Source organism: Somniosus microcephalus, chromosome 2 (genome assembly GCF_052327205.1).
Source record: "Somniosus microcephalus isolate GS21.2 chromosome 2, FLI_Smic_1.0, whole genome shotgun sequence".
In the NCBI taxonomy this organism is placed as follows: Eukaryota; Metazoa; Chordata; class Chondrichthyes; order Squaliformes; family Somniosidae; genus Somniosus; species Somniosus microcephalus.
In genome coordinates, this window is record NC_140988.1 from 92,855,639 (window position 1) to 92,999,817 (window position 144,179).

General features: G+C 45.5%; 1 protein-coding gene across 5 annotated transcripts; it reads left to right on the forward strand.

Moving 5' to 3' along the window:
- Positions 1-1,535: 1,535 nt before the first annotated feature.
- On the forward strand, positions 1,536-115,416 carry znf827 (zinc finger protein 827). Of its 5 annotated transcripts, none has more exons than XR_015081682.1 (15): positions 1,536-1,886; positions 25,012-26,025; positions 27,668-27,840; positions 30,268-30,760; positions 45,960-46,199; positions 68,511-68,741; positions 87,610-87,667; positions 99,448-99,539; positions 102,307-102,444; positions 102,637-102,808; positions 102,953-103,119; positions 105,005-105,268; positions 108,630-108,807; positions 112,461-112,550; positions 113,704-113,824. XR_015081682.1 is itself a non-coding variant. In XM_086011208.1 (15 exons), the coding sequence occupies exons 1-14, from the start codon at positions 1,841-1,843 to the stop codon at positions 112,748-112,750; spliced, it is 3,306 nt and encodes a 1,101-aa protein (XP_085867334.1). In that variant the 5' UTR covers positions 1,536-1,840; the 3' UTR covers positions 112,751-112,793; positions 113,704-113,791. The 5 variants fall into 5 exon arrangements, 4 of the variants coding, with proteins under 4 accessions (XP_085867334.1, XP_085867317.1, XP_085867324.1 ...); XM_086011208.1 differs by lacking the exon at positions 112,461-112,550 and adding an exon at positions 112,711-112,793 and having other exon boundaries at positions 113,704-113,791; XM_086011191.1 differs by lacking the exon at positions 112,461-112,550 and having other exon boundaries at positions 113,704-115,416.
- Positions 115,417-144,179: the final 28,763 nt, after the last annotated feature.

Sequence of the window (144,179 nt, forward strand, 5' to 3'; positions counted from 1 at the left end):
TTTAGTCTTGACAAAGGGTTCATCCGAATCGTTGACTCTATTTTCTCTCCACGGATGTTGCCTGGCCTGCTGAGTTTTTCCAGCATTTTCTGTTGTTAATTCAAAATCATTAGTTGTGCAAAAAAAATTAATTATCCAACAAGTTGAATTAAGCCATGCAAATAATATACTATGTAGGAATTGTAAACAATCAGATCATTTGAATTAAGTCACTTTGAATTAAGACTAGATTGTAATTCATTTTGGTGGAGTCTGCCCTGCCACTCAAGTTATTACATCAAGTAGCTGGATTGTTCAATAATAAGTTTTAAAATGTGTCAAATGAGTGCTCTGGCCACTTCAATAGCATGATTACAACTTGCATTTATATAGTGCCTTTAACATAGTAAAACGTCAAGTATAATCTTTAACAGTCTGGGCCTCTATTGGCTATAAAAATATTTGGAGCTAGTTTTCAGGATGTCAGTTTCTGAATTATGAGGAAAGACTGGAGAGACATGGGGTACATTTATATTTCAACCCTCTTGAGTTAAAGGGCAACATTCCTTTAGCTTTTTTAATTACTTTTTGTACCTGTGCACTAACTTTTAATGACTTGTGTACACGGACACCCATATCCCTTTCCTCCTCTACAGGTCCGAGTCTCTCACCATTAAGTCTCTCAACCGACACCAAAACAGTGAACTGGTCATTTGCTTTTATTTTGTCCAGCATATATCCATATGAAACGAACAGGTATTATATATAAACAAGTAGCATGGTACCTATTAAAAGACTGTTCCCACCAAAATTATTTTGCTAGAGGAAAGCAGGGATTAGGCTACTTATTGTAAAACGGTTTTGACCGATGGAGTAATTAGTCTTTATGTATTAACATGTTTTGCAATTTAAAATGAAACACTTGCATCATGTTGCTTGAAACTTGATGTTACTGAAGAAACTACCTTAGTCTACGAATGCAGTGGATCCGGCATGTCTATACTGTTGCACGTATTTTGTGTAATACGAGGTTTTTAAATATATATATTTAGAAGTTGCTCATGTTTTAACGAAATGAAATCTTAGACAAAATATTATGATGGAGATTTATGATCTAAAACGGTGAAACAGATTGCAAACCCTTTCCAAACACAAAGGAGTTATGTTTCTTTTCCAGTCAAATGTATCAAAATACATGACAGTTTTTAAACCAAAATGAGCAAGCCTCGCTGCAAATGAGTGAGACTTGACAAGTCTAGGTTTTTTTTTCGGATTACAATCACGTAACAAAAATGAATTATCGCTCCCCCCTCTCTCCCTACAAGAAAGAGAATAGAGTGAAGTTTATGTGGCAAACGGGCCGCTTTAAAAATCATTTCATATATTTGATCTTAGTTGCAATATGCAGACAGTACATGCATTTTTATTTTGCTCCGGTCTGCAATTGCAAGGAGAAAGGGGGGCAGCGCTCGTCTCGAATGTATCCCTGCGAGCCGAGCGGCACCTTTACTTGCCGTCCGTGCACTTGCCCTTTGATCCCGAGATTAGTGTTAGGGTTGGAGCAATGCTCCTGGTAACAGCGGCACAGCCTCACACGCACTGACTGACTCTCTCTCTCACACACACACACCGGGGCCACGGCCAGCCACAGCCAGGTGCATCCTGTGTGCTGCTCCGAGCCCTTCCAACGGCGAGCACACCACATGCATACATTACATGTCACACACACACACACACTTTTTTGGAAATATAGATTTTTTTTTCTTGGTGTGTGTGCATTTGCAACAAAAATATATATATAAAAGAGGAGAATGTGAAGAGAAAATGGTTTAAAAAAGAGAGGAGTTGGGGAGGAAGGAAAATGCCCAGGAGAAAGCAGGAGCAGCCGAAGCGCCTGCCTTATTCGCGTAAGTGTGGCTGTGACTGAGCCGAGTGTTGGTGCCGCCGCAGTTTAGGGTTAAAGAGGTGAAAGCTGACAAAGACACTGAGGGCTTCTTACTTTAAAATAAGAAGCGAACGGGCGGCCATGTTGGTGGTGATGAGAGGAATTTAAACTGTTTCACCTTTTCATTAATGTTCTCAATAAATTAAAAAAAAGAACAAGTTGTAATTTATTATGTTTATAATAATAATTCTGGGGGGTGGGGGTAGAGGGAGAAAGGGCTCGGGTCGGCTGTTTACAGTTTATTAGTTGGTTTTTTTCTCCAGATTGATCTTTTTCGTTTCTTACTGTTGTGTTTTTGTCAAGGGTTGTGGGAGGTAGGGGAGAGGGCGAGTGAGGAAGGGCCGGGGCCGGGCTGGGCTGCCAAGCCCGAGCGGAGAGGAGGGGAGCCCTAGCCCTGGCCTGGCCCCAGTGAGGGGTCAGGCGGAGCAGGCCCCGGCCCCGGCGGGGAGCTCTCTCCTCCTCCTCCACCCCGCGCCGCTCACATCAAATCCCAGCTTCTTTCTGTCTTATTTAAACGTGTTAACTTTTGAGTTGAAGCCCGGGTGGGACGGCGCAGATCTGTTCGGCGTGTCTGTCTGTTTTTTTGGGGAGGGGGGGAAAGGTTAGCCTCAGGGGCTGAGAACTGTCCAGGATCATCTTCTCTGTTGCAATCTCGCACCCCTCCCAGTTCAGTCGGGTTCACGTCTAGCAAGCCGCAGTGTCAAAGCCATGGCCGGTCACCTGAAGTTCAGGGTTTAGAGCCGTGTCTCTGCACCGACATCTTTGTTTTTTATTTTAAATTTTATTCTCACATCGAGTCTCTTGCAGAATACAAACTTTCAAATCTGCAGCACTTTTGCTCCCTTCTGCAAATGCAATTCAGCCGATCGTTTTTGATTTGACCCTTCGGTACGATGTTTAGGCTGTGTCTGTGTTTAAATATTTATATATACTGTATATCTACCGAAACTACACTGTACCGTGTGTCCGCTAGAGGATGCAGGGCTTCGGTAATCGAGCCCGGTAATAACGGCAAACGTGCTTTAGTTTGCAGAAAATAACCTAGTTTCTGTTACTTGGTCTAGCAAACTATTATTTTAATTGGTATAATCGTGAATAAAGGCGCGGCAATAGGCGTGCGTTACAAACGTGCCTTGTACATGACATCTGCCCGAAGATTCCTTTTACTGCTCTGGTTTCTGACTATGTGGTAAAGGTCAACACCACCATTACACCGCAGACGACAAAGCACACACACAGAATTGTGACTACGTAAAACCACTTTCCCTTTGTTTATGCAAAATCTAATATTAAGAGATTTGTTAAATTGTTGACCATTATTTATTGATGGAGGGCTGGTCATAATTACTGCCAAGGGTTATGTAATAACAGGCCCAAATACCGAATTTCAATTTGTATTGGCTGAGAGTAATTACTTTGGTCTTGATATTGCAATTTACAAGCTTATTTATAGCTCTAAGGTCACCTGTGATTTAAAAAAAGGCTTGGATAGCACCAAAGGTGTATATATGTTGCATTTGAGAAAGAGCTGGTCAAATCTCAGCAAGTAGTATTGAGTGCACCATTGATGGTTGTGTTAAGTTTGGTTGGACAGTTACCAGTTGCACTTTTGGTCCCCTGAGTTAGAAGTTTGGCAAAGAACTGAATTAGTGCACAGGGACATTGTTGACATCCTTGGAGAACAGTAACCATAGTGATCCACTGTGATGGCTGTATTCTTCAACTGAATTTTTTAAAAAGAGAACTGTATCTAGATTGAGCTCCCCTGATGGCTTAGTGGATAAATACATGGTCCATGAATTTCCACTTGGGGTTCTTCTGATCTACTATTTTCTGCCATTTACACTGTTCTTTGGGGGGTTCTGCCGATCAAACTCCGTATTACAGCAGAAGATTGGGAGGTCCCTTGGAGAAATTTATGGTCACCATGCAGACCAGGAGTGGTCTAGAACTGATGCCGGGTCTATACTGAGTTAGACAGGCAGGGCATTGGTGAAGGTATTTCAAGTGACTTCAGTGTCCCTGGACTCAGATAGGTAATATCAGTCAGCGTTGGCACTCCTGGTAACTAGGTTGGTGGCCCCCTACCAGAAAAGATGTGTGTGAATTGAGGAAAAATTTAAATCTGCTATTATGGCCTTGTGATCAAATAGTCTGCTGACATTCATTGCCTGGACGTCTGTGTGAACAATGGCCAGACAGTTGAGGTATCTGTAAGCTGCCAGTGCTTGAAGGATATTATCACAGCATAAGTCACTGTCTTCAAGGCAGAATAGGGAAAAATTCGAGTCGGGTAAGGGTAATTGGGACTAAAGTGTGATGAAAGCAACGCAACTCACTGAACGATAGAGAAATTACGACAATTAAGTAGGAGTGATTAAGAACTGAGAATGAAGTATGATATCGTATAACTCAGTTGAGGGACTCTTGATGTATCATTTCTGTTTTGTGTCAGGGCCAGGTTCAGGTTCGTGTCATCCTGGCTCTTTATGTACATTGATGGTGATACTCTAGGGCTGGTGATTGTGATGGCATTGGGTCCAGGTTTACCAAGAAGTGAAAGTAAACCATTTAAAATTATTTAATTTGGTGTGCTGTGTTTTTACATGTAACTTCTGACTATACAGATTATGCCCTGCTGTGGGATTATATTCACAAAACGTCATTAGATATTCTTCATCTACCATTATGATTTTTCATAGTTGATATATTTAACATGCATTAACACATGCATACTGGAGTAACAAGTGGTTTGAACAAGGAGTTCTGATGATATAAATATTTTTTATAACTGTCAGTAGAGCTTTAAAATTTAGATTTACAGCTTTGAAATCACTCCACTGTATTATCATTTCTTTATATTACCTATTAGTGAAGGTTTTGTTTTGCCAATTTATCCCTTTCTCCCCTGAAATTATCGTCTTCTGCTTGGGTATGGTTCTGCAGGCACTGGTTTTCTTTCAGTATCTCAACCAAGTGGTTGTTGTTTGTATTTAAACCTAGATAGTAAGTGCCAGCAGCACACTATTCTACCACAGAGGCTTCACAGTTGAGCTTGATCCTGCCCTCACCTGGCACGAGTTACACACACTTCCAGTGGGTGTAATTGGCTAGCTGTCAGGAGGGCACTGAGCCAAAGATTAGTTCTATCAGCTAACTTAGGACAGAGCGGAGCTCAAACTCTAGACCTCTGGCCTGTGTAGCTCGGTTTACACTTGCTTTACCAGTTGAGCCATTGGTGGGGGGGGTTACCTAACGCTAACCTGTCTTTATAATTTGTGTGATAAGTGGACAAATGATTGTAGTACTTGGCACAGCCTCAGAGTACAATTGAGTGCATGGTTAGTTACGAACACTCCAGCTATTGCTATTATCCAGTCCTAAAATACTACACCATGATTATCACCAAAAAAGACTTAATTCATAAAATGGTAATGGAGATATTTAACCCTTTAATGTATTATTGCAAATAGTTAGGATGTCTTCTAGTTACATCAGTAGCAGGTTTTTGTCCCTGTTTGGGTGATATTTAAAAAATCCAACCTTTTTGAATATATGTTCTGAAATTGCTTTCTGGCTATAAAGGGATGCTATTGTATATGTTTTATTTATTCCAGGGATCCAAAATCATTTTCAACACTCTTACGCGGTATTATTTTTCATTATTGTGTGTAGCTCTTTCAAAACAGTTGCTAGAACAGGTTTGCTTTCTGTTTGTGAAATTGTATCAGATATAGAAGAATATCCCAAATGCGCAACTTACAGTAGATTTCCGTCTAGTGCTCGATTGGGTACGTGTCCTTCGTTGACCTATTCGGTAGTTGCCATGGAACTGGAGGGTTATTGATTGTCTAGGTTCAGGTTATTTGAGAGGGTAGATTGAGAGGTGCATACTGATGAGCAGGAATTATGGGTGTACAGGCTCTTCAGTTTAACAGCCAGATTCTGGAAAATCTGTATAACTTTGAATAATGCCAGCGCTGTATATTCCCTGTTTTTCTCTGATTTTCTACCTTCTCCTGAAGCTGTTGAATCTCTCTGCTTGGGAGATGGTCCTTGTCGCCCTCCATTACAGTGGAGGACATCGCACCTGAGCCTGTCCTCCCATGACATCTGTGCATGCAGGTTTACAGCAGAGATCACCAGTTAGCAATCAGGGAGCCAGAACCATGGTATATTTTTCCTTGCCTTAACCCAGGGCACTGAGGCCAACTGTAACACCCTGGCCTTGGTCAGCTAACTGAGCAAAGTTTGAGGTTGAACCTGGTACAGTACCTCCTTGCTGGCTTGTATGACTCACTGTATAAACTCACTGAACCATTCTAGAAGCTGCAGAGTTTTTTACATAATGTACGGTTCTAATTGTTTTGTGTGGATGGTGTACACTGGTCTGTATGGAATTCATATTGTAACGCTGCTGGGACTTGCCTTTCTGAAAATCCAGATTAGATTCAGACTCCCATGTCTTGTTTCTCCAGTGTATATTGGACTGTAGCAGTGGATGTTGGGGAGAAAATTGCAGTGCATTAGTGATCAAATCTCAGAAGTTTTCATAAATAGAACATGATTTGCCTTCAAACTGGTTAACTGCTGCTTGCGAGGTCACATTGGAACCACCTGACATTAATATTGCAGCAACCGTTATATTTACAGGCTGCTCAACTAGGACACTTTTCAAAACAGTCCCTTCCTGAAGGTGCCAATTCTTGCTCTATGGAATTGGCCATTCTTATGTGAGCCTAGACGCCTTTTGAATTGTTTTCTTTAATGTTTAACTAGAATGTCAGCTTTTTGTCAGGCAGGTGGACATGTGGCTAAAATCTGACATTGTACTGTATCATGGTATAAAATTTGTAGACCTAGATGAGTTTTGACACACAAAACACTACCACTGCATTTTTTTTTTTAAAGTACCACCACAAACCTGCATAACCATCTTGTTGTTTAAGCGCTTGTTTATGTGATTTAGGTTCATGTATGTTTTACACCACAGCTAATGAGTAACCAGTCTCTTTCTCAATATTTATACCATCACATACTTTAAAGTATATTTTTTTAATATTGAGAATTTGGGGTAAATTCCTCAAGATTAAATAAATGGAACATATTTTAGCATGAATGATGCCACCTCTTCAATGCAAAGTTTTAAATAATAACACTGTATAGTAGTTCTGTAAAGAAAACTATTCTTTGAGTTCTCTACCAAATTATAACCTGGATTAACAATACTTTGATAAATCCAGTGCATTTTGTTGTTCAGGGTGAGAGTCCCTCTTTTTATATTTCCTCCGCTTTTGCTTGCTGGGTTCTCTTGCACATCATTGCTAGTGGAGAGTGTGGGCAGATGAATGCGATAGACAGGGAAGGAAAGAGAGAATGTGAGAGGAGGGGGAAGAGAGAAAGAGATAGATGGGAAGGAGAGACAGACTGCAAGAGACACACACACAAAAAAGGAGACAGACCCAGTTCAGGGACCTTCTAGCTCCTTGGTTCTGTCGGTGCGACTTTGAGGGCAGCTGCTAGAAAGTGTGTGTGTTGCACCTTCTATCTTGGTAATGTGTCTGTCTCTTGCTTAATCTCCCCCTTTCTGTGCGTGTGTCTCTGGTACAGTCTCACTCTTTTTCTGTCAGTTTGTCTCTTCTCTCACCTGTCTTTTGCCCCATCTCCTTCCCTTTCTCCCCACCCCGTCTCTCTGTCTGTCTCCCTGTCTGTGTGTGTGTGTCTCTCTTTTCTGCAACCCCCCCCTCCCAAAAAAAATTAAGTTTTTACAGTACACAAAAGACACATGAATAGTAGATTCTGCAATAATTTGCTATGAGATTCTTAAGGGGCTTGACTATTTAGATGTCCCCTGGCTGGGGAGTCCAGAACATGGGGTTACAGTCTCAGAATAAGGGGTCAGCCATTTAGGACTGAGATGAGAAATTTCTTCACTCAAAGGGTTGTGAATCTTTGGAATTCTTTACCCCAGAGGGCTGTGGATGCTCTGTAGTTGAGTTCCTGAGGTCCCCACCATCACAGAAGCCAGTCTTCAGCCAATTTGATTCACTCCACGTGATATCAAGAAACGGCTGAGCGCACTGGATAGAGCAAAGGCTATGGGCCCTGACAACATCCCAGCTGTCGTGCTGAAGACTTGTGCTCCAGAACTAGTTGCGCCTCTAGCTAAGCTGTTCCAGTTTAGCCACAACGCTGGCATCTATCCAACAATGTGGAAAATTGCCAGGTATGTCCTGTCCACAAAAAGCAGAACAAATCCAATCCGGCCAATTATCGCCCCATCAGTCTACTCGCAATCATCAGCAAAATGATGGAAAGTGTCATCAACAGTGCTATCAAACGGCACTTACCAATAACCTGCTCACCGATGCCCAGTTTGGGTTCCGCCAGGACCACTTGGCTCCAGACCTCATTACAGCCTTGGTCCAAACCTGGACAAAGGAGCTGAATTCCAGAGGTGAGGTGAGGTGAGAGTGACTGCCCTTGACATCAAGGCAGCATTTGACCCGAGTGTGGCATCAAGGAGCCCGAGTAAAACTGAAGTCAATGGGAATTGGGGGGCAGGGGGGGATCTCTCCACTGGCTGGAGTCATACCTAGCACAGAGGAAGATGGTTGGAGGTCAATCATCACAGCCCCAGGACATCGCTGCAGGAGTTCCTCAGGGCAGTGTCCTAGGCCCAACCATCTTCAGCTGCTTCATCAATGACCTTCCCTCCAACATAAGGTCAGAAATGGGGATGTTCGCTGATGACTGCACAGTGTTCAGTGCCATTCGCAACTCCTCAGATAATGAAGCAGTCCATGTCCGCATGCAACAAGACCTGGACGACATTCGGGCTTGGGCTAATAAGTGGCAGGTAACATTTGAGCCAGGCAATGACTATCTCCAACAAGCGAGAGTCTAACCACCACCCCTTGACATTCAACGGCATTACCATTGCCAAATCCCCCATCATCAACATCCTGGGGGGGTCACCATTGACCAGCAACTTAACTGGACCAGCCACTTAAATACTGTGGCAACAAGAGCAGGTCAGAGACTAAATATTTTGTGGCAAGTGTCTCACCTCCTGACTCCCCAAAGCCGTTCCACCATCTACAGGGCACAAGTCAAGAGTGTGATGGAATACTCTCCACTTGCCTGGATGAGTGCAGCTCTAACAACACTCGAGAAGCTCAACACCATCCAAGACAAAAGCAGCCCGCTTGATTGGCACCCCATCCACCACCTTAAATATTCGCTCGCTCCGCCACTGGCGTACCGTGGCTGCAGTGTGTACCATCTACAAGATGCATTGCAGCAACTTGGCAAGGCTTCTTCGACAGCACCTCCCAAACCTGCGACCTCTACCACCTAGAAGGACAAGGGCTGCAGGCGCATGGGAATACCACCGCCTCCATGTCCCCCCTCCAAGTTACACACCATCCTGACATGGAAGTATATTGCTGTTCCTTCATTGTCGCTGTGTCAAAATCCTGGAACTTCCTCCTGAACAGCATTGTGGGAGTACCTTCACCACACGGGCTGCAGCGGTTCAAGAAGGTGGCTCACCGCCACCTTCTCCAGGGCAATTAGGGATGGGCAATAAATGCTGGCTTTGCCAGTGACACCCACCTCCCATGAACGAATAAAAAAAAATTCAAGACAGAGATCAATAGATTTTTGGATACGAAGGGAATATGGGGATAGAGCAGGAGAGTGGATTTGAGGTAGATCATCAGCCATGATCTTATTGAATAGCGGAGCTGGTGCGAAGGGCCAAATGACCTGTCCCTATTTCTTATGTTCTTGGTATCCGTCATTTGAAATTTTTTGTGACTAGTGGGTGCTGTAAAATGTCGACTGCTGTTACCGCTGAATTGTGAATTATACTGTAAACTGAATTTAGTTATCTGTTAATCCAGATATGCTACATTATCTTAGCTTGACAACCTCTATCTTAAATGCTTGTGGTACTACTACTACTTTCGTGCGACGGGAATAGTTAATAATGGGATGTCTAGTTTGGCTATCCATTCGATGGCCTCCTGAGATGCCGTGGGAGAAATGAGGTGCCTCCAGCAACAGATCTTAGTGGACAGGTTGATGTCATGTGTTCCATGGTCTTGGACTCATGGCCTCAGTCACACTTCGGGTCGTTCCTCATCTTCCACTTGTGGAGCAGGTGGCCACATCATCTGTACTCTGTGCGGATATGGTTGAACGTTGTCTACTGTCTTCGAGGGAGGTTGAAGCCAGGGACCTCTGCTGTTGGGTCGGTGATGAGGTGTTGCTTCTTTATGTTGTATGCGTCCCATGATTCTGTCCACCTGGATAGTGGGTTGATACCAGCTGCATGAATATTGGCTGCTGTTTCCCAGAATGGCCAGCACGATTTTAAGCGCTTTCATGGTGGGTTTTTCAAGTCTTCGTGAATGGTAAGGTCAATTGTTGTTCATGATTTGTTCCATCTCTCAACATGGTGACGTTGCGGAAAATGGCAGGCAAGGCAATAGCACCAGGAGCCACTCAATTGGAGTGGACATAAGCCTCCCTGACACCATCCTCATGGCGGTGTTTAACTGCACGTCCACGATCTTTGTGTGGTGGTTGCAGGACCATGAGGCAGAGCAGTATGCTGCAGCAGAGTAGATTAGGTCACTGTTATGGTGCAGTGCAAAGTGTTCTGGCTGTGCTCCCCTATGATGTTCCAGCGAGTTTCCAGACCAGGTTCACGATGATTTTTACTTTTTGGCCATTGTTGGTGAAATCTTAGACTGGGTATTAGGTAACGAGAAAGGATTAATTAGCAATCTTGTTGTACGAGGCCCCTTGGGTCGGAGCGATCATAATATGATCGAATTCTTCATTAAGATGGAGAATGAAGTAGTTGACTCAGAGACTAGGGTCCTCAATTTAAATAAAGGAAACTACGATGGTCTGAGGAGCGAGTTGGGTAGGATTGATTGGGGAATGGCACTCAAAGGGTTGACGGTGGATAGGCAATAGCAAACATTCAAAGACCGAATGGATGAGCTACAGAAATTGTTCATCGCAGTTTGGCATAAAAATAAAACAAAAAAGGTGACTTAACCGTGGCTAACAAGGGAAATTAGGGATAGCATAAGATCCAAGGAGAGGACATAAAAATTGGCTAGAAAAAGCAATAATCCAGAGGATTGGGAGCAGTTTAGGATTCAACAAAGGGATTAATTAAGAAAGGGAAAATAGAATATGAGAGTAAGCTTGCTGGGAACATAAAAACCTGAGTGTAAAAGCTTTTATAGATATGTGAAGAGAAAAAGATTGATGAAGTCAAGCGTAGGTCCCTTGCAGTCAGAATCAGGGGAATTTATAATGGGGAACAAAGAAATGGCAGACCAACTAAATACATATTTTGGTTCTGTCTTCACAAAGGAGGACACAAATAACCTCCCAGAGATGCCGAGGAACATAGGGTCTGATGAAAGGGTGGAACTGAAAGAAATCAGTATTTGTAGGGAAAAATGGTGTTAGGAAAATTGATGGGACTGAAGGCCGATAAATCCCCAGGGCCTGATAATCTACATCCCAGGGTACTTAAGGAAGTGGCCCTAGAAATAGTAGATGCATTGCTGGTCATCTTCCAGAACTCGATAGACTCTGGAACAGTACCCATGGATTGGAGGGTAGCTAATGTTACCCCACTATTCAAAAAAGGTGGTAGAGAAAAAGCGGGGAATTATAGACCGGTAAGCCTGAGTGGGGAAAATGCTAGAGTCCATTATTATAAAAGATGTAATAGCAGAGCACTTGGAAAGCAGTGACAGGATCGGACAAAGTCAACATGGATTTACAAAAGGTAAATCATGCTTGACTAATCTACTGGAATTTTTTGAGGATGTAACTGGTAAAATAGATAAGGGAGAACCAGTGGATGTGGTGTATTTGGACTTTCAGAAGGCTTTCGATAAGGTCCCGCATAAGAGATTAGCGTGCAAAATTAAGGCACATGGGATTGGGGGCAAGGTATTGACTTGGATAGAGAACTGGTTGGCGGACAGAAAGCAAAGAGTTGGAATAAATGGGTCGTTTTCCGAGTGGCAGGCAGTGACTAGTGGGGTACCGCAAGGATCGGTCCTAGGACCCCAGCTGTTCACAATATATATTAATGATCTGGACGAGGGAATTGGATGTAATATCTCCAAATTTGCAGACGACACAAAGCTGGGTGGGAGGGTATGCTGTGAGGAGGATGTCGTGAAACTCCAGTACGATTTGGACAGGTTGGGTGATTGGGCAGAAACATGGCAAATGCACTATAATGTGGATAAATGTGAGGTTATCCACTTTGGTGGCAAAAACAGGAAAGCAGATTATTATTTGAATGGCAATAGATTGGGAGAAGGGGAAGTGCAAAGAGGCCTGGGTGTTCTCGTGCACCAGTCGCTGAAGGTAAGCATGCAGGTGCAGCAGGCGGTTAAGAAGGCAAATGGTATGTTGGCCTTCGTAGCAAGAGGGTTCGAGTACAGGAACAAGGATGTCTTGCTACAGCTGTACAGGGCCTTGGTGAGACTGCACCTTGAGTATTGTGTGCAGTTTTGGTCGCCTTACCCGAGGAAGGACGTTCTTGCCATGGAAGGAGTTCAGCGAAGATTCACCAGGCTGATACCTGGGATGGTAGGAATGACGTATGAGGAGTGATTGTGTCGATTGGGCTTATACTCACTGGAGTTTAGAAGATTGAGAGGGGATCTCATCGAAACCTATAAAATTCTGTCAGGCCTGGACAGACTAGATGCAGGAAGGATGTTTCTGATGGCTGGGGAGTCCAGAACCAGGGGTCATAGTCAAAGAATAAGGGGTAGGACATTTAGGACTGAAATGAGGAGGAATTTCTTCACCCAGAGAGTGGTGAACCTGTGGAATTCTCTGCCAAAGAGGGCGGTGGAGGCCAGTTCATTAAATATATTCAAGAAAGAGTTGGATATATTTCTTAAGGCTAAAGGGATATGGGGAGAAGGCAGGGACAGGGTACTGAATTTGTATGATCAGCCATGATCTCATTGAATGGCAGAGCAGGCTCGAAGGGCCGAATGGCCTACTCCTGCTCCTATCTTCTATGTTTCTATGAGGCCGATGGGTGAGAATCCTGTCCAGGGCGACGGCCTGGTGGGGTTTATGAGTAAGTCGCCTTCCACAGAAGGAAACGAGTTCTTTCCCGGCAGTGGTGGTGTTCAGATGGAACGGCGACACTATTGTCTTCTCTGGATTGAGGCAGAGGCGCCAGGTCTGGAAATAGCATTCCAGTAGGTCCCGGTCACCTGTTAGCGTCCTACTTACTTCCTCCAGCATTGATGCCTGCGTCAGCAGTGCTATATCATCGGCATAGGCAAATTTCCTGGATTTGTTGCAGGGCATGTCTGCTAAATAGATGTTGAAAAAGGCCGGTGCAAGCACCAACCCCTGTGGCAGACTATTGTTGAGTGTCCGTATTTGTCTGGCCTTGCCACCAAGATAGATGTGGAACTTACGGTTGCTTGTTAAGCCTGAGAGTCTTGCGGCATTGGATGATTATTGAAAGCTTCAGTAGCTGGTCTTCGTGTCAGGCAGTGTCATATGCCGATGACAAGTCCATGAAGGCAGCTCCAGTCTTCAGCTGCTTCTGGAATCCTGCCTCAGTGTTGGTAGTGAGTGCAAGGATCTGATCAGAGCAGTCTCTTCCCTTTCTGACGCCTGCCTGCTCGTTCAGGACAGTGGCTTCTAAAGCCTGTTTTATCCGGTTAAGGGCGAGCCATTAGACCATAGACTGAAGGGCGATGGGGCAGTAGCTTTTGGGTTTGTTGGCTGATTTTCTTGGCTTTAGGATGGCAGTGGCTTTGGAATGGCGCCAGACTTCTGAGATTATCCCAGTGTCAAGGATGTTGGAGGCGACTTTGGCAAGGCACATCCATCCATTTGGGCCCTGGTTCTTGAGGAATTCTGGGTAGATGCCATCAATCCTGGCAGTCTTTCCAGACGTGGAGGTTGTCGGAGCTGTGTCCACCTCATCGGTGGTGAAGGCTGTGAAAAGGTGGTGTGCGGAGCGGCTTTTTGCAGAGAGAGCTTAAGCAGCTTTCTCTCTATGCGTTTGTTTTCGGCGGTAGTCGTTGCCTTTGAGTTGGTTAGGAGGCAGGCTGCAATGGCATCTGCACTGACCTTTGGCACCTTGTGGGGCAGCGCCAAGCCGATGGAGCAGGTTCCAGGGTTTCCTGCTGGAGTGCGAGAAATCCGGGTTTTCAGTGGTTTCTTGCCATCGCGCTAATCTGCCTTCGTCTTGGGAATCCATGAGTGCTGTTACTATATTCGGGTATTGAGTGACATTGAACTCTGCCAGCAATGTTTGTGGTGGCCTCTCTAAATGCTCAACTCTTTGGCTCTCAGTGGTATTAGGCTAGAATGTTAGAAAATTGCAAATGGTGTCTATTTCACTGTTCAATGAATAGATTGTTTATTTAGAGGAAGTGAACTAATGACAGAAAATGCTGGGAATACTCAGGCGGTCAGTCAGCATCTATGGAGAGAGAAACAGTTTAAACATTTTGGGACACGTCCTTTTAGCAGAACTGGAAAAAGTTAGAGCTGTAAAGTTTTAAGCAAGTACAGAGGCAGGGAAAGGGGGAGGGGAGGAAAGAACAAAAGGGAAGGTCTGTGATAGGGTGGAATGCAGCAGAGATTAAATGACAAAAGGGATGATGGGGATGGTAATGGGACAAGTAAAGAAACAAAAGATGGGTCCAGAGGAGCTGTAAATGGCACCAGCTGAACCATTACCAGCACCTGCTGTCCAAAGAAATGGGAACATTGGTTATGATCTGAAATTGTTGAACTCTAGTCCGGAAGGCTGTAAAGTGCCTAATCAAAAGATGAGATGCTGTTCCTCAAGCTTCCGTTGAGCTTCATTAGAACAGTGTTAGGAGGCCAAGGTCAGAGTGGGACGGAGAATTAAAACAAGAAGTGACCGGAAGCTCAGAATCATGCTTGCAGACTGAACAGAAGTGTTCAGCAAAGCGATCTCTACATTGGGGAGACCAAATGCAGATTGTGTGGAGACCACATTGTGAGCAGCGAATACAGTATACTAAATTGAAAGAAATGCAAGTAAATCGCTGTTTCACCTGGGAGGAGCGTTTGGGGCCCTGGACGGTGGGAAGTGAGGCGGTGAAAGGGCAGGTGTTGCATCTCCTGCACTTGCACGGGAAAGTGCCGTGGGGAGAGGTGTTGGGGGTGATTGAAGAGTGGACCAGGGTGTCGCGGAGGGAGCAGTTCCTTTGGAATGTTGGCAGGGGCGGGGAAGATGTGTTTGGTTGTGGCATCATGCTGAAGGTGGCAGAAATGGCAGAGGATGGTGTGTTGAATGTGGGGGTTAGTGGGGTGGAAGGTAAGGACAAGGGGAACCCTATCGTGGTTCTGGGAGGGAGGGGAAGCAATGAGAGCAGAAGTGCGGCTAATGGGACGGACGCGGTCGAGGGCCCTGTCAACCACAGTGGAGGGGGATCCTCGGTTGAGGAAAAAGGAAGACATTCTAGACAAAAGCTAGAAGAGTCTGAAAGTCAGCTTTTGAGTTTAAAGTTCCCATTCTGCCCAACTTCTCCATTCCCATTAAGGTCTCTCCTTTTCTTCCCCAGTGCCTATAAGTTACCAGGGCTTGTTTTCTCTTTTCTTTTCTTTTGAAGGATTGAAATATAACATGAGCTTTATTTATATTCATGGAGTGATTATTTCCACTGATGAATTATTAAATCTAGGACATCTCACTGGTGACAGAAAATAGGGGAATAAGCCATTTGGTGGAGTTGATTTTTTTTGTAACCAAGTGTTGAAATCTGGAGGTAAATTTTACAAGATTCTCCAGTGGTGTGGAGCTCTTTGGAAGCACGTGGGGTTATGGTGCGCCTGATTTCCCAACAGGCATGTTTTATTCTGAAAATGAGGCTGCACTAACAAGTATGGGCTTCATTACAATTGAGTATATTTAAATACAGTCCCTCGCTAGGATTCCTGATTATAGGTAATGGATTGCCTACAGCGTACTGTTCTCACCGTTGGAATGGGCGTATTAGGCATCTTGGGCCTTGGCCCGCTCAGTCAAGTTGCTTATAGATCCAGTTGGTTGTTAGCCTATCAATTTTGTTTTGTGTTTCTGCGGCAACTTTACTGCATTTTGCTCCATGCATTAGTTGTTTTTAGGAGGAACTCTGCTACGTTTTGCATTTAGGGCTTTACTTCAGTGTTGTTGTTTGTTGTTGGTGTTTAAATCACTCCATGCCAAGTGCTAAATGTGGGCATTCCTTACCAACTTCTGCATGTTCTAGATGAGCAAGAGGGGTAACGAGGGTCCACCAAATGTGGGTGAAGCAACAGCTTTGTTGTTCTGTCTGCACCTAGCACTACCCTGGGACCTGCATTTATTAGATCCCGTCCCGTATATTTTGGCATGTTCACCATCTCCTAGGACAGGCTGCCATATAGTTGTAATACCTGCTTCAGGATGACTTGTAGACATCTGGAAAAGGAACGGTTCTTCCTGTGGAAGTTAAGGTTTACGACAGCATGGTGTTCATGCTACTGAATCCTTCCAAACCACCCCAGGGATATTTGCCACATTAGGTTATCTGCAGTGCACATATGTATCAAGCGAGTGATGGGCATTGTAAGGGCAGCACCTTCAACACTTTCCCTGTGAAAAAGAGGCATCAGCTGGACAGGATGCAGAGGTTTCTCTGGGTAGTAGGCTTCCCTTGAGTGCATGGTGTTGCAGATGCCACCCATGTTGGTATCAGGATTTCTCATGTCGACCCTGTTGCCAACAGGCAAATAAATTGTTTGTACTTCACGTGATATCTGGCCATTGAAATATTATTATGCATGGCAATGGCTGTTAGCCAGGAATCAGCTATGATGCCATCAATAAGTGGAAGTCCACAGTGGCTGCATTTGCAGAAGAAGAAACAGTGGGGTTAATCTCCGCAGTCTTGGCTGCTGACTTACTGAGAAGCCCCCTATCGGCAGAGGAGGGCCTTGGACTGCAAGGCCAAGCATCGGTTTGTTATTCCACCTCCACTAGCAAGACAAGTGTGCCATTCAGCTTTAGAACAATGAAAGAATGTGTGCAAATGGGCAATAGTTGTGTACAGTGTTTCAAATGGTACCTCCCAGAGTTTTTATTTGGGGTTTCCGCCATCCTAAATGGGCCCATGAAAAAATGTGTGTAAGCTTGAGAAGCACACTCACCTTCACCACCTTCCTGATACCAATAAACCTTCCTTATTTGGACCCAGGTGCAAGGGTCCAGGGTGACTGTTGACTTGGTCGACAACCTCTCTTCATGCAGTTTTCACCTGTGCTTTTATTGGAGCCTCAAATAGGACAGCACTCCTTTGGTGCACCTTCTGCAGCAGGACCTCCAACTCTTCAGCATCAAAGGGAGCAATATTATCCACACGTCTCCATTATGTCATTTTGATCAATTTCTCTACTTTTCTGCTCTCTCCACAATCTCCTTTTTAATGGCTGGCTGCAAGCCTTTAAGAGCTGTTCCCTAACTATATTTTCTGATCCCAGCCAAGTGTGCTACAGACCAATCTTTCCAGGCAAATTTTCCTGATTCTGTCACCTATTTAAATTAGTGGGAGCGGCCCCCCCCCCCCCCCCCCCCCCCAATCAAAAATTAGGATATGTGAGCCTTCTGTCCAGGCAGCAGCAAGCCTGTGCACTGATCAGCTCAACCCCATTATTGCAAAATTAATGCTATGTTTATTTCTTCAGCTCTGGGATCATGCAAGTTAGAAATCCTGCATGTATAACTTAATTTATCTATTGAAAGTTACATGTAGCATTCTAGAATTTAAAGTTTGTGATAAGATTCCACAGATCACTCATTTATAAAACAAAATAAACAATGTCTAGCTGGCATCAGTGAATTACAGGAAACGTTTCTCTCCTGCAATACACTATTCCTGCTATCACTTGCACATCTTGGCATACACTGTCATCAATATTAATACGTTTTCTTTTTGTGTGTAATTTCCCCGTTTTTCCATTTTTCTCACCTTCCGGCATCGACTTGGTTTAACTGGTAGCACTCTTGCCTTTTGAGTCAGTAGGTTTTGGGTTCAAACCCCACTCCAGGACTCAAGCTGACATTTTAGTGCAGTAGTGAGGGAGTGCTGCATTCGATCTAGCACTGCATACTTCCTTGTTGGACATTCAATAGACAAATTAAGGAACATCCTGATTCTGTGAACTGCCTCCTCATTTTGACCAAAAGCATTTGTCTTATCTAAGTATAGCTAAGGAAGGGCATGGGTGCCAGTTTGAGTTAGGTGAAGAACCTCCTGTTTGTATAGCTACTCCTGCCTCAGAACTTTTCCAATGCCCATGAAATCTGAAACGCTTTCTACACCATCTGTCAAGTCATCTATTTAAGTGTCTAATTTGCATCTATCTAACTAGTGTACCATGTTGTTACAGTGCAATCCTAATATTCCAACCTTCTAAAGTCCTGCATTTTAATCTAACGCCAAACTCCTCAAAACCTTTTTGCAAGATCCTGTTCTTAAATTATTTTTCCAGTGTGAAACATAACATCAAGCTTCTAAACTTTCCTTTCCAGAATCTTCATCACCTGCTCTTTCTTATGTCCTTTAACCTGACACCTGGGAGGCAACAGACTTTCTGGTACTCCCAGTCATGGCTGTAGAAAAGGCTACAGTCTACACTCCCATTCATCAAAGTTGTTTTTTGCTTTTAAAAAAAATTAAGCAACTTCAAATTAAGAGTAGATTATATGTATTCTTCTAACAATAGAATCCTGGAATATTCATTCCTGAAACTTTTCCTGCTCCCATGTAGCATAGAGTGTCTCCAACTGTTTCTTGGGATCAGCCGTTTTGAGCTTGAGTATCTGGAGAGGCTTCTTGCATTGCGGTTTTCCTGAATACCCTTGGCTTCCAGAAACTCGCATATCATGCACGTTCTGCATAATACTTGCCTGTCTTACCATTCTAATTATACACTAGTCAACAACCTTTTAATTGACCTTATGGATCAGCTGAACTCCCACTCACCACTGAATTCCCATTCAAAACCAAACTCCCTTTTTATCAATCTCACTGATACTCTCTCGACTCATTAATGTATTTACTTCTATATTGCTTAATGTTTTGAAAAATGGCAGTACTCTATTTACCCCTTTCCCAGCTGAAACGAATAACTGACATCTAGCAGCCAGCCATTCCACTTCAGTGTCAGCACTTAAGGTTAAACCAGTTAGTTGCTGCTAGTTTCTTTCTGTTCTTTAGCTTTTAGTTAATAAGTTTATAGGTTGATCTATACTCACTTGAATTACAGTTTAAAAACTAGACTTCCCTTTTAAGTCAGTCTTCCATTGTTGCTCCATACTTGGGTGCTCTCACAGCTGGACGGAGGGAATGTTCCCATGGCAGCCATGCAAAGCACTTCAAGATACCCTAACGCAAAATCTTAATGTGCTTTAGGTATTGTAGGGTTCTTTGAGAGGTCATAAATACTGAGAGAAGGGGCTAGAGAAGTCCAATCTGTGTTGGAGTTCAGAAATTCCAACATTAATATAAAGCAACAACAAGAACTTGTATTCATATAGCACCTTTTTAATGTAATAAAACCTCCCAAGCAAGAAAATATGGGAAAGCAGACCACAGTTCAAACATTTTGACATGTTGCTGTAGTGTGTGTGGTCAGCTCTTTGGCTCAGCTTGAACTACCCATCATGCCAGAGATTTAAAACAAAGAGGTAACTTCTCTTGCTTCTATCATCGTGGACCCAACACTATCACAATAGGCACTGGCAGCTCTCTGCTATCTCACCTAACTGACATTTTTCGTGTGAACCAAGATGGAGAGTGTTGGCTATGAGGGCATCACAGTGGAACCCAAACCTTGACCTCATCTGAGGCCATGTAGGAGTACTTTCTGGATAGCTATCAGCTGTGGGAGCCCTGGTTGTTTTTATTTTCACCTTTGTCCCCCCAGGAATGGGTTTTCGGGGCCAATTTTCACATCTGTTATCATTCTGCCAAGATCAGCTAACTCAATATGGACCAAGCATCAAACCATGGGATCTTCCTGGTTTATCTGACTCAGTGCAGTTACCCACTAAGCCATTGGCAGAGCTATAGAAGTTTTCTTTTTATTAGGCTCTATATTTACACAGATTTTGGCAGGTATGGTAAATAACACAAAACACAGAAAATTCATTGTACAAATTTGTAATGCTCATCATAGTACAGGTAGACTATCCTTTATCCGAAAACCTCGGGACCAGCCGTGTTTCGGTTTTCGGAAAATTTCGGATTTCAGAAGGTATTTTATAAGACTGGGAAATTTGGCGGGGGTCGGCGTCGGCGGGGGTGTCGGCGGGGGTTGGGGTCGCGCGCACAACTTACGCTGAACGAAAAAACTTTTGGTTTTCAGAGGATTTCGGTTTTCGGAAGTGTGGATAAAGGATACACTATCCCTTATCCGAAAGGGTGGGGGTCGGGGGGGGAGAAAAGAATATCGGACAGGCCGCTGCAGCTATCGGACGGGCCACTGTATTGTTGGGTTCACTCTCCCGGTACCACCTCCACACTGCCCGGCTCGGCCTGCAATCTCCTACCCAGGAGGGAACTCAGTGACCCTCTGCCCTGCTCAGCGTAAGTCGTGCGCCACTCTGGTCATGTCGTGCGCATGACTTACGCTGAATGAAAAAACTTTCGGTTTTTAAAGGGTTTCGGTTTTCGGAAGTTCGGATAAAGGATAGTCTACCTGTATTCACAAAGTTTAATGGTTGTGTAAGCACTACAGAGGAACCAAACTGCACTCCAATATAATCCATGTGATTAATGCTACAAATCCTACAGCCTGTAGAAGAATAAACACAAGAACACTTTCTGTCCAATCTAATGTAACACATTGGTATCGCTGTTACTGAAGAAGCGATAAACACAGAAAACGACCTTTCTGTAAGCTCGCCCTTTTTGTGTGGTCTCAAATCGAGCAGAGATTTTTTTCCAGTACAGGGGCATCTCCTTGAAGATCCTTGAATCTATTGTTCTAGCTCTCATTGCTCAGTTGTTTTCACTTGCTAACATATTTTTGAAGTTTTTCACTTGTCTCACAAAGCTGAAATCATGATCCTATTCAATAACAGATTTTATAATACGACCATAATTTAGGCCCAAATGGTTATTGGCAGGTTTTAAACAGACGTATTGGAAGTGTGCTGTTTGCACCCAATTTTCTGAGGTTAGCTCATTCGCATAACTTCAATTGCAAATTTGTACAGATTGAGGGAGCACACTAGTGATTGGAGTGTAAAACTTTGTGAAATTTAAAGGGAAGGGAATGGACAAGTCAAGTGAATGTTAGAAAAGGGAACAAAAATTCTTAGGCTCAAGGTATCTCAACCCATTAACGGCCTTTGCCAAAACTGAAGAGAGAAGGGACTGACCGGCAAATATGAAAGGAGAGGAAACCCAAAGTACAAGCTTAAATTTGAAGGCAAGTAATCGAGCAGGCCAGCACCTGACTCCCTGTTTGGTTGCTGAAGGTGGTGGTGTATGTGAGCAGGGTGGCCCTCTGTGGCACTCCTTGCTGCTATCCTCATAGGTCATCACTGCAGCATGCCTGGAAGGAAGTGGAGCCAAGCGTCCTGCCATAGCTGACCATTACTGTCACTGGATGTGCAATCCCTTTGCTGCAGGGTAGATGCAAGTGCTGTTGCAATAGAGGGTATAACTCTGCCCTTGGCGCTCTACTGATTTGGACTATGTGAAAAGAGTTCCCTGTTGTCCTTGCCAGGATATGTGATGATGCCTACAGTTAGGGTTAGTGACCTCTTTGCAGGGCAGCCAATCAGCTACTTACTGATCACACTGCTATGCTTTCTTTCACGCAGTGCTACTGTAAGTATGACCCCTTGTGATTGGTGTGTGAGGAAGCATCTAATATTAGTCAGTCAGGCATTCGCGTATTTTAGTGGTGACCTCTATTGTCCCAGCTTCTTTTAGGAAGAGGAGCCTCTGTATGCACTAATTGTTTACCACAACTGAGTTCTAGCCTCCCGTATCTGCAACATTGGACACCTGGTAACAGAAAATCTAGGCTAATATTTTAGTTTGGTGCATTCCTGTTGTCACTTCCTATTTGTGACAAGTATGGAGAGACGATACTGGAGTTCACTTTTTGAAGTGTGGTTTTCATTTAGAAGAAGAATGTTGGCCCGTAATTTGTGGTCAGCAGTGAAGCCAAGGTGCTCGCCGCTGACCTCGAAGAAAGCTGCCCATAGAGATCTCATGATCTCTGTGGCGAAAACTTGAGGTGTCTCGACATGTAATTGATTGTAGCGCTGTGAATAGGGGATTCCTATGGCGATACTGCAGTGATGTCAACAAGCTGTCTAAGTAGCCAATCACATTGAAGAATTCTCACAGACAGAAAACCAGGAAATAAAAAGCAGCTTTTATCCTCACTTTTTAAAAATGTTAGAGTGCGAAATAAAGATTGGGATTTTCACATGGGGATAAGGTAGAAGCTGAAACATCATGAACAAACTTAAAAATATATTTTTTTAAATAGTAATTTTTATCATAATGGAGAAATTTGACATTACACAAATATAAAGATTAGTTTTTTAGGACCAGACCAGTTGTTTAGCAGTCAATACGCTGTTAAAACCCCAGTTACACCTCTTCCAGCAAGACTTAACAATTAATGGGGTATTTATCAGCGATATTAGCGTGGAGCAAATTTAACAAATTTATTCGTGTTTAACAAATTTATTCATTTTTTGAGGATGTAACTAGCAGGGTAGATAAAGGGGAATAAGTGGATGTAGTATATTTGGATTTCCAAAAGGCATTCGATAAGGTGCCACTTTAAAGGTTGCTACGCAAGATAAGGGCTCATGGGGTTGGGGGTAATATATTAGCATGGATTGAGGATTGGTTAAAGGACAGAGAATAGGGATAAACAGGTCATTTTCTGGTTGGCAGGTGCCACAAGGATCAGTGCTTGGGCCTCAGATATTTACAATCTATATTAATGACTTGGATGAAAGGACTTGGTGAATGCATCCAAGTTGGCTGATGATACAAAGCTAGGTGGGAAAATAAGCTGTGAGGAGGACACAAAAAGCCTGCTGGTTAAGTGAGCGGGCAATAAGGTGGCAGATGGAGTATAATGTGAGGTTATTCACTTTTTGGTAGGAAGAATAGAAAAACAAAATATTTTTCAAATGGTGAGAAACTATTAAATGTTGGTGTTACATGCCTTAGAGGTGGTGCCACGAAGGTTCACTAGATTGACCCCTGGGATGAGAGGGTTGTTCTATGAAAAGAGATTGAGTAGATTGGGCCTATACTCCTCTGAAGTTTAGAAGAATGAGAGGTGATCTCATTGAAACATATATGATTCTGAGGTGGATTGACAGGGTAGATGCTGAGCAGTTGTTTCCCCTGGCTGGAGAGCCTATAACTAGGGGGCGCGAGTTGGCTAGGATGGATTGGGGGACATTACTTAAAGGGTTGATGGTGGATAGGCAATGGCAAACATTTAAAGATCGCATGGATAAATACAGAATTTGTTCATCCCTGTTTGGCGTAAAAATAAAACCAAAAAGGTGACTCAACCGTGGCTAACAAGGGAAATTAGGGATAGCATAAGATCCAAGGAGAGGACATATAAATTGGCCAGTAAAAGCAGCAAGCCTGAGGATTGGGAGCAGTTTAGGATTCAGCAAAGGAGGACAAAGGGATTAATTAAGAGGGGGAAAATAGAGTATGAGAGTAAGCTTGCAGGGAACATAAAAATTGACTGTAAAAGCTTCTATAGATATGTGAAGAGAAAAAGATTGGTGAAGTCAAGCTTAGGTCCCTTGCAGTCAGAATCAGGGGAATTTATAATGGGGAACAAAGAAATGACAGACCAATTAAATACATACTTTGGTTCTGTCTTCACAAAGGAGGCCACAAATAACCTCCCAGAGATGTCAGGGAATGTAGGGTCTAATGAGAGGGAGGAACTGAATGAAATCAGTATTTGTAGGGAGATGGTGTTGGGGAAATTGACAGGATTGAAGGCTGATAAAGCCCCAGGGCCTGATAATCTACATCCTAGGGTACTTAAGGAAGTGGCCCTAGAAATAGTAGATGCATTGCTGGTCATCTTCCAAAATTCTATGGACTCTGGAACAGTTCCCATGGATTGGAGGGTAGCTAATGTAACCCCACTATTCAAAAAAGGTGGTAGAGAGAAAATGGGGGATTATAGACCGGTAAGCCTGACATCGGTAGTGGGGAAAATGCTAGAGTCCATTTGGAAAACACTTAGAAAACAGTGACAGGATCGGACAAAGTCAACATGGATTTACAAAAGGTAAATCGTGCTTGACTAATCTACTGGAATTTTTTGAGGATGTAACTGGTAGAATAGATAAGGGAGAACCAGTGGATGTGGTGTATTTGGACTTTCAGAAGGCTTTTGATAAAGTCCCGCATAAGAGATTAGCGTGCAAAGTTAAAGCACATGGGATTGGGGGTAAGGTACTGACTTGGATAGCGAACTGGTTGGCAGACAGGAAGTAAAGAGTTGGAATAAACGGCTCTTTTTCCGAGTGGAAGGCAGTGACTAGTGGAGTACTGCAGGGCTCGGTGCAAGGACCCCAGTTATTCACAATATATATTAATGATCTGGACAAGGGAACTAGATGTAATATCTCCAAGTTTGCAGACGAGACAAAGCTTGGTGGACATGTGTGCTGTGAGGAGGATGCAGAGAAACTCCAGTATGATTTGGACAGGTTGGGTGATTGGGCAGATGCAGTATAATGCAGTAATAAAGAGTGTCATTATTCAGTAGTTTTTTGTGGATTTAAACAAATCAAATGATAATGGCTCTTTAATTCTGGGAATATATCTAGTCTTTAGTTTTCTTCTAATGCATCAGGCAATACGGGCAGATAAATTACCTCATGGGGAATGAGTACATTAAACATGAGGTTACAGTTGTTTCAATAACAGTGTCATGGAAATTCTGACTTTGTGGTAAATTTTCCAATTTCTTTTCAGATGGAAATGAAGAAGAAGCAGGAGGAGAACTGGGCGACGAAGAGGATTGGTTTGGAAATGCGTCTGAAACTCCTTCCGAAGTCTCCTATTTAGATGTACAAGAAGATCTTAATGTGTCACCTGGGGACAATCTGCAAGAACAAGAAACCTCTCCAGATAGCTCCTTGGGGAGCACAACTCCCATAAGGAACTCTGTGGAATTGCTAGTTTCTGAAAATGATCAGTTCAAAGACACCTTGGAAAAACAGGATGCGTTGTCACCTGTTCCATCACCGCTGTTGCATGAAATGGGATCCCACGTTTTGCACAAACCCATGAGTAGCAATTTGAGAAGACTGTTGGAGGCTGGGTCAATCAGTGCTGGCACTGGTCTGGGAACTACAGCAAAAGAAGATTCTGCAGTTGGTCCTGGTTCAGCTTTGCCTTTGTCACCATCTTCCCCTCATGCACTACAACTAAGTGCTCTTGCTAGGAAGTTAGCTGCTAAGCAGGAGCAAAGTAATAATTTTAGCCCAAGTAACAACTTTATGTGGGACCAGGATATTTGGCTGCAAAGTTCGTCATCTTGTAGTTTATCACCTGCTTCAGCTACACAGAAGCTTAAAGCTGCTGCAAACGCAGTTCGTCTGGACAAAAGTCTTTCAAGGGTAGAGGAGCCAGTGAGATTTAGCCCATACTCATCGCCTTATAGCCCTATACAAAAGCAGTCTGCTAGTTCTGCGCTAGCTGCTCTCTCAAAGAAAGTTAGTGAAAGAAGCCTGTCTTCTGCTCAAGATCATAAGCGTCCGGGAAGTTCTTTCCTTTCTCTGGCCTCAATGACCTCATCAGCTGCCCTATTGAAAGAAGTTGCAGCTAGGGCTGCTGGGAATATGTTGGTTGAGAGAAAAGATCAACTGATCCCAGGAGATACCTTACAATCTTTGGAAGTGAAACAAGAAAAACTGATTCCATCAGCTCCACTAGAAATGCTGTTGCCAACACCCAAACAGAAGACTCTGAAGTCTGCCAATCAAGGTATGTGCTGCCAATACTGTATCATTTGAAGTTCAAATGTGAAAGCATTTTTTCTTTCTTTGTTGATTTATATGTATCTGTTATAAATTGCCCCTTTTTTGTCTTGTGCATATGTATTTTAGTGTTATCTTGAAGCACTTCCAGATCTCCTGCTGGGCTATGTACCCTAAATTCAGATGTTGAAGGTAGGCAGGCATCTATGTTGAAGCTATTCTGAGGTCACCAAGAAGGGTAGTTTGAGGGGGATCCCTTGTTTTTTTATGTGTATATAATTTATTTCTGCATGTGTGAGCCTATGCAATGAATGTCAGTAGACTATTTGATAATGGAGTGCAGCACAGCCCAAATTTTCCCATCACAGATGCTGGAACAATGTCCAACAGATACAGAGAGATGTGAGATTTTGTCAAAATGGAGCTAAAATTACAAATCTACTATTTTTGGTCCCATCTCAAAATGTTGTCTGTTCCCAGAGCTAGTTGTCAGATTGCTTGTTCAACATCCATCTTGGATGAGTCCCACTTTCTTTTAGCTAAACATTGGGAACGCTGAAGACACCATCTTCGACCCCCACCACAAACTCTGCACCTTTACCACCAATTCCATTTCCCACCCATCATCTCAGACTGAACCAGACTGTTTGCAACTTCCAATACCCTAGTTGACCCTTAGCTGAGCGTCCAAGCTCCATAAGGAAGACAGCCTATTTCTCCCTCAGTGACCACCTGCCTCTGCCCCTGCCTCAGCCCATCTGCTGTTGAAACCCTCATGCATCACTTTATCACCCCCAGACTTGACTGTTCCAGTGCTCCCCGGACTGGCCACACATCCTCCACTCTGTAAACTTCAGCACATCCAAAACTCTGCTGCCTGTATCTTATGCTGCACCAAGGCCCACTCACCAATCACCCTTACCCTCGCTGACTTACATTGGCTTCTGGTCCCCCAGTGCCTCACATTTAAATTCTCTTCCTTGTGTTTAAACCCCATGATGGCCTCGCCCCTCCCTATCTCTGTAACCTCCTCTTGCCCCCTCAAACTCTCCGTTCCTCTGACACTATCCTCTTGTGCATCCCTTCCTCTTTGCCCCACCATTGGCGCCTTTCAGCTACCTCGGCCCCATGCTCTGGAATTCCCTCCCTAAACCTCACTGCCTCTCCACCACTCTCTTCCTTTTAAGACCTTCCTTAAAACCTACCTTTTTGACCATGCTTTTGGTGTACCCATCCTAATATCTCCTCCTTTGGCTCAGTGTACATTTTTTACTTGCATCTCTAAAGCTTCTGGAGATGTTTTATCTACGTTAAAGGCGCTAGATGAATGCAAGTTATTAAAAACCAAACCATATTACTCCGAACTACCGTACACATCAGAATGGGTAACATTTCTTAGTTCTTGGCGTGGGAAACAGTAACTTAGTAACACTTACAGTTGATCTGTAATGTGAGAGAAATGATAGCATTTATATAAAGAAGATGCTGAAAACTTAATCAAGAACAGGCTTCAATAACTCTACTGCTTGAGTTGAAGAGGAAATCTTTGAAATCTTTTTGCTGATCTGCAGTCCAGATTGAAGTGTTATTACTTCAGTAAAAATGGGCAGAAACTCTTGAATTACTTGAAGTTTTATTTTCCTCTACAGTTTCCGAGGAAGAGGGAGGAAAATCCTTCCAGTGTCCAATTTGTGGTTTGGTTATAAAACGCAAGAGCTACTGGAAACGGCATATGGTGATTCACACAGGGCTAAAAAGTCACCAGTGTCCACTCTGTCCATTCCGCTGTGCACGCAAGGACAATCTGAAATCACACATGAAGGTACAATGAAGTGATGACTTAGTTTTGTAAATCTAAATACACACTTTTATTTTAAAAAAGAGTTTTGCTGCTGAAAACTGATTGGCTTTTGCTTTCCAAGTGTTCTTTCCTGTTGCATTTTGGAATACGGTGTCAATGTTTTGAATAAGTAAAGAGATGTAACTTTAGTAACCACTGACAATCACTGAGATGTTTAAATGGAAACTCCATTTCAATCCTAGAAAGTGGGTGGTCAGAAGGCTATTCTGTAGTTTTTTCATAGCAATTCCTGGCCAAGAAGAGGTGGCTGTTTAAATATGGTCCTAAAACTAACATTACAGGAAATTTAAAATGATAGCAAACTACAGACACATTTCATCTTAATCTGCAGAATGGAAAATGTACCCTTCCCATCTGAGTTTCTCCCCTGTTACTCTCCTGAAGATATTTCTGGTGCACAGTTCCATGGACACTGGTTGTCTCCTGATAAGTCGCCCAAGTGACCATTCTTCTTGAGAAAACTTAGGCAGTGAATGCTCAGCAAGCTATGATTCAGGGGAGAATCATATTCGAGCCGAATTCTGTCTTCACACGCGCAGGAGCCCAGCTCACTTACCTCCACACACACCCCAACAGGGGCTGCTGCGCAGTGATCAACAGTAGAAACTCTGCCAGTTCTCCACACCTCTCCCAACCCAGGGCATATTGCTACCCTGGAGGAGAATATTTAACAGCACAGACCAGAGAATGCAATGTACATTTAACTGGGTAATAAATTTGAACATGTGGCTAATATTTGACTTTGGGGACTTTGAGAAATAATAGATTTTTGAGTCACTCGTTCACTTGAAATTTAAACTGAAAATCAAGTGTTTCTCTTTTCTGTAAGAAAACCTAACTGCAAAATATCATAATGAAAGTATTCAAATATTATTGATCGATATTTTTAACATGCTTATCATTGCTTTTTGCAGCAATTGTAATCTGATTTATGGTAGAGTGCCATGATTTTGGCTGATTAATATCTAGAATATTAGAACAAAAATGAACAGGAATAAAATGATTATTATTATGATTCCTTAAATGATTCAATTTAATTTCACAAAAATGGCTGGTCAACCTTTAACTACCAGCAGAATGAAATCAGTTTTATTTTCTGATACCTATATCTCCGTGCATGAGAACACTGGAGGAGCTATAAAAGTGTGCACATGTACAGTAACTGAATGTAGATTATTTAACAGCTGCAGTCCACTGCGCAAAGCCAATAGCTGCAGAGAGCCAAGAGAAATGATCATAAAATAGGAGATCTTTTCTCCTGATGACCTGAAGTACTATAGTTATGAAGTTTGTTAAACTAGAGCATGACTTTAACTTTTGTAATATTGGCAATGCTGGGAAGGTGCAGGACCAACCAGCTGTGCCACAGAATAGCAGGACTTGGGTATACTCCCCGAATTCTTTATCTATTAATTTCTCAATCTCTGAGGTATTGCTGAAGTGATAACATGAACAGAGGCCAGCTGTGGTACTATTGGGATGGAGAATAGAATGGAGGAGTATTGGCTCCCCATGTTCAGTTTCAGAACAGCTTTGGCAGACCTGCGAGCAGGTTGCTAATCTATTCTTGGACAGGAGGGTACTATACAGTGCAGGGTGATGCAGCAGTATGGGAGAAATGCCTTAAAACGAGCTTTGGTTTCATCAAAATGCCCTGTTTTTACTGGTTGCACTAGGAGTCACAAACAGTAAACTTTACATGCATTTATCATTTCTATACAAGGTGTGTGTATATACACTAAACAGTACCATATCTTGGAAGATGAGAATAAAAGTTCTGACATAAGACGCAACAATGTACAGCAAACCTCAGCAGACTTAGTTGTGATTTTTTAAAAAGAAAATTGTGGTAAATGAACATATGAGCTGCCAATAGGAAAAATTGGTAAAAATCAAAACTTTTTTTAAAATGAAAATTTTGCATAAAATGGTGGCACTGTTTCAGTCAAACTCTGGTTTAAATGATGTTTTATAAACTGGTTTAATTTTAGTGTTCTTGAGTTCATCTGACCCCCACCTTGTAACAATCCCCACCATCTGTTTTCTCTGTATAATAGATTTGTCTTTTTTTTCAGTTGGCATTAGAAAGCCTGTTGTGCCAATTGTTTTTCAAATAGATTTTTCTATTTTAGCTAGTGATGCTGGGTTAAGTCACAAATAATCAGTTGTATAGGAATTTGAGATGGGAAATAGTTGTAGCCTTTTAACAAACCATGTTGATTCAACCAGCACATTTGATTCTTTGTCTTCAGTAGGTTGTTTCTTTCACTAAAATGGCACTCTGACGAGTGTGTCTGTGTTTAATTGGGAAGGGGTGAGGGCAAAGGTTTATATCTGAAGCTTTTATCATGTTCTCCAGTTCCCTTTTCAAACAACTTTGTCAATCAGCAGGTTCATCAGCACCAGGACAGAGGGGAAACTTTCCACTGTGACCTTTGCCCTTTCACCTCGTCTCGTCATTTCAGTTTAAAACTCCACATGCGCTGTCATCAGCACTTTCCCAGAACAGAGGTGAAGGTCAAAGAAGAGATTACTGAATCTGAGGTCAAAAGGCCACTTTCTAATGAGGCTGCTGATAAGAAGAAAGAGGGAACAGAATTACTTGGGAATACATTAAAAATTCAGGACCATCTTTTGTATGAAACAATAGTAGAAAATTACACGGAAACTGCTGTTCCACTGAAACCAGTTAAAGAGGAACCCAGTGATGTGAATGTCACCAGTGTGTCACGACCAGATAGTCATGTGTTTGGCAAAAGACCAGAAGCAATACAGCAGGGTACAACAAATCCATCAGCGCCATCTGACCTTGCAGGCGCCCAAAAAGTGTTTCTCTTTAGCCAAGACATTTCTGCAACAGATTTTCTTCTGAAGTTATCAGGTATTTCACTTTTCTGTGCTTAAATGTAACACTTTTTTTTCGTTTCAGCTGGTAGTAGTTTTTAACCCTTTGAAGGCTGTTGCCAAATTTCTATGATTAAAACCAGACCTTGTTATTTAGGTATTCTTGAATTTAAAAAGAGGTATCCATGATTTGTGTATTTCTCTATTGTATGCAGTAAGCTAGATCATTTAGGAGTGAAATCAGAAAACACTTTTTCACACAAAAGGGTAGTGGAAATCTGGAATTCTCTACTCCAAAAGACACTGATTGTTGGGTCAATTGAAATTTCCGTGTCTGAGATTGACAACTTTTAATTAGGTAAGTGGATCTAGGGGTATGGGTCAAAGACAGGTTGACCTACAGATCAGCCATTATCTAATTGAATGGCAGAATAGGCTTGAGGGGCTGAATGGCCTACTCCTGTTCCTATAAAGTACTCCCATTTTTTTCTCCCACATTCAAACACTGCAAGTGGTACAGATAGAATATGTGTTACTATTGGTGTAAAATGGCAAATATCTCCTTTAACTCCATCAATCTATCAGGTCAGCCTTAATTCAAGAGTTATTTCATACCACATGGCTCCTCATGATATACCTTTATGAAATGTTAACAATTTTTTATTCGTTTATGGGATGTGGGCGTCGCTGGCAAGGCCATCCCTAATTGCCCCAGAGAAGGTGGTGGTGAGCCGCCTTCTTGAACCGCTGCAGTCCGTGTGGTGAAGGTACTCCCACAGTGCTGTTAGAGCGGGAGTTCATTCCAGGATTTTGACCCAGTGGCGATGAAGGATTGGCGATATACTTCTAAGTCAGGATGGTGTGTGATTTGCAGGGGAACGTGCAGGTGGTGGTGTTCCCATGCGCCTGCTGCCCTTGTCCTTCTAGGTGGAAGAGGTCGCGTGTTTGGGAGGTGTTGCCGAAGAAGCCTTGACGAGTTGCTGCAGTGCATCTTGTAGATGGTACACACTGCAGCCACGGTACGCCGGTGGTGGAGGGAGTGAATGTTTAAGGTGGTGGATGGGGTGCCAATCAAGCGGGCTGTTTTGTCTTGGATGGTGTTGAGCTTCTTGAGTGTTGTTCGAGCTGCAATCATCCAGACAAATGGAGAATATTCCATCACACTCCTGATTTGTGCCCTGTAGATGGTAGAAAGGCTTTGGGGAGTCAGGAGGTGAGACACTCTCCGCAGAATACCCAGCCTCTGACCTGCTCTTGTTGCCACAGTATTTATGTGGCTGGTCCAATTAAGGTTCTGATCAATGGTGACCCCCAGGATGTTGATGGCGGGGGATTCAGCGATGGTAATTCTGTTGAATGTAAAGGGGCGGTGGTTAGACTCTCACTTGTTGGAGATAGTCCCTGCCTGGCACTTCTGTGGCGCGAATGTTACTTGCCACTTATCAGCCCAAGTCTGAACGTCGTCCAGGTCTTGTTGCATGCGGGCATGTACTGCTTCATTATCTGAGGAGTTGTGAATGGCACTGAACACTGTGCAGTCATCAGTGAACATCCCCATTTCTGACCTTATGTTGGAAGGAAGGTCATTGATGAAGCAGCTGAAGATGGTTGGGCTTAGAACACTGCCCTGAGGAACTCCTGCAGCGATGTCCTGGGCCGGTGCTGATTGACCTTCAGTCACCACAACCATCTTCCTTTGTGCTAGTTATGATTTCAGCCAGTGGAGAGTTTCCCCTCCGATTCACATTGACTTCAGTTTTACTAGTGCTTCTTGATGCCACACTTGGTCAAATGCTGCCTTGATGTCAAGGGCAGTCACTCTCACCTCACCTCTGGAATTCAGCTCCTTTGTCCAGGTTTGGACCAAGGCTGTAATGAGGTCGGGAGCCAAGTGGTCTTGGCAGAACCCAAAAGGCATCAGTGAGCAGGTTATTAGTGAGTAAGTGCCGCTTGATAGCACTGTTGATGACACCTTCCATCACTTTGCTGATGATTGCGAGTAGACTGATGGAGCGGTAATTGGCCAGATTGGATTTGTCCTGCTTTTTGTGGACAGGACATAGCTGGGCAGTTTTCCACATTGTCAGATAGATGCCAGTGTTGTAGCTGTACTGGAACAGCTTGGCTAGAGGCGCAGCTCGTTCTGGAACACAAGCCTTCAGCACGATAGCCAGGAAATTGTCGGGGCCCATAGCCTTTGCTGTATCCAGTGTGCTCGGCTGTTTCTGATATCACGTGGAGTGAATCGAATTGGCTGAAGACTGGCTTCTGTGATGGTGGGGACCTCAGAAGGAGACCGATATGGAACATCCACTCGGCACTTCTGGCTGAAGATGGTTGCAAACGCTTCTGCCTTGTCTTTTGCACTTAAGTGCTGGGTGCCACCGTCATTGAGAGTGGGGATATTCATGGAGCCTCCTCCTCCCATTAGTTGTTTAATGGTCCACCACCATTCATGACTGGATGTGGCAGGACTGCAGGGCTTTGATCTGATCTGTTGATTGTGGGATCACTTAGCCCTGTCTATAGCATGCTGCTTCCACTGTTTAGCATGCATGTAGTCCTTTGTTGCAGCTTCCCCAGGTTGGCACCTCATTTTTAGGTACGCCTGGTGCTGCTCCTGGCATGCTCTTCTACACTCCTTATTGAACCAGGGTTGGTCCCCTGGCTTGATGGTAATGGTAGAGTGAGGGATATGCCGGGCCATGAGGTTACAGATTGTGTTGGAATACAATTCTGCTGCTGCTGATGGCCCACAGCACCTCATGGATGCCCAGTTTTGAGCTGCTAGATCTGTTCTGAATCTACCCCATTTAGCATGGTGGTAGTGCCACACAACACGATGGAGGATGTCCTCAGTGTGAAGATGGGACTTCGTCTCCACAATGACTGTGCGGTGGTCACTGCTACCAATACTGTCATGACCGATGCATCTGCGACAGGTAGATTGGTGAGGACGAGGTCAAGTAGGTTTTTCCCTCGTTGGTTCTCTCACCTGTTGCAGATCCAGACTGGCAGCTATGTCCTTCAGGACTCGGCCAGCTCGATCAGTAGTGGTGCTACTGAGCCACCCTTGGTGATGGACATTTGAAATCCCCCACAAGAGTACATTCTGTGCCCTTGCTACTCTCGGTGCTTCTTCCAAATGGTTCTAAGAAAGCTTAAAGTTCTTTCAGTATTGCAAAGGGTTAACTCCCATTAACTCAGATTTGTGTTCCTGTGATTCTGTTATGGCATTTGTGATTTGTTGACACTGTAAAATGCGCTATATACTGAGACTGTCAACAGGATCTCGAATCTTATCTCTGTTACAGTACTGCTGTACATTGATTCCCAACATTTCTGGGTTGTTATGTAATGTTCTGCGGCATTCAGTATAATACTTTTCTTTGTTACAGTACTCCAAAACTTCCAAAGAACTCGCCTATATTATGTGTGGCAGTGTAATTTCTGATGGATGGGACTAGTGGATGTGTTGCATGTAGCATTCTGGACCTGAACCAGCAACAGAAAAATATAGGGTACAGGAGGGCCAGTGTTGAGTATGCGGTGGGACCAATCTAGAGGTTCTAATTTCTGTTCTGTCTCCCAGTTTTACAATAAAATTTGCTATGCCAATGGATGGTACTGCTGATGCATTTTGTAATGGCGTGAAATGAAATTAAGTGTACGTGAGTACATTTAAAATTGCACTTTGTGATTAGTAAAATACATGTGGGAACTACAATAACACAATTCTGCAGCTTGCTAGCATACTGTTCCCCAGTGGTACCTTTTTATGTATGTATGAGGCAACACTTGGCCCTTTTTGTGACCAGAATAATTCCTCCACACTCTTCTGAATATAGTCTCTAGTATAGAACCAGTGAATATAAACACCAGCTTCACTTTGAACTTTGTGTGAACTTTAAAAAAAAATTAAAACATGTACTATATACAGATTAGTTTACTTCACGATTATGTGCATGTGAAATGATGTGCATTTTTAAAGTTGCACGTATGGTAGGTTGAAATTAAAGTGGTCTAAAGTTGAAACTAACTGTAGGCAGATGCACATGAAGTAGCTCTGGGTCAAAAATTTGCTGTGTATGAAACTTCTGACTCGTACGTCCACATTTGGATATTCATTTTTGGCATCAGCTTCCTGGTGCTTTTATTGAGATTTGCAAGATTACTGTGTGCATAGTTGCCCCAGTGAAATAGTGGTTAGAGCTTTCAAAATCTACCTGCTGCTGTACTGAGGTTTTAATTGGTGTGTGAGGCGGGGGGGTGGGGGTGTTGGTGGTGGGAGAGGGCGGGGGGGGCGGGGGAAGCGGGGGGAGAAAGAGAGAGATATTGACATCAACTTTAATTAGTCATCTTGAACATTAAAACATTTGTTTTGAATATATCAGAACCAGAACTGAATTATGGCCAGTAAATAAAGTTATGAAAAAGCGAGGGGACTGGAGAAGTGCAGTGCATCTGAATGTAGTCGAGCCTTCATTATCAACTTTATAGAACATAATGGCCCTGAAATTAGGATCGGGAGCTTGCCGCGCATGCAAGCCCCCGATCTGCACTCACCCTGCGCGCCGACATCTGAAGCCCGGGCCTGCTCGCATTTCCTGTCACAGGCCCGGTTCAGCTGTCGGTGCGCTGTGCTTACCTGATCCAGCGGCGTAGTTAGTGCGATGTGCCGGCTGGGATCAGGTGAGCACTGTGCAGCCAATCAGGGGAGGGGAAACTCATTCATGAGTTTGACAGTAAGAGCTGTCAAACTCATGAAAAGTATGGGCTGCCAAAACACTACTTTAACTTTAAATAAAATTTTAAAAAACATCCCACTGATTATATTAACTATAAATAAGTTTAAAAAAATGTTTTAAACAATTAATCAATTTTTTGTAAAAAAATAAATTTTTAAAAAATAGGGTCTAAAACTAAACTTACCTTACTGTAAATTCTTTAAAAATAACAAACCTGTGGAAAAAAAAATTCTACATTGTACTAAAAGCCCACTTACCTGTAAAACTAAGTACATGCATCTGGTTTTCCCACGCGTAAAAACCGGAAGCCTTTACACTCGGGCAACTCGGGGGGGAAAAAAAGGAATTCCACTGCGCACGCGCTGCCTGTGCAGTCGCGCGCGTACTGCCTCTTAACCCCTTGGGTCAGAGGACAGGAAATGCCGGTTTTCAGCGCATGCGCTGTGCATGCTGAAAACCGGCAATTCCTCCGGGCACACGCGTGAGTACCCCGTCCTTACTCACGCGTTGTGCCCGGAATTACTGGGCCAATGTCATGTGTGCAGGCAGGGAGAGCTCGTCTCTAATGGATAATGGAAATTGGCAGATAATTGAGAATCCACAAATTTTGGCCTTGCATATATGGTATATCTTTCTATATATGGTACATTAATCCCCTAGGCACAAGAGTGAAGATGAATGTAACACAAATAGCAAATTGAATTTGTTCATTGGGCTGTGTGGTTGATTTGTCAGACAGGAGGCAATTGATGCTAGCCTTGCAATGAGGAGACGCCTCGTGCAAGGTTTTGCCCTGTAAATATTCCGACGGATAATTGGATTGTGGATAATGTATGAATACTCTGAACCACAGACTGGTAGGGCAAGTCAATGATTTGCCACTTGCAATCTCAGTTGGACACTGACTCACAGGAAGGAAAAATTGACCATGAAAACGTAATTAAATGTTGAGAATGGGAATAGGCCATTGGGCCCGTAGAAGCTCAAATTCTTTAGCAACTAAATGCACAATTTCAGCACCCACCCTTTTTCTGAATGCCCCTAATGCTTCATTTCTTGTGAGTTGCTTGATATGTTCCAAATATTTGTTTCAAATTACTTGTCCCTAATTTAAATTTATTTCCTCTGGTCCTACATTCTGAGCTTAATTTGAAGTAATATTCTGAAAGAAGGTTCACTTTAATACTATTGTACAACCTCTTCCCTACTTCAAGAAGGTCAAGTCATTTGGCTAACTCTTCCCTGTCTGCAGATGATGCGGGCGTTAAAGGGGGAACTGCTTCAGAATAGGAGAATGAGATTCATTTTGATTTTACAAAAAATTTACATTATACAAATTAAAAGTTCAGAGCTCTAAAATGCCATCATGAAATGAAGATGAGAAAGAAACTCCCAAATTATCCTGTATATATTGTCATTGCATAATGCATTATAAACTGGAGCCCTACCTCTACAAATGGCTCAGTGTTTTAATGCATGTTTGGAATGCCGAGCCGTACAGACCAGATATCTCCCAGGTTTGAAATCTAGTCTGCATTGAGTTAGCCAGTCTTGGTGAGTGCACTATAATTGTGCTCGGCCTTGCCAATCTAAGGATGGAAAAATTGGCTGGGCTTTCCACCCCTGGGTGCTTTCTAGTAACCTCTGCTTGAAGTGCAGTTACTTATGAGGACAGGTTTCTGTTCAGCTGGTGATGCTCCTGTCAACATTTTTTAAAATATTAGTTCAAGGGATGTGGGCGTCGCTGGTAAGGCCAGCATTTATTGCCCATCCCTAGTTGCCCTTGAGAAGGTGGTGGTGAGCCGCCGCCTTGAACTGCTGCAGTCCGTGTGGTGAAGGTTATCCCACCGTGCTGTTAGGGAGGGAGTTCCAGGATTTTGGCCCAGCGACAATAAAGGAACGGCGATATTACTTCCAAGTCAGGTAGATGTGTGACTTGGAGGGAAATTTGGAGGTGGTAGTGTTCTCAGGCGCCTGCTGCCCTTGTCCTTCTAGGTGGTAGAGGTGCTGCCAAAGAAGCCTTGGCGAGTTGCTGCAGTGCATCTTGTAGATGGTACACACTGCAGCCACGGTACCCCGGTGGTGGAGGGAGTGAATGTTTAAGGTGGTGGATGGGGTGCCAATCAAGTGGGCTGCTTTGTCTTGGATGGTGTCGAGCCTCTTGAGTGTTGTTGGAGCTGCACTCATCCAGACAAATGGAGAGTAGTCCATCATACTCCTGACTTGTGTCTTGTAGATAGTGGAAAGGCTTTGGGGAGTCAGGAGGTAAGACACTTGCCAAACAATACCCAGCCTCTGACTGGCTCTTGTTGCCACAGTATTTATGTGGCTGGTCCAGTTAAGTTTCTGGTCAATGGTGACCCTCAGGATATTGCTGGTTGGGGATTTGGTGGGCGGTCAAGGGGCGGTGGTTACTATTAAATCCGTGAATCTTAAGGTATGGTGTTCTTCAATAAATAGACGGAGACTGCAGATCAACAATCAACAGGTGTTTACTGGATGAGGGTAGTCTAATAACTAACAGTACAGATACCTGCTCAGGGCTTATATACAGGTGTGGTCACTGCCGGTACTACAGTATACAGGAGCTGTAAAAGTAGTTCTCTCTTAAAGGTACATAATCTAAAAGGGGAGGAATTGTAGTGTAACAGTACAATAACATTCAAATAACAGTTAACACTTTTAACATGCACAGTAACTGAAATAGTCCATTTATAGATTCAGTCTTTGGGGCGGCTTCCTGATCCTTTCTGGATAGCGCCTTTCCTGAGTGTCTTGTTCTTGGTGCGGAGGCGATTCTGGCCCCCTGTCGTCGGTTAGTTCATCAGTTTCCGATGCTACTGTTTCTGGGGTAGATGCTACCGGTATGTCGGGTTCGTCACCAGGTACGCTAGACATGGGGTTGACTCGTTCCTGTGACGCTAGGATCTGGTCGACATGGCGTCTCACAATGTTCTCCCCGACATCCACTGTGTACATTAGTGGCCCCTGCCGTGTGCATATCGTTCCGGGTTGCCATTTTTCTGTTCGGTAGTCGCGGGCCAAGACTGGTTGTCCTACATTGAAGCTCCTTGTCGGCTTCTCATTGATGTGCTGGAATTGCTTATTCTCAACATTTCTTCGCACATTTGGTCTGAGCAAATCCAGACGAGATCTCAACCTTCGGTTAAAGAACATGGCCGGGGTCTGGTTGGTAACTGCATGTGTCGCATTTCTGTAGGCTAACAGGAAATTGTCCACCTTATGCTGCAGTGGAATGTCGTCATCGCACATGGCCCTTACTGCCTTTTTAAAGGTTTGTACGAACCTCTCAGCCAATCCATTTGTGGCTGGATGATACGGGGCGGATGTGTAATGCCTTACCCCATTCCTTCTCGTAAATTTCCGAAACTCTTCGGACACAAACTGTGGTCCGTTATCAGAGCAAATCTGCTCTGGCAAGCCGTTCCTGGCAAATATGGTCCGTAGGACTGCAATTGTTTTCTCCGTAGTGGTGGAGGACATTTTGATCACCTCCGGCCATTTCGAGTGCGCATCCACTGCTGTTAACATTGAGTCCATGAATGGACCAGCAAAATCAATATGCACCTGTTGCCATGGAGAGGAGGGCCACTCCCATGGGTGTAGAGGGGCATGTGGTGGTGCATTTTGGACCTTCTGGCATCCTGAGCAGCTCTTTGTTAGGTCCTCGATTTGTTGATCGATTCCCGGCCACCACACATAAGCCCTAGCAAGGCTTTTCATTTTCACCCCTCCCAGATGGCCTTCGTGAAGCCCATCGAGCACTCTCTCCCTTAACTTGGGTGGAATTACCACTCGGGATCCACACATCACTGTCCCCTGGCATACTGACAGCTGTTCTCTTCTGGATGAGAATGCTGGCAACAGTGAGTCGCCATGTGTTGGCCATCCCTTCACCGTCAAATCATATACCCGAGACAGTGTCGGATCATTGCGGGTCTCCTCTCTATCCGCGTTAGTTACTGGCAAGCGTTCAATTATCGACGAATAAAATATTTCGACAGGGTCCACTGCTGGTGCTTCCTCCGCAGTAGGCAGTGGCAGGCGTGATAGCCCATCAGCGTTTCCATGCTGCTTCGTGCCCTTATACTCTATTTCATATTGGTTTGCCCCTAGAAAAAGGGACCATCTTTGTAGCCGTTGCGCAGTCATCACCGGAACGCCCTTCTTTGGATTAAAGATGGAGACAAGTGGTTGGTGGTCAGTCAGCAAGGTGAACTTCTGCCCGTGCAGATAGTGGTTGAACTTTTTTACTCCCCATACTAGGCCGAGTGCCTCCCTGTCAATCTGGGCGTAGTTGCGCTCGGCTGAGGTTAGTGACCGAGACGCAAAAGCTACTGGCCTCTCCAACCCGTCTGGGAATTTGTGCGACAGCACCGCTCCAATACCATATGGTGATGCATCACACGCCAACCGAATTGGTAGTGCTGGGTTGAAATGGGCCAACACCTCTTTTGATGTGATCAATTCTTTGCACTTCTGGAAAACTCGTTTACATTCGTCATTCCACCTCCATGGTACCCCTGTCTGCAGTAGGGTGTTCAGTGGGTGTAATACTGTAGACAAATTCGGTAAGAACTTATGGTAGTAGTTCACCAGCCCGAGGAACGACCTCAGTTGTGACACATTTTCCGGTGCTGGAGCCTTGACTACTGCCTCAATCTTCTCAGGGGACTTATGTAACCCCTCTTCATCAATAACGTGGCCACAATACGAGATCTGCTTCTGGAAAAACTCGCATTTGTGGCGATTAGCTCGTAGCCCATATTCCTTCAATCTAGTGAGCACCTGCTCCAGGTTGGCGAGGTGATCACTGTCATTTTTGCCCGTGACCAGGATGTCGTCCAAATAACACTGGGTCCCTGGAATCCTTTGCAGGACTTGATCCATTGCCCTTTGCCAAATAGCCGGAGCCGATGCTACCCCGAACACCAGCCGGTTGTATTGGTAGAGACCTTTGTGAGTGTTGATCGTGAGTTATTGTTTCGAGGCTTCTTCTACCTCCATTTGCAGATACGCCTGGGCCAGATCAATCTTAGTGAAGCGTTTTCCTCCAGATAGCGAGGCGAAAATATCGTCAATCCGCGGAAGCGGATATTGTACCGTGTGAAGGACTGGGTTCACTGTCACCTTAAAGTCCCCACAGATGCGAACCTTCTTTGGTTCCCCAGGCGTATTACTCAACGACCTCTTCATTACAGGAACGATGGGTGTAGCCCACTCGCTCCAGTCCACTTTGGACTGTACTCTTGAACGTTCCAAACCTTCCAGCTCTGCTTCAACAGCTGGGCGGATCGCATAAGGCCTTAAAAAAAAAAAAAAAAAAAAAAAAACTTTGGGCTTGCATTTTCCTCTATTTTAATCGTCGCTGTTATGCCTTTTAGTGTTCCGAGTCCCTCCTGGAACACTTCTTGTGCGTCAGTATGCATTTTTGACAGTCGTCCAGGTGTAACGTCGTCATCCTTTTTGGCCTCTACCGTCGGTGCCTGTATGGAATGCCAATCTAATTGTATCTTCCGGATCCATTCACGTCCTAGTAGTGGTGGTCCTCCATCTGGCAATACATATAGGTCCATTTTTGGTATTTCCTGGCCGTTGTATATCACGTTCACCCTTATTTTTCCTTTGGGGTAGACTTTTTGCCCCGTGTACGTCTTCAAGACAATCTCTGTAGCTCTCAAGGGTATATGTGAGAATAGCCGCTTGCAGTCCCTTCGGTTTATGACTGTTAGGGCTGATCCTGTGTCCAATTCCATTTTCACTTGGACTCCGCCTATCTTGAGCGTGACCCAGATAGTCTGGTGATCCTCCATTTTGATTACATTATGTAGTTTCAGACAACCCAGCTCCTTGCTTCCGGAGTCTGTATCACTCTTCTGTTTGTCTGAACTACTCTCCGTCACCTTATGTACCACCTTGTACTTCTCCTGTGGAGATTTATTGCTGCTGGTTTTCTTTCCCGACCTGCAGACTCTTGCTATGTGTCCTACTTTTCCACACTGTCTGCACACTTTGTCCTTGAACCAGCAATCATTATGGTCGTGTGTTGTTCTGCCGCAGCGATAGCACTTCACTGTTCCGTATGACATTTCATTTGTGCCATATTCTTGCGGTCTCCGTTGTATCTCTGCAGCGCCCCGTGCTGCTGCTTCGTGTGATACTGCAATGCTGAAAGCCTTGTCCAGCGTAAGATCCTTTTCTGATAGAAGCCATTTCTGGGTTCCTTCACTTTGAAGCCCACACACAAACTTGTCCCTTAAAGCATCTGCTAGTCCCGTTCCAAACTGGCAGTGTTTCGATAGCTTGCGCAGTTCCGTTAAATACTCAGCATTACTTTCATCTTTATGCTGGTTCCTTTTGTGAAACTTAAATCTTTCTGCTATCAGCAGCGGTGTGGGGTTTAAGTGGTCCTGTAGGATTTCCACTATGTTTGCGAAATCCTTAGCCACTGGCTTCTCTGGGGTTATTAGGTTTCGCAGTAAGCCATACGTTTTTGCACCCATGGAATTCAACAAAACCAGTGCTTTCCTGGCATCTGGCACTTCATTCGCCTTGCAGTACACCTCCATGCGTTCCACATATGTCGCCCAATCTTCGACTTCATTGTCGAACTCTGTGACACTGCCACTCTTCGGCATCCCTGGGTGTGGTTAGACTGGCTAAAATGGCGTCTCCCGCGCTCTCCCTTCTTCTCCGCTGGCTCAAAATGGCGTCTCCCGCACTTCCCTTTCTTCCTGCGCTCGCCCTTCTTCTCCGCTGCGGCTTCAAAAATGGCGTCTCCCGCGCTCTCCCTTCTTCTCCGTGGCTCAAATGGCATTTCCCGCACTTCCTTTCTTCCCCCGCGGACGCTGCTCAGCCCTTGAGCCCTGGCTGCGCTCTGCGCATTTTCCTGTGCACCTCTCGTTGCCGCCGCTCGGTCCTGAACCCCGGCTGTGCTTTACCCTCTCTCTTTTTGTTTTCCGTCGACGCCGCTCGGTCTTCAACCCCCGGCTGCGCCCTGTGCGCTTTACCCTCTCTCTTACCCCGTCGACGCTGCTCGGCCTTTTCTGTGCCGTCGGTCGGCTCCAGCCGCCGCTGTCCGGGAAGGGTCTGCGCTGTACCTGTTGCCAGCCTGTTGCTGGATCGTCGTGGCTGGAGAACCAAGCCCAGCTCTCAACAGCCTCCCCTGCGATGCTCACTCTCTGTCGGATGACTGGGCGGTTGCTCGTGGTCGACGCCCGTGCTTCTGGCCTCGACTTTCTTCCACTGTCCTCCAGGAGCGAATCCTTGGGAGGAAATGCAGAGTTGCAGGTAGGTTCGAATCGACCTTGTCGCCACTATTAAATCCGTGAATCTTAAGGTATGGTGTTCTTCAATAAATAGACGGAGACTGCAGATCAACAATCAACAGGTGTTTACTGGATGAGGGTAGTCTAATAACTAACAGTACAGATCCCTGCTCAGGGCTTATATACAGGTGTGGTCACTGCCGGTACTACAGTATGCAGGAGCTGTAAAAGTAGTTCTCTCTTAAAGGTAAATACACTACAGTTACACGTTGGCTTGTTAGTGATAGTCATTGCCTGGCACTTGTGCGGCCCGAATGTTACCTGCCACTTATCAGCCCAAGCCTAAATGTCGTCCAGGTCTTGCTGCATGCGGGCATAGTTGCGAATGGCACTGAACACCGTGCAGTCATCAGCGAACATCCCCACTTCTGACCTTATGATGGAGGGAAGGTCATTAATGAAGCAGCTGAAGATGGTTGGGCCTAGGACACTGCCCTGAGGAATTCCTGCAGCGATGTTCTGGGGCTGTGAAGATTGACCTCCAACCACCACAACCATCTTCCTTTGTGCTAGGTATGACTCCAGCCAGTGAAGAGTTTTCAGCCCGATTTCCATTGACTTCAGTTTTACTAGGGCTCCTTGATACCACACTCAGTCAAATGCAGCCTTGATGTCAAGGGCAGTCACTCTCACCTCACCTCTGGAATTCCGCTCTTTTGTCCATGTTTGGACCAAGGCTGTAATGAGGTCTGGAACCGAGTGGTCCTGGTAGAACCCAAACTGGGCGTCAGTGAGCAGGTTATTGGCGAGCAAGTGCTGCTTGATAGCACTGTCGACGACACCTTCCATCACTTTCCTGATGATTGAGTGTCCACTGATAGGGCGGTAAATTGGCCGGATTGGATTTGTCCTGCTTTTTGTGGACAGGACATTGCTGGGCAATTTTCCACATTGTCGGATAGATGCCAGTATTATAGCTGTACTGGAATAGCTTGGCTAGAGGCGCAGCTCGTTCTGGAGCACAAGTCTTCAGCATGACAGCCGGGATGTTGTTGGGGCCCACAGCCTTTGCTGTATTCAGTGTGCTCAGCCATTTCTTGATATCACGTGGACTAAATTGAATTGGCTGAAGACTGACTTCTGTGGTGGTGGGGACCTCAGGAGGAGGCTGATATGGAGCATCCACTCGACACTTCTGGTTGAAGATGGTTGCAAATGCTTCAGCTTTGTTTTTTGCACTCACGTGCTGGGCTCCACCATAATTGAGGATGGGGATATTCTTGGAGCCTCCTCCTCCCATTAGTTGTTTAATGGTTCACCACCATTCCCGACTGGATGTGGCAGGACTGCAGAGCTTTGATCTGATCTGTTGATTGTGGGACCGCTGAGTTCTGTCTATAGCATGCTGCTTCTGCTGTTTAGCACGCATGGAGTTCTGTGTTGCAGCTTCCCCAGGTTGGCACCTCATTTTTAGGTATGCCTGGTGCTGCTCCTGGCATGCTCTTCTTCACTCCTTATTGAACCAGGGTTGGTCTCCTGGCTTGATGGTAATGGTAGAGTGAGGGATATGCCGAGCCATGAGGTTACAGATTGTGGTGAAATACAATTCTGCTGCTGATGATGACCCACAGTACCTCATGGATGCCCAGTTTTGAGCTGCTAGATCTGTTCTGAATCTATCCCATTTAGCATGGTGGTAGTGCCACACAACACGATGGAGAGTGTCTTCAGTGTGAAGATGGGAATTCGTCTCCACAATAACTCTGTGCGGTGGTTACTGCTACCAATGCTGTCATGGACAGGTGTATGTGCAACAGGTAGATTGGTGAGGATGAGGTCAAATAGGTTTTTCACTTGTGTTGGTTCTCTCACCACCTGATGCAGGCCCAGACTGGCAGCTATGTCCTTCAGGACTTGGCCAGCTCGGTCAGTAGTGGTGCTACCAAGCCACTCTTGGTGAGGAAACATTGAAGTCCCCCACCCAGAGTAGCCCTTGCTACTCTCAGTGCTTCTTCCAAGTGGTGTTCAACATGGAAGAGTACTGATTCATCAGCTGAGGGAGGGCAGTAAGTGGTAATCAGCAGGAGGTTTCTTTGCCCATGCTTGACTTGAAGCCATGAGACTTCATGGGGTCCGGAGTCAATGTTGAGGACTCCCAGGGCCACTCCTTCCCGACTGTATACCACTGTGCCGCCACCCCTAGTGGGTCTGTCCTGCCGGTGGGACAGGACATACCTCCCAGATGGGGGAGTTTGGGACATTGGCTGAAAGGTATGATTCTGAGTATGACTATGTCAGTCTGTTGCTTGACTGTGGGACAGCTCTCCCAATTTTGGCACAAGTCCCCAGATGTTGGTGAGGAGGACTTTGCAGGGTTGACTGGGCTGGGTGTGCTTTTGTTGTGTCCGAAGCCAGTGCTGTGGTCCGTCCAGTTTTATTCTTACTGTTTTCTGTTGTGGTTTGGTACAGCTGAGTGGCTTGCTCGACCATTTCAGAGAGCAGTTTAGAGTCAACCACATTGCTGTGGGGCTAGAGTCACATGTAGGCCAGACCAGGTGAGGATGGCAGATTTCCTTCCCTAAAGGACATTAGTGAACCAAATGGGTATTTACAACAATCTGATAGTTTCATTGTCACTATTACTGATGCTAGCTTTTATTACAGATTTATTTAATTAATTGAATTTAAATTCCCCAACTGCCATGGTGGGATTTGAACTGACATATCTGGGTTACTAGTGCAGTAACATAACCACTGTGCTACCGTTCCCGATAAATTCTGAGGCTAATTTTATGAAATGCTGCTGGCATGGAGATTCTCCCACCGAGAGTGCATGTAGGGAATTCAGGTCTTCATTCCACACAGTTTTACATTCATTTGTTTAAATGGGTGGAAAATTATGGGACGTGCTCCCAGATACCCAATCAGCTTTTCTCTGTTCACACATGGAAAACGGGCAACTTTGGTGAAGTGCTAAAGGGGTTCTACTGTATGGAACTATACACTAGCATAAGTCCCCACCTTGAGAGGGTGTTTTTTTTTAAAAACAAAAATAACAAATTGGGTTGTATACAGTGAGGATAACATTCAGCTACCTGTAGAATAACCTATGAGGTAGTAAATGCACTGTACCTGTAAAAGAGAACCATAGCCTATATATTGTGCTGTACTCATGTGTTTTTCTCTTTTGAAATAACAGCTGCAAACCAAAGGGGAGCTTTAACTCCAAAGTTTAAAGCTAAAGATGAGCCTAAAGAGAGGTCGCCACCTGATCATATTCTATCACCACGATCTGGTTACCTGTTTGGTAATGAGCCCCCAACGACGCAGGAGCCTCCTGAGAGGTCAAAGAAGATGTCCGAAGTTGCCGCTGCTTCAGAACTGTTCAGCCAGGATATGTCTTGTAAGGTGGCATCAGAGCTGCTATTTAAACTATCAGGTACTCATCTCGAATCTGGTGCTGGTTTTAAATGTGCCACTTGATCTTTGAGTAAACCTTTTTTTTTGTTTTGAACAGATTTGTTTTGGTATGTTAGCTATAACCCTTAAGGATTATTTTCTAACATTTAGTACCATGGAGCAGGGTTGGATGCAGCTTTGAGCTCTGATTCACTCCCACCTAAGCCATGTTGAGAGGCTTTGGTATCTCCCAGGGAGAAAGGGCATGGGGAGGAGGAGAAGAAATGGAAAGTCATGCTTGGATGGTACCTGGTACCAAAGGGTCATTGGTGGTCTGTAGCCTTGCCTGTCAGTTATAAAGTGTCAAACCAAGTCGGCAAAAGAAAGAAAACTTATAGGAAGAAAAGATGGAATCTTACAACAACAACTTGTATTTATATAACACCGTTAACGTAATAAGTCCCATGGTGCTTCACAGGAGTAAATGAGGATTAAATTAAAAAAATATATAATTTGATACTGTGGTGTATGTGCCTTTAAGAGCAATTATGGTGTATGTGCCTTTAAGAGCCCCAGGTGTGCGTAATGCCGGTAATTGCCACTTGGGCTATATAAGCCTGTGTATTGTGTATATCCTTTAGAAACCCACCCCCCCCCCAGACTTGCTTAGTAAATACCTATGAACCAACTCCTGTCTTCAGTGTCTTTATCTACACACGGACACTACAGTGGCGACGAGGATGGGATCGGACTTACCTGCAATTCGGCAGCACCTCAAGGACATCGATTCCTCCAGCGTCCAGAAGACTCAAGGAAGTGAGAGAAACTATGGTTTCACCAGCTGGCCAAGCTGGTGACAGGTACTGCGCTAATCCTTCCTGGGCGTCAGGCTGGAGCTCCAGCGGCGGGCTCAACAGCTGAGACAGGCAGCGAAATCGGAGGCAAGCAATAACGGACTGGGAGGGTGCACTCGAGAGACGGCCGGCGCGGCAAGCAGGTCAGCGTTTAGACCTCCGTCGGGAACGAGTCTTCAACAGTGAATAAACTGAAACCACAGTAAAACAGCGTTGTTATCGGTAGCAGCGGCGGGAAAGCGCGGGAAGCGCCATATCGTTGCTACAGAGAGAAAGAAAAAAAAAAGCGCGGGAAGCACCATATCTTTTCTGAAATGCCTAAATCTGGTAATATTGAGGCTTTTGATGGCGAAATAGAAGATTGGACCACATACGTGGAAAGAGTAAAGGTTTATTGCACTGCAAATGGAATAACAGATGAAAAAAAAGCTTCAGTACTTCTGAACTTAATGGGCGCGAAGACATACGGGCTGTTACGAAATTTAATCACTCCAGCCAAACCAAAGGACAAGACTTTTAAAGAAATTGTTGATACCCTGCAGGAGCATTTAAACCCAACACCGCTGCTGATAGCGGAACGATTCAAGTTCTTCAAGAGAAATCAACACAAGACTGAAAGTAATGCTGATTACCTAACCGAATTAAGAAAGCTATCAAAGTACTGCCAATTCGGAGCAGGACTATCGGATTATCTTCGAGACAAATTTGTTTGCGGTCTCTTAAGTGAAGGAACACAAAAAAGACTGCTTTCTGAAAAAGATTTAACATTGGACAAAGCTTTCAGTATGGCTGTATCATACGAAGCAGCAGCAAAAGGAGCTGCAGAGATACAACAAGAGACACAGGACTTCGGCACCCATAAAATGACACAGGAGTTCGGAAGATGTTATCGCTGCGGCAGATCCACCCATAACCAGAGGGACTGCTGGTTCAAGGGCAAAGCATGCAGGCAATGTGGTAAGATTGGACACATTGCACGGGTATGCCAATCTGGACAAAATAAATCCACTGACAGAAAACAAAAAATCAATAAAGAAAAGTACAGGAAGGTACAAATGATGACGGACAATAGCTTCGAAGACCAGAATAGCGATAGCGACTCCGGAAACAAGAGACTAAGCTGTCTCAAATTACATAATGTACTTGCCAAAGAGGATTACCAAACCATTTGGGTTACCCTCACAATAGCAGGGTCCCCAGTTAAAATGGAGCTAGATACAGGATCAGCTCTAACCGTAATAAATCGACGAGATTACGAGAGGCTATTTTCGCATATACCTCTAAAAGACACATCCATTATCTTAAAAACATATACGGGGCAGAAAGTCTACCCCAAAGGAAAAATAAGGGTGCCTGTTGTATACAACGGCAAAGAAATACAAAAGTTGTATTTATACATTCTACAAGATGGTGGTCCACCGTTGTTGGGACGTGAATGGATAAGGAAGATACGTTTAGACTGGCACTCTATTCAGGCACTGACGGTGACCAGTAAGGAAAAAAACAATGATGACATCATACCTGAACGATTAAAAGACATCTTGGCCAACGCCAAAGAAGTGTTTCAAGAGAAACTAGGAACCTTGAAAGGCATCACCGCCTCAATAAAAGTGGAATATACAGCAATTCCAAAATTTTTTAAGGCAAGACCGGTGCCATACGCAATACGTCCGGCAGTCGAGGCAGAGCTGAAGAATTTGGAAAAGGCAGGCGTATTATCCAAAATAGATTGGAGCGAATGGGCAACACCCATCGTTCCAGTCATGAAAAAAACATTGAAAAATAACTCTGAGGAACAGAAAAAAATTTGCATCTGTGGGGACTTTAAGGTGACTGTAAACCCGGTCCTTCACACGGTACAGTATCCTCTTCTGAGGATAGAAGATATTTTCGCCTCACTATCCGGAGGGAAACGTTTCACAAAAATTGACTTGGCACAGGCATATCTACAGATGGAGGTTGAGGAGACCTCTAAAAAGTATCTCACAATAAACACACACAAAGGCCTGTACCAGTACAATCGACTGGTTTTTGGAATAGCATCAGCTCCAGCTATCTGGCAAAGAGCTATGGAGCAAGTCCTGCAAGGGATTCCGGGGACTCAATGCTACCTAGACGACATCCTTATAACAGGAGAAAACGACAACGAGCACCTTGCCAATTTGGAGCAGGTGCTCACTAGGCTGAAAGAACGAGGCCTACGAGCAAATTGCCCCAAGTGCGAATTTTTCCAAAATCAGATATCATATTGTGGCCACATAATTAATAAGGAAGGGTTGCATAAGTCACCTGAAAAAATTGAAGCAGTTATAAAAGCCCCAGCACCTGAAAATGTTTCACAATTAAGGTCATTCCTGGGATTAATAAATTACTATCATAAATTTTTACCGAACTTATCAACTATCCTACACCCTCTTAATGATCTTCTACAGACAGGAGTGATTTGGAAATGGAACGAAGACTGTAAACGTGCCTTACATAAATGTAAAGACTTAATCACATCCGAGAAAATTTTGGCTCATTACAACCCATCACTACCAATCAGACTGGCGTGCGATGCATCCCCTTACGGCATAGGAGCGGTATTGTCCCATAGATTCCCTGATGGCTCGGAACGGCCGATAGCTCTTGCGTCACGCTCATTGAACTCAGCTGAGCGTAACTATGCCCAGATAGACAGGGAAGCACTCAGCCTGGTATGGGGAGTGAAGAAATTCAACCATTACCTACACGGACAAAAATTTACCTTGCTGACTGACCATCAACCCCTCATCTCCATATTCAACCCTAAAAAAGGTGTCCCCATTATGACGGCACAAAGACTACAGAGGTGGTCCCTTTTTCTGGGGGCACACCAATACAACATTGAATACAAAGGGTCAAAACAGCATGGGAATGCTGACGGTTTATCACGCCTACCGTTGCCAACGATAGAAGAGGCACCTACAGTAGACCCAGTAGAGATATTCCACTCTACCATAGTGGAATGTCTACCGGTGACAAATTCTGCCATTGAAAGGGAGACAAGAGATGACCCTACTCTCTCACGGGTCTACGATTTAACAGTGAAGGGATGGCCAGCACATGGCGAACCACTGTTGCCAGCATTCTCGCAAAGAAGAGAACAGCTGTCAGTGTGCCGAGGAACCTTGATGTGTGGATCCAGAGTGGTGATTCCACCCAAACTCCAGGATAAAGTGCTAAAGGAGCTTCACGAGGGGCATCTGGGTGGAGTGAAAATGAAGAACCTAGCTAGGGCGTTTGCATGGTGGCCAGGTATCGATGGAGACATCGAAGACATGACCAAGAGCTGCCTAGGATGCCAGAAGGTCCAAAATGCTCCGCCACAGGCCCCTCTACATCCATGGGAGTGGCCCTCATCTCCCTGGCAAAGGGTGCACATCGACTTTGCTGGTCCATTTATGGACTCAATGTTCTTAATCGCAGTTGATGCACACTCCAAGTGGCCGGAGGTAATAAAGATGTCCTCCACCACCACGGAAAAAACCATCACAGTATTAAGGACCATATTTGCCAGGAATGGGCTGCCGGAGCAGATATGTTCTGATAATGGACCGCAATTTGTGTCCAAAGAATTCAGAACGTTCTTAAAGAACAATGGGGTAAAGCACTACACGTCCACCCCATACCATCCCGCCACCAATGGATTGGCTGAAAGGTTTGTCCAGACCTTCAAGAAGGCCATCAAGGCCATGGGTAATGAAGACATAAAACTTCAGCACAAGGTGGATAGCTTCTTATTTGCATATAGGAATGCAACGCATATGGTTACTAACCAAACTCCCGCCATGATGTTCTACAATAGAAACCTAAGATGCCGGCTGGATTTGGTCAAGCCCAACATCCGAAGGGACGTGGAGAACCGGCAGTTTCAGGGCATGAATGAAAGGCCAACTAGGGCCTTCCAGATAGGCCAACCGGTTTTGGCCCGGGACTACCGTACCGAGAAATGGCAGCCTGGAACTATCTGCACACGATTAGGACCACTGATGTATACCGTGGACATCGGAGACAGCATAATATCAAGTCATCCGAAAAGGGACAACCTACACCACCACTCTATACATCTAACGATGAAGTAGAGATACCCATATCTACCTCCGATCCGGTGATACTGGAGCCCGATGAACCCGACACTGGCCTTCAAGCCGAATCAGCCTTGCCAGAAGAACCTACTACACCACCAGAAACTACTACACCCCCGAGGCGTTATCCGGACCGAGTCAGGAAGCCTCCTGAGAGACTAACTTATAATTAATTAATACAGCAATGTATATTATTTTGCATATAACATGTAATTAATAATTACTTAAAATATGATGTACTAGTTAGCTAGAAGGGGAGGAATTGTGGTGTATGTGCCTTTAAGAGCCCCAGGTGTGCGTAATGCCGGTAATTGCCACTTGGGCTATATAAGCCTGTGTATTGTGTATATTCTTTAGAAACCCCCCCCCAGACTTGCTTAGTAAATACCTATGAACCAACTCCTGTCTTCAGTGTCTTTATCTACACACGGACACTACAGATACTGAGCCATATAAGGAGGTGTTGGGGCAGATGACCAAAAGTTTGGTCGAAGAGGTAGGTTTTAAGGAACGTCTTTGTAATGTATGTACCTTTAAGGGGAGAACTACTTTTTACAGCTCCTGTGTACTGTAGTACCGGCAGTGACCACACCTGTATATAAACCCTGAGTAGTGATCTGTACAGTTAGTTCTAGAGTGACCCTCATTCAGTAAACACCTGTTGAATCGTTCCCTGCAGTCTGTTGTCTGATTATTGAAGGACACAACATTAAGATACACAGACGTAACATTGGCGACGAGCAGATTTGAACCTACCTGCAACTCTGCATCACCTCCCAGGGATTTGCTCCTGGAGAACAGTGGAAGAAGGTCGAGTCCAGAAGCACGGGCGTCGACCACGGGCAACCGCCCAGTCATCCAGCGGAGATTTGAGCATCGCAGGGGAGGCTGTCGAGAGCCAGGCTTGGGTTTCCAGTCACGGTGGTCCAGCGAAACGGGCTGGCAACAGGTACTGCGCAGACCCTTCCCGGACATCGACGGGCTAGAGCCCGACCAAGCGGCACAGAGAAAGGCCGAGCAGCGTCGACGGGGGAGAGAGAGAGGGCAGAGCGCACAGGGCGCAGCCGGTGTTCAGGACCGAGCGGCGTCAACGGGGGAGAGAGGCGAGAGAGAGCAGAGCGCAGCCGGTGTTCAAGGGCCAAGCAGCGTCAACGGGGGAAGAGAGGTGCGCAGGAAAACGCGAGGCGCTGCCATTGACACGAGGACCGCAGAGAGCGGCGTTGGCAGCAGCGCACGAAACCCACAGGGCGTCGCCATTTGCCACGAGGACCGCCGAGAGCGGCGTTGGCATCAGCGCGGGAGACGCCATTTTAAGCCGCAGTGGGGAAGAAAGGAAAGCGCGGGAGACGCCATTTTAAGCCAGTCTAACCACACCCAAAAATGCCGAAGAGTGGCAGTATCACAGCGTTCGACAATGAAGTCGAAGATTGGACGACATATGTCGAATGCATAGAAGTATACTGCAAGGCGAATGAAGTGCCAGATGACAAGAAAGCACTGGTATTGTTGAATTCAATGGGTGCAAAAACGTATGGCTTACTACGAAACCTAGTAACCCCAGAGAAGCCAGTAGAAAAGGATTTTGAAAACATAGTGTCAATCCTACAGGACCACTTAAACCCCACACCGCTGCTATTAGCAGAAAGATTTAAGTTTCACAAAAGGAACCAGCATAAAGATGAAAGTAATGCTGAGTATTTAACGGAACTGCGCAAGCTATCGAAACACTGCCAGTTTGGAACGGGACGAGCAGATACTTTAAGGGACAAGTTTGTGTGTGGGCTTCAAAGTGAAGGAACCCAGAAATGGCTTCTATCAGAAAAGGATCTTACGCTGGACAAGGCTTTCAGCATTGCAGTATCACACGAAGCAGCAGCACGGGGCGCTGCAGAGATACAACGGAGACCGCAAGAATATGGCACAAATGAAATGTCATACAGAACAGTGAAGTGCTATCGCTGCGGCAGAACAACACACGACCATAATGATTGCTGGTTCAAGGACAAAGTGTGCAGGCAGTGTGGAAAAGTAGGACACATAGCAAGAGTCTGCAGGTCGGGAAAGAAAACCAGCAGCAAGAAATCTCCACAGGAGAAGTACAAGAAGGTACATAAGGCGACAGAGAGTAGCTCCGACAAACCGAAGAGTGATACAGACTCCGGAAGCAAGGAGCTGGGTTGTTTGAAACTACATAATGTGATCAAAACGGAGCATCACCAAACTATCTGGGTCACGCTCAAGATAGCAGGAGTCCAAGTGAAAATGGAATTGGACACAGGATCAGCCCTAACCGTCATAAACCGAAGGGACTACAAGCGGCTATTCTCACATACACCCTTGAGGAATACAAAGATTGTCTTGAAGACGTACACGGGGCAAAAAGTCTACCCCAAAGGAAAAATAAGGGTGAACGTTACATATAACGGCAAGGAAACACCAAAAATGGACCTATATGTATTGCCAGATGGAGGACCACCACTACTAGGACGTGAATGGATCCGGAAGATACGGCTAGATTGGCATTCCATACAGGCACTGACTGGCTGACAAAAAGGATGACGACGTCACACCTGGGCGACTGTCAAAGATCCTAACTGACGCAAAAGAAGTGTTCCAGCAAGGACTCTGAACACTAAAAGGCATTACAGCGATGATTAAAATTGAAGAAAACGCAAGCCCAAATTTTTTTTAAGGCCAGACTGGTACCTTATGCGATCCGCCCAGCCATCAAAGCAGAGCTGGAGAGTCTGGAACGTTCAGGTGTACTGTCCAAGGTAGACTGGAGCGAGTGGGCTACACCCATCGTCCCTGTGATGAAAAAGTCGTTGAGCAGCACGCCTGGGGAACCAAGGAAGGTTCGCATCTGTGGGGACTTTAAGGTAACAGTGAACCTGGTCCTTCACACCGTTCAATATCCACTTCCGCAGATTGAAGATATTTTCGCCTCGCTATCTGGAGGGAAACACTTCACTAAGATTGATCTGGCCCAGGCGTATCTGCAAATGGAGGTAGAAGAAGCATCAAAAAAAACCTCACGATCAACACCCATAAAGGTCTCTACCAATACAACCGGCTGGTATTCAGGGTAGCATTAGCTCCGGCTATTTGGCAGAGGGCAATGGAACAAGTCCTGCAAGGGATCCCAGGGACCCAGTGTTATTTGGACGACATCCTGGTCACGGGCGAAAATGACAGTGATCACCTTGCCAACCTGGAGCAGGTGCTCATTAGATTGCAGGAATATGGGCTCCGAGCTAACCACCCCAAATGCGAGTTTTTTAGAAAACCGATCTCGTATTGTGGCCACGTTATCGATAAAGAGGGGGTTACATAAGTCCCCAGAGAAGATTGAGGCAGTAGTCAATGCTCCAGCACCGGAAAATGTGTCACGACTGAGGTCGTTCCTCGGGCTGGTAAACTACTACCATAAGTTCTTGCCAAATTTGTCTACAATACTACACCCACTGAACACCCTACTGCAAACTAGGGTGCCATGGAAGTGGAGTGACGAATGTAGACAAGCTTTCCAGAAGAGCAAAACACTAATCACATCGAAAGAGGTATTGGCCCATTACAACCCAGCATTACCAATTCTGTTGGCATGTGATGCGTCACCTTACGGCATTGGAGCGGTGCTGTCGCACAAATTCTCGGACGGCTCAGAGAGGCCAATAGCCTTTGCGTCACGATCACTAACCTCAGCCGAGCGTAACTACGCCCAGATTGACAGGGAGGCCCTCAGCCTAGTGTGGGGAGTGAAAATGTTCAATCACTATCTGCACGGGCAGAAGTTCACCTTGCTGGCTGACCACCAACCACTTGTCTCCATCTTTAATCCAAAGAAGGGCGTTCCGGTGATGACTGCGCAACGGCTACAAAGATGGTCACTTTTTCTAGGGGCGCACCACTATGAGATTGAATATAAGGGCACGAAACAGCATGGAAACGCTGATGGGCTATCACGCCTGCCACTGCCTACTGCGGAGGAAGCACCAGCAGTGGATCCTGTCGAAATATTCCATTCGACTATAATTGAATGCTTGCCAGTAACTAACGCTTGTATCGAAAAGGAGACCTGAAATGACCCAACACTGTCTCGGGTATATGATTTGACGGTGAAGGGATGGCCAGCACATGGCGACTCGCTGTTGCCAGCATTCTCATCCAGAAGAGAACAGCTGTCAGTATGCCAGGGGACCTTGATGTGTGGATCCTGAGTGGTAATTCCACCCAAGTTAAGGGAGAGAGTGCTCAATGAGCTTCACGAAGGTCATCGGGAGGGGTGAAAATGAAAAGCCTTGCTAGGGCTTATGTGTGGTGGCCGGGGATCGATCAGCAAATCGAGGACCTGACAAAGAGCTGCTCAGGATGCCAGAAGGTCCAAAATGCACCACCACATGCCCCTCTACACCCATGGGAGTGGCCCTCATCTCCATGGCAACGGGTGCATATTGATTTTGCTGGTCTATTCATGGACTCAATGTTTTTAATAGCCGTGGATGCGCACTCGAAATGACCTGAGGTGATCAAAATGTCCTCCACCACCACGGAGAAAACTATTGCAGTCCTACGGACCATTTTTGCCAGGAACGGCTTGCCAGAGCAGATTTGCTCTGATAATGGACCACAATTTGTGTCCGAAGAGTTTGGAAGATTTATGAAAAAGAATGGGGTAAGGCATTACACATCCGCCCCGTATCATCCAGCCACAAATGGATTGGCTGAGAGGTTCGTACAAACCTTTAAGAAGGCAATAAAGGCTATGTACAATGACAACATTCCGCTGCAGCACAAGGTAGACAATTTCCTGTTCGCCTACCGGAATGCGACACATGCAGTCACCAACCAGGCCCCAGCCATGATGTTCTTTAACCGAAGGTTAAGATCTCGCCTGGATTTGCTCAGACCATACGTACGAAGAGATGTTGAGAGTAAGCAATTCCAGCACATCCATGAGAAGCCAACAAGGAGCTTCAATGTAGGGCAACCAGTCTTGGCCCGCGACTACCGAACAGAAAAATGGCAGCCAGGAACGATATGCACATGGCAGGGCCCACTAATGTGCACAGTGGACGTTGGGGAGAGCATCGTGAGATGCCATGCTGACCAGATCCTAGAGTCACAGGAACAAGTCAACCCTATGCCTCGCCCATACGTACCTGGTGATGAACCCGACATACAGGTAGCATCTACCCCAGAAACAGTAGCATCGGAAGCTGATGAACCAACCGACGACAGGGGGCCAGAATCGCCTCCGCACCAAGAGCAAGACACTCGGGAAAAGCGCTATCCAGAAAGGATCAGGAAGCCTCCCCAAAGACTGAATTTATAAATAGACTATTTTCAGTTAATGTTGCATGTTAAAAGTGTTAATTGTAATTAGTTTGATATTTAATTGTTAAATGAGTGTTATGGTACTGTTAATCTAAAAGGGGAGGAATTGTAATGTATGTACCTTTAAGGGGAGAACTACTTTTTACAGCTCCTGTATACTGTAGTACCGGCAGTGACCACACCTGTATATAAACCCTGAGTAGTGATCTATAGAGTTAGTTCTAGAGTAACCCTCATTCAGTAAACACCTGTTGAATCGTTCCCTGCAGTCTGTTGTCTGATTATTGAAGGACCCAACATTAAGATACACAGACATAACAGCCTTAAAGGACAAAAGAGAAGTGGAGAGACTTAGGGAGGGAATTCCAGAGCTTGAGACCTAGGCAGCTGAAGGCACGATCACCAATGGTGGAGCATTTAAAATCAGGGATGTTCAAAAGGCCTGAATAGGCGGAACACAGAGGTCTAGGGGGATTATAGGACTGGAGGAGATTACAGAAATAAGGAAGGGCGAGGCCATGGAGGGATTTTAAAACAAGGATGAGAATTTTTAAATCGAGGCGTTGCTTAACGGGGAGCTAATGTAGGTCAGCAAGCACAGGGGAGGTGGGCGAGTGGGACGTGGTGCGAGTTAGCACATGGGCAGCAGAGTTTTGGATGAACTCGAGTTTATGGAGGATAGAACTAGGGAGGCCGACCAGGAGTGCGTTAGAATAGTAAGTCTGGAGGTGATAAAGGCATGGATGAGGGATTCGGCAGCAGATAAGTTTGAGGTAACGGGGGAGATGGGCAGTCTTAGTGATAGAATTGATATGAGCTAGGAAGCTCAACTCGTGATCAAATATGACATCAAGAACCGACTTGGTCAGCCTTAGACAGTTGCCGGGAGAAAAATAGGTTGATGGAGAAAAAAGTTTTTTTAAAAAATCCTCATTATAATACATTATTACAGGAAACTTTGTGCTATCCGGCACCGACGGGACCGAGCTGTTGCCGTTCCCTCAAAACTGCCGGACATACCAGCGCTAATGTTGAAAGATACGGAAGCTTTTGAGCTCCGTATCTGTCAACAAACCCTGTTGCTTAGCAACAGCTTCTAAACAGTCCAAGCATCTCTGTAGCATCTCTGTAGCTTAGCAACAGCTTCAGCAGAGCTTGACTGTTGAGGAAAAAAGCAACGAGAAGAAAAAAAACCTGACAAACGGCTCCTGATTTTTGCCGGTGGCTCGAGCATTCCGGACAGTTAGCCTCCGGATAACACCACAGTTTCCTGTAATATTACCACAGTTCAGTTTCTAATTTCTTCCCTTGCTCTGCTGGAAGAGCAACATTTATTGCAGTGCTGTCCATCCATTGGGCTGTGTCTGCAGATTTACTCTGCCACCTAAAATAGGTTTTTAATGTTTTAACCAAATGGACACTTTCCGAACTGTTCATGTGCCCTGTCTGTCCCCATGGCGATAAGCAACAGATCACACTGGGGTTTTCATCAGATATGGCCAGCAATCTAGCGCGCGCTCTCTCTCTCTCTCTCTCTCTCTCTCTCTCTCTCTCTCTCTCTCTCTCTCTCTCTCTCTCTCTGTCTGCTGGCTTACTTTGTAAAAAGGTTCTGCTAGGAACTGCCATTTTTGTGCTTCTGTTTTGATGCTGGGAAATGTCAATTAGTGTTAAAATAGGGACAGTTTTGGACTATGGGGTACACGTCCACTAGGATCTTGGTAAAGACAAAACTCATTTCCTGTAGGAGGACCATTACAGTCATTCCACTAGACTGCAGTGGGTGCAAACCCAGGTCCCAGAACTGAATGGACATCGTTTTAGTTAAAGGTGTCAGTGTTCCAGGAACCCAGTGTCTCTCATTTGTTTGAATACCCATTGGTCCCTCAGAAACTTGGAACATATCACCACAATTTTGCCAGATCCAACTTGATAAAAGAGCTTTTGTTTGTCAAGTTCTCTATTCCTTTTGGCACTGGGTGATCTGGGGACTGCAGCTGGATATGTTTATGTGGCTCAAGACACTGCTGTGACCTCTACAAGTCATAGTTAGCTTCAATGCAAACTTATTTATAGTATAATTGCTGCCAAAGAAAGCACTCAAACAAATCTAAAGATGAATTCCTCTCTTGCTGAATTCATTCATTATTTTTTAATGGAACGAGGAATGTTCTGTTTGATTAGCAATTAGGAGAAAAAAACTCTAAACTGGACATCAAACTTACGCCATGCCAAAAATGCCCAAGTTTGTGCATGTTGTGAAATGTTGTGAACAGTAAGGTGGGGGTGCTACAGGTTCAAGCTCCCACTGCACCAAATTTCCAGCCCCAGCTGCGCTATATATGGATGGCAGGTGTATACATAGCGAACGGGAGAGAAAACTACGTACAACCTTGTGACAAGCTAAGATTGGCACTGGTGGTGGGCTGGGAACAAGTCATTTAATTGCCTGTTCTCTTCACTGAGGGTGTGCATGGGAGTGCCCATACCCAAGTGAGATCTGTAGAAAAAGGACTGGTGAATGCTTATTCTCCTTGCTGGTTTTCTTCCCTTTGGCAATGGATTTCTAAAAGCCTCCATTTTACTACCCTGCCATGCTGAATGAAAATGATTTGTCTTTACTGCCAGGACAATTCCTTTTTGAGGTGCGAAATGCCAACTAGTATATTAAAATCCATGTGCCAGTTATTAAGAACATAAGAAATAGGAGCAGGAGTAGGCCATACGGCCCCTCGAGCCTGCTCCACCATTCAGTAAGATCATGGCTGATCATCGACCTCAACTCCACTTTCCCGCCCGATCTCCATATTCCTTGATTCCCCTAGAGTCCAAAAATCTATCTCTCGCAGCTATGAATATACTCAAAGACTCAGCATGCACAGCTCTCTGGGGCAGAGAATTCCAGAGATTCACAACCCTCTGAGTGAAGAAATTCCTCCTCATCTCAGTCTTTAATTGCCTACCCCTTATCCTGAGACTATGCCCCCTAGTTCTAGACACTCCAGCCAGGGGAAACAACCTCTCAGCATCTACCCTGTCAATTCCCTTCAGAATCTTATATGTTTCAATGAGATCACCTCTCATTCTTCTAAACTCCAGAGAGTATCGGCCCATTCTACACAATCTCTCATCACAGGACAGCCCTCTCATCCCAGGAATCAATCTAGTGAACCTTCATTGCACCGCCTCCAAGGCAAGTATATCCTTCCTTATATAAGGAGACCAAAACTGTGCACAGTACTCCAGGTGTGGTCTCACCAAGGCCCTGTACAATTGTAGCAAGACTTCCTTACTCTTATACTCCAACACCCTTGCAATAAAGACCAACATGCCATTTGCCTACTTTATTGCTTGCTGTACCTGCTTTCTGTGTTTCTTGCACGAGGACACTCCAATCTCTCTGAACACCAACATTTAAAAGTTTCTCACCATTTAAAAAATATTCTGTTTTTCTATTCTTCATACCAAAGTGAATAACCTCACATTTCCCTACATTGTACTCTATCTGCCACCTTACTGCCCACTCACTTAGTCTATCTTTCTCCCTCTTTGTGTTCTCCTCACCATTTACTGTCCCACCTAGCTTTGTATCGTCAGCAAACATGGATACATTACACTCTGTCCCTTCATCTAGGTCATTAATATAGATTGTAAATAGCTGAGGCCCCAACACTGATCCTTGTGGCACCCCACTAGTTGCAGCCTGCCAACCTGAAAAATATCTGTTTATCCCTACTCCCTTTTCTGTCCGTTAACCAATCCTCTATCCACGCTATTAGATTACTCCCAACCCCATGAGCCCTAATCTTGTGTAATAACCTTTTATGTGGCACCTTATCGAATGCCTTTTGGAAATTCAAATATACTACATCCACTGGTTCCCCTTTATCTACCCTGCTAATTACATCCTCAATAAACTCTAATAAATTTGTCAAACATGATTTCCCTTTCATAAAACCATGTTGACTCTGCCTAATCATGTTATGATTTTCTAAGTGCCCTGTTACCACTTCCTTAACAATGGATTCCAGCATTTTCCCTACTACTGATGTCAGGCTAGCTGGCCTGTAGTTCCCTGTTTTTCTCTCCCTCCTTTCTTGAATAGCGGGGTTACATTTGCTACCTTCCAATCTGCTGGGACCATTCTAGAATCTAGGGAATTTTGGAAGATCAAAACCAATGCACCCACTATCTCTTCAGCCACCTCTTTTAGAACCTTAGGATGTAGGCCGTCAGGTCCAGGGGATTTGTTGCGTTTCAGTCCCATTATTTTCTCTATTTTTTCCTCTACTTATATTAATTATGTTAAGTTCCTCACTCTCATTAGACCCTTGGTTCCCCATTATTTTTAATATGCTTTTTGTGTCTTCTACTGTGAAGACAGATACAAAATATTTGTTTAGCATTTCTGCCATTTCCTTATTCCCCATAATAATTTCTCCTGTCTCAGCCTCTAAGGGACCAACGTTTACTTTTGCTACTCTCTTCCTTTTTACATACTTGTAGAAGCTCTTACAATCTGCTTTTATATTTCTTGCTAGTTTTCTCTTGTATTCTATTTTTTCCCTTTTATCAATTTTTTTTGGTCATCCATTTGGTTTACTGCTGCTGCTCTGCTTTTCCTTGGCAGGAAACTTAGTGGGAGAACATCTAACAGTATTCAAGTGTAAGAGACTTAAGCTTTTTGTCTGAAAAATAACTCTAATCTGAGACCTGAATGCTCACTACCATTTCACATGTGACCCATGATTTTGTGTCATCTGCAGTTAGAAGTAAAGAACAATTACTTCCACATGCAGGTGAAATGGGTTGAACCACCATATTAATAAAAAGCAATACCTCATACTTTGACCCACTGTTATTTGCTACTCCGAGCAGAAATTTTCTAAATTTCACTTTGTTTCAGGAAATTGCATTGCTAAAGTTTTGTCTGCGGTTTTGTGTGTGTGCGTATATACATTTAGTTCACTATGTTTGAAAGAGTGAGATGGGAAACCCAAGCAAGCTGTTGGAAGGTGTGCAAGGAAAACCTCAGTGACAGCTCTCCCTCTGGTATTTTTATGTTTTCTTTTTTCGCCTTTCCCCATCTCTCTCTCTGGGAGAACTGCCAGGTGTCTGCTCAGCCTGTCTACACAGTGATGTGGTGTTTTTTAAATGCACTCTTGGGATCTGGGCATTGCTGGCAAGACCGGTATTTATTGCCCACCCCTAGTTACCCTTGAGAAGATGGTGATGGGCCGCCTTGTTGAACTGTTGTAGCTCTTTGTAGCAATTTGATACAACTACGGGTAGTTTAAGAGTCAACCATGTTAGTGTAGGACTGAAGTCTTAAACTCAGCAGAGTGGAGAATTGAACCATTCTGTGGCACCACACATCGGTGCGTCACTGCACAATTTTGCTTGCATTTTCAAAGTTTTGGCTTTTTTCATTCATCTAACTTAGGATTCTAGGTCATAAACCTACGAATGAGCAACACACGGTTAAATGCGTTGTGGAACATATTTCTTTCTGTTACCCTTTAGCTGGCCAGGCAAGGCGAATGCTCATTTTACTTGTGCTATGGGCACCTCACTGGCCAATGTGCAAAGGATTTCTATAGATTCTGACTGCAAGGTGTGCTTTCATAAAACCTTATTGTCTTGATCTGACAACTTAAGATGATAAGTGCTTTTACTCGACTCTAAGTTGGCCATGAAATCAAATTATAATTACTCAGATCTATTTTTTCATTAAGTGCATGAACAAAAAATGGCAGAAAGGGAATTTAAGTAAAAGTGTTGGGTTACCTACATTCATTGTGGGTTTCCTCATTCCTTCCTGCTTCATGTACAGAGCTGTATTAATTCTTAGACCTCTTCACTTTCTCACTTAGGGAATGAGGGGCAAAGAGAGAGTATGAGAATAGATTAGCAGCTAACATAAAAAGGAACCCAAAAGTCTTGACCAAAAATTAGGTGATCTTGTGGAGGCAGAGGGCATGGCTGAGGTACTAAATGAGTACTTTGCATCTGTCTTCACTACTGCATTGGCAGCATCCTCTTCTTTAAAGGAGGAGGTAGTAGCGATATTGGATAGGATGAAAATAGATAAAGAGGAGGTACTTCAAAGGTTGGCAGTCCTCAAATTAGAAAAGTCACCCGGTCTGGATGGGATGCATCATAGGTTACTGAGGGAAGTAAAGAGGGAAATTGCAGAGGCTCTAGCCAAAATCTTCCAATTCTCCTTGGATATGGGGGTGGTGCTAGAGGACTGGAGGATTGTAAATGTTACACTCCTGTTCAAAAGAGGAGAGAGGGATAAATCCGGCAACTGCAGGTCAATTAGCCTAACGTCGGTGGTGGGAAACTTTTAGAGGCAGTAATCCGTGACAAAATTAATTGGCTCTTGGAAAACTATGGGCTAATTGATGAAAGTTAGTATGGATATGTTAAAGGCAAATTGTGTTTGACTAACTTGATTGAATTCTTTGAAATAACGGAGAGGGTTAATGAGGGTAGTGTGTTTGATGTGTATATGGACTTTCAAAAGGCATTTGATAAAGTACAATATATTAGACTTGTAAGCAAAATTAAAGCCCATGGGATAAAAGGGACAGTGGCAGAGTGGATATGAAATTGGCTAAGGGACAGAAAGCAGAGAGTAGTGATGAATGGTTGTTCTTAAGACTGGGGGGAAGTATACAATGGTGTTCCCCAGGGGTCAGTATTAGGAATACTGCTCTTTTTGATATATTAATGACCTGGATTTGGGTATGCAGGACATAATTTCAAAGTTTGCAGATGACACGAAACTTGGAAATGTAGTAAACAATGGGGCGGATAGTAACAGACTTCAGGAGGACATAAACAGACTGGTGAAATGGGCAGACACATGGCAGATAAAATTTAACGCAGAGAAGTGTGAAGTAATACATTTTGGTAGGAAGAATGAGGAGAGGCAATATGAACTAAATTATACAATTTTAAAGGGTATGCAGAAACAGAGAGACCTGGGGGTGGCCAGGCAAGTTTAGAAGGCTGTTAAGAAAGCATATAGGATCCTTGGATTAATTAATAGAGGCTATGGGCTGGATTTTGTCAATGGAGGTGACTTGGCGGCAGGGGTGCTGCTTGTCAGGTCTATGTCCCACCTCCATGCTCGCCTGACCATTCGGAGGGATTTTCCCCTGATTGAGCTTGTTAAGCCCGCCCTGCGGGCTCAGCAAGCCAATTAAAGAAGAAGTCACTGACGGAGCACGTCAACGTCAGACGTGCTATCTCTCAAGACTTCTTGAAAGAAGAAATGACAGCGTTTGACAGCTCTGTGAAGCTGCCAAACACTGACATTCTCTTGAGTTTGATTAGTTTTTGTGGTGAGGAATGAAAAACCATTGTAAAAAAAGTAAATTTCTGATGGATCGGAGTTACCTGAAATTGACAAGGTGGATGTCCGCTCTCGATCCAACGCGGCTAAAGGCTATAGAAGTAAAACAAGGTAAGTGAACACTTTTTTAAACTTATCACTCACCTTGCATACTTACCACTCCACACTTGCACCCATCACTCACCTCTACACCTTACTTCCAGGTGCCTCCTACTGCCGCAGACCTCCTCCACGTCTCCTCCAATCCGGCGGGGTTCTCCGAGGCCGGGAAACCTTCACCTGTGAAGGTAACATGGCACTAATCCCTTTTTCTGCCTGTTAACTACCTGTTAACAGGCAGTTAAAAGGATTAAAAGCCTTTCCCGCCTCCAAGAGACAGGACCCGAAGCTGCACATCTTCCCGCCTCCTGGCAAAAGGACACGGAGGCGGGATGGGGTCGGGGTTGCCACCTGCCCCCAATTTCTCCGATTTTACGTGCTTGCCCGCCTCCTCGGGGCTTGGAAAATTGAGCCCATAGAGTTCAAAAGCAAGGAAGTTCTGCTAAACCTTTATAGGTTAATGCTTAGGCCTCAGCTGGAGTATTGTGTTCAATTCTGAGCACTACACTTTAGGAAGAATGTCAAAGCCATAGAGAGGGTGCAGGAGAGATTTACTCGAATTGTACCAGGGATGAGGGACTTCAGTTATGTGGAGAGACTGGAGAAGCTGGGATTGTTCTCCTTTGAGCAGAGAAGGTTAAGAAGAGATTTGATAAAACCATTCATGTTTTGAACACCTTTAACGCATGAATGGTTTTGATAGAGTAAATAAGAAGAAACTACTTCCAATGGCAGAAGGGTCGGTAACCAGAGGACACTGATCTAAGGTAATTAGCAAAAGAGCCAGAGGTGATAATGAGGACATTTATTTTTACGTAGCCAGTTGTGATCTAGAATGCATTGCCTGTAAGGTTGATGGAAGCAGATTCTATAATAACCTTCAAAAGGGAATTGGATAAATACTTGAAAGATAAAAATTTGTAGGGTTATAGCGAAAGAGCAGGGGAGTGGGACTAATTAGATAGCTCTTTCAAAGAGCTGGCACAGGCACGATGGGCTGAATGGCCTCGTCCTATGCTGTATGATTCTACTCTGTCAGTATTTGCCTCTATGTTTTAGCTTAATGGGAAGGTTTCCTTGGTTGCTGTATGTTTTAGATATACACTTATGATTCTGCTACAGGTAGTGATCAGAGGAAATGTTTCCCCATGGTTACTCCTGCAGCTGCTTCCAACAAAAAAGGAAGAGAAAAAAGCCTTTGGTTTATAATAATATTAACATACTTCTCAGAAACATCTCTAGGAGCTTCACATGCATTAAATTACTTTTGAAATGCAGCAACTGTTATGTAGGCAAACTTGGCTGCCATTTCAGACAGCAAGATCCACAGATAGTAATGAGGTGAAAGACCAGTTAATCTGTTTTTCATAATGGTTGAGGGAAAACTCCCTGTTCTTTGAGTTTTCTTTGAATAGAGCCATGGGATCTTTAACATCCATCTGAACAGGCAGGCATGGGATCTTGGTGTAACATCTCATCCTTTCTACAGTGCAGCATGCCCTCAGTACTGTACCTGTACTTGGATTATGAGGGCAAACTGCTGCTATGAGAAAAGTTCAAGCCCACAATCCTATGGCCCAGGGTTGAGAGAGCTAACAACTGAGCTAAGCTAACGCTCTTCAGATCCCTCAGTGTCATTTCAGAATGAGGCCTTGTGTGCTGGGCTGGGGAAAATCGAATTACCCAATTTCCGAGATGCAGTGACTCCCCTATGTAGAGCTTACCCTTTACAAGAAAGAACTCTGAGCTGCTAGGAATAATAAAAAAATACTGCTTGCAATGTTTCTATCTCCTCTACATTGCTTAATTATTTTCGCCTGGCTTCACTCACTGTTTACACCGTGCTGAATTTCTTTTTAGCATTAATTAAGTAAGTTGAGCTTAGAGATTGATTTATCTAATCCAGGGCAGTATAGCCTTGGACCACAAGTACTTCAACTTTCAAGCAGTTGGATCAGCAAGATGAAATGTTTTCTTAACACAATACTTAACAGCAGGATTTTATGGGGAGAGAGTGTTCCCTTGATGAATACCTGTCATGAGCACCAGTGCTGCATGGATCCAGAACCCCCACATCCATGAAAGGAATATTTATTGCTTTACGTTTCTTACTTTCCTCCGCTCCACTTCTGAAGGGGGTGACTTGTTGCTGGGAGGCTCTTGTCACTTTCGTGTAATTTTTGAACAACCTAATTTCTAAATAAAATTATTTAGGTTACAATTTATTTTCATACTTCTACTTTTATTGAAATTGGTGTATTGAACTTCAGTTAATTTAACGTGCACATGTCTTGTTAAAAAAGGATTTTAAAAGAATCTCGTGGCAGGGAAATAATTTAAAACGGATGCTTCAGAAGCTACGTGCAAAAGCAGTTCCCAAACCGACTATAGAATGTGATGTAAAGAATTCATAAGTATACAGTGTCTCAAAGAGGCACTGTCCTCATGATTTTGTCCTAGTTGTATTATAGCCTGTTTTGTATGTGGAGGTGAACCACATTCCAAGAATGGGGAGACCAAACGGAAGCTTGCCATTGAGCTGTATAAATGTTCATGTGACCTCTAGTGGCAGAACCTGGCTATTGTACCACTACGTGGATTTTATGCATTTGAAGTTTTGCTTCTCAAACCGTAGACCGAAATATTATGAAGCTTAAACCAAGTGAGCTGCCAATATTGCTTTTCTGCTCAAGTTACATGATTCCATCATGGGCTCTTTCTCCTCGCTGCAAGAATAAACTTGTCAATCTCTTCAGTTGCTTAGTTGCTAAATGTACAATGCAGACTGAAATGGTTTCAGTATCTGTAATCCGTGTAATGACTAAACAATAGACGGTGAAAAGAGTATTATAACAACTTGAAGATTAATGAATAACTTAGTCCATCGCAGAATTAAATAGCTGGCTACTTTTTCTGATGTGATGCACTGAATCCCCAAAAACCTGTCTCATTATTGAAGTAGGTGATGGATACTAATATAAAAATATGGTGGTGGCAACTAAATTACAAACGCAACAAAGTATCCATGAGTAATGGATTGTGTGTCATAAAACTACAATGCCACAAGTTATGTTGCTCCCTGGAACCTACAATGAAATAAGTCTCAATATTTCTCTTAGATTACACATGATTTAGTTATGGGATCTTCCTTCTTCTGGCCTCCCAAAATGTTGCTGAACTCCCCAATGACTTTGTTGCTAAATGTACCACCCATTGTAGTACTAGGCTATCCAGGATCCAGGTTTGGTTCTTGGTCTGTGCTACATGAAGGTAATTTCAGCCGTGACAACACGAGTTCACCTCAGTACCCCTGAGCTAGGGAATGGGGGTGGAGGTGGGGGCATCAGCCAGGGATCCTACTTGTGACCACTGTCTAGTAATCCCAGGTCGAAGTGCATGTGTGTGGATGTCAGCTGAGGATGGGACAGGCTTAACTGTGGTGCTTCTGCAGTCAAATAGTTTGGCAACAGTATTATCTAGACTTACAATGTGGAAAAAGGCCACCTGGACAAGGTACCCACACATGGAACTGTACCATAACAAGGAGTCAACATCTTTAGGCACAAAGGAGTGGATAAAACTGGCAGAAAAAGGGGGAGGGGGAAAAGTTAACTTAAAAAAAGCTGACGTTTAAGTGTGGTTACTTCTCACATGAGCAGGCTAAGTGCCTTTTGCTTTGTACAAGTCATGTCCTAGTGACGCAGTTCCTGATATGTGGCCAAACTGAAACACTTTTGCTGAGCTTTTTATACGATTGGAACTGGATATTCATTTCTCAAAGAATCGAGGCACAGTGGTGTACAAGGAACTTGATGTGCCTATGGTATCCTGAGAGCATGTCAGCTGCTTGATCCTTAAGTTTGTTTTGATCTTGCTGCATTATTCAGCTGATTCCTTTGTCATTAACACGGCATATTCATAAAGATATAAAAAGTATTGGGTTACTACCAGATTCCCTGTGAAATATTGGATTAACTGCCATGAGTTATGAAACATTGTGATCTGATATAGATACTGTACCATGTTTAGTTGAATACTTAACATTGAGTAGTTATGTGAAACAGTGGATCATATAGATCTCAAAAAAAATTAACAGAATACAATGAGGGAGTTCAGTTATGGGGAGCAACTAGAGAAGCTGGGATTGTTCTCCTTAGATCAGAGAAGATAAGGGGAGTTTAAATAGAGGTGTTCCAAATTTATGAGGGGTTTTGATAAATAAGGAGAAACTTTCCACTGGCAGGAGGGTTGATAACCAGAGGACACCGATTTAAGATAATTGCCGAAAGAACCATGAGTTGTTATGATGCTCTGCCTGAAAGGTTAATAATAACTTTCAAAAGGGATTGGATATGTACTTGTAAAGGAAATATTTGCAGGGCTATGGGCAAAGAGCTGGGGAGTGGAACTAATTGAATAGCTCTTTCAAAGAGCCGGCACAGGCATGATTGACTGGTCTGTGTTCTAAGGCTCTGTGATCCTACAATGTCCTTCAAACCTGTTAAAATTCAGGATGAAGTGTTCCTGAGAGTTGTGTTGCTTGTACAAAATCCTTTTTTATACTTACAGCTGTTTTTTCTTTTCCCATCTAACCACAGCTGAAAAAAAGGAATTGGGAACACAGATATTTACAATTAAAGAGGAGCCAATGGAGCTGGAAATACCTGGCCCTATGGTGTCGCCACTTCCTAGTCATGTGTTCAATTGCAAGGCAGTGAAAAGTGAGAGGTCACAGAATTCCCCTGAAATTATACCCCTCACAGAAATTAAGCTTTTCACTCAAGACATATCAGTGAAGATGGCATCAGAGCTTCTTTATCAACTCTCAGGTATTTGCGTTGCCGTTCCATAAATGTACTAATCTGTGTCGAAGTAATGATGCCTCAGGTATACAAGGTGGAGTAATTTTTGACTTGCAGTCTTGAAATTCCTGAGGAGCATGCCTTTTAAACTCTCTCCAGTTTGATACTGTATTACAGTTTTAATCAACAATACAATAACTACTGTACGCAGTTATGATAGAAAAGAAAACTTGTCACGAAAAAAATTGCAGCAGTCACTAAACTGAGTACCAATTAACCAAGTGCCTACTTCTGAGGTGCTTTCATGAATTCATGTCAATTGAACTATGGTGAGATGCTTAGTTAGGGCCAGGTCTGAAGGCTTAACAGACTATTCATAGCTGGTAACACCATCCACCTTTTAGAATGCATAAATGTCAACACCCATTCTTTACTCCTTGTAGCTACATAGACCCTGCATTATTATTCAGGCTCCCCTAAGATCTGTGACTTGTTGCACAGTACCATCTCTAATAAGTAATATGATTTTTTTCACTTTCCTTTTCTTTGGTAGTTCTGGTATCATGTGAATGACACCACCTCTTTACTTCCTGCCCCTCAGTTCTTAAAACATACAGGTTACAGGTTGAAACAAACATGAGCCATACCCCAGCAGGTGGTGACCCCTTCAGAAGAGGATAGGAGAAAACTTCAGCAAAAAAAAGCTTGTGTTCTTTGTGTAACGTGTATATTGAAATTATACTGATTTTTTTTAAAGGTACAAAATTAAATTCTAATCCACTAATGGTCAAAACAATTCATTACAGAATTAAAATATAATCAAATTGTTAAGATGATAAACTGTCCAACTATTCATTAAAAGTCATGTTACAAATAACTAGAAGTGTTTGGGGCTAATGTTGCAAGGTCTTTATTTGAAAAAGCAGGGTGTGTAAATGTCCTCTTCCAGAGACCCAGTTGGTCCACAGTACACTCATTATAATGCCCTCTTCCAGGGAAGGAGAATCGATTTTTTTATTTTAATTTTGGTTTTTTTTGGATTTTAGCGACTTTTTTGTTTTTCTGATAACTTTGGGATTCTGTTAGTAAATTTTGAGTGCTGTTGAAGGATTGATTTGAAACATTAACCCAACTCACTAATTCAGATACTTCCCTAGGCTTTCCACTTCATCTGAATTAAGGTGCATCTCCAAGACTTTCATCCACCCCTGAAATGCTTCTTGACCCTGGCAATATTTCCAGCTGTGAGATTGCACCAGTCTGAGGGGAAAAACTGGGCCTAAAACAGCTAGTGGATTGCTTGTGGACCCATTTTTTTTCTTACTGGGGCCTGTGCTCGTCTGCATTCTGTAAGTACTTGCACAGGGCCCTCTTCTCAATTTGGTCCGAAGTCCCCTAAAATGACATCTGAATGCCAGGCCTAATGGGTGGCCCCAACATCCAGCGTTGGAGCACTGCAAATGGAGGGAACCACTGCAGATTTGTATGTACCCACCCACATACACATGGATAGACGCATTTGATGTCAAGATTGCCCTTCTGAAACTGTGGGGAAAGGGAGGGGAAGAGGCAAGGACATTGGCAGAATGTGTCCCTGAGCACATTTTTAGTCCCTTCTGTTCCAGATCTGTCAGGAAACTAGTGAGATAAAACTGGAAAGCCTAGGCTTCAATTTACCCAGCATTTTCTGTTTATTTTTGTGGCTCCTTTTGCTTGTGTTTCATTGAGGTTTGGTGTTTTTTTTTTGTGGGGTGGAGGAGAGGAAGAGAGGGTTGGCAGTGTATTAAATAGGCTAAGTAGGTGTCAAAAAGGGTCAAAGTCCTGGAAATTGAGTTGTTGAGTGTAACACTTAGTGGTCTGCTAAATGTGTCTAGTATGATTAAAGGTGGATAGGATGCTGAGTAGCTTTATATTATTGTGGCACTGCTTCAGTGCTGTCTGGCCTGTAACTGACCTCACTGTCCCCTATGTAACTAGGTTCTGGAAAAAAAATCCATTTATCTTTGTGTAACCTCAGGTCATGTTTTATAAGTTGTGCACCACCCTTTCTAGCTGGTGCTTCTGCTCAGTAACTTCTGTTGCTGGAATACTATCAAGGCAACAAATTACCTGAGTCCTTGTAGAACTGGCTCCATCATCACTTGAAATTTGACAGGGGCCAGAGTACTCCATAGGGGAATCCATTGTAATAACTCATCTATGTATGTGTGTTAATAGTTATTAGAGCTGTTACGCATGGAATAGGCCGATCTTTAGTGAACTCTGGTTGACCTGTAGGTTTAACAAACAAATCTTGTGACCTCGGAACTGGGTACTTCTCCACTTCTACAATTAACATCACTTCTTGTTCTAAGACCTGACCTTTCTCTGTATGCCCCTTTTGCCGAAAGCTTCCTTTTTATTTCAGCCTGGGCATCTGGAGAGCAACCCAAGTGCACCATTCTCCTGTATTTACATTTGAATAGTGTACTCGGTTTCTGTGTGAACTGGCTGCAGAGTGGAATTTAGTAATCTGTGCATGTGCAAACTTGCTGTAACATTTTGGGCTTGCACGTCTGCATGAAGTCTCATTACACTAGGGTGACCATATTTTCTAAACCAAATTCACACAGGGTAGGAGCACAGCAAAGTAGCCAGGATGGAAAATGTAGGTTGCGCAGCGTAGCGAGGAAAAATGTTTTAGCAGCCTATATTTTAACAGTTGCACATATATACTACAAATGCAAAACAAATGTGCTGATTATTGAAATACACTATTGAAGCGCATTCAGACACCATTTAGAAATAATACAATAACACTGTTCAATCTATTGATCTGAAACACTGATTATGTCTAATGGTATGATATGCATATATTCCAATGAATATAGCTCTAGTCTATTCGGGGACAAGTTTCGTGAACCGGGGCCATTGTTTGACCGGGGACACAGTGTCTCACCCTACATTACATAATTACAGGGATTTACACCACTGTAGGACAGTGTGTTCACTGGACCCAGGAAGACTAGCAGCAATTGAGAAAAGCCAGTTTAAGAAAAGGAGCCTTCTTGGCGACTGGTCAAAAAAAACCAATCTGGTGTGTTTAGGTTGCGGTTGCCACTGGCTGCATGAGACCCACATGTTGTAGTTAGTGGCACAGTAATAATGTAAGAGCAGCAAAGCTGTTTCAGAAGTGTATGTGTCATTACTAAATTAACAATGAGTAAATATAAGACAATCACTAATAAATCCAATAATGAATTCAGGAGAAACTTTTTTTATTCAGAGTGGTTAGAATATAGAATTTGCTACCAGATGGAGTAGTTGAAGGCGATTAGCATAGATGCATTTCAGGGAAAGCTAGATAACTACAAGGGAGAAAGGAATAGAAGGATAAGGTGAATGGGGTGAGAGGAAGAGGGATAGGAGGAGGCTCGTGTGGAGCATAAAAACCGGCAGAGACTTGTTGGGCCAAATGGCCTGTTTTTGTGCTGTAAATTCAGTGTAAAAGACTAATGTAACTCTGACTCCGCAATTTTGTTTCTAACATGGCTGTTCAAAAATTATAGACACTGCGCTGAGAAGTACCCTAACATGCGCTGTAAAGTTTTTCAAATTCCTTAGTGGCTTCCTGATAGTTATGCCAAAAAGTCCTCTTGAATAGTCTCCACCTCTTTATGTTTGATTTTTTTCAATCTCCATTCCTTTCACTAAGTATTCTGTGCAAGCAGTGCATTTAGCCAACTTATACATTTTTTAGAATTCATTTCCTTGTTTTCCACAGCTTCTGATCTTGCTACTGACTCTTGCAGGTTTATGATTTATTCTACTACTGTGAAAACAGAGTTTTGTAATATGACCTTTTTCTGTTTTCGTTTTCACTCTGTGCAGACATACTTTTTCTACTTATGTGCTGTGATTTCTTCTCTTTGTCAGTTCAAAAGGCACTGCGACTTATAACTAGGGATCTTTGTGAAACATTAGAGCTGTTAAATAAAGCCCATGTAAGTGGGATATGCATTCTTTAGAACATTAAACACTGATCTTAAAGGTTTCTGATTTGGATGCTACTCAGCTTGTCCCAAACTTTATCATTTAGGAAAGACCCAAATTTCTAGATAAATTAGCTGCGTGGTCAGCAATCACGTTCTAGTGAATTACAAGTAACCAACTTCTAATGTTCAGTAATGTTAGTTTTGGGCACACAAGTCTAGATTTTCTGCTTTAATGCTGGAGGTATGCCATTTCAACTTAAATAAATGGGTTACACTGTTTGGAAAATCTTGACTATATTAACTTCTTGACGTTTAACAAAAGTACTTTAATCCAAAGTAGACAAGTCAGTCAACGCATGCATTCAACAGCTCTTCACAGTCAGGAACTGTCACATTTTTTTTGTTATCATTGATGTTCATGTTGAAATACAGCTCCAACCAGTCCAGCTGATTTTGAAACTCTGTTGTCCATGAATCGAAATTCTGCAATATTTCATTCAAACCCTAAGTCAGTCCAGCTTTCCCTAAAACTTCAGTGACTTTAAGCAGAGAGTAGCAGAGCCATACAGACCTGGAAGGTCCCAGCTTTGGTTCCGGGTCTGTGCTGAGTTAGCTGACCTATGCTTGAGCGCCATGAGTGCACTTATATAAGGCCCTGGACCTGATGACCTACATCCTAGGGTTCTAAAAGAGGTGGCTGCAGAGATGGTGGATGCATTGGTTGTGACTTTCCAAAATTCCCTAGATTCTAGAATGGTCCCAGTGGATTGGAAGGTAGCAAATGTAACCTCACTATTCAAGAAAGGAGGGAGTGAGAAAACCGGGAATTGCAGGCCAGTTCGCTTGACATCAGTCGTTGGGAAAATGCTGGAATCCATTATTAAGGAAGTGGTAACAGGGCACTTAGAAAATCATAATATGATTAGGCAGAGTCAACATGGTTTTAAGAAAGGGAAATCATGTTTGACAAATTTATTAGAGTTTTTTGAGGATGTAACTAGCAGGGTAGATAAAGGGGTACTAGTGGATATAGTATATTTGGATTTCCAAAAGGCATTCGATAAGGTACCTCAGAAAAGATTGTTAAGCAAGATAAGGGCACATGGGGTTGGGGGTAATATATTAGCATGGATAGAGGATTGGTTAACGGACAGAAAAGGGAGTAGGGATAAACGAGTAATTTTCCGGTTGGCACGCTGTAACTAGTAGGGTGCCGCAAGGATCAGTGCTTGGGCCTCAGCTATTTACAACTTATATTAATGACTTAAATGAAGGGACCGACAGCGGTGTATCCAAGTTTGTTGTTGATGCAAAGTTAGGTGGGAAAGTAGGCTGTGAAGAGGACACAAAAAGCCTGCAAAAGATATCGACAGGGTAAGTGAGTTTTTTTAAATTTGTTTATGGGATGTGGACGTCGCTGGCAAGGCCAGCATTTATTGTCCTTCCTAATTGCCCTCGAAGGTGGTGGTGAGCTGCCTTATTGAACTGCTGCAGTCTGTGTGGTGAAGGTAATCCCATAGTGCTGTTGGGTAGGGAGTTCTAGGATTTTGACCCAGCAAAGATGAAGAATCGGCGATATACCTCTAAGTCAGGATGGGTGTGACTTGGAGGGGAACTTGGAGGTGGTGATGTTTCCATGTGCCTGCTGCCCATGTCCATCTAGGTGGAAGAGGTCATGGATTTGGGAGGTGCTGCCGAAGAAGCCTTGGCGAGTTGCTGCAGTGCATCTTGTAGATGGTACACACTGCAGCAACGGTACGCCGGTGGTGGAGGGAGTGAATGTTTAAGGTGGTGGATGGGGTGCCAATCAAGTGGGCTGCATTGTCCTGGATAGTGTCGAGCTTCTTGAGTGTTGTTGGAGCTACACTCACCCAGGCAAGTGGAGAGTATCCTATCACACTCCTTACTTGTGCCTTGTAGATGGTGGAAAGGCTTTGGGGAGTCGGGAGGTGAGACACTAGATGGGCCTAGGACACTGCGCTGAGGAATTCCTGCAGCGATGTCCTGGGGTTGTGATGATTGACCTTCAACCACCACAACCATCTTCCTTTGTGCTAGGTATGACTCCAGCCAGTGGAGAGTTTTCCCCCCCGATTCCCATTGACTTCAGTTTTACTTGGGCTCCTTGATGCCACACTCTGTCAAATGCTGCCTTGGTGTCCAGGGCAGTCACTCTCACCTCACCTCTGTAATTCAGCTCCTTTGTCCATGTTTGGACCAAGGCTGTAATGAGGTTGGGATCCGAGTGGTCTTGGCGGAACCCAAACGGCATCAGTGAGTAGGTTTTTGGTGAGTAAGTGCCGCATGATAGCACTGTTGATGACACCTTCCATCACTTTGCTGATGATTGAGAGTCGACTGATGGGGCGGTAATTGGCCAGGTTGGATTTGTTCTGCTTTTTGTGGACAGGACATACCTGGGCAATTTTCCACATTGTCAAATAGATGCCAGTTTTGTAGCTGTACTGGAACAGCTTGGCTCGAGGCACGGCTAGTTCTGGAGCACAAGTCTTCAACATGATAGCCGGGATGTTGTCGGGGCCCATAGCCTTTGCTATATCCAGTGTGCTCAGCCATTTCTTGATATCACGTGGAGTGAATCAGTGGGCAGTAAGGTGGCAGATGGAGTATAATGTGAGGTTATTCACTTTGTTGGGAAGAATAGAAAAACAGAATATTTTTTAAATGGTGAGAAATTATTAAATGTTGATGTTCATAGAGATTTAGGTGTCCTTGTACAGGAAACCGAGAATGTTAGCATGCAGATACAGCAAGCAATTAGGAAGGCAAGTAAGTGGCATGTTGGCCTTTATTGCAAGGGGGTTGGAGTACAGGAGTAAGAAAGTCTTACTACAATTGTACAGGGCTTTGGTGAGACCACATCTGGAGTACCGTGCACAGTTTTGGTCTCCTTATCTAAGGAAGGACGCACATGCCTCAGAGGCGGTGCAACAAAGGTTCACTAGGATCCCTGGGATACGAGGGTTGTCCTATGAGGAGAGATTGAGTAGAATGGACCTATACTCTCCGGAGTTTAGAAGAATGAGAGATGATCTCATTGAAACATATAAAATTCTGAGGGGGATTGACAGGGTAGATGCTGAGAGATTGTTTCCCCTGGCTGGAGAGTGTGGAACTAGGAGGCATAGTCTCAGGATAAGGGGTCGGCCATTTAAGACTGAGATGAGGAGGAATTTTTTCACTCGGAGCGTTGTGAATCTTTGGAATTCTCTACCCCAAAGGGTTGTGGATGCTGAGTCATTGAGTATATTCAAGGCTGAGAGAAATAGATTTTTGGACTCTAGGGGAATCAAGGGATATGGGGATCTGGCAAGAAAGTGGAGTTGAGGTCAAAGATCAGCCATAATATTGAATGGTGGAGCAGACTTGAATGGCTGTATGGCCTACTCCTGCTCCTAATTCATATGTTCTTAGATGCTTTTCCTGCCTTTTAGCATTTTATTTATTGAAGGATTAAAAACAGACAACATATTGCTCAAATTACAATGCAAGTTTTTGAAGAGTATCCGGAAGCCAAAAATACTAGATGTCTCCTTAACTGCAAACTTCATTTAGCTATAGGAAAGATTGGCAGTGTTCTTCCTCTTTAATTCCCACACCCAGACATTACCTCTAAGAGTTTCTTAAAGGTCTTCCATAATGCTCTTCAAATACCTACTTCCTAGTTTCATTGGAGGGATTAAATTCAGTGTTTAGTGTATCTTTCGGATGAGGTGTTAAACCGAGGGCCCATCTGCCCTATCAGGTGGACGTTTAAGATCCCACGACACTAACTTGAAGAAGAGCTGGCCAATACTTATACGATAGCAAAATACTGCAGATGCTGGAAATCCGAAATAACAGAAATTGCTGGAAAAACTCAGCAGGTCAGGCAACATCCATGGAGAGAAATTTGAGTTGACGTTTCGGGTCGAAACCCTTCTTCAAAACTGGAAATAAAATAAAATAGATCGAAGGCAGGGCTGCGATCGAACAAAAGAAGTAAGAGACAATAAAAGGTATTCGAAACCAGACGAGATGGTAATGGGCCAGTGGAGGCAAAAGACAGCTGAGATTAGGTGTGAAGTGTACTGGCAGGATAGGAGACAGCTGCCAGGTGGGAGAGAGAAACAAAAGGAAAGGCGGGGGGTGGGGGGGGGAAGGAAGACCCAAAACAAAGGGGTGGAAAAAATTATAAGTAAAAAAGTAATAGGGGCCGAGGTTATGATCTGAAATTGTTGAACTCGATATTGAGTCCGGAAGGCTGCAATACTTATCCCTCGCCCAATATCACTAAAGCAGATTATCTGGTCATTATCACATTGCTGTATGTGGGATCTTGCTGTCTGCAAATTGGCTGTCACGCTTGCTACATTACAACAGTAACTACACTTCAAAAAAGTACTTAATTGGCTGTAAAGCGCTTTGGGTGTCCTGAGGTCATGAAAGCCCCTATACAAATGCAAGTTCTTTTCTTTTACCCGTGATTTTGTTTAGTTTCTGCCATCTACATAACCTGTCAAAGCCAAGGGAATGACGGTAGCATTCTGTTCGGGGGTGACACAGCAGAGGGGATGGTGACGGGCACCTTTAGGAAACATTGGGCTGAAGGCTGCGGAAAATTAGTGTCGTGATACCCAGCTGCTGGCACTAGCAGCACAAGCATGGGGCAATGGAGGAGATAAGGAAAGGCCAATCCTGTTCTCAACCAGCATCAGTATGCACAGTTCCAACAAAGATTGCTGAATAGCAGTCGGGAGCAGGAACCTTGGCTGATGTTCCCTTCCACTAAAGCAAGTACAGGAAACTTTGTGCTATCCGGCACCGATGGGACCGAGCTGTTGCCGTTCCCTCAAAACTGCCGGACACTCCAGCGCTAATGTTGAAAGATACAGAAGCTTCTGAGCTCCGTATCTGTCAACAAACCCTGTTGCTTCTAAACAGTCCAAGCGTCTCTGTAGCTCAGCAACAGCTTCAGCAGACCTTGCAGAGCTTGACTGTTGAGGAAAAAAGCAACGAGAAAAAAAAACCTAACGAAAACGGCACCTGATTTTTGCCGGTGGCTCGAGCATTCCGGACAGTTAGCCTCTGGATAACACACAGTTTCCTGTACCTACTGCTATCCTGGCTGAGATCCATTAACTCCGCACAGCCTGTGGGAATCAAACCTGGAACCTTCCCGGGCGATGTGGTCCAACTACACGTTGCCTGAACCAGCTGAATCATCAGAGGAGCTGCTATCACCTTGTTCTTGCATCTCTTGCTGAAAGGCTCATTTAGACAAAGTGGTCACAATCTAGGCCAAGGACTGTCCCTCAGCTACTTAGTATCCTCAGGACAAAGAGGTACACTTTGTATATGTAGATAAATAAGGCTTGTCGAGGCCAGTTGTAACAACTGAACTGCTGCCCTGGCTGAAACCAGTTAACTTGGCACCGGCGGCCGTCCATCAGCCGCGCGATACGCGGGGGACCTCGGCAACGGCACCGGACCTCAGGCGCTAGGCAGGGGGAGGGGCCGGAGAGAGGGACAGAGGGGAGTGGGGGAGTGGGGGAGGGGTGGGGGGGGAGAGGGAGACAGGGGAGGGGAGGGAGACGGGGAGGGGAGGGAGACGGGAGGGGAGGGAGACGGGAGGGGAGGGGAGGGAGACGGGAGGGGAGGGAGACGGGAGGGAGAGAGGGGAGGGGAGGGAGAGAGGGGAGGGGAGGGAGGGATAGGACAGGGAGAGGACATGACAGGGAGAGGGGGGACACACGGGCAGGGAGACCAAACGCCCCAAAATTGCCCTCGCGCCCCAAAATTGCCCTCGCAACGCGGGGCTCGCTAGGCAGGGGGAGGGGCCGGAGAGAGGGACAGGGAGGGGTGGGCGGGGAGAGGGAGAGGGGAGGGAGAGAGGGGAGGGAGGGATAGGACAGGGAGAGGACATGACACGGAGAGGGGGGACACACGGGCAAGGAGACCAAACGCCCCAAAATTGCCCTCGCGCCCCAAAATTGCCCTCGCAACGCGGGGCTCCCCAGCTAGTATGTAGATAAATAAGGCTTGTTGAGGCCAGTTGTAACAACTGAACTGCTGCCCTGGCTGAAACCAGTTAACTTGGCACCGGCTAAGAATTCAACTGTGGTATTCCTTATGGCTTATTGCTGTGCTCTTTATCCATTAGGCTACTGGGGAAATGCCTGCTGAACTTTTGACCTATATAATTACTCGGCCCGGATGGCTCGTCTGAGGAAAAGATTGATAGAAATGTGTTATGGTCAGAGAACGCTTATCTTTAGTAGTGCATTTATATTTCAGAATAACTCCAGCTGGTAGTTCAACAATACCAGCTCAGGTTCTGGGTACTGTATTATATTGCCTGGTAATTTCACAGCAGCTGGTGCAATGTAAAGATTGCTGCTCAGACTGAGGCGCCAAACATGCATGCAAGGTTAAAAGTGCATCCAGTTGCTGTAGAAAGCACCGAACAATGCAAATGGAACAGTTTCTATGGCATCAGAAGAAACAGCCAGTATTACGGACCACAATTTTAAATTGAAAAGCTTGTAATCATTAGCAGAATTGTTTAAAACGTATAGAGTGTCCCTCTGGGTGGGAGTGATGAAAATGTAAGCAGTAACAGCTGCCCTTATGGGGTACGAATTGACTACGAATGGGTTTTTCTTATAGCAAAGAAACTTAACTTGTATTTTAATTGTATGGGGGGGTTGGTGGCCTTAAGTTTATTATAATGTTGATTGAGGAAAAATAACTGGGAGGAAGCATATCCAAGTCGTTAAAATGAATAATGTAGACAGAAGCAAGTTATTTAACTTCAGCTGCCTTTTATATTGGATAGAAGCTGTAGCGTGCATGTGCAAAATAAAATACTTAATTTACTCGGAGCTTCTACACCATAACTTCAGCGGGTGTGCAACGGAAAACTGGTTTACGTGCGTTATCAGGGCTCCTGCTGCATTCCCGGTGAAGTTACGGCGGTGGAGAGGGAGCCTCTCTGAGGAAATTTCGGGCCAATATGTTTTTATATCCACAGAGCAGTAGATAGTGAAATAAATAGATTAACATAAATAAATTCTATACTGATTTAGCTCTAGTAAAGAATATGTCTGAAGGTAATCACTGCAACACTAAATGACGAATGCTGTACAAAGAGCAGTAGCTGCACTGCTGCCGTGGCCATGGAAATGTTACTTGTACTATCAGCTGGTTGGAGTTAAATAATATAGGTTGTAACATTGAACTGATTTCCTGGAGTTTTGTTGGACTACATTTAGGGTCAGGGAGAAATTTGGCAAAGCTTTATCTTTTCGGAAGTTCCACTTGTGGTTATTCATCTCCCTCAGAAAGCTAACTCAGAAGAGTAGAGCTTGTGACCAGGCAACTTGTACATGGTTTTCGGAAGAAATTGGCTTGAAGGTTTGAATGGAATGTAAAAAGCCATGTGTTCTTGCATTTATTTAAACTAATTTGGCAGGAGGATGGGCACCAGGATGTAGCATTAGAAAGGAGAAACAAGGTGCACAAAGGATTGGGAGAGACGGATAGCACTAGAGTAAGAAATAGTACTGTATTAGGTGGGATCAGACTAAGTGAGAATACAAGGAGGTCTAAGATAGGTTTACAGTGCATGTGTGTAAACACACGAAGCGTGGTAAACAAGGTTAGTGAGCTGCAGGTGCAGATAGCCATAAGCTAATATGATGTTGTGGCGATAACTGAAACCTGGCTCAAAAAAGGGCAGGAATGGGTACTAAATATTCCTGGATACAAGGTGTTCAGGAAGGATAGGGAAGGAAACAAAGGAGGTGGGGTGACAGTATTGATTAAGGAGAATATTACAGCGCTGGAGAGAGAGGATCTCCTGGAGGGGTGAAGGGCAGAATCTATTTGGTTAGAGTTAAGAAACAATAGAGGTGTTATTAGGTGTATTCTATAGGCCACCAACTAGTGGGAAGGATGTAGAGGATCAAATTTGTAGGGAAATTACAGAGAGGTGCAAGAACTGTAGTGATAATGGGGGTCTTCAATTATCCTAATATAGACTGGGATAGTAATAGTGTAAAGGGCAGAGAGGGAAGAATTTCTGAAGTGTTCAGGAGAACTTTCTTAATCAATACGTTTCCGGCCCAATGAGGAAGGAGGCATTGCTGGATCTGGTTCTGGGGAATGAGGTGGGTCAAGTGGAGCAAGTGTCAGTAGGGGAACAGTTAGGGAACAGTGATCATAGTATCATGAGGTTTAGATTAACTATGGAAAAGGACAAGGAGCAATTTAGAGTAAAAATACTTAATTGCAGGAGGGCTAATTTCAGTGGGTTGAGAACGGATCTGGCCCGGGTAAATTGGCATCAAAGATTTGTAGGCAAAACTGTAATCGAACAATGGGTGGCCTTTAAAGAGGAGATTGTTCGAGGGTACAGCTGAGGTACATTCCCACGAGGGGGAAAGGTAGGGCAACCAAATCCAGAGCTCCCTGGATGACGGAAGAGATAGAGTAAGATGAAGCAGAAAAAGGGGGCGTATGACAGATGTCAGGTTGAGAATACAAGTGAGAACCAGGCTGAATATATTCCCCTTGTGGAATAAACGAATGCCTCATGACTCTTTGGCTCACCCTACCCCGGAACCAGTGCGCTACAGTCATCAGTGCGTACGCCCCAACACTGGAAGCCACAGACGAGACCAAAGAGGAATTCTCGAACAATCCCTGTCCGGAGTCCCAACGGGCGACAAGCTGATCCTCCTTGGCGACTTTAACGCCAGAGTTGGAAAGGACACAGACCTCTGGGGAGGTGTGATCGGCAGAGAGGGGGTAGGGAAAGCCAACTCCAACGGTACCCTCCTCCTGACGAAATGCTTAGAACATGGCCTTGTCATAACCAACACCTTGTTCCGTCAGAGAGATAAGTACAAGGCAACACCCTCGCTCCAAGCACTGTCATCTGCTGGACTACGTCATCGTCTGAGCGAGGGACCGCAAGGACATCCGTATCACCCGCGCCATGACAGGAGCTGATGACTGCTGGACAGACCACCGCCTAATCTGCTCTGTCATCTCCATCAACGTAGCCCCAAAACAGCGGCGGTAACAGAAGCAATGCCGCAGGAAAATCAACACTGGAGCACTCAAAGACCCTGCTAAGAAAGCCCTATTCAACCTGTGCTTCACAACCAACCTGACGACTCCGTGATTCAGAGACAGAGTGTCCACAGCGCCTGATCTGCACTCAAGGCCTCCATAATCCGCACCTGTGAAGAGACGCTCAGACACTCGACCAGGAAACACCATGACTGGTTCGACGAGAACGACCAGGAGATCTAGGAGCTAATAAGCCGCAAGCGCAAGGCATTCCTGATCTGGAAACAACAACAGAACTCGAGCAAGAAAGCAGCTCTACAGATTGAAGGCCGAGGTCCAACAAGAAACTCGCGACCTAAAGAACAGATGGTGGGTGGAGAAAGCGCAGGAGATCCAGCAGCTAGCCAACAACCACGACGTGCGTGGATTCTTTAGCGCAGTCAAGACCACCTACGGCCCAAGCACCCAAGGTCCTACCCCACTGCGGGCCTAGAACGGAGAGGTACTCATCAAGGACAGAGAGGCAGTCAGTGCCCGCCGGAAGGAGCACTTCGAAGATCTCCTTAACCGAGACTCTGTCTTCGACACGAGTGTCCTCCGCTCCATCCCGCAGCATGCTACCCGCCACCATCTCAGCACAACCCCAGCCTGGCATGAGGTTGAAAAGGTCCTCCGACAACTGAAGAACAACAAGGCCTCGAGCAGATGGAATCCCCGCCAAGGCGCTTAAACATGGCGGAGAAGCACTATTGGTGCAAATACATGAACTCATTTCTCTTATTTGGAAAGAGGAGAGCATGCCAGGGGATCTCAGACGCCGTAATCGTGACCATCTTCAAGAAAGGTGACGAGTCCAATTGCGGTAATTACAGAGGAGTCTCCCTGCTGTCTGCCACAGGGAAAGTCATCACAAGAATCCTCCTCAATCACCTTCTCCCAGTGGCTGAAGAGCTCCTCCCAGAGTTGCAATGCAGATTCTGCCCACTAAGGGGCACAATGGACATTATCTTCACCTCACGTCAACTACAAGAGAAATGCAGGGAACAGCACCAAATGCTGTACATGGCCGCCTTTGACCTCACAAAGGCCTTCGACAACGTCAACCGTGAGGGATCATGGAGTATCCTCCTCAAATTCAGCTGCCCTCAAAAATTTGTCACCATCCTCCGCCTGCTTCACGATGACATGCCTGCCGTGATCATGACCAATGCTCCATCTCACCCTCAGTAAGCTCCCCACTGGAGTGGAGCTAATCTACAGAACAAACCGGAAACTATTCAACTTCCGTCGCCTCTAGTCCAGGTCCAAGGTCGTCCCATCCTCTTGTCATCGAATTACAGTATGCAGACGATGCTTGCGTCTGTGCACACTCTGAGGTCAAACTCCAAACCATCATCAACACCTTGACCGAAGCGTACGAGAGCATGGGCCTTACACTAAACATCCGTAACTGGAGAACTGCAACTTGTTCAAAAAGGGTGCAAGGATAAATCCAGCAACTACAGACCAGTCAGTTTAACCTCAGTGGTGGAGAAGCTTTTAGAAATGATAATCCAGGACAAAAAGTCACTTGGACAAGTGTGGATTAATTAAGGAAAGCCAGCACAGGTTTGTTAAAGGCAAATTGTGTTTAACTCGCATGATTGAGTTTTTGATGAGGTAACAGAGAGGATTGATGAGGGCAACGCGGTTGATGTGTACATGGACTTCCAAAAGGTGTTTGATAAAGTGTCACATAGTAAGCTTGCCAGCAAAGTTGAAGCCTATGGAATAAAAGGGACAGTGGCAGCATGGATACGGAATTGGCTAAGTGAGAGGAAACAGAGTTGTGGTGAGCGGTTGTTTTTCGGACTGGAGGAAGGTAGACCGTGGTGTTCCCCAGGGGTTGGACCACTGCTTTTCTTGATATATATTAATGACTTGGACTTGGGTGTACAGGGCACACTTTCAAAATTTGCAGAAAAGATTTACAAGAATGGTTCCAGGGATGAGGGACTTCAGTTATGTGGATAGACTGGAGAAGCTGGGGCTGTTCTCCTGAGAGCAGAATAGGTTGAGGGGAGATTTGATAGCGGTGTCCAAAATTATGAGGGGTCCAGACAGAGTAGATAGAGAGAAACTGCTCCCATTGGTGGAATGGTCGAGACCCAGAGTACATAGATTTAAGGTGATTGGCAGAAGAACCAAAGGCGACATGAGGAGAAACTTTTTTACGCTGCGCGTGGTTATGATCTGGAGTGCACTGCCTGAAAGGGTAGTGAAGGCTGATTCAATCGTGGCTTTCAAAAGGGAATTGGATAAGTACCTGAAGGGAAAAAAAATTTGCAGGGCTACAGGAAAAGGGCAGGGGAGTGTGACCAGCTGAAGTGCTCTTGCAGAGAGCAGGCACAGGCTCGACTGGCCGAATGGCCTCCTTCTGTGCTGTAACCATTCTATGATTCGATTTCTGAGCATATGCAAATCAGAATCTTCCCACAGCTGAAAAAAAGTTTTGTCATTGCTCCAACAAAACTGCAACGTAATACATAGAATTACATAGAATTTTGCAACACAAACAGGTCATTCAGCCCAACAGGTCTATGCTGGTGTTTATGCTTCACACAAGCCTCCTCCGATTAACATATCTTTCTATTTGTTTCTCACTTGTGTATTTACCTAGCTTCCCCTTAAATGCATCTATGCTTTTGTCTCAACCACTCCATGTGATAGCAAGTTCCACATTCTCACCACACTGAGTAAAGAAGTTTCTCATGAATTCCCTATTGGATTTATTAGTGACTATCTTATATTCATGGCCCCTAGTTTTAGACTCCCTACAAGTGGAAACATTTTCTCTATGTCTGGCCTATCAAACCCCTTCATAATTTTAAAGATCTCTATTAGGTCACCGTCAGTCTCTCTCTTTTCTGGAGAAAAGAGTCCAGTCTGTTAAGTCTTTCCAGATATTTGTACCCTCTCAGTTCTGGTATCATCCTTGTAAATCTTTTTTGCACCTCCTCCAGTGCTTTTATCTCTTTGTAATATGGAGACCAGAACTGTGCACAGTACTTTAAGTGTTGTCTAACCATGGTTCTATACAAGTTTAACATTTCTAGTTTTGAATTCTATTTCTCTAGAAATAAACCTCAGTGCTTTGTTAACCTGCATTGCTACTTTTAATGATTTATATATCTGTACCTAAATCACTTTGCGCCTCTACCCCATTTAGACTCATATTTTCCAAGGAGTAGATATAGAACTCGGTGTTTGAAAATGGAGTATTGTGATTGGCTATATGTTTAAAATTTTAAGTGAGAGTGCGCTCACAAAATCTGTAACCTGCCACATATCTTTCACAATGGAAAGCTGCATGTTGGGTGTTTGAATCCAGTTTGAACTTTTATAAAAGGTGTCAAGGAGAAACAACATAGTGACTCAAATAACAGCTAACATTTTGATTGAATAAATAGACTTGGATTTATATAGTTCCTTTCACGACCTCAGGACGTCCCAAAACGTTCTACAGCCAATAAAGTTGTTTTTTGAAGTGTAATCACTATTATAATATAGGAAATAGTAGTAATGGACTCTACCTATACAGTACTGGGGATTGGAAGCTAGTAGGGCAGTTGAAAGACTGGATTTTTAAATAACTACCTATCCATTGCCCAGTACAGATGGCAATTGTTACATAAGTACATTACATTATCCAACTTTACGTCAAATGTTACTAAAACAATTTCTCACGTCCATCACCAAAGAACTGAGAGCTGTGGCTGCCTACAATACACATAATATCTGCTAATGTAGCATGGCCTGGGGTGAAACAGAAAGCCTTGTTACTGTAATTATCTCACTGAATTGGCATAAACCCTCTTTGTATTAGTCTTCAGCTAGTGGAAGAATAAACACTCTTATCAAACAATGCAACTTAGGCTGTAAACTACAAATCAAGTAAAAAGTAGATAGTGGAAAAGCAATACAGCAGATTTTACTTGAATACAACCTGTTTAACCTGCACCTCGGGTACAAAAGAATAATAATAGACACAGCATTAACTGAGTAATATTGAACTTGGACTGGCATCCACAATGTAAAACTTAAATGTGAGGTTTCCTCTAATGACCACGAGTCCACCGCCACATCTGTTGCAATATGTGAGCAGAAGTGAAGGACTTGGAGAATCCTGTTGTGTTTATCCACAGAATTGTCATCCCTTGGCTACAGAGCTGTCCGTCAAATGGACTTCAAAGGAACAGGGCCTTCTTCTGAGAAACCTGACTTGAGTCCATCTATTCATTGTACAAAGCCAAGCTGTGAGAGTCTAGGTTCCAGGACCCTCTAATGTGATGATTGCAACTGACTTAGCTGTCTTCTAACTGGCACAGGTGTAAACAATACTAAGTGATTTTGTTACTTATGTGAACTTGGCAAATAACCCTCCTTAAGTCATTTAGCATTCTCCAAGTCCTTCACTTCTGCTCACACAACTATATTGCAACAGATGTGGCGGTGGACTCGTGGTTGTTAAAGGAAACCTCGCATTTAAGTTTTACATTGTGGATGCCAGTCCAAGTTCAATATTACTCAGTTAATGCTGTGTCTGTTATTCATTTTTTTTACCCAAGGTGCAAGTTAAACAGGTTGTATTCAAGTGATGATCATCTACCTTTTGAAGTGACATTTTATACATTAGATGCGTATACTCAACATGTAGAAATCAAGTGAGCAGAGACACACAACAGCTGGGAGATTCTCTGAATGGGATAATCAAATTTAATGTGACCATCCATTTCTCAAATATTGGAAGTTGTATACATAGGAGCAAGAGGTTACAAAGGGACATAGTCAGACTAAGTGAGCAGAACTAAGGCAGATGGAGTTCAATGTGGGGAAGTGTGAGATCATCCACTTTGGATCTGAGAAAGACAAATTAGAATATTTTCTTAATGGTGAGAGACTAGGAGCTGTGGAGAAGTAAAGGAATTTAGGAATCCATGTACACAAATCACTAAAAGCTAATGCACAGGTGCAAAAGTAATCAAAAAGGCTAATGGAATGTTGGCCTTTATCTCCAGAGGGATGGAATAAAAAAGTGAGGAAGTGATGCTTCAGTTGTACAGAGCCTTGGTCAGACCCCATCTGGAATACTGCCTTCAGCTTTGGGCACCGTACCTTAGGAACGATATATTGGCCTTGGAGGGGGTAAAGCGCAGATTCACCAGAATTATACCAGGACTTAAAGGGTTAAATTATGAGGGTGGGCTGCATAAACTTAGCTTGTACTCCCTTGAGTTGGTGTTTAAAATTAGATTTTGGATTTGATAGGGTAGGCAGCAAGAAATTATTTCCTTTGGTGGGGAAATCCAGAAGAATAGGGCATAATCTTAAAATAAGACCTGGATCATTTAGAATTGAAATCCGGAAACATTTTTTTGCGCAAGGGGTAGTGGAAAATCTGGAACTCACTCCCCAAAAATTCTGTGGATGCTGGGTCAGTTGAAATTTTCAAGGCTGAGATTGATAGATTTTTGCTGAGTAAGGGTATCTAGGGATATGGAGCTAAGGTTGGCAAATAGAGTTGAGATATAGATCAGACATGATCTAACTGAATAGCGGAACAGTCTCAAGGGACTGAATGACCTACTCCTGTTCCTATGTTCTTAAATAGATATTAAAAATATATAGACGTTCTTCAGATTTGAAATGTGATAGAAACCCTATCTGTCACTGCCTACTAACAAAAAATAGTAATTTCCTCATGCCTTTCATTTAAAAAAAAAACTAATTTCAAAGAAGTTAAGTGAAATATTAAAGCCGCATTGCATTTTTTAATGTTTTGGCTCTGTTTTCTCCTCTTGTAGAAAAAGTAAGCAAAGCACAAGAACAAGGAAAAGAAACTTCAGAGTTGGGTACTAACAGGTGAGTATCATTTTTTTATTTTAATTTAGGTGTACTTATTATCTGAGTGGTAAAATGGGCCTTCGATTTGGATATAATAGCAAAATACTGCGGATGCTGGAAATCTGAAATAACAACAGAAAATGCTGGAAATACTCAGCAGGCCAGGCAGCATCCATGGAGCGAGAAACAGAGTTAACGTTTCAGGTCTGGGACCCTTCTCGCTCCACGGATGCTGCTTCAATTTGGATACATGCCTGATCAATGAAAGGAGAGTCTCTTTCTGTTCTGTAATTGTAAACCAGTTCCTAATGGGTGTGGATCAATACTGTAGAAGTAGTCCCAATAAAATGGTTCTGTGTGAGTTTGAGTGTCATTTAAATAAGTTGGCTGTGGCTCACTGGTCTGCTCTCCTGGCTGGAGAAAGATACAAGAGAGCAGGAGTACGTTTTTTGGAGACGGATAGGACGAGCCAGGTTTATTGTAAGATATTGTACATCATCTTGTTGAAATCTGTTTGGTTGATTAGTAATGACATCCTAAGCGTAAAGAATCAAGGGAACTTGGAAGGTGTCTTCTGTATTTCTGCTGAGTACTGAGCCTTAGCGAAAACACTGGCCATGGGGCAGGCACAGGTATTTCCAAAAATAATATGCAAAGAAAGATCTGTTTTGTGGAAGGATGATTATTGATTTATCATTTGGCAACTTTTAAAGCACTCATTCGATCAAATTCACAGAAAAGAATAAAAAAGAAAATGATCCTGGAATGGTATTCACTATATGTTGAGAAGGCATTGAATAAGATAGAATGGCAGTATTCACTGAAGATTGGAGGGTATAGTGTCAGGATCCTTCAGAGAGATTCAAATATTCTAATTCTATTGTAACCATCACTTTACCCTTCTGCATTCTCAGTTAGGAACAGAAACCAGGGAGACAGTCCTTTGTCACCTTTGACCTTTCTTGAACTAATGCAGATCTTTGTCAGTAGCTGTTAAGGTGGATCCCAGCATCCTGGGTCTTCTGGCAAAGAGCGAGCTTAAAGTAAGCTTCTCTGTCAGTGACTCGTATCTCTTTTTACAAAAGCCGTAAACCTCTTTACCATCATCTAGGAAAATGCCAGTGAACATGGATACCCCTGGGGCTTGTATTGGAATTAAACTCCAGTCCAATGTTTATTAGGGTTAAGTAGAAATGGCTAAATTGCAAAACATTCATCTGTTCCTCCATTGCAAATTGGATGCTATAAAGGTGAGCTTGTTGAAATTCAACTAGTATCTATTTGTTCGCTATGGTTCCACTGTACATCCGATGCAACATTTTTTGAATCTAAAGAGTACAGTAAAATTATGTAGAGGAGAAAGGGTAAGACCATGTTTGTGAAAGTTATAGGTAATTTAGAGAGAGGGGAAGGAGGGCTGAGGATTTTAAACCTTAGGTTGCATAACTTTGCATTTAAATTGAGCCACATGGCAAGATGTGTGCAATATCCGACCTCCACCTAGGACAGAGGTGATATTGTGGGGGACTACGGTCTCCCGCGTAAAGAAATAGGCAACACAGCGAGCTACAAGAAATAGGTCTTTACTCCAACTCTCACAATACAGTACTGAATTCGTGAAGCCCGCGAACCTGTGATGACTCACGGATTGGTCACCTGCTGGAACCTGATAGAAGGAAAACCAATCAGCAGCAGGCAAGTCTGAACGTGCCTCATTCCTCTCAGCTTGCAACTGTCTTGCGGGGGGAGGGGAATACAGCAGTTAAAAGGGGATTATACAGGTTTATCTACATAGTGTTTCCCCAATGTGGCAACGCCACATACGCCCCCCCAGAATCCTCGTTAACTGTAAAAGTCAGTCTCTGCGGAGGTTTGACCAAGCGGCTGTAGTAGCCATATGGCGTGTGAGGAGGGCTGTCTGGGAGGTCGGCTGGTTGGTTCGTCGGCTGGTCTGGCGGCTGGTCTGCCGGTGGGCTGGCTGGACGGGCTGCCAGCGAAGGTGGGGCGGCGGCCGGGAAGTAAGGTTCTGGCGTGTCTTGGTCCTCTTGTGGGGCCACCGCCAACGCGGGAGGTCTGCCCCGCCGTGGGGGAAGAGCCGGCCGAAACGGGAAGCTGAGGTCCAGGTGCGCCGGTTTGAGGCGGTCTACTGAAATAAGGTCCGGCTTCCCGCCGACATCGATAAGAAAAGCTTTGTCCCCCGTCTCCAATACTGGGAAGGGGCCGGTGTATGGTGCCTGCAGCGGGCCTCTGTGCGCGTCCCGGCGCACGAAGATGAACTCCGCATGTCGTAAGTCTCGAGGCACGTAGGACGGCTGCGGGCCGTGTTGCGAAGTGGGCACTGGACGGAATTGCTGGGCCGCGTCCTGGTGCAGGGAAAGCTGTCTGGCGGCCGACCACGGCTCCGTTGTCAGGGGAAGGAAGTCGTTTGGTACTCTGAGCGGTTGGCCGTAGACCATCTCGGCCGCAGAGGCGCGGAGGTCCTCTTTGGGCGCGGTACGCAATCCCAGGAGAACCCAGGGTAGTTTGTCGATCCAGCTGGTGTCGGCCAGGCTGGCGCAGAGGGAGGCTTTCAAAGAACGATGAAAGCGCTCGCAGAGCCCGTTGGCCTGCGGGTGGTAGGCTGTTGTCCTGTGCAACTTGGTGCCGAGGCCGGCAATGATGGCATTCCACAAGTGGGAGGTGAACTGGGGGCCTCTGTCCGAGGATATGTCGGTCGGCACGCCGAACCGGGCCACCCATGTCGAGACGAATGCTCGCGCGACGTCGGTCGTGGTGGTGGAGGCGAGGGGAACCACCTCGGGCCATCTGGTGGTGCGGTCGACGATCGTGAGCAGGTGTGTAAAACCGTGCGACGGCGGCAAGGGGCCTACCAGATCGACGTGGACGTGGTCGAAACGCCTCGCGGGCACCGGGAAACACTCCAATGGCGCCTTGGTGTGCTGCTGGACCTTAGCGCGCTGACACGGCACGCATGTGTTGGTCCAGTCTCTCACATCCTTGTGGAGTCCAGGCCAGACGAACTTGGCAGACATAAGTTTCTGAGACACACGCATCCCTGGATGTGAAAGGCCGTGGATGATGTCAAAAACTCGCTTGCGCCAGGCGGATGGAACGACCGGCCTAGGCGAGGGGACTGAGACGTCGCACAGGAGGGTTGTGCCGACTGCGTGGAAGTGGATGTCGGCCAGGGTGAGGCTGGTAGTTGACGTCCTGAGGGCCTGGATCTCTGCGTCGGCAGCCTGGTCTCTCGCCATGCTGGCGTAGTCGACGCCCAGGTGCACTGCGTGGAGCGAGGAGCTTGAGAGGCAGTCGGCCACCAAATTGTCTTTGCCGGCGACGTGGCGGATGTCCGTGGTGAACTCCGAGATGAAGTTGAGTTGGCGCTGTTGGCGCGCGGACCAGGGTTCGGTTACTTTGGCCATGGCGAAAGTGAGCGGCTTGTGGTCCATGAATGCGGTGAACGGCCAGCCTTCCAGAAGGAAACGGAAGTGCCGGATTGCCAGGAACAGGGCCAGGAGCTCTCTGTCGAACGTGCTGTAGGCCTGCTCGTTCTTGCGCAGCTGTCGGCTGAAAAATGCCAGTGGCTGCCACGGGACTTCGACCCACTGTTGCTGGACGGCGCCGACGGCGTAATCCGAGGCGTCCGTGGTGAGGGCGGTCTTGGCGCCCGGGATGGGGTGGGCCAGCAGTGTGGCGTTGGCCAAGGCGCTTTTGGTCTGGTGGAAGGCTGTCGCCATCTCGCTGGACCAGATGAGCTGCTCTTTGCCCGTTTTGCCCCTGGTGGCTTCGTAGAGGGGGCGCATGAGTGCGGCAGCCTTGGGCACGAACCGGTGATAGAAATTGACCATCCCCAAAAATTCCTGCAGCGCCTTAACCGAGGTGGGCTGGGGAAAGTCCGCCACCGCCTGCACCTTGGAAGGTAGGGGAATGGCTCCCCTTGGTGAGATTCTGTGGCCGAGAAAGTCAATTTGGGCTGCTCCGAACTGGCATTTGGCCGGGTTGACGATTAGCCCATGTTGGCTGAGGCGCTGGAAAAGGGAGCGCAAATGCGCGATGTGCTCGGCCTTGCTGCCGAGGATATCGTCCAGATAGACGAACAGGAAGCTCAGGTCCCGTAGGACGGAGTCCATGAGCCGTTGGAAGGCCTGTGCGGCGTTCTTAAGCCCGAAGGGCATGCGCAGGAACTCGAACAGTCCGAAGGGGCTGATGACCGCCGTCTTCTGGACGTCTGCGTGGTGGACGGGGTCCTGATGGTAGCCGCGAATCAGGTCGACCTTGGAAAAGACGGACTTTCCTGCTAGGTGTGCCGAGAAGTCTTGGATGTGCGGAATGGGGTATCTATCGGGCGTGGTGGCGTCGTTGAGCCGTCTGTAGTCGCCGCAGGGGCGCCAGCCACTGCCCGGCTTGGGCACAATGTGGAGGGGGGGGAACCAAGGACTGTTCGAGCGGCGGATGATGCCCAGTTTTTCCATCGTGGCGAATTCTTCCTTGGCCACCGCCATCTTGGCTGGGTCCAGGCGTCTGGCTCGAGTGAACACTGGTGGTCCCGTAGTGGCGATGTGGTGCTTGACCCCATGCATGGCTGCCGCGGCTGAGGTGGTCAATTGTGTGAGCCTCGGGAAATCTGCGAGTAGGCGGGCGTAGTCGTCATGCGCCGGGGCGGAGCAGGACCCGACGAGGGCCGGGCTGTTGCTCTGCTGGCAGGCCAGTGAAGCGAAAGTTGCTGCGTCGATCAGGCGCCTGTCGCGGACATCGACCAGGAGTCCGTGGGCGCAAAGAAAATCGGCGCCCAGCAAAGGATGTGCCACTGAGGCCGTCACGAAATCCCACATAAATCGCTGGCCGTTGAAACAAACCTCGGCCCGTCGCTTTCCGAAAGTAGCGATGGCTGCGCCATTTGCCGCCACGAGGGGTGGGCCGCTGCGGCCTGCCTGGATGTCGAGCTAGGAGGCAGGAATTATGCTGCATTGGGCTCCGGTGTCGCAAAGGAATCTGCGCCCTGAAAGAGAGTCAGTTATGTACAGCAGTTTACCTGCGGTGCCGATGGCCATCGTGGCGGCGGGGGTGCGGTCGAGCGGGCCTCGGCGGCGGCGCGGGGCTGGTGCGTTGGGCCGGGCGGCCATCTTGGTTTGATCGAAAGAGCAGGGTGCTCTGCAGCGTTGGGCCTTGTGGCCGAAACGCGTGTGGTAGTAGCATAGTTCTGCGGCCTGGCGTGGCGGCGCGTGCTCGGTGGTGTCGGGGAGCCTCGCGGCTGCACAGCCGAGTTGGGCGACGGCAAAAACTTTGTCCGCGGCGGCTGCCAGTTGTACGCAGTCCTTGATCGGGGACCCCGCGAGGGTAGTCTGTACCTGTTGAGGAAGCAGGCTGAGGAAAAGGGCCCGAAACAAAAAGCACTGCGGTTCAGAGCCCAGGAGCGCAAGCATCCGGCTCATCAACTGGGTCGGGGTAGAATCGCCGAGGCCTGGTAGTGAGAGAAGCCTGCGGGCTCTCTCCTCCTTGGACAGGCCGTAAGCCTGCAGCAAGCGGCCCTTAATGGTTGAGTACTTGCCGGTCTGTGGTGGGTTCCCCAGCAGGTCGAGAACTTCGGCGGCGGTAGAGCTTGCTAGTGCTGAGACTACGTGGAGGTACCTTTCTTCATCGTCTTGAACCCTGCGAAGGGTGAATTGGGCCTCCGAGTGCGCGAACCAAGCTGGTGCTTGGTGTTCCCAGAAGGTGGGGAGCTTCAAGGACGCGGCGCCGGCCGACATCAGGCTGCTGCTGGTTGCCATCAGGTCGTTGCTGGCTTCTGTAGGGCTGCGTGAGTCGGGGGCTTCGGCCGCCGACATTCGGGGTCACCAATGTGGGGGACTACGGTCTCCCGCGTAAAGAAATAGGCAACACAGCGAGCTACAAGAAATAGGTCTTTACTCCAACTCTCACAATACAGTACTGAATTCGTGAAGCCCGCGAACCTGTGATGACTCACGGATTGGTCACCTGCTGGAACCTGATTGGTTTTCCTTCTATCAGCAGCAGGCAAGTCTGAACGTGCCTCATTCCTCTCAGCTTGCAAGTGTCTTGCAGGGGGAGGGGAATACAGCAGTTAAAAGGGGATTATACAGGTTTATCTACATACACACAGGCCTAGAAATTCGGTTTTGGCGCAGCGATGGCTTTAGCGCCGGAAGTTAGTGCCGGCGCTAAGTCCCCCTGCGCGCGCCAAAAATTCAGTAGCGCCGCGCCCAAACGGCTGCCGGCGCTACTGAGGGGTCTCAGCGCCTCAAAACTGGCGCCACGCGCCGCATTGCGGCGCTATTCCGGCGCTGCGGCGCCCGCTGCGGTGCGGCAGGCTCGGGAAGTGCAGGCCTCCTCCTTCCGTTAAGGAGGAGCTGCCTGCACCCGGCCGCGGCCCGCGATAATCTTTTTAAAAATGAGCCCGGCACCTCGGACAAGTGCCGGGCTTGCTTCTGTTCCGGGGGGGAGTCCGGGGAGGGAGCTGCGGCCAGGCGGCTGGCGGGAAAGCGGCCGGCCGCCGCGGGGCCTTTAATGCGCCGGCGCAAAGTTCTGTAAGGCACCTCTGCCAGAACGTTGCTTGCGGCTGCCACGGGTGAGGCGACCGCAACTCAATTTCCGAGTTCGGGCGGGTTACCATGGCAACCGGGACGCTGCGCACACCGATGACGTCATCGGTGCCGGCGCAGCGCTACCGGCCTAACGCCGATTTAGGGCCCCTGTCAATTTCTAAACTGGCCATAACTTCGGCGCTAGGCCCTCTAGCGCCTCAAAAGCGGCGCTAAGGCCAGTGAATTTCTAGGCCACAGTGTTTCCCCACTATCAAGAGTCTGTTTAATAACCAGTCTGGTGCTCCAGGGCCCCAACTGCAAAATCCAATGATTCTAGCTAAATGATCCCTCGTTGCAGGCGTTTTGAAAAGAAATGCCAAGAGTTAACTATTATTAATTTGGTGCAAAGATTGGGATTACAATCCTAGAGGAATCTATTTGTGGCAGACAATTTTATTGAGGGTCCTGGGGTTAGGTACGCCATCAATCCAAGTACGTTTTTATGAACCTCTACAAATTTAAGGGACTTATAGGGAAAATTGATGGTTATCCTTGGGATAGAGCAGATAAGTGAGAACTGGAACTCTTGTAGATGCACTGTACCTCACCAGAGCTGTTTGTATATTCCTATATTTGTATAAGTAGCCATCTAAATCACTCTGATAATGTGAGAATTAAATCGTATGGGAGGGTGATTGCATTGGCAGTGCTTTCTAATAGCTGAGTTTGTGTGTGATCCAGGTAACTAGCCTCCATCTGGCTCCTGTTAAATAAGTGCTGTTATGAGGATGTGACAGCGAGTATGAGATAATCTTTTATGACTTGGCAGGGGGATGGGATACAGAGTGGAGCTATAGTAGGGGGTGATTTACAGCCAAATACAGAGGAAAAAACAAGTCAGCTGGGAAGGCAGAGAAAATATGTGAGGGCAAAAGGGAATATGGCAAGGCTGGAAGGCATTTATTTTAATGCAAGGAGTCTTGCAAATAAGGTGGATGAACTGAAGTTGTTGTTGAACACATGGGAGTACGATATTGTTGCTATCACGGAGACATGGTTGAGGGAGGGTCAGGACTGGCAGCTCAATATTCCGGGGTATAGAATCTTCAGGAGAGACCGAGGGGGGTGTAAAAGGGGAGGGGGTGTTGCAATATTAATTAAGGAGTCGATTACTGCTGTAAGGAGGGATGATATATTAGCGGGTTCCTCTAATGAGGCCATATGGGTAGAAATTAAAAACAAAAAGGGGGCAAGCACCTTGCTGGGAGTGTACTATAGGCCCCTAAACAGTCAGGGGGAGATAGAGGAACAGATATGTAGGCAAATCTCAGAAGTGCGAAAATAATAGGGTAATAATAGTGGGGGATTTCAACTTCCCCAATATTAATTGGGATAGTCAGAGTGTGAAAGGCTTAGAGGGTGCAGAATTCTTAAAGTGCATCCAGGAGAGCTTTTTGAGACAACATGTAGAAAGTCCTACAAGAGAGGGGGCGGTACTGGACCTAATTCTAGGGAATGTAGCCGGGCAAGTGGTGGAAGTGTCAGTAGGAGAGCATTTTGGCGACAGTGACCATAATTCGGTGAGATTTAAGGTGGTCATGGAAAAAGACAATGACGGCCCGGAAATAAGGGTTCTAAATTGGGGGATGGCCAATTTTAATATGATAAGGCAGGATCTGGCCAAAGTGGACTGGGAGCAGCTACTTATAGGAAAATCCACATCAAAGCAGTGGGAGGCTTTCAGAAGGGAAATAGAGAGAGTACAACGCCAACATGCTCCTGTAAAGGTCAAGGGTGGGACCAACAAGCAAAGGGAACCTTGGATGACAAGGGATATACAAAAATGCATTAGGAAAAAAAGGGGGGCTTTTGGCAGTTACAAAAGACTAAAGACGGAGGAAGCCCTAGAGGAGTATAAAAAGTGCAGGGGCATACTTAAAAAAGAAATTAGGAGGGCGAGGAGGGGCCATGAAATAACACTGGCGAGCAAAATAAAGGAAAATCCTAAGATGTTTTATAAGTATATTAAGGGCAAGAGGATAACCAGGGAAAGGGTAGGGCCCATTAGGGACCAAAGTGGCAATCTGTGTGTAGAGCCAGATGATGTAGGCGGGGTTTTAAATGAATTTTTTGCATCTGTGTTCACTATGGAGAAAGATGATGTAGACATAGAAATCGGGCAAGGGGACTGTGACATACTTGAACATATTAGCATCGGGAGGGAGGAGGTACTAGCGGTTTTAGCAGGCCAAAAAGTGGATAAATCCCCAGGCCCGGACGAGATGTATCCCAGGCTGTTGTGTGAGGCAAGGGAGGAGATTGCAGGGGCTCTGACACAAATTTTCAGAACCTCTCTGGCCACAGGGGATGTACCAGAGGACTGGAGAACAGCTAATGTAGTACCATTATTCAAGAAGGGTAGCAGGGATACACCAGGGAATTACAGGCCAGTGAGCCTAACATCTGTGGTAGGGAAATTATTGGAAAAAATTCTGAGGGACAAAATTAGTCTCCACTTGGAGAGGCAAGGATTAATCGGGGATAGTCAGCATGGCTTTGTCAAGGGTAAATCATGTCTGACAAATCTGATTTGAATTTTTCGAGGGGGTGACTAGGTGTGTGGATGAGGGAAATGCTGTGGATGTGGTTTACATGGACTTCAGTAAAGCTTTTGACAAAGTCCCGCATAGGAGACTGGTCAAGAAGGTAAGAGCCCATGGGATCCAGGGTGCCTTGGCGCGTTGGATCCTAAACTGGCTGAGTGGCAGGAGGCAGAGGGTGATGGTCGAAGGTTGCTTTTGTGACTGGAAGCCTGTGTCTAGTGGGGTACCTCAGGGATCGGTGCTGGGTCCCTTGCTGTTTGTGATCTACATAAATGATTTGGATGAGAATGTAAAAGGTATGATCAGTAAGTTCGCAGATGACACGAAAATTGGTGGGGTGGTAAATTGTGAGGAGGAAAGCCTCAGGCTACAGGAAGATATAAACGAGTTGGTCAGATGGGCGGAAAAGTGGCAAATGGAATTTAACCCTGAAAAGTGCGAGGTGATGCATTTTGGACGGACAAATAAGGCAAGGGAGTACACAATGAGTGGTAGGACCCTAGGAAGTAGAGGGTCAGAGGGACCTTGGTGTGCATGTACATAGATCCCTGAAGGCAGCGGAACAGGTAGATAAGGTGGTTAAAAAGGCATATGGGATACTTGCCTTCATTAGCCGAGGCATAGAATATAAGAGCAGGGAGGTAATGATGGAGCTGTACAAAACGCTGGTGAGGCCACAGCTGGAGTACTGTGTGCAGTTCTGGACGCCTCACTATAGGAAGGATGTGATTGCTTTAGAGAGGGTGCAGAGAAGATTCACCAGGATGTTACCTGGGATGGAGCGCCTCAGCTATGAAGAAAGACTAAACAGGCTGGGGTTGTTTTCATTGGAGCAAAGAAGGCTGAGGGGGGACCTGATTGAGGTGTACAAAATGATGAGGGGCATAGATAGGGTAGATAAAGAGGAACTTTTCCCCTTAGTAGGGGGGTCAATAACAAGGGGGCATAGATTCAAGGTAAGGGGCAGGAGATTTAGAGGGGATTTGAGGAGGATCTTTTTCACCCAGAGGGTGGTTGGAATCTGGAACTCTCTGCCTGAAAGGGTGGTAGAGGCAGGAACCCTCACAACATTCAAAAAGCATTTGGATGAGCACTTGAAATGCCATTGCATACAAGGCTATGGACCAAATGCTGGAAAATGGGATTAGACTGGACAGGGATTGATGGACGGCGCAGACACGATGGGCCGAAGGGCCTCTTTCTGTGCTGTAAAACTCTATGACTCTATGGCTCTATGAAAGGTGGTTTGTTAAAGGAGTTTTGGTCAATAGTGGTAAAATGGTGCAATACATTAGAGCTCAGTGAATTATGCCATGGGTTGGTAGGCAGGCAATATTCACAGCAGAGTTCCTGATCTCAGTTGTTCTGGCCGGGCATTTCCACAAAGGGGTGGGGGGGGGGTGGTGGTGTGTGTGTGTGCGCGCGTGCGTGCGAGGGAACAGGCTATTTTACATCTTGTATTGTGTAATGAGACAGGGTTCATTAGTAATCTCATAGTAAAGGATCCTCTGGGGAAGAGTGATCATAATATGATAGAATTTCACATTGCGTTTTAGAGTGAAATATTTAAGTCCGAAACTAGAATCTTGAACTTAAGTAAAGCTAATTATATATGAGGGGTCAGTTGGCTAAGGTAGATTGGGAAATCAGACTAAAAGGTGTGACGGTAGATAAGTGGCAAACATTTAAAGAAATATTCCAAAATTCTCAACGAATATACATTCCATTGAGAAATAAAAACTCCACGGGAAAAGTGATCCATCCGTGGCTAACTAAAGAAGTTAAGGATAGTACTGGATTAAAAGAAGAAGCTTATAATGTTGTGAACAATAGTAGTAAGCCTGAGGATTGGGAGAGCTTTAGAAACCAGCAAAGGACGACCAAAAATTGGTAAAAATGGAGAAAATAGAATAGGAGAGTGAACTAGCAAGAAATATAAAAACAGATTGTAAGAGCTTCTACAAGTGTGTAAAAAGGAAGAGAGTAGCAAAAGTAAGCGTTGGCCCATTAGAAGCTGAGACAGGAGAAATTATAATGGGGAATTTGGAAATGGCAGTCTTTAAACAAATATTTTGTATCTGTCTTCATAGAAGACACAAAAAGTATACCAAAAGTAAGGGGGAACCAAGGGAACTTACAGTAATTAAGATCAGTAGAGAAAAAGTACTTGAGAAACGAATGAATATTTGGAATCCTCTACCCCAAAGGGCTGTGGATGCTGAATCGTTGATTATATTCAAACCTGAGAGAGAGAGATTTTTGGACTCCAGGGGAATCATTGGATACGGAGATCGGGTGGGAAAGTGGAGTTGAGGTCGAAGATCAGCCATGACCTTATTGAATGGCGGAGCAGGCTCGAGGGGCCGTATAGCCTACTCCTGCTCCTAATTCTTATGTTGTTCTTATGGCACTGAAGTGCAGGTGAAATATATTCATAATTGTGGTCAGGTCTAGATTTATACTGAGGTCCTAGAGGTGAAAGGATAATCTTCTAAGTCACTGTACTACCCAGTTTCTCTGAACTTGTTACTAATGATTTCATTGCTGTTTCATGAGTAATTTTTTTTTCTGTGTCTAGATAAGCAAATTTGACCATGTTTGAATCTTCAGAAATAGTTAACCAGTGAGTATTTTTCCTTTCCTTCTGGTCTAGTTCTCTTTGTGAAGAAGCGTTTAGACAATCACCATTCACTTCAAACTTGAGAGATCCTTTGTCTGATCTTCATGGGAGACCACCGTCGCAAGGTATATGATAGTTTAGTATTCTGGCTGTGGCTTTAATTTTGGATTGTTAAATGTCTGATTGCATATTTTTAAATTAGTTTTTGTGAAGAATCTTATTTTGGGAAAAATGCCGTTTCAAAGTTGCATGGTTTGCATACAATACATGGATATGATTTTCAAAAAGTGTAAATAATTAACCGCATGAGCAGTTGTAAGTATAAATTCACCAATCCTGAGTTTGAAGGCAGTGTGGGTAGGAGAAACAACTACAACACTAACACCCATTCTCTGATCCAATTTCCCTTCAGATGCGGCTTCCTGCTGCAGCATGGGATTAGTCAATTTACCCACAAAAATAAATGACTTTTAGTCTCTTTCTTTTTTAAGCACCTGGGAGTCCACCTACAGTATCCACAAGAAAGGTGCCATCCTGTCATCTATAAAGATGGTGGCAGTGCATTCGAGGTGGAAGACATCCTTCCAGTAGAATTCTGTGTTGGAGCGTTAGGATACTAGAAAAATGTACTTCAATGGGCTAAATGGTCTTTTCTACTTGACTTTTTTAAAAATTCTTGTTTAGATGCTGGTAGCCTTAAAGACCTAACGGCAGTATCATGTTAGATACTATGGCATCCATTGAAATTGGACATCCAGTAAAAAGCTGAGATAATTTAAGCATGAAACATAAGAAGGTAATGCATGAAAAAAGGCCGTTCATCCCTCAAGCTCATCCTGCATAGGTTCTCAGTTATGTCATCCGCTCCATGTTAATTGAACACTACCTCATGGTAATCAAGATATCCATCTTGACTGGTTACTTTCTGCAGATGAAGTTTCTTTTTGCATGAACACAAGAATCACCGTGTTCCTTTGGAATATTTTGTTATCTCTGGGTGCACTGCTCTATGATTCATTCCCATTCCTAACCAAATAGATCTTTTTGAAAAATTTAATCAACAGAGAATTTAGAATACAGGTACCAGCTACTAATCAAATTGCCAATATAGCCACATTTTTTTTAAACTTCAAAATTAAAAGAACAGCCATTTAAAAAATCTTGAATTGATGCAGAAAAGTTTAAACAATACTTAACAGTACTTGGGCATGACCCCAGATTGCAATTGACACCCATAGATCTGCACCCCAGCAAGTGTCAGCACCTTCAGGACAGGAGGGGAAAAATCATAATGCTTCGTAAAACTCTTGTAAATTTACAAGTTGTATGCCAAATATTGAAATGACTGTTTTTGCTCCATCACATCAGAATGTTCGAGGTATTTAATTTTTTTCCACCTGCTACATCATCCAAAAAGACAGCATCAGTTTCCACATGTACACTACCTCACCACCACCTTTGTCAACCCCTCCACTGTCTCTAAATTGTCAGACTGCTTGTCCAACATCCAGTACTGGATGAGCAGAAATTTCCTCCAACTAAATATTGGGAAAACCGAAGACAATGGCTTTGGTCCCCGCCACAAACTCCGTTCCCCAGCCACCGACTCCATCCCTCTCACTGGAAACTGTCTGAGGCTGAACCAGACTGTTCGCAACATTGGTGTCATATTTGAACCCAAGGTGAGCTTCCAGCCACATATCCACTTCATCACCAAGACTGCCTACTTCCACCTCCGTAACATCGCCTGACTCTGTCCCTGCCTCAGCTCATCTGCTACTGAAACCCTTATCCATACTTTTGTTACCTCTAGACTGAACTATTCCAGCGCTTTCCTGGCCAGCTTCCCATCTTCCACACTCCATAAACTCGAGCTCATCCAAAACTCTGCTGCCCATATCCTAACTCGCATTAAGTCCCATTCGCCCATCACCCCTGTGCTCGCTGACCTACATTGGCTCCCGATCAGGTAATGCCTCAATTTTAAAATTCTCATCCTTTTCAAAAAAATCTCCGTGGCCTCGCCCCTCCCTTTCTCTATAATCTCCTCCAGCCCTACAACCCTCCGAGATCTCTACGCTCCTCCAATTCTGGCCTCTTGCGCATTCCCGATTTTAACCACTCCACCATTAGCGGCTGTGTCTTCAGCTTCCTAGGCCCTAAGCTCTGGAATTCCCTCCCTAAACCTCTCCGCCTCTCTATCTTCCTTTAAGAGGCTCCTTAAAACCTACCTCTTTGACTAAGCTTTTGGTCAGCTTTCATAATATCTCCTTATGTGACTCGGTGTCAAATTTTGTTTGAAAGTGCTTCTGTGAAACGCCTTGGGGTTTTTTACGACGTTAAAGGCACTATATAAATGCAAGTTGTTCTATATCCAGTAGGAATGTACATAAATAAATTCTGGGTCAACAATCCAAATCTACCCTCCTTCACAAAGGCATTAAATATATCTGTTTTAAAATGGTTATAGTAAGGAGCTACAAATGTAATCCTGACGGAAAGGCAGACCATATTATAATCTTGGAAGGAAAATATGCATATAAAATACATGAAGGGTTTTGTCCATTTTGAATTTTATTGAGGTGGACAAGCCCCACTGTGTCTAGAACTGGTGCTGGTTCTGCCACATCATGCTTTCCAATCTGTGGAATAACACTGATGTCAAGTTTTAGTAGAACTCGTAGTCTCTTCACTCACTTTCCTAACTAAAAGTATAATATGGCTGTTAAGAGGAGAGGGTGAAAATACTAAAATTAACAGGGAATAAATTTTGCAATGGTTTTTCTACAAAGCTAACTCTCTCTGACAAGACAGATATCACTCTAAACATAGTTGAAAACACTGTTATGCCTGTGAAGTAAAGACTACATAAGAACTATTGTCCATTTGCAGAAGCAGGAAAATTAACTGTCGAGTCAGGGACTATAACCCCGCCGTGGAAATTTTGTGAGCAGCTTTTTCCCTGTAATGTTTGTGGGAAAGTTTTTGGCCGGCAACAGACACTGTCTCGACACCTTTCTTTGCACACAGGTAAGGAGATGTTATGAATACAGTGCAGTGTTTGTAAGTTTTTAAATTTAAAAAAAATGTTTATAAACTGGATGAGAGACAAAAGGAAATGTAGCTATCTCTAAATTTGAAATTACCTTCCCGTAGAAGAGCTGAAAGGTTGTCTCGTAAGGGTGATTAAAAGCTAACCATTGTAAACTGTTATTTTTGTAGAAGAAAGAAGGTACAAGTGTCACTTGTGTCCGTATGCTGCCAAGTGTCGAGCGAACTTAAACCAGCATTTGACAATCCATTCAGTGAAGTTAGTGAGTGGAGATTCTGAGGACATAGCTACTGCTGTAACCTCAAACAGTTGTGATCGTAAGAACAGTCCATATTACTACAGGTAATTTTTGTTACTGTCTTGTAGGATATTAATTCACCTCAGTTTAAGGTCATGCTGGACCAGTGTTATTTTATTTAAAATATTGTGCATGTAAGAAACAAAATGAAAAGCAATAGTTTTCACGTTGCCTAATTTTCTATCCAGCTGCCATGTTTGTGGATTTGAGACTGAGGTGAACCTGCAGTTTGTCAGCCACATGTCGTTACATGTAGATAAGGAGCAGTGGATGTTTTCGTTGTGCTGCAGTACCTGTAACTTTTCCTGCATGGATGAAACAGAAATGAAAGCACATGTGGATGCAGCACATACAGGTAACCAAGGCAGCTAATTTTAGTGCCAGGTGACTGCTTCTTTTGCTGTGCATTTTAAATTTTCCTCCCGTGGTCACATCTATTAAATTGCATTTAAATCCACTAACACCATAGCCTGGTAAGTGAATGTAAATCCCAAAAAATCATTACTTAAGTTTAGAGTTCAATTTTAACCAAATGTAAGACAAGTTCTCATTGTCTTTTTCTAACGACGTCGAATTAATAAAGAAAATTGCTGGGAAATTCTGCAGGAATTCTCCCAATCTCCCAATGTAACTTGGGTGTGAGACCAGCAGAATCGCAGAGAAACTATGTTATGGCTGTTATCAGAAGTTTACGCCATTTCTCTTGGGGTTCACCTAATCTCCTACCAAAGTAATGGTAGATGGCCAATGTTTTTATGTCAAATTAGAGCCATAGGCCTAGAAATTGGGTTGAGGCGCCAAGTTCGCCTGGGCGCTGGTTTTTGCGCAGCGTTCGAAGCTGTAGCGATCGTCAGAAATTCAGTTGAAGTGCCCCTAGAGGGAGACTGGGCGAGGCTCGAGGCGCTCCGCGTCCCTCTTAGGGCGCTGAAACTGAATATCGCAGCGCAACGTGCCACAGCGCCACACGCTGCGGCACGGCACGCTGCGGTACTGCAGGCCTTCCTCCCACTGTTGAGGGGGAGGGGCCTGCAACAGCGCGAACCCCGATCGCAAGTGCCGGCAAAAGAGCCCGGCACCAAGGAGAAGTGCCGGGCTCTCGGGAAACAGCTGGCAATGCCGCGGGGGGGGGGGACCAGGAGGCCGGGGACGGAGGTGCTAGCAGGCGGCCGCCAAAAAAGCGGCCGCCCTGCACCTCCACCTTAACTTGCGCCTCTGCCGGCGCAGTAAGGCCCCGTGAACCGGGCGCGGGTAGCAAACGGTGCTAAAGCGGCGTTCGCTACCAAATATCGCGTTCGTGGCGCGAATGGGGCGCTGCGCACACCGATGACGTCATCGGTGGCGGCGCAGCGCAAATGGCTAACGCCACCATTGGCGCCCCTGCTGAATATCGCGGGAGGCGCAGCCAGTGGCGCTACAGCCACTGACTGCCTCTTTAGGCGCTAACAGGTGGCGCTACTCACCCAATTTTTCCCCCATAGAGTCATAGTTATACAGCACAGAAAGAGGCCCTTCGGTCCATCATGTCCACACCGGCCATCAAGCCCTGTCTATTCTAATCCCATTTTCTAGCACTTGGTCCGTAGCCTTGTATGCTATGGCATTTCAAGTGCTCATCTAAATGCTTCTTGAATGTTGCGCGGGTTCCTGCCTCTACCACCCTTTCAGCCAGTGAGTTCCAGATTCCAACCACCCTCTGGGTGAAAAAGTTTTTCCTCAAATCCCCTCTAAACCTCCTGCCCCTTACCTTGAAACTATGCCCCCTGGTTATTGACCCCTCTACTAAGGGGAAAAGTTCCTTTCTATCTACCCTATCTATGCCCCTCATAATTTTGTACACCTCAATCAGGTCCCCCCTCAGCCTTCTCTGCTCTAAGGAAAACCCCAACCTGTCCAGTCTCTCTTCATAGCTGGAACACTCCAGCCCAGGTAACATCCTGGTGAATCTCCTCTGCACCCTCTCCAATGCAATCACATCCTTCCTATAGTGTGGCTACCAGAACTGCACACAGTATTCCAGCTGTGGCCTAACTAGCGTTTTGTACAGCTCCACCATAACCTCCCTGCTCTTATATTCTATGCCTCGGCTAATGAAGGCAAGTATCCCATATGCCTTTTTAACCACCTTATCTACCTAAGCTGTCACTTTGGCTTAGGGTTACACTTGTCAAAAAATATATGCTGGCAGCTAATGGCAGAACCTTTCCTGGGTCTTAACTTCATTGTATTTGACATTTCTACAGATGAGAAAGTCCAAACACCCTCTTGTCTTAGCCCCAGCAGTGAATCCAAGGCAGCTCCAACGTTCTCCTCTTCTTCGTCATCATCATCATCGTCCTCGTTGTCGTCTTCTTCATTGTCTTCATCTTCAGCACTTTGTGATTCTGTCACTGAATCTGAAATCCCCAACTCTGACTTCACCAACGAAGAGCGAACCACTTCCTTCAACCCTCCAGTGGCATTCAGTGGGTCATCTACATCAGGTTCTGACGAAAAAACTGAGAAAGGTGAGGGAGTGTTTATTGTCTCAAGAATCCAATCGAAGATTTTTATGTTGTTGATAACTGTATCCAGATGGTTATATTCTTTTTCCCTTCTTATGTTGAGCCACTTTAGCACCTTAAACTGGAAGCTAAGTCGATGGGGAAGCACTTCTTGTTCATAGACCTGAGACCTATCTTCGTGCCGTGCAACTGAATATTAAAATGCGAGCTTGCACCCTGTATGACAAGCCAGAATGGTGTAGAAGTAGCTAGGATTTAATTAGAGGCTGTCTTTCAGTAAGTTTCTAAATAAAAGACCTAAAACCATAAGTCTGCAAGAAAGATGCACAGATACCTTTTAGTTCAAAAATCAATGACGATAAAGATGGCGAGTGAACGCAGCATGTTGTTCAGCATGGAAGTTTAACTTCCAGTTGCTGCAGGTGTCAAAATAAGCAGGTTATTCTGGGTGTCGGGAACCCACTAGTCCTAAACAATTATTTTTTTTGTCTGCTAAGGTATTAAAACTTAGAATTTTGATTGCTGCAAAAAAATAGTTTGAACTTCAATGGAAAAAAAATTAGGCTTTGGGCTTTACCCCAGCACGCTTGTGTTCACATTCCTGGACAGCATTTTCCATAAACAGACCGAATCTCCCATGATCCAAAATCTTCATCCATATATATGCTGTGCATGGAATAAAGTGCCCAAGTTTAATGATTAACTCCTAAATCACGGTATGTTGGGCACTGGAAAATATGTGGGATGTCCACCATGTTTTCCTATCATTCCCATAGCTGGACCAATATGCTATCAGACCAACACGTAGAGGCCAAAATTACTTCGCTATATGTATTTACGACTTAAATAATAGACAGAAGTCAAAAGACGCAGCAAGGTGTCCAGCAGCACAGTGCTTAAAAAATTAAACTGCAATTTGTCCACAAGGGGTTAATATACCCTGTTCATAAATTGTATTGCTTGCATGGTGTGATGAGCAACAGGACTTTTGATTAAACAATGAGGTTTATTTCTTGGTAAACTTTTACGATGAGATGTGCATAGATGATGCAAATCCAGTTCGTCCACCGACTTTGGATCTCATTGACAGAAATAAGCTTAGCAGACTATCCTGCAATGTAACAATTATTTCATGTTACAACCATTTTTTTTCAAGTAAACATACTGATAGTTTAACACATCTTGCGCCTTGCAAAATGAGATGTCAACCAATCTCACCAAAAGACGTTAACTGTTGATGTATCTCATTGCTGTTTGTGGAGCATTACTGTCGGCAAATGCCTACGTAACAGTGACTGCACTTAAAAGCAATTCATTGTATGCAAAGCACTTTGAGATAATTCTAAGAGATACGATAAGGTGCTAAATAAGTTCGAGGTCTTTTTTCTTTTTAATGATATCTCCATATTTACTGTTTCCTTAAACATACATTTCCTTCAGTGTGATTTCGCCCCAATATTGGGTTACTCTAATGACTCAGAATTTCATATAGCCCAATACATATTGGAACAACAAAGTAAACCCATTTAGGGCAGATGTTTCCTATTGAATATAATGACCAGATTGGATTGCATGCAGCTAGTTACATGTATTGTAACAGAGCAATGAGGTCCTCGCACAAACCTTTCAGAGATGTAGCAGCCCGAAATTTGATTTACCTTAATTATCTGAAATCACATAATATAAAGGTAGCAATCTCCCTGAATGTCAGAGGACATCCTTATAATGCAGGCACTTTACTGTGGTCTTTAGTTTTCTATTTGCTTCACCTATAATGGGGCAATTAGAGTGCTAAGAATAATCCTCCATTTATGCCACCATAGACCACATGTTTCTAAGAATTTACTGAGAGGAGCTGTAAGAACTATAGACATGAGGCTGAAAATCTGCGGCCCTTGCTGCGCACGCCTGCGGGAATCCGGCAGGAAGGGTCCCAAATTAGGTAGGGACTGAAATACCCCGGGTCCCCAGCCTTTCCCTGGAGTTTCTGTGAGCCTTGTAAGGGGCGGAGCATCCACCTTCCCCAAACGAGGTCAGTAGCATTGAGGTGACATGACCGAGGGCGGGGATTCCTAGGCCTGGTGTTTCCTCGTCCCAGGCCTGACAGAGCATTGGTGGACAGGTACACTGAGTGAGACACAGCGTATAGACCAATCCAATGACAGAAATGGGGCCCACCTGGGAAACCAGGCTTGGAGCCCCGAAGAAACAAGATTTTGTGACAGTAAAGGGGAAAATAGGAGAACATTAATTATGTTTCAGATGGAGGGCTGTAATGTTACGTTACCCCTGCCGCTCCAACCCAGCACACCCCTCTGTCGTCTCTTGGGGAAGGCAGGAATTTGAGGCATGTCCCTAGTGTCGCAGGCCCCTTCCTGGGGTATTTAAACTAAGGAATCGCCTCCTGCTCCGGTGAATTTTGGCAGGGTCAGTGCCAGAGATCCCGGATGGAGATATCCTGGCACTTAACCTACAGTCACTGTAGCCCAGGGTTTCAGCCCCACTGTCTTTTTAAACAGCCTGGTTCCTGTGTAGTGCAAGTTTGATTACAGTGCTGTTCATTATCTTGCCAATCTTTCTGCTTGTGCACGTTACTTTATCTGTAAATAAACATGTAGTTTTAGATTATATGCAGTGATCCAGCAGTGTGGTACTTCCACTTTGACAGGTGACAGGAGAGAGTGGTGAGCATCCCATTCTCAAGGAAGCGATTTACCACATTTCAGGGTTAATTGCTAGACCTGGATTATACTGACAGATATGCAGCGGAGTATACAGGTGTAGGTTTCAGCTTGCAAGAGACTCGGTCTGCTTACTGAAACTGCTATTAAACTATAAATACGATAAAAGATGTTTGAGGCGGGGGGGCGGGGCGGGGGGTGGGGTGGGCGTGCGGCGGGGTGGCGAAGAGCCTAAAATGTGACACCATGATTTCTTGAATGGTGAATTCAGGCTTCTGTGTTTTTCTATTGCGGGAGATTGCGCCAGTGACGCCGGCTCCTGGCGCATGGTGTCAACCATGGTAAATCTGGCAAGTTTATTTTGGGATTGCTGCCTGCTGCATGAGACCTGCATGTCTAGGGTCGACAGCACTTGCACAGAACTAATCCAATATAAATGCAACTTTTGCTGTTGAAGGAAGTAGTACTCATACTTTCCCCACCCTCCATCTTACCGAGGCTGATCATAACTCATAACTAACCTAATTGCTGTTTTTTATTGGGACTTGTCAATCAAACCTAGTATCATTTATAGCAGTATTGTGCTATATGCCCAGCATAATATATATATACTTTAAAATCCACCCTGTCCTAATGTTTTAATTTTTAGATTTATAATTATGGTGCTTGTGTTAATCCTTTAGGTTTTGAGTGCATCTTCTGTAACTTTGTGTGTAAAACAAAGATGATGTATGAACGACATCTGCAGATCCACCTCATCACCAGGATGTATGAGTGTGACATCTGTCACAAATTTTTGAAAACACCAGAGCAACTGTTGGAGCACAAAAAATGCCATAACGTATCCACTGGAGGACTCAAGTAAGGAAAGCTGGGATGTAGACTGCCATTCTCAGGGTCTGACATTTAGGAAACTATCAGCACTAATTATTTTTTAAGTTTTGGGTTTGATGCAAGCTAAATTTATACTGGCTTTCAGAAACTTATTCTAGTATTTTTTTAAAAATGTTAATGAGAAGCTCATCCAGTTTTGTTCAGTACCACAAAAAGCAAACTACAAGAAATCTGAAATAGAACAGAAAATGTTGGAAATGCTCAGCGTGTTAGGCAGCATTCTTGGTGAAAGGAAAAAGGTTAGGTTAATGTTTCAGGTCTATAACCTTCGTCAGAACTAGGCTCTGACAAAGGATCATAGACCTGAAATGTTAACCTAACCTTTTTCCTTTCTTCACAGATTTTGTCTGACTTGCTGAGAGTTTCCAGCATTTTATGTTTTGTTCAGTACCACCTGCTCCTGTTACTGTTGAAAGTTGTGTTTAGTTTAACACCAAATCTGTCTCAATACTAACAGTAGTTTCCTTAAACTGGAGCTGAAACTGATGATTGACAATAATTGCAATTTTGTACACAAGGAATGGCCACTTCAATGGTGTACTGGAGGATTAACAATGGGGTGGGGAGGTATCACAGCTGAGTCCAATCCTGTCCTTACCTAGCTCCCATATACATACAAATTCCAGTAGAATTCACTTGATAATGGAGAAGTAAGAGCCATGGTGAATTTCTTTCTCCATCCCCAGAGGGCAATTGTAGCAACCGCATTGCTGCAGTAACTAAAATAGGCTAAACTTAGACTAGGGTTTGAAGTATGAAGTGGAGAGTTTCTATATGGACGATGAACTTCCCAGTGGAGATATGGGTGAACTTTCTTTAAGTGGCATTTGTCATCGAGAGATGCTTTGCTCTTGAGAAACTAAGCCCTTTTTTATTTTAAAAAAATTAACTATTTCCATTGCTAAGTGCTTTGAACCATACACTGCTGTGTCATGGGTAACTACGTATAGTCCAGATTTTACTGCAGACTATTATTGAGAATGCATTGCAAAGGTTCAGCAATGATGACAGCAATAACAATAACTTGCGTTTATATAGTCCCTCTAACGTAGAAAAACGTCTCGAGGCACTTCCCGGAGGCATAACCAGACAGAAATGGACATCAAGCCAACAAAGGAGATATTAAGAGGGGTGACCAAAAGCTTGGTCAAACAGGTGGGTTTTAAGGAGGGTCTTAAAGGAGGAGAGGGAGGTGGAGTGGCGGAGAGATTTAGGGGGGAATTCCAGAGCAATGAGCCTAGACAGCTGAAGGCATGGCTGCCAAAAAATGGGACGAAAGCAGGAGGGAATGCAAAAGAAGCCAGAGTAAGAGGAGCAGAGTTTAGGGGAGAAAGTTGTAGGACTGGAGGAAGTTACGAGATTGTTTTTTTTGCGAAGGATGGGTGATAACAGCAGTTTTGAAAGGGATGGTGACAGTACTTGAGAGAGAACCATTTACAGTATCAGCTAGCACGAGGGCCAGGATGGGAAGTTGAGTGGTCAGCAGTTTAGTGGGAATGGGGTCAAAGAAGATGGAGGTGGGTCTCATCGACAATATAAGCTGGTGAGGGGGAATGATGGGAAAGAAACTAGAGAAAGATGCGGGTTCAGCACTAGAGCAGGAGAAGCCTCGGGGAGAGGTGTGGCTTGGTGGGCAAGGGGAAGAAGAGAAAGCAGCAGAGATGGCTGAACGCACGGTCTCAATTTTGCAGACAAAGAAGTCCATGAGCTCCTCGTATTTGTTGGAGGTGAGGAAGGAGGGCGCAGAGGAGAGGGGTTTACAGAAACTGTAGTGGAAAGAGAAGCTGGGGTTTTGCTCTCCAGGTTGATCTTGAAGTGAGCGATTTAGCAGAGGAGAGCAAGGCTCCAGCAAGATCTATTGCTGGTTGGGTAAATCAGTTATGCCCCAGAAATGCCCAAGTCTGTGACCCTTGGCCTTCAGGGAGCAAAGATAGCCATACCAGGGGGAATGATTGGAATGGGAGATATATAAAGGTTTTCCTAGGGACAGGGGTATCAAAGGTGCAGGAGAACGAATGGTTAAGCAGATGAACAACTGCACAAGTATTGTGGCGAATGGAGGGCCAAAGGCTAGGCATTTGGCAACTTGAAAGTACAATTGTAAGTGACTTGGGGGATCAAGAATGGCCACTTGGGACAGTACAAGGGGGCACCCTCGGAACCTTACTCCAGTAAGGAGCAAGCACCTTCAGGGGAGGAGGAACAAGGAGTGAAAATTGGTAAAAAGCGAAGAATGAAAACTAATTAAATAAAATATTAAATAACGTCTTAACTTCTCTCTTTCTCCTCCCTTCCCCAACCTCGGATGGAATATTACAGCCTGGATTTATATACACTATACAACAAGTGGTTGAAGTCTTTAGAGAATTGATTTCCTGAAGCAACTTGATTTTGGTTAAAAGGATGTGCATTGCAAAATAACTTCTATAAAACTGAACAACACTGTTCTCCTTTGGTGGCTCAGCTAACTAATGCATTGAGTGGCTGAGTCATCTATAAAAGAGAGGTCCCAGGTTCTACCCCAGCCTATAATGAATAAGCCGATCTTAGCCTAGATGCTACAATTGTCCTCCGTACCCCTGGGTTTAAAGGGGCAGATTAGCCAGAATTCCCTCTCCTGGTCATTATGCAGTGACCCTTGCTGAAAATGGGCACGTGTGGACTACTTTAAGAGCAGGATCAGACTCTACTGTGATGTGCCTACCAGTCGCCGACATTCACTGTCAATGTTCACATATGATTAATGGCCATTTGGTACAGTATGGAGTCAGCACCTTCAGCGGAGGAGGAAGAAAGAGAAAATTGTATTTTTTTAAAAAGAGGAAGGAAAAAAATGAAAGCATTAAATTAAATATTTTTAGTAACAATGGGGGCAGGTCTGATGTATGCTGGATGGCAAGCTCTGTTTAAGTGTAGTGTTAGTTTCTGCAGTCTGTTAACTGAATTGGATCTGCCCCTCTTCTCTCTACCACACTCGAGCAGTTGGTTATTCCTGCCATGAGCTGATGAATGAATTACTTTCTTATGCTCATTAAGGATATTACTCGGGATTGAAATGTTTTTCTACTTTTAGTATCCAGAGTCGATACGCATCTTGCCCACTACCTTTTTGGCTTGCCCTTATGAACTGTCAGTTTCTCACTTTACTTCTGGTCATTGATGAGTTAACATTGAGAACTTCTGGCAAGCAATATTATAAAGTTTCTCATTCTCTAAATTTTGCAACAGTCACACAAAAGTACCTCCAGCTTTTCTAATCTTAAACCTCTTTCCTTTGTCTTTCCTTTTCCATTCATAATATTGTCTTAAAGGCCCATATCTCCCCACTCTGGCTGTGTTCCCTGACACTTATTTCCTGATGTGTCTGTTTCCATCTCTTCTAGTCCAGCCTGCTGCCTCAATCTTTGCTGTTTCCATCACTTACTCTCCCACTGGTCCCTGTGGGGTCCATGCCTTAAGCTTTGCCACACACCTCCAATACCTGTCTGCACCAGCTATCTTTTGTGCTGGAATACCCTTGACCAGGCCATTTTTATGCATCTGTCTTTCCTTTTACCCATCTCCAAAATTAATAATTCCTTGGTCTCCTTATTCATTTCTCTAAATATTTATTTGAACAGATACTTTGAACCATGACGTTGCAATTTCTGTAAAGTGATGTGGTATAAATCGGATGCACAACTTTGACTTGATGGTTTACTGTGGCATTGGTGAGTTGTAAAGACTTTTTTTGGTAAACCACTAAGCCTCGTTGTATATCCTTTATTTACATAAATTTTCTATATGAAATGTAGAAACCACATTCCAGTTTGAGAGTATGCCAAATTAATTATTACAGTTCTGAATTATAAACAATTTATGCTTGTATAGGGCTTCTTACATAGCAGAATTTCCTACGGCACTTCGTTGAGGGGCTAATCTCACCAGGCAGGAGTTAGAGGAGGTAACCAAAGGTATGGACATAGAATTAGGTTTTGAGAAGCTTTTGAAGGTGGGGGAAAATATGGCAAGGCAAGTGGGTTGAGGAAGGGAATTACACAATGTTGGGTCATGGTGCTTGAGCACTTTACCACTAGGAGTAAAGGAAGCTGAGAAACGAGTAATAGTCCAGAATCAGAAGGTGAAGGGTGCAAGCTGGGAAGTGGGGCTGAAGGAGGTTACAGAGGGTAGAGCAAGGACATGGTGGGATTTGTAAATAAGAGCAACTATTTTGCAATCAATGCATTACAAATGGAGAGAATGGTGAGGGAATCCCTTTTTTTGAAAAAAAAAGAGACCGTTCTAATTAGTGAAAATGGTAAGGGGTTAAGTCGCATTTGAAATGTGCCATTTTGAAAATTCCTAAATAAAATTATGTCTTGAACTGTTCTCGCCATTGTGTTGGGAGCTTTTGATTAGAGAGGTGCAAGTACTTGAAATCGTGCTCTCTCTATAGATGTGTGTCTCATATCGATAGGAGTGTAAAAGTACTCGAAGTCCCAATAAGTTGAGGGATAGCGCTGCATGTTTGTCAGCTAGGGGAATGGATGTTACCAACCTCTGCTAGTCCTGTTCTGGATACATTCCAAGCAGTAAGAGTCTCTGACTTTATTACTGAAACATGGTTTATTGGAGGATGCTTTTTTTCTCTTCTCTAGTTAAAACTTACATTGAACTTTTGCTGCTGATCTAATAATTTATGGACGTTGAAACCAATTCCATAGTGTTTCAATGGATGTATTATCTCATACTTTTGAGTACTGTAGCTTGATGCATTGTTTCACAATAATCATATTGCAGTATCAAACCTGCTAGTATAATACAATGTGTAGTAACATCAAATATCAGTTTTAAATTTCATCTTTGTTTCTAATTATACATCAGGTGCCCATTCTGCATTTATGCCACAAACCGTCCTTCAGCCATGGAATGCCATTTAAGGACACACTACAAAATGGAATTCAAGTGTCGTATCTGTCAAGTGGTTAAAGCGAATCAACTAGAGCTAGAGATGCACATCCGCGAACATCGCCTCGGCAACCACTACAAGTGCGATCAGTGTGGCTATCTCTCCAAGACGGCCAATAAGCTGATAGAGCATGTTCGTGTTCACACAGGGGAGCGTCCTTTCCATTGCGACCAGTGCAGTTACAGCTGCAAGCGCAAAGACAATCTGAACCTGCACAAAAAGCTGAAGCACTCTCCAAGACAGACTCTGTGCTGTGATGAATGCTTCTTCACAACCACACATCCGTTTGTCTTCAGCCGCCATGTGAAGAAACATCAGAATGGTGAATATCTGGAAGAGGAGAAGAAGGCCCAGCCTGTGACTGGGAAAGAAAGTAACTCTGTCTTTAACAGCAGCAATTCCAGAAACCTCCTTTCACCACTTTCAGTTATGTCAGCATCGCAGGCTTTGCAGACTGTTGCGCTGTCAGTGACTGGCAACAATGGAATAGCAACAGGATCAGCACTTGGCTTATTTGGATTGAATGGTATTTCTGCACACCTTAGTAAATACCGGAACTGTGATCTCACACACCTTATTCCACTGACTACACTTTTTCCACAAAACAAATGTGAAGCTACATTCCATTCGTCTCGGCAGCAAACAGCACCCCCAGATACTGTTTCCCCCAAACACTCGTTCTTGGCCTATCTTGGCCTAACTGAACAGGCAAACACAGTTTAGGTTTCAGCCACAGAGTGAACAGTGGTTATTGCTGCAATACAAGATTTTTTTTTTTCAAAAATGTTTATTATTGTAGAAGAGTAGAATGTGTAGAAATGGCTGTAAATGCTTCTTGTATTCATATAAGTGCTGCTTGAATTATATATAAAGTACTTAAATGTCCATAAATGTATGGAAATCCAAGTATTGGAAAGAGGTAGTTGGACTCTGGGCTGAAAAAAATGCCCAGGCTAAAAAAAAAAGAAAAAGTATGTGATGAGGCAGAATTTTGCACAATGCTTAGTCTTGCACATTTTTGTGTTACTTAAAGTAGTATCATTTTCTAACTAGTGTTACTAATTTCAAAGCAGCAGTATGTTGACTAAATCTGATCAGCGCGATAGTGATCAGTCACATTTATTTTGGCAACAACCATTAGCACTTTCAAAGATGCATGACATTGCTGATTTTTGTTTTCAGCATTTATCATCTCCAAGCTTTAGACTGGCACATTGACGTATTTGCATTCAATGCAGTATAAATGATCTCTGCACTATATTTGGAGTTCATCTTCAGCCACACAATTGAGTTCCAGTGTTTTGTTTTTTGAAAATGCAGCATTGTTGTTTTCAGTATTTTGGGCTTCGTGTAGATGCTCTGTGTGTGTGTGTGTGTGTGTGTGTGTGTACTAATATATATAATATATATTTATATATATTGTGTGTGTGTGTGTATATATATATATATATATATATATATATATTTTGCTTTGATTATGCTTTGCTGCATTTAAAAGAAAAGCTGTTAAAAGGCTGTTTGTGACAGTGATTGGCACTTAGAATTTTTGCTCTATTTCATGTTCAGTTGCATTACCGATGCCTAGTGTAACCTGCAGTATATTCAAAATAAATCTGCATTATTTTGGCTTCCTAGTGCTATATCTTTTCTTAGTTTTGTTCCACCCAAGGTAGCACTTGTATGCTTATATTTTCAACATACGTTTTCTTTTTCATTCCTTGTGATCATGTAATTGATGATGAATCGAAACTGGAGCTAGTGCACTAACTGAGTCCAATACATTTTGCAGCATACGTGATCCTGTAATGGCGAAACAGATCGCTTTCCAAATTCAACGTGTACATATAACATCATTCTTGCATCAAAGTAGTGTGCAAGCTTTTTACAAAAAAACAGCTTTTGACAATCATCATCTTATCATGTCTTATGTTTTTAGCTTCCATTATTATATGTTGCCAATTTCTATTCAAACTGATGAGTTTTGTCAGTTACAAACAAGTCATGCTTTCTGATGCTTCTGCTTACATAATGCATAGCCCTGCTTTGTGTAATGATTGTGCTATATTGAATGTAGTGGAAATTGGAAAAACTTGGTTCATCCCAGCGGAGCAATACCTAATGTAGAAATACAGTTACGTTTTGAGTAGAAATGCTTTGTACAGGACTTGCTGTTATAAGGCAAGAGCAATTTTTAAACTGCCTTGTACTTCAGCAAGTAGTGCTACACAAAGCAGCCATTTCAGCTTTCTGAACTTTACAAAACTATTTTGGTCTTTTTAAATTCCTGCACTTTGATCTATTATTTCAGATTTAGTCGCCCCACCCCCATTTATAACTATATAATTCAAATGATTTCATTGACTATGGCCCCAAAAAGTAATTGCGCATCAAAAATAATACAGTGGCTATTTCAAATATTCCTTTGAAATAAATACCTATTCTGTAGATCTGAATTATGGGTGAATTGACTTGTGACTTATTTGAATCTAAAATCCAATTCAGACTTGCCTTAGTAGATCCTTCCTTATACTTCAGAAGCAGTTCAGCTCCGGAACAGTTGGGATATTTTCAGATCCTCTAATGGCCTAGCCCCACCACACAAAAATAAACCAGACACATCAAGGCATTTGTACTGCTGACTCCTGTGAAGATTGGCTTTCCCACATTCCTGCATCAAAGTTGCCTAGCATCCTGTAATAGTGCAGACTGTCAGATCAACACTGGGTTTTTCCTGACAGACTCCAGATTCTTGAATATTTGTTCTGTGCTCTCATTTGATGGCTGCAACTTCCAGTAAAGCTGTTTAGGTTTCCGTGCATGACTTGCATTGTACAATAAAACCTACTATGGGTAGTAATTCTGTGTACCTGCTGCCATTTTGACAGTGGTAGTACACTAAAGTGGTGTCCTCAAAAACAGAAAATTACAAAATTTACGTGATCAGAAGTTTAAAAAATATATATACAGGTAGACTATCCTTTATCCGAAAACCTTGGGACCAGCTGTGTTTCAATTTTCGGAATTTTTCGGATTTCAGAAGGTTTTCATCTCCGTATCTGACAACAAACACTGTGGCTTAGCAACAGCTTGTAAACACTCGGGCCTTGCCTTGGAAGTGTCTCTGAAGCTGTTGCTAAGCTATAGAGACTCTTTCCACAGCCTGACTGTTTAAAAAAAATGCTAGGGGAAGAAAAAAAACCTTGGGGAAGAAAAAAAACCTAACAAAACTGTTGTGTCTGTGTGTTGATAGAGACACTGAAGACAGGAGTTGGTTTCATCGGTGTTTACTAAACAAAGTCTGGAGGGGAACTAACTGATACAACACAATATACAGGCTTATATAGCCCGAGTGGCCATTACTGGCATTACAGTACACATGGGGCTCTTAAAGGCACATACACTACAATTCCTCCCCTTTTAGCCAACCAGTACATAATATTTTAAGTAATTATTAATTACATGTTACAAGAAAAATAATCTACACATTGCTGCAGTTAATTAATTATAAGTCAGTCTCTCTGGAGGCTTCCTGACTTGGTCCGGATACCGCCTCGGTGGTGTAGCAGTTTCTGGTGGTGTAGTAGGTTCCTTTGGCAAGGCTGATTCGGCTTGAATGCCAGTGTCGGGTTCATCAGGTTCCAGTATCACCGGATCGGAGGTAGATATGGGTATCTCTACTTCATCGTTAGGCGTATAGAGTTGTGGTGTAGGTTGTCCCTTTTCGGATGACTATGATTTGGTCAGCATGGCGCCTTATTATGCTTTCTCCGATGTCCATGGTATACATCAGCGGTCCTAGTCGTGTGCAGATAGTTCCAGGCTGCCATTTCTCGGTACGGTAGTCCCGGGCCAAAACCTGTTGACCTATCTGGAAGGTTCTAGTTGGCCTTTCATTCATGCCTTGAAATTGCTGGTTCTCCACGTCCCTTCTGATGTTGGGCTTGATCAAATCCAGCCGGCATCTTAGGCTTCTATTGAAGAACATCATGGCGGGAGTTTGGTTTGTAACCATATGTGTTGCATTCCTGTATGCAAACAAGAAGTTATCCACCTTGTGCTGAAGTTTTATGTCTTCATTACCCATGGCCTTTATGGCCGCCTTGAAGGTCTGGACAAACCTTTCAGCCAATCCATTGGTGGCGGGATGGTATGGGGCGGACGTGTAGTGCTTAACCCCATTGTTTTTTAAGAACTTCCTGAATTCTTCGGACACAAATTGCGGTCCATTATCAGAACAGATCTGTTCCGGCAGCCCATTCCTGGCAAATATGGTCCTTAATACTGTGATGGTTTTTTCCGTGGTGGTGGAGGACATCTTTATTACCTCCGGCCACTTGGAGTGTGCATCAACCGCGATTAAGAACATTGAGTCCATAAATGGACCAGCAAAGTCGATGTGTACCCTTTGCCAGGGAGATGAGAGCCACTCCCATGGATGTAGAGGGGCTTGGGGTGGAGCGTTTTGGACCTTCTGGCATCCTAGGCAGCTCTTGGTCATTTCTTCGATGTCTCCATCGATACCTGGCCACCATACAAACGCCCTGGCTAGTTTCTTCTTTTTCACTCCACCCAGATGTCCCTTGTGAAGCTCCTTTAGAACTTTATCCTGGAGTTTGGGTGGAATCACCACTCTGGATCCACACATCAAGGTTCCTCGGCACACTGACAGCTGTTCTCTTCTTTGCGAGAATGCTGGCAACAGTGGTTCGCCATGTGCTGGCCATCCCTTCACCGTTAAATCATAGACTCGTGAGAGAGTCGGGTCATTTCTAGTTTCCCTTTCAATGGCAGAATTTGTTACTGGTAGACATTCGACTATGGTAGAGTGGAAAATCTCCACTGGGTCTACGGTAGGTGCTTCTTCTACCGTTGGCAACGGTAGGCGCGATAACCCGTCAGCATTCCCATGCTGTTTCGATCCTTTGTATTCTATGTTGTATTGGTGTGCCCCTAGAAAAAGGGACCACCTCTGTAGCCTTTGCGCTGTCATAATGGGAACACCCTTTTTAGGGTTGAATATGGAGATGAGGGGTTGATGGTCAGTCAACAAGGTAAATTTTTGTCCGTGTAGGTAATGGTTGAATTTCTTCACTCCCCATACCAGGCTGAGTGCTTCCCTGTCGATTTGGGCATAGTTACGCTCAGCTGCGTTCAATGAGCGTGACGCAAAAGCTATCGGCCGTTCCGAGCCATCAGGGAATTTATGCGATAATACTGCTCCTGCGCCGTAAGGGAATGCATCGCACGCCAGTCTGATTGGCAGTGATGGGTTGTAATGAGCCAAAACTTCTTTGGATGTGATTAAGTCTTTGCATTTATGGAAGGCACGTTTACAGTCTTCGTTCCATTTCCAAATCACTCCTGTTTGTAGAAGTTCATTAAGAGGGTGTAGAAGAGTTGATAAGTTCGGTAAAAAATTATGATAGTAATTTATTAATCCCAGGAACGACCTTAATTGTGAAACATTTTCAGGTGCTGGGGCTTTTATGACCGCTTCAATTTTTTCAGGTGACTGATGCAACCCTTCCTTATTAATTATGTGGCCACAATATGATATTTGATTTTGGAAAAATTCACACTTGGGGCGATTTGCTCGTAGGCCCCATTCTCTCAGCCTAGTGAGCACCTGCTCCAAATTGGCACGGTGCTCGTTGTCGTTTTCTCCTGTTACAAGGATGTCACCTAGGTAGCATTGAGTCCCCGGAATCCCTTGGAGGACTTGCTCCATAGCTCTTTGCCAGATAGCTGGAGCGGATGCTACTCCGAAAACCAGTCGATTGTACTGGTACAGACCTTTGTGTGTATTTATCGTGAGATATTTTTTTAGAGGCCTTTTCAACCTCCATCTGTAGATATGCCTGTGCCAAGTCAATTTTGGTGAAACGTTTCCCTCCGGATAGTGAGGCGAAAATATCTTCTATCCTCGGAAGAGGATACTGTACCGTGTGAAGGACCGGGTTTACAGTCACCTTGAAGTCTCCACAGATGCAAATTTTTCTCTGTTCTTCAGATTTATCATTATTCAATGCTTTCTTCATGACTGGAACGATGGGTGTTGCCCACTCGCTCCAATCTATTTTGGATAATACGCCTGCCTTTTCCAAATTCTCTAGCTCTGCCTCGACTGCTGGACGAATTGCGTATGGCACCAGTCTTGCCTTAAAAAACTTGGGAATTGCTGCATCTTCCACTTTTATTGAGGCAGTGATGCCTTTCAAGGTTCCTAGTTTCTCTTGAAACACTTCTTTGGCTTTGGCCAAGATGTCTTTTAATCGTTCAGGTATGGCGTCATCATCGTTTTTTTTCTTACTGGTCACCGTCAGTGCCTGAATGGAGTGCCAGTCTAAACGTATTTTCCTGATCCATTCACGTCCCAACAGCGGTGGACCACCATCTTGTAGAATGTATAAATACAACTTTTGTATTTCCTTGCCGTTGTATACAACAGGCACCCTTATTTTTCCTTTGGGGTATACTTTCTGCCCCGTATATGTTTTCAAGATAATGGATGTGTCTTTTAAAGGTATATGCGGATATAGCCGCTCGTAATCCTGTCGATTTATGACCGTCAGAGCTGACCCTGTATCTAGCTCCATTTTAACTGGGGACCCTGCTATCATGAGGGTAACCCAAATGGTCTGGTAATCATCTTTGGCAGTTACGTTATGTAATTTGAGACAGCTTAGTCTCTTGTTTTCGGAGTCGCTATCGCTCTTCTGGTCTTTGGAGCTACTGTCTGTCATCATTTGTACCTTTCTGTACTTTTCTTTATTGATTTTTTTTTTCCTGTCTGTGGATTTTTTTTGTCCAGATCGGCATACCCGTGCAATGTGTCCAATCTTTCCGCATTGCCTGCATGCTTTGTCCTTGAACCAGCGGTCCCTCTGGTCATGGGTGGATCTGCCGCAGCGATAACATCTCTCAAAACCCTGTGTCATTTCATGGGTGCCGAAGTCCTGTGTCTTTTGTTGTATCTCTGCAGCTCCTCTTGCGGCTGCTTCGTATGATACAGCCATACTGAAAGCCTTGTCCAGTGTTAAATCTTTTTCAGAAAGCAGCCTTTTCTGTGTTCCTTCACTTAAGAGACCGCAGACGAATTTGTCTCGAAGATAATCTGCTAGTTCTGCCCCGAATTGGCAGTGTTTTGATAGCTTTCTTAATTCCGTGAGGTAATCAGCGTTACTTTCATTCTTGTGTTGATTTCTCTTGAAGAATTTGAATCGTTCCGCTATCAGCAGCGGTGTTGGGTTTAAGTGCTCCTGTAGGGTATCAACAATTTCTTTAAAATTCTTGTCCTTTGGTTTGGCTGGAGTGATTAAATTTCATAACAGCCCGTATGTCTTTGCACCCATTAGATTTAGTAGTACTGAAGCTTTTTTTTCATCTATTCCATTTGCGGTGCAATATACCTCCACTCTTTCCACATATATGGTCCAATCCTCTATCTCGTTATCAAAAGCATCAATATTGCCAGACTTAGGCATCCTAGAAAAAAAAATGGCGCTTCCCGCGCTTTTCTTTCTTTTCTGCAGTAACGATATGGTGCTTCCCGCGCTTCCCCGTCGCTGCTGCCGATGACAACGCTGTTTCCGTTCTTTTTATTTATTTATTTACAGTTGGAGACTCGTTCCCGCCGGACTCTCTCTCTAGGTCTGAACGCCGACCTGCTCGCAGCGCCGGCCGTCTCCCGAGTGCTCCCTCCCCGTCTGTTACTGCTTGCCTCCGCTTTCGCTGCTTGGCCCAGCTGTAGAGCCAGCCGCTGGAGCCCCAGCCCGACGCCCAGGAAGGATTATTGCAGTACCTGCCACCAGCTTGGCTAGCTGGTGAAACTACAGCTTTTTCTTTTTCTTGATTTTTCTTCAACTTTGGACGCCAGAGGAATCGATGTCCTTGAGGTGCTGCCGAATTGCAGGTAAGTCCGTTTCCAATTCGTCGCCACTGTTGTGTCTGCGTGTTGATAGAGACACTGAAGACAGGAGTTGGTTTCATAGGTGTTTACTAAACAAAGTCTGGAGGGGAACTCACTCATACAACACAATATACAGGCTTATATAGCCCGAGTGGCCATTACCGGCATTACAGTACACATGGGGCTCTTAAAGGCACATACACTACAAAAACGGCTGCTGATTTCTGCCATTAGATCGAGGTTTCCGGCTCCCCCTGCTCCGTATCTGAATTCCTTGACTTAGCGGGGGTCTGGGGCTCGACTGCCGCCACCAGTTGTGGGAAAGCCGGATATCGGCTGACTCCTACACTAAGCTGGCCAGCAAATCAGGTTGGGGGCGGGGGGGGGGGAAGAAAGACTATCGGACGGGCCGCTGTATTGTTGGGTTCACTCTCCCGGTACCTCCTTCACACTGCCCGGCTCGGCCTGCAATCTCCTACCCAGGAGGGAACTCTGTGACCCTCTGCCCTGCTCACAGGGAAAGGCAGAGCTCCCGGACCACTCCTGTCATGTTTGGCGCCACTCGGGTCATGTCGTGCGCACGATTTACGCTCCACGAGAAAACTTTCGGTTTTTAGAGGTTTTCGGTTTTCGGAAGTGCGGATAAAGGATAGTCTACCTGTATATGTGTGTGTATATATATATATATATATACACACATATATGTTCGACCACACTTAGTGCTGTGCACAGTTCTGGTCTCCATATTATAAAAAGGATGTAGCGGTACTGGAGAGGGTACAAAAGAGATTTACAATGATGATACCAGAACTGAGAGGATATACTTATCAGGCAAGGCTGAACAGGCTGGGGCTCTTTTCTCTAGAAATTAGAAAGCTGAGGGGTGACCTACGTAGAATTACATAGAACATAGAGCACAGAAACAGGCCATTTGGCCCAACCAGTCCATGCTGGCGTTTATGCTCCACTCGAGCCTTCTCCCATCCTTCCTCATTTTTTTATGCTCCACTCGAGCCTTCTCCCATCCTTCCTCATTTAGCCCTATCGGCATAACCTATTCCCTTCTCCCTCATGCTTATCTAGTTTCCTCTTAAATGCATCTATACTATTTGCCTCAATCACTCCATGTGGCAGTGAGTTTTACATTCTCACCACTCTCTGGGTAAATAATTTTTTTCTGAATTTTCTATTTTATTTCTTGGTGACTATCTTATATTGATGGCCTCTAGTTTTGCTCTTCCCCAGGAGTGGAAACACTCTGTGACTACTCTATCAAAACCTTTCATAATTTTAAAGACCTCTATTGGGTCACCGCTCAGCCTTCTCTTTTCAAGAGAAAAGAGACCCAGCCTGTCACATCCATTCCTGATAAGTATAACCTCTCAGTTCTGGTACCATCCATTTAATCTATTTTGCACCCTTCCCAGTGCCTCTATATCCTTTTTATAATATGGCGACCAGAACTGTACACAGTACTCCTAAGTGTGGTCTAACCGAGGTTCGATACAAGTTTAGCATAACTTCTCTACTTTTCAATTCTATCCCTCTAGAAATAAACACTAGTGCTTCGTTTGCTTTTTTATGGCCTTATTAACCTGCATCGCTATCTAATAGAGGTCTTTAAAATTATGATGGGGTTTGATAGGGTAGATGTAGAGATGTTGTTTCCACTTGTGCGGGAGGCCAAAGCTAGGGGCCATAAATATAAGATAGCCACTATAAATCCAATAAGAATTCAGGAGAAGCTTCTTTACCCAGAGAGTAGTTAGAATGTGGAACTATGTTACCACATGGAGTAGTTGATGCAAATAGCATAGATGCCTTTAAGGGGAAGCTAGATTAACATGAGGGAGAAAGGAATAGAAGGATATCCAGATAAGGTTAATTGAATGGAGGTGGGAGGAGGTTCACGTGGAGCATAAAAGCCGACATAAACTAGTTGGGCCGAGTGGTCTCTTTCTGTGCTGTACATTCAATGTAATATATAATGAGGGCAATGTTCCCGTTAAGGTGCGCGACTGCACAGCAGTCTGGAGGTTCTGCACGGGGCGGCCACCAGCTTTTGAATAGAAAAACCACGCATGCACGGAAATTTGAATGAACCGCGCAACCCGTTAAAGGGGCCGCACACCCCAAAAAAAATTAGAGCGAACATTGAATGCCGAATGCTTCAGACCTGGTCAAACTAACTTGTTTATTTTTTTGTTGAATTGGATGGTAAGCTAATTTTTTGCCCCCCTTTGTAGTATATAAAAGCCCCAAACTAACAATTGAGTCTCTTCATTCAATTTAATCTTGACTAATCTTAATGAAGCCATTAGACTGCTGGCAGCTCCAAGAAATTCTAGGCTCCTTGGGTTGGAATTTTTATTTATTTAAATATTTCAGCTCTCATACTGATGCTGAAATCAAACCCAACAATGCAGTAATAAAGCTATCCAGATGTCACAGGTAGCTTTATTCCTGAAATGTTAACCTTGCACATCAAAAGTTGTGCAACCAGGTGAACATTTGGCCCAGTTTAAATACCAGAATGAGAGAAGCATTACTACTCAAATCAATAGCTCCAGGGCTTGGCTTGCACCCGAGACTACTTCTTAGGCATTGGCAGCATACAAAAGGTTTTAAGTTATAAATTTAGTCTTTGTGAGAGAGTCACTTCATTTGAAGGGACACATTTATCTGTCTGCCATCAACTGACAAGAAGTACCAACAAAATAAACCTGTCCTTATAAAAGTTCAGAATGTTTATGTCTAAAATGGTTAACAGCTATGCAATGTATCTCAATATACAGACCCAAGGCGCCAAGCAGAAGTAAGCGGAGAGTTTGATCTCCAACTCCACTAAGTCTCTGTGTCCTGCTATGAAGAGGTATTAAGCATCCCTCTGAGGAATGGAAAAATCCAAAGGAATGACCAACTGTTCATACCCACAAAAGAGTGGGTATAAGGAAGTGATTGGAGAAAGATCACTGGCTTTTTAGTGAAGCAAACACCTCCACTGTATATTTGAGCACCAAATGTGATAAATACATTTTTAGATTTTGTTATGTTGGCATATTATACTCTGAATTGAAGTTAAAGCTGCTGATGCCTGGTGATATGCAGCTTAATAGTTGAGCCCTGCCTTAGAAAGAAATCCTTGCATTTATTGTGATAATGACCGAGAGCAGTGACAAGAGTGGACCTGGTCGGGGACAGAGCGGATCCAGGGGAATAAAGAGCAGAGGAGAGAGAGGCTCAAACTCACCAAGAGCAGCGGCAAGAGCGGACCTGGTCGGGGACAGAGCGGAGGAAAGAGAGGCCCAAGCTCACCGAGAGCGGACCTGGTCGGGGACAGAGCGGAGGAAAGAGAGGCCCAAGCTCACCGAGAGCGGACCTGGTCGGGGACAGAGCGGAGGAGAGAGAGGCCCAAACTCACCGAGAGCGGCGGCGAAAGCTGACCTGGTCGGGGACAGAGCGGAGGAGAGAGAGGCCCAAACTCACCGAGAGCGGCGGCGATAGCTGACCTGGTCGGGGACAGAGCGGAGGAGAGAGAGGCCCAAACTCACCGAGAGCGGCGGCGATAGCTGACCTGGTCGGGGACAGAGCGGAGGAGAGAGAGGCCCAAACTCACCGAGAGCAGCGGCGAGAGCTGACCTGGTCGGGGACAGAGCGGAGGAGAGAGAGGCCCAAACTCACCGAGAGCGGCAGCGATAGCTGACCTGGTCGGGGACAGAGTGGAAAAGAGAGAGGCCCAAACTCACCGAGAGCAGCGGCGAGAGCTGACCTGGTCGGGGACAGAGCGGAGGAGAGAGAGGCCCAAACTCACCGAGAGCAGCAGCGAGAGCTCACCTGGTCGGGGACAGAGTGGAGGAGAGAGCGCAAAAAAAAAATCAAGGAGTGACATCACAGGACAGCAGCTAGGTGATTGGTTGGTGAGTATTGCAGCATTTTTTTTCTCTGGCTCGACAGTGGTTTAAACTAAGAGCTGGGGAACTATAACTATTACTTTATTAATTTAATAACAACTAGATACACTAATTGTATAACTATAAATAATAGTTTGAATAAAAACTTTAACTAATTCAATTAATTCAGGTTATCAAGTAAATAAATAAAGAATTCTAAAGATGGCAGGGCAGGCTATGTGTCGGGACTGTAGTATGTGGAAGTTTGTGAACAGCGAGACTGTCCCGGATTCCCACATCTGTAGGAAATGTCTCTGCCTTCAGTCACTCCGGCTCAGAGTCAATGACATGGAGTGCGATTTAGAAATGCTCTGAAACATAAGGGAGGGGGAGGAATTTCTGGATAGTTTTATCCAGAATTCAGTCACACCCCAGAGGAAAGCACAGGTTCAGGAATGGGAGGATGTGACTGTTAGGGAGCTGGGTAGCAGGGATTTAAGAGAGGTTGAGAAGGTGGTCCTGCAGACACTGGTCCTGTCCAACAGGTACGATGTACTCGCTACCTGTGAGGAAAAGGAGAAAGACTGCGGGGAGGACAGCCACAATGCAGACCAAGGCACCATGGCTCAGAAGGCTGTACAAGGGGGGGGGGGGGGGAAGAGCAGAATAGAAATGTGATAGTGATAGGGGATTCTATAATTAGGGGGATAGATAGTGTCCTCTGCAGCCATGAACGAGAATCCCAAAGGGTGTGTTGCCTACCCGGTGCCAGAGTAAGGGATATCGTGAGGTGGCTGGAGAGGAATCTGGAAAGGGAGGGGGTAAATCCAGTTGTTGTGGTCCATGTTGGAACAAACGACATAGGTAGGAACAAGGAGGAGGTCCTGCTGAAGGGGTATCAGGAGTTAGGAGCTAAATTAAAAAGCAGGACCTCGAGGGTAATAATCTCTGGATTATTGCCTGAGCCATGTGCAAATTGACATAGAAGTTGTCAGTTCAGGAGAATTAACATGTGGCTAAAGGGCTGGTGTGGGAAAGAGGGGTTTCTTTTCATGGGACACTGGTACCAGTACTGGGACAGGAAGGAGCTGTACTGATGGGACGGGCTCCACCTGAACCAGATGGGACCCGTGTCCTTGTGGAAAGGGTAAATAGGGAGGTGACAAAGGCTTTAAACTAGTAATATGGGGAGAGGGATTCACAACAAATGAAACTAGCCTAAATATAAACAAAACAGGAAAGGCGAGCATAGGAAAGAGTAAAGTAAGGGAGAACATTGATGGCCAGGGAATAAATGGAGTAATAGAACAAGAGGGTAAAAAGCTGGTTAAAAATAAAGTGAAAGGCGCTGCTTTTAAAAATGTGTCTATACAGCAATGCACACAGTGTCCGTAATAAAACAGGAGAGCTGGAGGCAATCATGCGTTATGAGGAACCAGACATAGTAGGGATTACTGAGACATGGCTACAGAAATATCAGGACTGGGAACTAAACATTGCAGGGTATAACATATTTAGAAAAAATAGAGAAGGAAAAAGGGGAGGTAGAGTAGCTGTACTTATTAGGGATAATATAATGGCAGTAGAAAAAAGTGTTGCAGCTATCAACAAGGCAGAAACCGAATCCATGTGGATAGAAATAAAAGAAAATTAAGGATCAATCATACTAATGGGGTAGTCTACAGACCACAAATAGTGGAAGGGAGGTGGAGGAAGAAATATGCAAAAAAAATTAGGGAAATGAGTAAAAGACATAGAATAATAATCATGGGGGGTTTCAAATACCCTGATATTAATTGGACAGAAGAGGCAGGTAATGGGGATAAGGGAATGGAGTTCCTACAATGTGTACAGGACTCCTTTCTAACCCAATATGTAAAAAGCCCAACAAGGGAAGAGTCGCTATTGGATCTAGTAATGGGGAATGAACCAGAGCAGATAAGAGATGTAAAATTAGGGGAACATTTAGACAATAGTAACCATAATATAATACTTTTTAAGATGATAATTGAGAATGACATAAGTATGATGAAGACCAGGGTAATAGATTGGAGAAAAGCTGATTCTGAGGGGCTGAGAATAGAACTTGGGAAAGTAAAATGGACATCAATATTGGCAAACAATAACATAGAACAGCAATGGGAAACATTTAAAATGGTGTTCAACAGAGTCCAGGAAAAATATATTCAACTAAATAAAGAACAAAATAAGCACTAATGGGACACATGGATGAATAAGGGAAAAATTGAGGGTAAGGGTAAGGAAAGTGACATACATTAAGTACATGATCAGCAGGAGAGAGCATGATAAGGAAGAATAGGATTAAGAGAGAAGTCAAAAAAACAATCAGGAAGGCAAAGAGGAATTATGAAATTAAATTATCAAGGAACATAAAACAAAATAGCAAAATATTTTATAGGCACATAAATAAAAAAGGAAGGTTGGGATGGGAATAGGGCCACTAAGGGATGGACAGGATAATACCACAGGTAATGATAGAGAGATGGCAGAAATATTAAATAATTATTTTACTGCAGTATTCACCAGGGAAATAGAATGTGGACATGACATTGGATCATGAGATTAGTAATTAAATAAATGCATTTAAAATAAAAAGAGGACTCAAAGAGGAAAAAAAACCCTGGTCCGGATGGATTACATCCGCACATTTTAAAAGAATCTAGGGACAAGATAGCAGAGGCATTACTACACATATTTAATAATTCATTAAAAAAGGGTGTAGTGCTAGAGGACTGGAGGATAGCTAATGTAATGCCTATATTTAAGAAGGGAGGTAGAAAATGTCCAGGGAACTATAGACCAGTCAGCTTAACATTGGTGGTAGAAAAAATTATGGAATCCCTACTAAAGGAGAAAATAGAAGAACATCTAGAAGCCAAAAATATAATAATGAATAGTCAGCCTGGATTTCAAAAGGGAAAGTCTTGCTTGTCCAACCTCATTGAATTTTTTGAAGTGATAACAGAGAGAGTAGACAAGGGTACTGTAGTAGATGTAATTTATCTAGATTTTTGAAAGGCCTTCGATAAGGTACCACATAATAGACTAATGAATGAGAAAGAATGTGGAGTCAGGAGACAAGTAGCAGATTGGATATTTAGCTGGCTTCAAGACAGGAAGCAGGGAGTAGGGGTAAAGGGTAGCTATTCACAGTGGCGGAAGGTGGGTAGTGGTATTCCACAAGGATCAGTGCTGGGACCACTGCTGTTCACAATTCATATTAATGATTTAGACTTTAGAATCAAAAACACAATTTCTAAATTTGCAGATGACACTAAATTGGGGGGGATAGTCAATACTGAGGAGGAATGCAACAAATTACAGGAGGCCATTAATAAACTTGCAGAATGGGCATATAATTGGCAAATGAATTTCAACACAGATAAATGTGAGGTATTACATTTTGGTAGGAAGAATACGGAGGCCACCTATTACTTGGAGGATGTACGTCTGGGTAGGGTAGAGGAGCAGAGGGATCTGGGAGTACAAAGACACAAATCGCTAAAAGTAGCGACACAGGTTAACAGGGCCATAAAAAAGCAAACCAAACACTAGGGTTTATTTTTAGAGGGATAGAATTGAAACGTAGTGAAGTTATGCTAAACTTGTATCGAACCTTAGTTGGACTACATTTGGAGTACTGTGTACAATTCTCATTGCCAAATTATAAAAAGGATATAGAGGCACTGGAGTGGGTGCAGAGAAGATTTACAAGGATGATACCAGGAATGCGAGTTATACCTATCAGGAAAGGATGAACAGGCTGGATCTCTTTTTGCTTGTAAAGAGAAGGCTGAGGGGTGACCTAATAGAAGTCTTTAAAATTATGAAAGGTTTTGATAGAGTAGATACAGAGAGAGTGTTTCCACTTGTGGGGAAGAGCAAAACTGGAGGCCATCAATATAAGATAGTCACCAACAAATCAAATAGGGAATTCAGAGGAAACTTCTTTACCCAGAGAGTGGTGAGAATGTGAAACTCGCTACCACAGGGAGTAGTTGAAGTGAATAGTATAGATGCATTTAAGAGGAGGCTAGATAAGCATATGAAGAAGGGAATAGAGGGGTCTGCTGATCGAGTTAGATGAGGAAAGATGGGAGGCGACTCGAGTGGCGCATAAACGCCGACATGGACTGGTTGGGCTGAATGGCCTGTTTCTGTGTTGGATATCCGATGTAATCCTATGACCAGATAAACTGTTGTTAGTGATGTTGGTTGAGGGCTAAATATTGGTCAGGTTACCGGGGGAGAATTCCCCTGCTCTTTTCTGAAATAGCGCCATGAGATCTTTTACATCTCCTTGAGAGGGCAGACGGGGGCGTCAGTTTAACGCCTCATCCAAAATACATCTACCTCCAGCAGTGCAGCACTCCCTCAATACTACACTGAAGTTTCAGCCTAGATTTTGTGTTCAAGTCTCTGAAGTGAGACTTAAATCCACAATTTTCTGACTCATGAGAGTGCTACCAACAGAGCCAAAACTAACACCTTGTATGAGGTACTTCAGTTACTGTGGTCTCCGGGTCCAGATTACAAAAAAGCTCTTCATTGTGCTGTTTTATTACATCACCTGAAGCCCTCAATTACAATATTTAATTTCTTCCTCAACATCATTACATTTTGTCTAATTTCTTTATAGATTGCTGAGGATGAAAGGACATTTGTAATAAAAGATCAGTTCTAATCTCAAGAATAAAAAGTTCAAATGGATTTATTTTGTAGGTACAATATGCTGGGAGGTAGTGTAAACTATAAGGCACTGTGGGCTAGAAATTCATTATAGCCAAGCAATGGGCGGTGTCTGTAGAAAGGTTGGAGAATTAGCGCCAGGTGCAAATGTTTTAGACTGCATGCAAAATTTGTCCTCACTGCTGGAAAAAAATGATTGGAGTCCTAATCCAAGTCTTAAAACCCAAGCTCATTGGCATTACACTCAAAGGGTGGACCAATATCAGGTGCAGTCTAATCCCAAGTCGTGATTGCCACAGGCTTTTTTCACTACTTAAAGGGGAGGTTCATTGATGCTGCAGCACCTAATTCTCAGCATTGCTGGCTGTGCATCTGCCTCAGTAAGCAAAAGCAGGACAAGGAGAAGGAGCAGCCAAACCAGGAGAAGGAGGAGAGTGGAATTAAGTGGTGGTCTCCTGACCAGGAAGAAGAGGAGGAAGAGAACGACAGGCCACCACCACCAACTCCTCCACCATCATCACAACAACTGGGGTGCCTGGAGAGAGAGGACAGAGGAGGAGAAGGAGAAAGGAGGTCAGCAACAACACCAACCAGGGGAGAGGCCTTTCCCATCACTGCCTCCCCAAATTGGCCTCCACTTCAGGAGAGGGAGAGAGGGGAGAGAAACATCAACCAACACCAACTGTTTGGAAGGAGGGAAGGATAACATCTTTCTGAACATCTACAGGTGGGTGTTATTTGGTGCACTCTCCCAAAGACTTTGTTTTGTAGGTGGGGGGAGAAAAGAAGAAACAAGGCCGGAACATCCAGGGGTGTCTGTGTGTGTGTGTGGCTCTTGCTAAAAACTAGGCCACACACACCACTATCAAACACCCCTTCCTATTGCCTGGCCTGGGACAGCTGGAGCTGCCGAGGTGAAGTCCAATTTAATAATACATCATTAAGACCTGGTGTGGGACTGAGCCTGGGGCACCTCCAGCTTTCCCAGGTGAAGACATCTTCTCCCCCTGCCAGAAGACCACCACCATCAAAGACTTTACTTTTTTTCCATCGGAGAGTGCACCCCTGCTGACACCCACCCACCCACCATCCTCAGTGGCGACCCCGCCCTTGCGGCCTCCCTCCTTCCCACCTCCCCCTCTCTCTCTGCCTCTTTCTCTGAGGCACCTCCATTTCAATTTCATCTATATTAATTGATTACCTATTGAGCAGAGGGGGGAAGGCCCCTCTCCCAATTTCAATCAATAAGGGGAAGAGGTGTGCCTTCATTTTAAACAGCTCCCTCTGCTCGATAGAGGACAAAAAAAACAACCAAGGCCATTTTTAACACCTTCAGGCCTGTGACTTGGGGTGAGTGTAGCCCTTTATAAAACCACCCCATAATGGCGACTGCAGCTTCGCCGGTGGTGGGGCCAGCAAGGACGTATGCGGGAGTGGCAGCCACAGCCACAGCTGCTCCCGCTGCTTCTGCTGCCCCGTCACCCTTTAAACTTATAACAAAAAAGCTTGGGGTGAAGAGCTACACTCACCCCATTATGACCATTGAGGCCTGCGTTAAAGCCATGGCTGGGGTTGTCGGCCCCTCAGCCATCGTCGCGGCCTCAAAAATGTACGGGAAAGCTGTGTTCTTCCTGGGGTCGGAGCGGGCGGTGTCCCTGGCTGTCGCCAAGGGGCTCACCATGGGCGGGACCTTCCTGCCGGTGGATCCTCTCGAGGCCACCGCGCAGAGGATCGTAATCTCTAACGTCCCGCCCTATGTTCCTGGTGAGCTGCTCCTCCCCCATTTACGCCAACTTGGGGAGGTGAGGTCGGGGATCACGCCCATCCCGCTCGACTTCTGGGAAGCCAGCCTTCGCCACGTCGTCTCCTTCTGGCGCCAGCTGTTTATCCAGCTGGCGCGGGAGGAGGACACCGACGGGGCGTTCGTCGTCCTCCACGAGTGGACCGCCTATCGCGTCTTTTGGACGTCGGACGGTGTGCAGTGCCACGCCTGCAAGGAGGTGGGGCACATTCGGAAAAACTGCCCCGCCTCCAAGGCCGCCAGATCATCTGGTGCGGCCGAGGCTGGCGCCGCCACCGCTCCTCCCCCCCGGCTCTGTCCGCGCGTCGGGAACCACTGATGCGTGGTCGACGCCAGAGGCCAATGCCAGCAAGGCCTCCGGCGGGGGGGAGGGAGCGCGTCCGGCCGGAAAGAAGTCGCGGCAAAAAATTAAACACCTTAGGGCGGGTCCCCCCGTAGAGGGCCAGCCCTTGCCCCTTGAGCCCCTTACACCTGCGCTCCTCGCGGAGTTGATCGGGGCAGACGAGGGCGGGAGGCGCCTCGTGCCCGAGCCTGTTGCCGAGACCGCCATAGCGGAAACGCCAATACCTGCGGCCGGGCTCGGGCCCGAGGAACCCGACAAACCTGCTCCGCCAGAGGGAGCAGAGGAGGAGGTCTCTGCAGACATGGAGGTCTCCCTCGCTCCCTCCACGCTAAAAAGAAGGCGCGACCCCCTGGAAGAGGAGGAGGACTGGGAGGAGGAACATCCCTACGAGCAGGGGGAGTCATCGCCCGCCGTGGGTACTGCCCCCCCCCCCCCCCGCTGTCATCACCACCGGCGATCGGCAGGGGTCGCCTGTCCCTTGGGAGGCTGAGGCAGATGTGTCTGTCCAGCACGTGCCTCCCGGGGATGGGGACGAGACCCTGCCCGCGGCGGGGGTCGCCAAACAACCCGCGGTGGAGATTGATATACTCTCCATACCATTACCCCTCGCCGGGTCGGGCGGTCTGGGTCGGGCGAGTTCGAAGAAAATGAGCTCGCCCAATGCGACCCGGACATCTCCCAGGGGCTGCTTGACCTGGTCGAGGTTTTAATTCAAAACACCCCATCCGTTGGGTCGGAGGTTGGTGGCGGGGAGGAGGATGGCCCCCTGGCTGCGTCTCTGGTGCCGGATGTACTGGAGGAGCTGGGAATTGTTCTCTCCCCGGTTTCTCTGGTCGTTCTGGCGTCTGAGGCGGAGGGGGACTCCGAACCGCCGCCATCTTCTGGCCCGGCGCCCCTAGAGGAGCCCAGGGAGGAATCCTCTGCCGCCGATCCTGGCGGTGGGATCCGGGCGGAGGCGGGGCCGGCTGGTGCGGCCGAGCCGTTCACTGCGCGACGGATGGGTCGGCCGCTGGTGGCGACCCCCCGGAGGAGGACGGGGACTCGGTGATGGGCGCAGAGGACGAATTGGACTCCGTCGCCGACGAGGCGATGGATGACCTCGTGCCCCTCGCCGAGTCTCCCTCATTCCCGTAGGGGAACTCTGGGACTTTATGGCCACGTGCCTGGGTCGGCACAATCAGATCCAGCTGGCCCTCGACAGGTGGTCGGAGCTGGCGCTGCTCATCGTGTCCGTCCGCGCCGCCGTTAAAATCATGGGCGCGGACGAGGGCGTGAGCCCACTCGAGCTGCGTCGGCTCAACGTTCCTCAATGGGCTGCTGAAGAAGTGGCGTCTGGCTAGCGGCTGCGCTCCCTCCCCCCTTTAGGTGTAGGTAGAGGTTGCACTATGCTTCTGACATGAAGATAACCATAGCCAGCCTCAACATCAATGGCAGCAGGGAGGCGCACCGCAGATTCAATAACTTCTCGGTCCTTCGGGACGGGAAGTATGCGGTGTGCTTCCTGCAAGAAACCCACACCGTTCCGGGAGACGAGGCCATGTGGCTCCTGGAGTGGCAAGGAGGGGTCAGCATGAGTCACCTCTCCAACAATTCCAGCGGGGTGGCTATCTTGCTGGCCCCGCATTTTCAGCCGGAGATCTTGGGGGTCAAGGAACACATGCCGGGCCGCTTGCTCCAGATCACTGTTCGCCTGGGGGGCGTGCCGCTCCATCTAGTGAACGTGTACGCCCCTCAGACCGGTGCGCAGCAAGTGCGCTTCTTCGAAGAAGTGTCCGCTCTTTTGGGCTCCGTCGACGTGGGCGAGTGCGTCATCCTCGGGGGGGATTTTAACTGCACCCTCGAGGCGAGGGACCGTTCGGGTCCCCCGCGAAGCCTGGCGGCGATGGAGAAGTTGAGGGATCTGGTCGGGTCCTTCGACTTGGTGGACGTCTGGCGAAATCTCCACCCCAACTCCAGCGCCTTCACTAGCGTGAGGTCTGGGGGAGGAAGGTCCAGAATCGACCGCCTTTACATTTCCCGGGCGTACGTCTCCTGCGTTCCGGCGGCTTCTATGCGGCCGGTGCCGTGCACGGACCACCACCTGGTGTGGGCGGAGCTCGCTCCGGCGCGGGGGGGTCCGCGTACTGGCATTTTAACAACCTGCTGCTGGAGGATGGGCGGTTCCGGGATTCGTTTCATCGGTTCTGGGCCGACTGGAGAAGGAAGCGGGGGGGCTTCCCCTCCTTGAGGCTATGGTGGGACGTGGACAAGGCTCACGTCCGTCTCTTCTGTCAGGAGTACGCGAAGGGGTCGACCAAGAGGTGGGAGGCCCGGGTTGGGCGGTTGGAGAATGAGGTGCTCGACCTGGAGTCCCGTCTCGGTCGAGTCGTCGAGGACCCGGCCCTGCGGAAGGTGTACGAAGAGAAGAAGGGCAGGCTGAAGGACCTGTAGCTCGTCGGGTCCCGAGGCGCGTACGTGAGGTCGCGGATCCAGTTCCTGCGGGACCTGGACCGCGGCTCCCCCTTCTTCTACTCGCTGGAAAAAAGACGGGGGGTCCGTAAGCAGCACTTGGGGCTGCTGGCTGACGACGGATCTCTGGTCTCGGATCCGGAGGGAATCAGCGTGGAGACCCGCGCCTATTACGGGGCTCTGTTCTCTCCGGATCCGTCCAGCGAGGATGTGTGCAGAGTTTTGTGGGAGGACCTGCCGAAGGTCAGCCCGGAGGGCGCCGAAAAATTGGACGCTCCGCTAAGCCTGGCGGAGCTGACCGTTGCCCTCCGCCAGCTCTCCAGGGGAAAGACCCCGGGGCTGGACGGGCTGACCGTGGAGTTCCACGGGGCGTTCTGGGACGTCTTGGGGGGCGACTACGCGCGGGTCCTGGGGGAAAGTTTGGTGACCGGGGAGATGCCCCTCTCTTGGCGCAGGGCGGTCATCGTCCTGCTGCCTAAGAAGGGTGATCTCCGCCTTCTTAAGAACTGGCGCCCGGGTGCCCGGTCTCCCTCCTCAGCACGGACTATAAAATCTTTGCCAGGGCCATGTCTGCTCGCCTTGGCACCGTGCTGGCCCACTTGATCCACCCCGACCAGTCCTACACGGTCCCAGGCCGGACCATCCACGATAACATCCATCTGGTCCGGGACCTGGTCCACCATTCCCAGAGGGCTGGTCTGTCGGTCGCCTTCCTTTCCCTGGATCAGGAGAAGGCATTCGACAGGGTGGATCACGAGTATCTCTTCGGGACTCTGCGCGCGTTTGGGTTCGGGATGCATTTCGTCGCCCGGATCCGACTTCTGTACGCCGCCGCGGAGTGTCTGATTAAAGTTAACGGGTCCTTGATGGCGCCCCTTTGCTTCGGGAGGTGGGTGCGTCAGGGATGCCCCATGTCCGGTCAGTTATACGCCGTTTGCGTGGAGCCTTTCCTGCGCCTCTTGCGTAAGAGGTTGACGGGACTGGCTCTGCAAGGGCCGGGCGTGGAGGTGGTCCTCTCAGCTTACGCCGATGACGTGCTCCTCACGGTCACAGATCCTGCTGACTTGCGGAGGATGCGGGAATGCCAGCAGATTTACAAGGACGCATCCTCCGCCAAGATCAACTGGGAGAAATGTTCCGGACTCCTGGTGGGTCAGTGGTGGGTGGACTCCCTGCCGGAGGAGTTCAGGCCTTTCGCCTGGAGCATCACGCACCTCCTCTATTTGGGAGTCTACCTTAGCCCTGCCGAGGACGCTTGGCCGGCGAACTGGCAAGAGCTGGAGGCCAAAGTCACCGCTCGCCTAGGATGCTGGACAGGACTGCTCCGAGTGTTGTCCTACAGGGGTCGAGCGCTGGTCATAAACCAGCTGGTGGCCGCCATGTTGTGGTATCGGTTGGTCACTTTGATCCCTCCCCCTGCGTTTGTCGCCAAGATGCAGAAGAAGCTCATCGACTTCTTCTGGGACAAAAGGGAGCACTGGGTCTCTGCCGTGGTTCTGTGTCTCCCGCTTAGGGAGGGTGGTCAGGCGCTGGTGTGCCTTCGCACCCAGGCTGCGACTTTCCGTCTTCAGACGCTGCAGAGATACCTATACGTCGAGAATCCTCCGAGATGGTGTGCGCTGGCGACGTATTTCTTCCGCCAGCTGCACGGCCTCAATTACGACACGCAGCTCCTGTTTGTGAAAGTGGGTGGCACGCGTGCCAGCCTGCGGGAGCTGCCTGTCTTCTACCAGGAACTACTATGGGTTTGGAACTATGTCGCTTCCAGGCGGAGCTCTCCCCCGTCAGGAGCGGCGGCTCTCCTTCGGGAGCCGCTGCTCAGGAATCCACACCTCCACGACCGCGGGTTCGGGTGGCTGGCGGAGTGCAGGGCTGTGCCTGGCAAGGTGACCAGAGTCGGGGACCTGCTCGATGGCGGAGGAGTGGGCTGGATGGCGCCGGAGGAGCTGGCGCGGCGCCTGTCCTGGGCCAACGTCCGGCTCGCGGTCAAAGCCATCGAGTCGGTGAAAGTGGCACTGGGCCCCGGCTCCACTAGGTGTATCGAGGCGGCTCAAGCACGTGGGGCGATCCTGTCCGAGCTTACCCCCGTTTGGACGGAATTCCTCATCGGTGCCCAGCCCCAAAACTCCCCTTGGGAACCGGCGCCTCACAACTTGAGCCGTCTCGAGGAAATACCCTCCGTGCCTTTTCATTCCGCACGGAGGGGTTTCCTGTACGGGCTGCTCCTGCACACTCTCCACTTTGCCATCTTCGTCTGCCGTCCAGACACACTTTGGCGTGGCGTCTTGCCGACCGGTGGTGGCGGAGGTCCCCAACGGAGGGCTCTCTACGCCGGAGTCCTCCCTTGTTCCATCGGGGACTTGGCCTGGAGGGTGTTGCACGGAGCGGTCCCGTGCAATATGGTTTTAAATAGTTTCACGGACTCCCAGGCCGCTTGCATTTTTTGCGGCCTGGAGGAGTCCGTGTTTCACGTTTACATAGAATGTGAGAGGTTGCAGCCCCTCTTTCATTACCTGAAGGGGCTGCTCCTCGATTTTTGGTTGCACTTCAGTCCCACGCTCCTGATCTATGGTCACCCGTTGCGGAGGGGAGCGGGCAGGTTGGAAGACCTCCTTGTGGGCCTGCTCCTGGGCCTGGCTAAAAAAGCCATCAATAGGTCCAGGCAGAGGGCGGTCGAGGGGGTCATTCAGCCAGATTGCCTGCCTCTCTTCCGTGGCCATGTTCGCGCCCGGGTGGCCCTGGAGATGGAGCACGCGGTGTCCGCCGGCACGCTTGAGTATTTCTGCAACTGGTGGGCGCCGCGGGGACTGGAGTGCATCATCAACCCGGCCAACACAATTTTAATTTGATTTGTTTAAGTTTCATTCGAAGTTTGTTTAATTTACAGTCAAATTTGTTTAAAGTACCCAACAAAAGAGTACACTCAAAGGGTGGACCAATATCAGGTGCAGTCTAATCCCAAGTCGTGATTGCCACAGGCTTTTTTCACTACTTAAAGGGGAGGTTCATTGATGCTGCAGCACCTAATTCTCAGCATTGCTGGCTGTGCATCTGCCTCAGTAAGCAAAAGCAGGACAAGGAGAAGAAGCTGGAGGACTGAATCAGGTGTGCTTATGGCAGATCCGCGCCCCAGGGAAAGACCCGCAAATTCTGCAATGAAGCATTGGAGGCATTGGTTTTCGCTGTGGAGAGACGGAGGGCGGTGCTCTACCCGGCAAGTGGCAGGAGGCCCCTGCCACAAGTCTTCCACACCATGTGGAGGGAGATAGCGCAGCACGTCTCGGGCAGCACTGTGGTCCCCAGGAACCACACACAGTGCAGAAAGAAATTTAACGACCTCACTCGCGTGGTCAGGGTGAGTGAATGCTTCAACAAATTCTACATACCACCATTTGAACCACAATCTTCACACACTGCCCAAAGCCCCACACACCCAGCACTCATCCACCAACAATCTCTACCTACCAACACTCACACCCACATCTCACACTTTGCACACAATGACAGCTATTCAACTATGGCAGGCACATCACCCAAACATATTGCTCCACACTCACTCACACTCTTTCCTTTCTCTTGCAAGTCGAGGTGGCTCACAACAGGAGGGCGCAGGAGCACACAGGCAGGGGACAAGCCAACACCCAACCACTGTCTGCGCTGGAAGAATCGAGTGCTGCAGATTGTTGGGTGCTGTGGCCACCCTTGGGGACAACAATGGTATGTTCATCCCTACTCCTTCTTTTCACACCCCACTTCCCCCTCACCCCACAAGCATTTTGCACTTTCCAGCTAATCATGCTGTATGCATGCTTTTCTCCCTTCCTGCCCTGCCCACCTCCCCCCTCACCTTAACCCAATTATTATGCCTTTATGCTTTCGGATAATGAGCAAGCACCTGAGCAGCCTGTTGCTGAGGGTACCGTAGAGAGCGAGGTGGGAGAAGAGGAAGAGGAGGAAGAACACACTGCGTCACTGCATTGCTCACCCGCAAACACCAGCTCAGATACTGGCACTGCGCGTTCTTTAGAGGCTAGTATAGTAGCGGGATCTGCACATGGTGAGGCACTGGGGATGAATGGGCTGCAGCAAAGCCAGGGGGAAAGGGTATCTCAGGGGCCAGCACCCCGGAGGGCGAATTCACGCATGAGTTCTGCTGCACAGGACTCCGATGAGGACCTCGATAGGGAGGCCTTTAGAAGAAGGATGATGGGCATGCTAACGGAGATGATAGGTGCAATGGCAAGGGTGCCCTAGAGCCTCTCGGCAATGATAAGGAGTGTGGAGGAATCCACCTCCAACATTGCACAAGGCTCTGCACACACCATGGATCCCATCATTTCCAGTCTGCAAAGAATGGTCGACTCCCAGAGGGACCACGGCAACCCAGACCCGATACCGCTTGTGATGGGCGATCTGGCAGCTTCCATTGCAGCACAGGCAGAAGCCACGCAACGTTTGTGCTGTAATACAGTCTATGCTTGGTGGCATCAAATCTCAGACTGCTCTCATGCAGTCTCAGCTTGATGCCACGAAAGCTCTGACTGCTGCCATTGTGGCTGGGTCTACCACTGTTGACCGGGGCTTTCACAGTATCGCAGCAGGCCAGCAATCTCTCCTCCAACAGATTGCTAGGGATGCTGAGGTGCTGCCTCGGGGGAGTGGCAGTGGCTCAGTGGAAAAGGAATCGACTGTCCTCTCTCAGGATGACAGCATTACTGCTCCCACCACTGCCGCTCTGCCATTGCCCTTGTTGCTGCCCGTCATCCAGCCAGCCCATGTTGCTGCCACCCATGCTGAGGTGGTGCAGTCTACAGCCGGGCCTTCCAGGTCCAGAGCTGATCGAGGGCGTCCTGCAAGGTCATCTGAAGTCTCCCACATGGACACTCAGCAGCCTTCCACCAGCCCTGCTGCAGCCACTGCACCAACACTTCATAGGAGCACTAGAGTAGGCAAAGGCACAGTAACGACAGGCACTAAGGGATTGCACAAGGGTGAATAGTTAATATTTTTGGTATAAATATGGGTTCACTGATTTTTGATAAATTTATTAATTCACTTACCATTCTTTTGTGGTTTCTGTCATTTCAGCTTTGCGGTGGGAAATGGAATGATGGGGATGTGGTGAACAAAGGGGATCTGGGCTTTAAGTCATCCTGGTGTGAGGCTGGAGGTCTGTTTGGAAGAGGTGGCAGAGTTCTGTGACCACCTTCTTGGTGAGGCGGATCCATCTGCTCCATTGAAGGTAGGAGAAGTGCTCTCGGAATACCCTCGGAGGGTAAGGCCTCCTTGTGAGAGCCCTGATGTCCCTCCTCATCTCTCTGCGCACATGTTCCCATCTTTCTTGCTGCCTACGCTCCCTCCACTGTAGATCCTGGAGGTTGAGGTGGCGCCAGTACAGCCCCCATTAATGTTACCAAGTGTAGCAGTTTGAATCTTTGAGCAATAAATGTAGCTACTTTGTAGTTGCCACAAGACTCCCGATCCAAAAGAACCTTGAAATTATTGAATGAAACTCTTGCAGTAAGTGAAACTGACAAGAAACTGCACTAACCTGACAGCTGCGAGTGATTACTGATGATCCCTTTAAATAACTTCCCTGGAGCTGGCTTCCGGATGTTTCATGCTAGCTCTCCCTGTTGGTGTTTACTCTAGTCGCTAAGGTAAGTGGCGAGAATCAATTCAGCAGATTGAGCGGTCAGTGAGTGTTGCACACTCACTGACGTCACGATCCACCTGGCATTGACGTTCCCGACGATACCTCTTACCGGCGGCGCTACGGGGTGGGGGGGGGGACGGGATTTGGCATGCGGTGTTGGATTCGTCTCGGCCCGGCGATACTTCTCTAGCGCCCCATTAGCACCATCTGCTGGTGCTAACAGGATGAATTTTTCCCCCTTTTAATCAAAAAATGACTCTGGACCTGTAAATAATGGATCATTTATGTGCCCAGCGTGTAGCAATATAACTGATTTATAGGTGCTTAATTAATATGGAATTGATTGCACAAGTTAGACATTTGTCCTTTCTCCCCACTATTGTCTATCAGTTTTGTATATTCTTCCCCTTTTGTTGGTTGCAACAAATCTCAAATATCAGATGCTTTGAGAGAGGTGGGATGCACACTTGGCAACTGGCAAAGTCAGTGAATTATACAATTTTTATAAAACTGTATGAAACAACTTGCATTATACTTTTATATAATGTATTGGAGGCATTTTAAAATCTCTTTAAATTTTCAGTTTACAAAACTTGTTAATTTTTCAGTACAGAAATTGTTAAAGCACAGAAGGCTATTGAATTCTTTCTATAATGTCCATTGTAACACTTAGTGCTGTACATTGAGATAGAACATAAAGGATATTTAGATATACCTCAGCGAACTCTTAACAAAGGCATTATAACCAATATTTTAATCTTTATTCCAGCAAAATAGCAGCATTTCAAGAAATATATTGTGAGTTGGCTGATTTTAGTCAGGCACCAATACAGGTGGCTGGAACCAGCGTCAGCACCCCTGGATTAGGGGGATTGACATCAGGCAGAGTTCCAACTCATGATTGATGGCCAATGACCCCTGCTGCAAACGTGCATGTGTGGACATTAAGTGAAGCCAAGATCAGACTTAGCTGTGGAGCCCCAATCCTCAGAGCCTGCTAACACTAGGGGGCAGAAATTCAGTATCGCCCCGTTTGGGACACTAACTTTTGAAAGCTGTGAAACATAGCACCAGGCGCTAATCATTCCCAGCTTTTTCAAAATTCTGTGTTTGCACTCCAGGAAGGAAGTGGAGCGCGCAATCCAGTGCTCCAGTTCTTTCCTGGAGTGCTAAAGCACGCAGGCGGGGCGGCAGTGGTACAGCTCTGCACAATATCCCGTGAAACGCTGCCGCAATCCGAGGCTCCTTCCCTCCCTTAAAGGGAAGGGCCATCGCTGCAGGCTCTGCATTGGGACCAGTTAGCTGGTACCAAACGGCAGTCGCGATCCGGCTCGATCAGCCCCATGCACTCCAGCAGTGTCGGGCTGATCGATCTCGGCCCAGGAGCAATCGAAAAAAATTAACTTGAAGCGTTGTTAAAATTTTTCTCCTACCCGCGCCAACATCCCCTTTAACTTGCATCCTGTAGCGCCCGGCCTCCCGAACAACGGCTCCTGCAGCTGTCGGTGTTATCGCCCGGCGATGCTGCAGGGGGCAGAACCGAAGTTCAGGTCCGGGGCGCTACCAGGGTGATGCGCACGGCAATGATGTCATGATCTCCGGGCGCAGGAGATCGTGGTGCAAAGTGTTCCTGCCACCGCAAACCTCTCGGCCAATTTAGCAAGAGTCATTCATTTTACCGCGCCCGGTCAGTAAGTCGCTATTGCCCCTGGAGACGATAATGGGAGGCGCTAAGATACTGAATTTCTCCCCCTAACAGTCTAGGTTCACACATGTATGATGACCACTTGGGCCACCAGCCAAGGAAACGTACTTCAGTGAAGAAGTCGGCACCTTCAAAAGTGTAATCTGCTATCATTGTGTGGGCTTTATAACTGAATGTTCAAGTGTATTTGCCAGGCTGGGTTGCTCTTGTAGGATGCTGAACATTATGGAGGTATTCTTTTGGCTGGCTTGATATTTCACATGCACAGAAAACTCATCACCATAGTTAACAGTCTCCAGACTAGGTTACTGAGGAATCTGCATGTAGAATTTCTGTTTTCCCAATACAGAGTTTACACAAGCCCTGGGGTGAGCTGTGGGAACGCATCCGGACATAACTGAAAGGTTGGACGTGATCCGTGGGGAGGGGTGGCCTGGAGCAAGGAAGGCCCAGAGGAGCACTCCTACTCCTCCTGTCCCACAAGGAAACTTAAAATAAATATTTTAAACTTACCTGATTAGGCCTTGTCATGCCCTCTATCCTCCTCCCAGCAGGTCTGGCCTGACAGGGAAGCCATCACTGCCCCGCAGGTCAGGCAGCATCTGTGGAGAGAGAAACAGAGTTAACGTTTCAGGTCGATGACCCTTCGTCAGAACTGGAAAAGTTGAAGATGTAACAAGTTTTAAGCAAGTGCAAGGAATGGGGGGAGGGGAGGGGAGGAAAGAACAAAAGGGAAGGTCTGTGATAGGGTGGAAGGCAGGAGAGATTAAATGACAAAGGGTGTGATTGTACAAAGCAAAAGGAGATGGTAATGGAACAAGTAAAGAAACAAAAGATAAGTCCAGAAGAGGTGTAAATGGGAATGGCAGAAATATCAACAGCTGTCATCTGAAAAAATAGGGGCAGAGGTTATGGTCTGAAATTGTTGAACTCGAGGCTGTAAAGTGCCTAATCGAAAGATGAGGTGCTGTTCCTCGAGCTTACGTTGAGTTCATTGGAACAGTGTAAGAGGCCGAGCACAGAGAGATCAGAGTGGGAGTGGAGTGGCGAATTGAAGTGACAGGCGACTGGAAGCTCGGGGTCATGCTTGCAGACTGAGCAGGCAAGAGCAGGCTGAAACGATGTTTGTGGATCTTGGGAAGGAGGTAGAAGTGGGCTGTGCGGGGTTGGGGGACTATGGGGCTGGCGGCCATGGAGGGAAGATCTCCAGAGGTGATGAGATCAGTGACAGTCTTGGAAACAATGGCTTGATGTTCGGTAGTGGGGTTATGGTCCAGGGGGAGGTAGGAGTATGTGTAAGAGATTTGGCGTTTAGCCTCCGCAAGGTAGAGGACAGTTCGCCAAACAGCAACAGCACCACCCTTGTCAGCAGGTTTAATGACAATGTTAAGGTTGGATCTCAGAGAATGGAGTGCTGCAAGTTCAGAGGGAGGTATGTTGGAGTGAGTGAGGGGAGCAGAGAAATTGAGACGGTCGATGTCATGCCAGCAGTTCGCAATGAAAAGATCTAGAGAGGGTAAGAGGCCAGAAGGAGGGATCCAGGTAGAATGAGAATTCTGAAAACAGGAAAAAAATGGCAGCCGCTGCACTTCTGCCCACTGCTGGCGGGTCCCTTGGTGGCCGCCATTTTCGGCTGGGCGGCAGTGTTGTTGAAGTCCACGCTCGCGAAAATTGTGGAGATTATAGAAATTGTGACATCAGTGAGTGTGCAATGCTCACTTGATGCCTGATCTGCCATTTTCAACTTCGCCACTCCACTTACCGGCTTGTCTTAACTGCATCCAGCTGAGCAAGCATTGACAAGCAGGAAATAGGACCCAGCAGCAATATTTAAAGGGATCATCAGCAACTACGTTGCACCTGACATGTTTCTTCAGTTTGAATGGTTTTGTGGAACTTCCTGCAACTCCAGCAGATTTCTAAACTTCT

Excerpts from the sequence above, each read along its gene's own strand:
- znf827 (XM_086011191.1), top strand. The coding sequence starts at position 1,841 with ATGCCCAGGAGAAAGCAGGAGCAGCCGAAGCGCCTGCCTTATTCGC. Across the intron at positions 99,540-102,306 it reads TGGGAGACCACCGTCGCAAG|AAGCAGGAAAATTAACTGTC; the intron begins GTATATGATAGT and ends GTCCATTTGCAG. Across the intron at positions 105,269-108,629 it reads TGACGAAAAAACTGAGAAAG|GTTTTGAGTGCATCTTCTGT; the intron begins GTGAGGGAGTGT and ends TTAATCCTTTAG.